Here is a 144,179-nt window from a genome sequence, read left to right as displayed (position 1 = left end):
AACCACCACACCACCACACCATCACCACCATCCACCACCACCATCACCAACCATCCACACGTCACCACCATCAACCAAACCACCACCAATCACCACCACCACCATCACCACCCACCACCATCACCACCACCACACACATCACCACCACCATCATCACCACCAACCATCACCACCATCACACCACCACCACCACCACCACCATCACCACCACCACCACCACCATCACCACCACCACCACCACCACCACCACCACCACCACCACCATCATCACCACCACCACCACCACCACTACTACCACAACCACCACCACCATCACCACCACCATCACCACCATCACCACCACCACCATCACCACCACCACCACCACCACCACCACCACCATCACCACCACCACCACCACCACCACCACCACCACCACCACCACCACCACCACCACCATCACCACCACCACCACCACCACCACCACCACCATCACCACCACCACCACCACCACCACCATCATCACCACCACCCCACCACCACCACCAACCACCATCACCACCATCACCACCACACCATCACCACCACCATCAACACACCACCATCACCACCACCATCACCACCACCATCACACCACACCATACACCACCACCCACCACCACCACCACAACATCACCACCACCATCAACCACCACCACCATCACACCACCATCACCACCACCACCATCACCACCACCATCACACCACCACCACCATCACCACCACCATCACACCACCACCACCATCACCACCACCACCACCACCACCATCACCCACCACCACCATCACCACCACCACCACCACCACCACCATCATCACCACCACCACCACCACCACCACCACCATCACCACCACCACCACCACCACCACCATCACCACCACCACCATCACCACCACCATCACCACCACCACCATCACCACCACCACCACCACCACCACCGACATCACCACCAAGAGGAGCTGTCTTAGGGTTTCTACCGCTACAACGAAACACAATGACCAAAAAGAAAGTTGGGGAGGAAACAGTTTATTTGACTTACACTTCCACACTGCTGTTCATCACCAAAGGAAGTCAGGACAGGAACTCAAGCAGGGCTAGAACTTAGAGGCAGGAGCTGGTGCAGAGGCCATGGAGGGGTGCTGCTTCCCTGGCTTGCTCTCCGTGACTTCTTCAGCCTGCTCTCTTATGGAACCTGGGACCACCAGCCCAGGGATGGACCCTTCCACATCAGTTACTAATTGGGAAAATGCCTGACACCTGTATCACATGGAAGCATTTTCCTAACTGGGCCTCCTTTTCGCTGATGAATGTAGCTTGTATCAAATTGACACACAAAACCAGCCAGCACAGAAGCAAAGCTTGTTCTGGCCCCTACCCACAAGAAAAATATCTGTACAAAGCTGAGACCAATGGCAAGCCTATGGGCTTCTGTAACATGGGAAGATGGAGTGGGTAGGCTGGCCATAGGGCTCCCTTCTCTTTGAGGTAACTATGCCAGGGGAAACCTCTTACACACCCTCTACAGCTCCGAAGACCTGAACTTGCCATGTCTAATACCCAGAGGACAGGGACAAGTTTGGAAACCACCTGTTAGAGATTTAGTCCTTGTCTTGCCCTCCCCTGGCCCCTTTGCCCAGGAGATCTGGAATCAGAAAGTGAAGAGTGTTGAGTCAGAGGCAAGAGGTGACAATGTGGCCTTGGACGTAGGTCTTGAAATTTATCCTGAGAATCAACAGAGCTGTGTTTGGCAGAAAGACAATTGCCATGCACCTTTGTTCTAAAGAACCATAAGCTTTGTGCTAAAAAGAACGCTCTTCCAGTGCCTAACAGTTCACAGAAATAGGACAACCTAATTCCAAATGCATGCCTGTGTGTGTGTGTGTGTGTGTGTGTGTGTGTGTGTGTGTGTGTGTGCACATGTGTGTGGGTTCCCACAGAGGTTTTAAGAAGACACCAGATTCCCCCCAGAGCTGGAGTTACAGGTGGCTGTGGACTGTCAGGCATGAGTGCAAGGAACTAGACTCTAGTCCTCTGCAAAAGCAGCAAATGCTTTTAACCACTGAGCTATCTCTCCAGCACCATGACAATATAATTTTATATTCATTTGCAAAATAATAGTCTTGATAATATATAGATTCACTCGAGATATTTTTAAAAAGGAGTTTTAAGCAGCTGGCCATTATTCAGCGAAGGCACAGTGTTCTACTTGCCATTGCTGGCGAGAAAGCAAGAAGAAACACTGCCCCAAGTACGATTGTGTTAAGTCACAGCCATGGCATCATGTTCAAGATGTTTGTGTATCAAATTTAACACAGGGAACAACAGGATGGCATGCATCTGTTCCAGAATTCTGGGGGCCCTAAGCTAAGAAGCCAAAAGGTTGGCATGCCTCAAACATCTGGGAATGGAAACATCTAGAAAGGCCTTTATTCAGGCATCTGGCATCTGGCAAAGATGACATGTTTGTTAGGCTCATCTGAGACATTGGCACTTGAACTTCACTGGGTGGCTTTGCTTTGGAGCTAGGATATCTCACAGTACAGCACTAGGTTCCAGAGGGGGAAAAATCCAACAGAAAATCCAAGTGAGTGACCTTTTATGACCCGGTTTTGGAAGCGAGTCATGTATTATTACAGCAGCTACAGGCCTCTCTGTCCTGTGAAAGGACCCTAGCTTTGAACAGAAGTCGTGTTAAAATAGATGGAATTCTCAATAATTAACAGAATTATAATATCCCAGTTAAAGCAAACCCTTGCATTGTGCTAAATCCTCATTAAATTATCAATTAACATACACGTGCACAGAAGATGTGATACATACCTACACACACTCATCTGTATGTAATTTTATATCATCTATATCTGTATCTATGTCTACCTATATCTATATATTTCCCAACAGCCCACCCAGTGCTTCAACATGGACAGCTCTTCAGTTCTCTCATATCAACAGTGTACTCAGCTCTAACACTGAGTCCTTGTAACTATAATCAACGTGATGCCACAAGCTAAGGGCGCAGCTAGGCAAGGCAAGCCCCCCACTTTAGACTCCTGACACTCAGAAGCTGTAGCTCCCCAGTCCTACCCTGCTGCGCAGCATAGAGTGTGTGTTTTTTCAGTCCAGAGGCTCCTGGCCCCACTGTTTCCCAGGCTGGACTGAGACTTCATTTGCTAGACAGGATTATTTGACTCTCTGGCTGCTGAGGCTTAACCTCCAGCTCCAGCTCTCTCCCCTCCACGGGAGATGGCTGAAAATTCTATCGGTCTAATCCTGCGGTTAGTTTTTCAAAATAGTCACCGGCTCTGCCAGTGACTGCTAAGGCACAACAAAGCCCAAGGACTTCAGCAGCTCTGGCCCAGCAGCCAGGGGCAAAGATTAAATATACTGTAGAAGTTTTTTGCACCACAGAATGGTCAATGTTTATATGCGGAGTGTGAGGCTGGGAAGAGGAAGAGGAGGGTGTGAGGCTGCTGAAAAGGGGACCCGGAAATAAACATGTTTCTGAAAATTCTGCGAAATAAGCCCCTGGGGGGACTTAGGGGAAGAGTGACTAACTGCCAGAGGAAGGATGAGTTTTAAACATTTTCCCCCAGTAATGAGGAAAGTGTTTCCTTGTTCACATCCCCCTGTGTTCAGGATTGCTGCGGAGTAACTGCTCCAAAACTCAGCTTGCAGCCAGCGGAGCCACGTGACCTTTGAGGCACACACATGCGTTCCCCAGCCATGCCCAGGGCTGAGAGAAATAACCAGCAAAAGGCAACACTCTTCACGGGCTTGTTCTTCCCTGAGATGCAGCAAGCATGCAGAGAGCCTGCTGGCACGCGAAGATAAGCTAGATGGTGCCGTTTAAACACATAGTATTGGGTGCCCCAAAGCACTGTGCCCTGAACCTTCCCAGGGGCACCTCTGCCATTTGCACGCTATGACGGGAGTATAGGAAAAAGTCATATACCATAATATAACTTGTGGGGTTCTTGTTTAAGACAGTGTGTGTGTGTGTGTGTGTGTGTGTGTGTGTGTGTGTGTGTGTGTGCGCGCGCACGCGTGCGTACATCAAGCTGGACCTTCTAAACTCAGGACTGGGGCATTGCACACCAGACGTGACATATTAGACAAGGAAGTGAAGTGATTTCATGGAAAGCCACACTTCCAGTAGGAAAAGGAAGCGCTGAGCCTAGGGCCCCTAGGCGTCTGTCTACTCTCCATGGTGAGGTATCACTGCTGGTCAGAGCCGTTTTGCTTCAGGCCTGTTCTTTTACAGCAATACCGCACTCTGGATTCTCTCTCTCTCTTTTTTTAAGCAGTTGCGTGAGAGCTTGTTGGTACCATGTTTTATCCTCTAGTGAATTTTCCAGGCTCAAAGCAGCAATACACACAAAGCAAGGGACAGCCCAGATTAGGAAGAAGTGCCCTCTTCAGTGCTGTGAGAGGTCAGAAGGCTCCTGTTGCTTAGCTCTGCTCTTCCAACCAGGGCTGTCCGCCTCCTCCTCTGTTGTAGGGCTGAATTTAATAGACTGTAAGTTGGAATTCTTACATTTAATACAAAACCTTAAAATGACCAATTGTTTGTGGGTTTCAAGGAAAATTAATCTGTAACTAAAACTTGGTGTCAAATGTGAAGGCTCCAGGAACAAGAATGAGGGCCTGGGACATTTTACAACTGCACCTTCCTTCCTCTTCCTGACAGGAAGTAGACAGAGAACCACCGTTCCTGCTTTTGACACTGTCTGTTTGAGGCCTTGCTTTGTGAGCTTCTAGAACACTTCAAGTGATCTATGGCGCCAATCTCCTTGGCCATCGATCGCTAGGACCTGCTAAGCAGACTAGACTGGACCAGATGAGACAGGATCAGACCAGACAGGTCCAGACCGTAGCAGTATAGTGGAGTGTCATGTTGGGGGAGGGGCGTGCCTCCCACGGGAGGGGGAGAGGCCTATGCTATATTAGATCTTAATGGACAGCCAGACTAGCCAATAGGTGAGTGCCAGATTCAATGAGCAATTCCATCTCAAAAAATTAGGTGGAGAGTGATGGTGGAAGACACACAGTATGGACCGCTGGCCAACACACACTCTGTCATATGCACACACACTCATTATCAAATGGACACACACACACACACACACACACACACACACACACACACACACACACACACACACACGATAAACATACCCAAAACCTAAAAGCAACTCAAATCACAAAACTATACCTCATGGTGGTGGGAGACAGATAAACAGGGAGGGAAGCAAAGCAGCCAATCGGAACACTTGTTTAATCACATAAATCTGGCTCCGGTGGCAGGAGCACAGCCAAGACCTAAAGTTGAGTCAGGGTTTCTTTATGGAAACGTGAGTGGTAGCAGAGCAGAGACCGACTTAATTGATATTCATTCTCAGGAGGGGGTCTGAAGAAAATGCTGGATAGCGTAAGCTGAAGCTCTTTTCTTTTAATGAAACATTTTCCTGGAAGTGAAGTGTGGATGCAAAAGTAGAATTTTCTAGGAGGTAAGAGGAGCAGCCGGCCAAAGCTCTTGAGCCCTGGGCCAGTTGGCCACACAGCTGCAGGCACCAGGTGGCAGTTCAGGCTGTGGCAGGCAGCCATGGTTACAGATGTACGCTTTTCAGCTGTGCTTGCAGAATAACCTCCAATCACACACTTGCTCTGCACAGGTTCACTGTTGGTGCTGAGGATGGTACAAAACGACAAGGGGCAGCCGGTCCCCGGGCATCCTGTGCTGGTACTCCGGCTGTACTGGAGCTTGTGGTCCACTGGTAGAGCCATCCAACAAGGGAGCACAGGCCAGAGATGAGGGATTCCATGTTAGCTAAGATTGCCCTAACAAGGTGACCTGAAAGCCACCAGGCATCTCTGGGGCTGCTTCCCCATTTATACACTTAACGGCATTTCATGTGAAAGTTCACTGTACCACCCTGGGCCACTGAAGAAAGCATAGCCCTCTCATTGGGGTGGGGGGGAGGATGATGGGGATCAGCAATTCTGGATATAAACCTTCATTTCCACAAGTCAAGTGAGGCTTAGGGCAAAGTGAACGATGCTCTTTTGTACATGCTCTTACACACCTCTTTATTTGAGGGTGTCCTAGGGCACCCCTCCCATCTCTAAGTGGCTCTTACAAATGCTCACTGTCCCTGGGCTCCTGTGCCTAACCAGGCACATGGAGAAGGCAACACAGCCCTCCCTCCACAACCCTCTGCCTCAGCTCCCAAAACCTCTGCCAAGCATGCAATTGCCGGAGTCTCTGGACTATGACTTTGAAGCAAATGTGGGCATGTGCGTGCGCATGCGCGTCTGTCTGTCTGTCTGTCTGTCTGCCTGTCTGTCTGTCTGTGTGATCCTTGAAATGTCTGCTATAGTCTCTACAGGGTCTGAAGCTGCCTCTGCCTAGTGTTGCCAATCCACTGCATATCACTACCCTCTGCTATTTCACAGCACTCTGGGAGGATGTTTTTTCCCAAGTTTTTCTATGCTCTGTTACTCATGTGCCTAACTTGTCCTAGAACCCCTAGACACACTTAATCAAAGTGAGGAAGAACTCACAGTCAAGGGCCAAAATGTCTAGTCTGATTCCTGGTTTCTCTAGAAGCTGTGTGACGTGGGATAAGCTACTTCTCCTCTCTTGCGTCAAATAGAGATGATAATATTATTTGTTGAAAGGGTTGCCCTGACAATTCATTGGTTTATCACACATGAAATATTTGCAACAGCGTGTGTAAATGCTCAATACATATGTGTATTTGCACACTTCAAGATGGCTAATAGCCAAAGAGCTAGGCAGAGGCAGTGTTTGTTTGTGTTTGCATCCCAGCTCCTAGCACCTGCCTGTCATGGGCTAGGTACTCCTTTGGTAAATGAATAAATTAATGAATGAGTGAGTAAAACAAACAGGAGGCCAGAAGGCTGGATGGAGTCAAGCTTCTGGCTGGGAAAACAACCACATACCAGAGGCTCCAGGGCCTCCGCTGCTTCCGGGAGAGCAAAGGGGTGGATGACGGGCAGACCACAACGCCACCCATTTCACCTTCCACAGGTAGGGACTTCCGTCAGCCCGCTCCAGCAGAAAGCCATGGAGCTCAGCCACGCACAGCTGCACTGTGAAGGGCTGCCATTCTTATATAGCCCACTTCCAAAGGGGGAGAGGCCTGTTCTCTCCTCAGGAGTGAGGGTGGTGAGGAGGAAGGGCCTAAGGGGAGGGGAGGAAAGGTCTAGAGTGGTCAGAGGGACCTTAGAAAGCAACGGCCTCCACTGTCGGGTGCTTCGAGCTCCCTGGACAGTCAGTTGCCCACTTTTTCCCCCTATCACGATATACACCAGGAAACGGAAGTTTCATTGACCTAGAATTGGGTCGGTTGAATTTACGCTCCGCTCACGCGCATGGTATGTTGATCGCCCCTGTATGTCCTGCTCCTGCCTTCTAGCAATTCATTTTCTGCTGCCAACATAGAAAACGCATACAGAAATTTGATGGGGCTCATGATTCTGAAAGCAAAGTTGAAGGGCCTGAGTTGGTAATAGGCTCTTTGCTGTTAGAGCCCCCAAGGTGATACAGGGCATCTCAGGACAAGCGATGGGGGTCATGCACGTGCCATCTGTTGTAAAGTCACTGTGCTCAGGCATGCGGAGCCCACCTTAACAATTTCATCCAGTCTTAACCCCTTCCCCCAAGCCACCCACCTGTAAACATCTTAGCTGGTTTAAGTTCCTACCTCTTCATAACTCACAGTGGATCTTACATTTCAGTACCTGAAGCTTGGGAGGAGTCAGGCTGAGTACTCGAAGCAGCCGGTGCCTCTTCAGTGTAGCCAAAGCCAAGTAACACAGCTGAGTGGCCACAAGGGGCTCCTTAAGACTTCTCTTTTTGTCTTAGGCCTAAGGCTGCATCAACAACCCTAGAAGTGCTGACCTGTGTCTGGGTTCTGTGAGAATCAGTGGCTGGCGGCCACGCCCTCAGGAAAAGCAGACAGGGATCCTGAGTAGTGACATCATCACCCTTCATATTTCCTGGTTCACACGCTGCATCATTCATTTAAAAAAAAAAAACCACACACATTAAAACTCATCACCTTCTCCCAGGATGAGGCTACAGACTTTAATTACAAGACTCAGGAAAAGCAGTAGTGACATTTACCTGTAACAGCCCGGAAGAGTGTTAACTTCATTTGCTTTGTCAAAGAAACACATATTCTTGATGCTTCTCAAAGGTGGAAAGGAAGACTGTGTTCATCAGGGGATGTTTGTCGGTCCTGGGGCCACTGTCCAGCGTTCTATGGATGGCAGGGAGGAGAGATTAGTTCAACCCTAACTCCAGCTAAGATCAAGGGACCTGCAAAGTCCCCTTTGACTTAAACCCAGACCAAAAGGGCTATTTGGAGCAGCCTGTTGTGGCCCATTCTGCCTCTTGGTTGGTTAGTTTATTGTGCTGCAAGAGACTAAACCCAGTGTGTTTTGCATGGTAGCCATGCACTCTCCATCTGAGTTCTAGCCCCACTCCACCCCTTTTTCCTTTTCCCTGGAGACAAGGCCTCGGAGTGTTGCTCAGGCTGGTCTTGCGCTCACCCTGCAGTGCAGGGCCTCGCGCTTGGATTCGTGCTGCTATAACAAACCACCATACACAGACTAATTCATTAATTTTGAAAGCTTAAACATATATTTCTTGTGTGCGCATGCACTGCAGGAAGGCATGCATGAACATACGTGCCACAGTACTTCTGTGGATGTCGAAGGGCAGTTTTGGGGAGTCAGTTCTCTCTTCCATTATGTGGGTCCCAATGTTGTGATCACGGTGGCAAGAGCCCTGACTTACCAAGCCATCTCATCAGCCCAATTTATAAATGGTAGTATTTCTCGTGTGGAGTAGTGGGGAATGTTAAAGACGGAGGCACTAGGAGATCCAGAGGCTAAGGGTTTGTGCTCTGCTTCCAAGATGTGCTATGACCTCAAGAGACAGAAGGGACAGGGCAAGAAAGCCTATTGAGTTTCCTACCACTCTTCTCATAAGGTAACAAGTGCCTTTCATGGGGCTCCACCCTGAAGCCTAAATCATTCCCTGAAAGCCCTACATCCTAATATTATCACATTGACATAGATGATTAAACATATGAACTGGAGGGAGTGTAATTCCATATTGTGACAGCCCACAAAGCCACCCTTTTGTTTATTTATCCTCTTCTGGTTTGGTTGTTTGGTTGCTTGGTTTTTTTGCCTACTTATTTTTGAGAGAGAGAGAGAAATGGCACGTGGTTGGGTGGGTTGGGAGTTGCAGAGGATCTTGAAGGAGTTGAGGGAGGAGAAAACCTCAGAATACATCTTATGAAAAATTATGCCCAATAAAATATGTATTTTTAAAAAAAGATACCTGGTTATGTGTTCATACTATGGTTAGATGTGATTTATCAACCAAGGGTTTATATGTTGGAAACTTGATTCCCAGTGTTGTAATAGTAAAGACGTGGGGGCCTCATGGGTTCCTCGGTCGCTGAGACATGCCTCATGGGTCCCTCGGTCGCTGAGACATGCCTCATGGGTCCCTCGGTCGCTGAGACATGCCCTCAGAAAGGATTAAAGCACTCTTGTGACTCTCAGAAAAGTGAAGTGTTACAGGATGAGGCTCATATCACTGTGGCGGTTTGGATAAGAAATGTCCCGTAGGCACAGGCATTTGAACACTTCATCCACAGCGGGCGATGCTCTTGGAGGAGGTTAAGAAGGCGTGGCCTCCCTTCCATTGGGGCAGGCTTTCGCGGCACATAGCTCAGCCTGCTCCCAACTTGCTCTTGCCCTTCTTCTGGTTGAGGGTATGAGCTCTCATTTTCTTGTTCTGTCGTTCGTATCTGCTGCTCACTGGTTTGTTTGTTTGTTTGTTTGTGTTTTGAGACAGGGTTTCTCTGTGTCACTCTGGCTATCCTGGACTCACTTTGTAGACCACGCTGGCCTTGAACTCACAGCAATCAGCCTGCCTCTGCCTCTCGAGTGCTTGGATTAAAGGTGTGTGCCATCATGCCTCTCTCTCTCTCTCTCTCTCTCTCTCTCTCTCTCTCTCTCTCTCTCTCTCTCTCTCTCTCTGTGTGTGTGTGTGTGTGTGTGTGTGTGTGTGTGTGTGTGTGTCTGTCTTTCTTCTTTTATTCACTTTACCTCCTGGTCATAACCCTATTCCTCCTCTCCTCCCAGTCCCACCCTTCCTTCCTCTCCTCCCCTATTCCTCAGAAAAGGGGAGCCCCCCCCTTCCCATCCACCCCAGCTCATCAAATCACATTAGGACCAAGTGTGTCCTCTTCTTCTGTGGCCTGGCAAGGCAGTCCCACCTGGGAGATGTGATCAAAAATCTGGCATCAGTGTCCATATCAGAGAAAAGCCCCTGCTCCCCTTACTAGAGGACCCACATGAAGCCTGAACTGCCCATTGGCTACATCTGTGTAGGGGGCCTAGTTCCAGTCCATTCATGGTCCTTGGTTGGTGCTTCCGTCTAAGCATGTCCCTCTGGGCCCTGGCCAGTTGGCTCTATGGTCTTCTTGTAGAGCTCCTATCACTTCCGGGTCCTTTCCCCTTCCTCCCACTTTTCCACAAGACACCCTATGCATTGCCCAATGTTTGGCTGTGAGTCTCAGCATTTGTTTCGAAGTGCTACTGGGTGGAGCCTCTCAGAGGACAACTCTGCTAGGCTCCTGTCTACAAGCATAGCAGGGTATTGTTAATAGTGTCAGTAGTTGGCTGTTCCCCATGGGGTTAATAGTGTCAGGGGTTAGTGTCTTGGGTTGGGCCAGGCATTGGCTGGACATTCCCTCAATCTTTGCTCTATTTGCTCTATTTTTATCCCCACACGTCTTGTATACAGGGTAAATTTGGGGTCAAAGTTTTGCGGGTAGGTTGGTGCTCCTCTCCCTCTACTAGGAGTCTTATCTAGCCAGAGGGGGTCCTCTTCAGTCTCTATGGCCCTTGCTATTAGGAGTCTCTGCCAGAATCCCCCTTATATCCTCCCAGAGACCTACCCCGACTTAGGTCCCCAGCTTGTCACAGAGATGTCCCCACTCACAGTTTCTCTTTCCTCTGCAGGCCTTCTGTCCTCCTGCCCCCACTCTCCCCAGGTCTGGTCTCCACCCTCACTTCTCTCTGCACTCCCTCTCCTACTTTGTTTCCTCTCTTCAACCATTATATCTGTCTTTTCTATTTCTCCTTCTGAGTGAGATTTGAGCATCCTCCCTTGGGTCTTCCTTGTTACTTATCTTCTTTGGGTCTGTGAATTGTAGTGTGCTTATCCTGTACCATATGGCTAAAATTCACTTAGAAGTGAGTACATACCATGTGTGTCTTTCTGGGTCTGGGTTACCTCACTCAGGATGATCTTTTCCATGATGGACTCTGAACCCTTGGAACCATAAGCCCAAATAAACCCTGCCTTTTGTACATTGCCTTGGTCTGGTGTTGAATCACTGTAGCTGAAAAGCAACTAATACAATCACCCTCTGGCTTCCTGCCTGGTAGTGTGAGCACTTCCTGTCCCGTGACACCACCAACCACAGGCCCTCAGCAGAAGGTGAGCTAATGTGGTGGTTGTCTAGTATTAATTAAACATTTTACCCTCCAAAACCTGTGACCTAAGAGGGATTGTTTTCTTTATAGTTACCCAGCTTCTGGAATTTTATTATAGTAACAAAAAAAAAAAAAAAAAAAAAAAAAAAAAAGATTAGCAGAAATGGTATAAGGAGACTTTGGATTTCTCTGTTTTCAGGTCTGGGACCTCAAATGACTTTGACTTGATAGCTCAGAGCTGGAACCAGCTGGAGGTCCCTTCATTTGTGATTTGTATTACTTCTCTTATTGCTATGATAAAGTGCCCGTGATAGTTTGAATAAAACTGGGGAGTAGCACTGTTAGGAGGGGTGACCTTGTGGCAGGATGTGTGTCACTGTGAGGGCAGGCACCTGTTGCGGTCTCAGATGCTTAAGCAAGGCTTAGTGGTTCAGGTCTTTTCTTGCTGCCTGCAGATGGAGAACTCTCAGCCCCCTTCCCCAACATCGTGTCTGCCCGCCATGACAATAATGGGCTATACCTCTGAACTGCAAGCCGACCAAATGCTTTCCTTCATATGAGTCATGCCACAGTGCCTCTTCACAGCAATAGAAACCCTAATTAAGACAACTCCTTACAGAACCAGTTTAAGGGGGTGTCTTAGGCAGGGTTGCTTTTTCTGTGACAAAACACAGTGACCAAAAGTAAGTTATGGAGGAGAAAAGTTTATCTGGTTTACACGTTTATATCATAGTCTGTCACTGAGGGAAGAAGTCAAGACAGGAACTCAAACAGGGCAGGAACCTGGAGGCAGGAGCTGATGCAGAGGCCATGGAGGGGTGCTGCTTACTGGCTTGCTCCTCATGGCTTGCTCAGCCTGATTTCTTATAGAACCAGGACCACCATCCCGGGATGGCCCTGCCCACAATGGGGTAGACCTCTCACATCAATTACTAATTAAGAAAATGTCCTACGTTATGTAGAGCCTGATCTTATGGAGACATTTCTTAAATGAGGCTTCATCCTCTCAGATGACTTCTGCTTGTGTCAAGTTGACATAAAACTAACCAGCACAATTGACTCCATGCCAACCTGGCACACAAACATTACTGCTAAGCCACAGCCTTTCCTTTCTTTCTCACCCCCAAGATCACACATTAATATCAACATCACAATACAAAACATTTTGCAAACTTAAAAAGTCCCACAGTCTTATGAAGGGAGGAAGCTCCTTTTGGCTCCCACTTCCTGAGGACGTACATCAGGGCAATACGGGCATGGTCACGTGGCTGTGATGGCACAAGGAGCCTGTGGTGGAGGCTTGTTCATTTTCTGTCAACTAGGAAAGTGCAGAGACAATACTGGAACTAAGGCAAAACTGCAACCCCTCTACCAGCCAGGCCTCACAGCCTTCTAAAATAGTGTCATCAGCTGGGTACCAGGCATTCAAACACAGGAGCCTATGAGAGACACTTTAGATTCAGACCACGATGCATATGACTGCTGATGGCAGCTGAGAGTGGGGGCCTCTGCTAGACTCTTGTCTAGAGCATCTGGACTTCCACACAGCAAAGATGCTCCAGAAAATGTCTCAGTTCTAAAAGCAGAGCTCTTCAGGAGTTTTTAAGAGGTCCTGCCATTGGCTTGGGCTGTAGCTCAATTATTGAGTGCTTGTCCAGTATGCTTAAAGTCCTGGGTTCAATCTCCCACACAGACAAACACCACATACTGCCACCACGGGCACTATCCAGACCTCTGGGGGCAGGGGGTGGGGCACGAGCTATAGTGAAGTGACTGGTATCGACTCGGGGACCCCCAAGAGCAAGTTCTCAGAACAAAGGAGATTTATTTGCCCCAGGGGGCCAGAGGGTAAGGAATGAGAGACAAAGAAGATAGAGGATGAGGTAGAAAGAGAAAGGAGCAAGGGAGAGGAGGAAGGGCTGTTGGTCCCACAGTGGGACAGAGGACTACTTCCGGACAGAGAGGAGAGGATGCAGCCTAATTGGGTGAGCCAAAGGGGGCATTTGATGACTGGACTTTGATAGCTGGACCTTGGTGGTCAGCCTCAGGAGGAGGAAGTGAACAAATAAAGGAATAGAGCTTGGTGGCTAGCTTTAGGAATGTAATCTAATGGTTTTTAGCAAGACAGAATGGGGAAGGATAAGGCTTGCTAGAGCCGTGTTTGCCACGCTTCATCTGGCTAGAGTCCCTCCATTCCCACCTTTTTGCTTTATTATTGGGTTGCTGGGTGTTGGGTGGGAGGCCATTCTTTCTGGCTGCTTCCTGCTGCATCGTTCTTAGGGGACCCAAGGAAGCTGGGTTGCTGGTCAGGGGCAGGAAGAGCAAGCTGTATTAGTCAATGACCAGCTTCTGAGGGACCATCTGAAGCCAAAGAAGTATAGTCTGTGAGGCTGGATCAGGGTGGAGAGTCCAAGGAAGCAGCTGAGGCTGGCGCTGGAGTTGCCAGAGCGGTCTGGAGTTCATTGGAAATCTGTGGGGACAGAGACGCTAGGGACAAAGATAAAGTTAGGGAGGTTAGGAAAAAGTTTTTTATCTTGGGTGTACATTTGAAACTTTTAGGTTCATGGAAGAGAAATTCCAAGGCCAGAGAAAGGAGGGAGAGGACCAGGGAAAGGAGGAGAGAGCCCACCCTTAGGAATAGGCAGGAGGCAGGAAAACATAGGGCTGTTGGTTGGCAGGAGTTCTTATCTGGAGTCTGTTTACGAGTTCTTAGAGCAGGGGAGATGGAGATTGGCTATATAAGGTAATTGGTGAGCAACTGTTTTCTGCAAACAGGGTCTGCTTGTGGTGAGGAGAATACAATTTGAGAGGCATTTGCCACATCAGAATAGCCTTTCCTTGGGTGTTCAGATGGGTTCTGAAGTTGAAATATTTTAGGAACATAGATGATTAGGAGGCCTCCTGGCAAACGGTGAGTGGGACAGCCTGTATCGGGTTTTTGGGTTAGTGTAGGAAGGTTGAGAGAACTTGGCTTTGGTTCTCAAAGGGGAACTTGGATGGTCAAGGGGACAAGTGGTCAGTAGTGGGGGTAGGGCCTTGGCAACTGGGGTATCAGAGGTGAGAAGGACTGTGCCTAACTGCGAAGAGAGGCACACAGAAAGCAGTGGGAGAGTTGGAGGAGGGATCAGAGGAGATGAGGAGAGAGTTTGTCGGATGAACTTGACCCAAGTGAAGGTTTGACCATGAGAGTGTGTGTGTCAGAGAGGAGACACCTAGAGGTTTTTTATGTCTTGTAATTGAGAGGGTGGGATTTATTTCGTGTCTGACATCTGAGGGTGTCTGGACATTTAATGGATCTAGGGGAGCCATTTGGTGGTGGACATTTGGCAATCATTTGGGCAGAGTAATTGGAATGTGAGAAGACAGATGAGATTTTGGGGGGAATGGGTGATCATGAGGGAACAGGACCAGAGAGGGAGGATGACTGATAGTGGGGGGAGGGGCTCAGTCTGATGTGGCTGACTGACAGGAAGGAGCAGCCGCCTGCATAAAAAGTGTAGACAGAAGTTTCTAGAGGGCCCTCTTGTGGATGAGAGGGATGAGGAGGAGGTCTCTGAGACTTTTTGGACAGGAGCGTAGAGGAGCTGGGGAACATTGAGGCAAGGAGGTAAGTGCGAGGGACTGCAGGAGGGCAGGAAAGGGATGTGAGTGATGGGTTTTCCATAAGAAGGTTGGAGGGATAAAATCTGAGATGTGGATGAGATTTAGCAGTTGAGAGAGCTATGGATGGGCATGGATTGTGAGAGAGGATCCATAGTTTATTTGTTAGATTTAGTGAGGAGCAGAGGGGCTGTGGCGAGAGTGTATAGACAAGGAGGTCAGCCTTGGATGGTCCAGTTTTGGAGAGGTATCAGCCTTATGTTAGCCCGTTCTGCATCTCACATCTGCCAGCCTTTGGGCAGGAACGAGAACACTGCCTCCCTGGGTCTCTCTTGTTGACTCGCCCTGCAGGTCTTGAGGCTCACTCACTCTGTTGTAAATAGTGAGGAATATGCATATATATTTTCTTATGGATTCTGTGTCTATAGTAAGTCCGGAATAACACAAGGACATAATGTCCCATGGTGGCTCTGAAGTGCGCTTTTCTTGCTTGTATTCCCCAATTACTCATAAACTCCCTGGGGAGCCAGCAGCTTCTCTTTGCCAGCCAGTTGGTTCTCAGTCTCCAGCAAAAGAGCCGGCGTGTCTCGGATGTTGCGTTTTGATCTCCTAATGGCCTTGCTTTGCACGTACCAAGGTTTCCTTTTTCCTTTTGGTGGTGACGGACACCCAGGAGACCCCCTTCTTGGTTAGTTCTCTAACTTCTGTAAAGCTTACAGCTGGTGCAGAGAGAATACACGCATGCGCACAGACAGCTTGCTGAAATGAATTAGCTGGAAGTGTTCTGAAGACAAAAGGTAGATGGATATAATCATAATAGGCCCACAGCCACCAGTCACTGGGCGCCTTGTTGAGGGACTCACACAGGGAGAGTGGTGTGGGTCAAAGTCCAGAGCATCGATTTATGGGATTGTATTAGTCACTTTTTTAACACTGTGGGGGAAAAAATCCTGACTGAAACAGGTCGAGGGAGAGTTCTTAGCACCTCTCTTGTTGGTGCAACACAAACACCCAACAAAACAACGTCAGGTAGGAACAGTTGCTTTGGGCGTACAGTTGAGGAGTATAGTCTGTCTTGGCGGGGAGGGCACCGCAGCAGCAGCTTCAGATGCCTGGTCAAGTCACATCCACAGTCAGGAAGCAGAGAGAGATGAATGCTGGTTTTTGAATTGGGGAAAAAAAAAAAAAAAAAAAGGAAAGGACATGACGGCTACTAGGTATGGTGGAGGGGGAGAAAGCTTATTATCGACACGTAGGAGAGCAGAGCCAGAGGCAGACACATCTGGGAGAGTCCAGAGTGCTCATGACCTTGAACCATGTGGGGCTGGGGGTGGGGGTGGGGGGAGACCAGGTGCAGCAGCCAAGTGGCCAAAGGTATAAGAAAGGGCAATGTCTGGATTATATAAGGGAGATCCTCTGGGGCGGGTGGGGGCAGGGAGGTGTGTGAGAGGTTGGAGGGGGGGGGGAGGGGGAAGGGGGAAGGAGGGAGGACAGCCTAGCCCCTGGGCTGGAAAGTTTAGGATAGAGGGCAGGGCGGAGTCTGCCAGCCACATCCAGTAAGAGGTAGGTACTGAAGAATGCTGGGAGAACTTGGAGGCCACATCTGATTTGATGTGTTAAATAGGCACCTCAGCCACTTGTCCTGGGGTTGAAAGTTAACAGTTTTCACCTGTCTTTCTCCTTGTATGCATCTGAGATCTCTGCCCACAGAACAGCACCAGCCACATTTAAGGTGGGTCTTCCTCACACTGATGGAGATCTCCCAGAGACCTGGCCAGGTCCATGTCTCCTAGGTAATTCTAGATCCTGTCACGTTGGCAATCATTAGTAACTACCATGGGAGAAAAGGTTTACTTTGGCTCACGGTTTTCGAGACATTTAGTCCATCGTGGTGGGAAGACATGTGTGATGTGGCAGGAACCAGGAATCCGGGCAATCGGGCTGTAACCAGAGGTGGGTCCTTTCCACTACCGAACCACGTCCAGCTGCCAGACCCCACGTCCAACGTGACAGGACAGGATGAGAAAGCGCAGCTTCCTCCATCTTGTAGTCTTGCTGAGGCCATTTCAGGTTTAACTAGGATTTGCTCTCCCCGATGGAGAATCCCATGGCAAATTTTTCTAGGAAGCAAAAGGTCAGGATGTCCTAGCTAACATACCTGAGCTTTTGTTTAAAATGCCCGTTTGTACCCCTCCAGCTAGCCCTTACTCAGTGTCTGCTAATGCTGCTTGCTTTAAACCCCTTACTCTGCGAAGCCCCGCCCCCAGAAGCTGCCAAGCTAGAAGCCTGGTCAAGGTCTCTGCCCTTAAAAACCCCGCACTCTGGACCCCCAGGACCACACCTAGGTTTCCAAACACTTGGTTATGGTTACAACAGGCTGGAATAAAGACTTTCTATTGGCTATACACTGTGTCTGAGTGGTCATCTCTGGTGGGCTACCTATGACAACAAAGGCATCCGCGTCACCAGCTGGGCACCAAATACTAGCCTATGAGCCTGTGGGGCACAATTCAGATCCAAATATGGAGTCAGGTGGAAAGCCTGATCTCAGCAAGCCCCCAAGAGTGCTGTCTCAGGGACGTGGTGGTTTGAGGGGACTTCTCAGAGTGCAGCTTATTTAGGGGGCTCTGGCTTCACCTAAGTCTTAGGGTGAGGTGCTCACCAGTGATGCTTTCACCAGGCAGATGTGGGCTCCAGGTCTGCACATTTGTGCCATTTTCTTTGCTTCGCTGTCTTTGTCTCAGATGAAGCTCCGCAGTACCCGCTCTGCATTCTGGGAAAATGTGCTTCCCGCCGAGGGAGGAAGTTCCATTGCCTAGTCCACCACTGCAAGAAATATTTGCTCTTTTTCACGGTTTTGTTTCCAAATAAAGAAATGGCCAGGGATAAACACATTTAATTCCTGGATTCAGGAAATAGAGGCAGGTGGATCTCTCTGAGGTCGAGGCCAGCCTGGTCTACATAGTGAGTTCTTGGCCACTCAGCAGTGCTACACTGTGAGACCCTGCCAGCAACAACAACAAACAGAAAGGAAAAAGAAAGAGAAGAAAAAACAGATGGCGTTGGCTTGAGCAGTTCCAACAGAAATCTTCTCCATGCTTAGGCATGCACATTCTATTTTCTCCATTCTGTAGGCATTTTATTTTTATTTTATTTTGAAAACACGTGCATTGACACGAGTTCTAAGTGAGACTCACAAACCTGGAGCGATCAAAAGTCCTCACTCCACTCTCTCTGGAGGCCCCTTAGGAATATTTGCAGCAGTGGGCTTCCCTCGGCCTCTCTCATAGTGAGCAGGCCATGTTAACCACCGCTGCCCCTGCTCCTGCTGGCGCAGAGTGCGGAAGTAAGAATAGAGCCTTGAGACTCTCAGCTCAGCATGCCGGGGAGTCCGGAAGAGTTCAACAACAAATTGGCGGAGGAGCTGGAGGTAGACTTCCAGTTCCGAGTTCAGCTGTGGAAGAGAGAGCTTCAAATGCCTCCCTTTGAAAAGACGTGAGGATTTTTACGCCCGAGTTTTCTTTTCTGGGCACTGAATCAACTCCCTGGCACGCTCACCTGAAAAAAGTTTTGAACTAAAAATGAATACTTCCTTCGGTGTCAGGCAAAGCACATCCTCTGGTGGCATTTCTGCTGGATATGGCTCTAAGCTGAGCTTGAACCCCTCAGGAACACAAACGGTCCCACTGGCTCCCTTCACCTATGCGAATCCAAGAGAGAGAGAGAGAGAGAGAGAGAGAGAGAGAGAGAGAGAGAGAGAGAGAGAGACTCCTTTTCATCTGCATGCACGCAGCACCCTCAGGAGCCAGGATCCTCCTGTTTGTCAGGCATCCCGTTCTCTTTTTCCTAAATTGTGGAGGAAGGGGCCGTGCACCGTCAGGCCCACAGTGCATCCTTCCCAGCACACTGTATGTTTCCAGCTGAGGACAAATCCTAGACCCACTCTGAACTCAGTTCAGTACAGCTGCCAAACAGTCGATTTTCTGTGTTTCTGAAATCCCCTGCCTCAGAATCCTGGGATCCCAGGGACCTGGGTCTCTGGTCAGAGAGAACAGTCTTCACAGACACCAAAGCCATGTCTGGTATGGGCGGTGCCAACTCTACAGTCTGGCCAAGGAGAGGAGAGCAGAGCTGAGCCATGAGAACTGCAACAGTCTGTCCATCTGTCCACCAGGCTTCCAATCACGGGCTTGGTGGCACCTTCTAGCTTACTCCCGGCTCCAGGTGAACTCCTTTCTCTCTTATCAGCCCCCTTATGAGACAGCCTCTGGGGACAGGCATGCAACTCTGCCCCACCCCCCAGCTGTGTCCATTCTAGCGTCAGCCTTATGACTATAAACACACATGCACTTCAGAGCTCGCCACATTCCAGTTCAGACTCACTTGGTATGGCCTACCCTCTCGGACACTCCTCTCATTACTACCTCCCTCAGGGGAGAGTCCTCCACCACGATGCTTTATTGTTTTCCGCACCAAGCCTCATCAGTCACACTTCATAACCCCAATGCCAGATCATCCCACCACAGGAGGCTTTTAGTGTGAGACTCCCTGTCCCTTGGAATTATGGGAAGACTTCTTGACACATCACCCAGTCTCATTTTTCCTCATCACTGCGTACCCTCTTCTCCTCTAATCTGCTTTCCTCAGCCTAGAAGACTTTCTAGATCTTGACCTTAGCAGCACTCTGCCCGTCTCTTACCCAGTATTCCAGTTTTCAGAGGGGCACAAAACAATCATGGCAGGCCCTTCTTTCTTTCCACATCTGTCCCACATGTACGGGGAACACTGGTGTACAAAAGCACTGTCAATCACCAGGAGTTTACTGACAACTCAGGGCCATGCGTCTGAGGCAAGAGCCCTATTCTGTGAGCAATCAGAACCTTTCTCTTCTGCCTCCCCCAATCTCCCAATTAGCTACTTCTATGCCATTTACTTCCAACCAGAGAGATGGGAACTGGGGTGCACGGGCTGAGTTGTGTAGACCTTGCAGCAGATTTTGGTGAAGTGTTCCCCGACTGGGGATCTCACACGGGTCGTAGTTTCATGGTAATAATGCCAGCATATCGATGTGTGTGCTATGGGCCAGGAATTCTAGACAGTTTCCTCCCACAAAGTCACTCATTTCATCTTCAAAATGATACAAATGCAACAGATGCTATTCAGAAAGTTTATTATTACAAGCCATTTAATGAAATAAAAATGAGGCAGAGGGGCTACATATTGCTTAGATTTCTTGTTCATCAGGTGTTGAAGCAGGGAAGTCAAGCCTCTTAGCAAATTAGTGCATAGAGGCATTGGTTGGCACTGACACCAGGAGAGTTGGTGTCACTGTGGCTCCTGTGAGAGAGCTCTCAGGCCAGGTAACATGTGAAGTCCAGGTCACTGTGCAAAGTCTCCAATATAAGTGTGGGCACAGGGTGTTCCTACTCACAGCTGGCTCTAAACCCTTACCATGGCCAGCATCTCTAATTGGAGAAAAAAAAACCCCACTTAGCCTAGTATGTAAAATTGTCTTCAATATGGGCAACAATGTGAGCTTTTTGATTAGACTGTTATGATTTTTTTTTAATGTGAAAGACTCTCAGAAATTTATAGAGACATTTAATTCTATCCCTCGTGGGGAAAGGACAAATGGATTTTTTACAGTCTGACCTCAAATGATCATTAGAAAGGTCATATACTTCCCTTTTCTAAATATTTCCTGTGAACAACCTGACCTGTGAATTTCTCTGAAGATACAACACAAAATTATTGGATTGCATTAAAGATGACTCCATAATCAGGGAATAGAATTTTTAGAAAGTATTTCTTTTTTAAGCACATGTTACTTGCCCACATGTAGAATCTCTTCTCCAACTTATTTTCCAGGGTACTGAGCTCTAAAGCAGAACATAAATTAACCAAATTGTTAACTCTATCTCTTGGGGAAAACCAAGGAAAATAAACAACTAAATAATGCGTGTTAACATGATCTGTATTTGAGTTTCCCTGTTGAGACATCCTCTAATGTAATTAAAAAATAAAAAATACATCAAGTGTTCTTATCTGAGCATGCCTACGATCCCAGCACTCTGGGAGGCCAAGGCAGGAAGACTGTGAGTTAAAGGCTAGCCTGAGCTACACAGTGATAAATAAAATGTTAATATTATCTATACAATTTGCCCTGTTTCATGACCAAATCCAACAAAAGTAACCTTCTACACTAGCTGATTCTTTTGATGTGATAAGGTAAACTGTGTTGTCTATATAAATATCTTTCTCAAGAATGACAGGTATCTGGTATACTCTCGGGTGGTTGTAGTCTACAGCAGGCTTGGGGTGGGGTTAAAGGAAGATGCAAATCTTCCTGGTAGGTCTTTCAAAACACAAATAAACTAGTAACTTTCTAAAGGAGTCAGCTCAAAATGGAGAGGGTAATTCCTACCCCTGCCGGTCCTGACACTCCAGAGTCATCACTGCTCGGGGGGTCCTCCGTGAACCTACTGATGGGCATCTGGGTAGGCTCCGGTGGGAGGGATGAGTGCAAGCTGGTCAGTTCTCAGGTGCTCCAGCCTCTTGGAAGGCAACAGGTAACACACTGCTCCAGCATGTGATTGATGCGAACATCCAAAGGAGAGAGTGTCCAATCATGGCACTCCTTCAGGTGATGGGCTGAGCTCTACACTTGAGCACACCAAATCTGTGATCTCCACACAGCAATTCTCTTATGCACATCTTACATAGAGGGGAGTTCCTGGGGTCTTTAGGGGTCTGTGAGGTAGAAATTGTTTCATAATGATTTGAAGCTATCATTTGACTTTTTCCTACCATGTTGACATTTGCCCTGATAGTGGAACGCAGGGAGCGCTAAGACTTCAGGAGTCTTAACATGAGCTGTGGCAGGACACAAAATTACAGACAGCACCAAAGTTAACACAAACTAGCTTGATTAAATCTCTGCCTTTAAACCTTATCTTGAAAGTATTCCTGCAAGCTTCAATGCTTACCAAACGCAGCATTGCATAAAGTAAATTATGCAGGAACCAACTGCTTTTTTGTGAAAGACTATTTTTATTTGCAAGAATAATTCCCAAACTATAGTTATTCAGACTTGGGTATTTGGCAGACTTCTCTAGAAAATGAACAAAGTCAGCCTGTTCATTAGAAGGAAAATTGAAAATATTTGTTGCCAATGATAAAATATGAGCTTTCCAGCAATGATTTCTTATATTCAGCACTATGAACCTGGAAACCTTCCAAAGTTTAAACACTTTCTTCGAAGGCTGGTTGGCTATAAACAAATCTGTCAGCATTTGGAAGATCTGTCCAGTTTGCTCAGCCAATGTTTTCTGGATGATCGATGCATGGTGTCAGAAAAAAAAGCACACAACTGATGGACTTTAATGTCACAGCCCACTGACAAAGTTCCAGATTTCACAAGGTGACTGGCCTTAATGAGGTCACCACTTGAGGTCTGATATAGTAAAGTAAAGCACATGCTGCTTTTGTTGACGTGTGATAAGTTCACTATAAGTTACATTCCTAAATGGACTAAATATCAATAGGTAAGGACCTATGTGAACAGAACATTTCTGAAGGTCTTTAATAATTTTCATGATTGTAGGGAGCGCAGAGAACCTCTATGTAGACTCTTCCTAATCTATGTGCCTGATGTTTCCAACGTTAATCCTCACCATCTCCCTTTCCCTCCACCACCATCTTCATCCCCAGTAGTTCCTGGCAGCTTTCAGGACACCCTATTCCTAACTTAGGTTGTACCCATATTCCTACCATTTTCTTGAATATCTTCTTTGTTACATAAATATGCCTTTTAAGTTACTTTTTTAAAACCCGATGTAGCAAAAATGATACCTGGCCACCCTGCTGAGCTAGGGGTCCTAGATTGCTTATTGGGTTTTCCTTCTACACCATAGACTCCTCAAGGAAAGAAATCGTTTATATCACCCTAACAAATCCAGTTGGCCTGGCTCCCAGGACACTGCTGATGCCCAGGGTTCAAAATCAGAAAAGGCAACGAAGAAAGAAATTCCATCTCCTTCTCTTGACAACCTAATAGAGTCAGAAGTGAGCATGATAGGCAAGGCAGAGAAAAGATATTGTGGACAAGCTAGCGGCCACACACACACACACACACACACACACACACACACACACACAGTTATAGCCATGTCTCCTTTTAAATAAAATAAGTAAAAAATGCCCACTACAAATTTAATCACAAGCACCTGCCCAGAGGAGACTACCCAGAGACCTATCCAGTTGTAAATTAAAGGTGATACCACAATGTCATTGCTCCCTGAAGGCAGGACTTTGGCAGCTGCATAGTTTAAAATATTCTGTAATCTTGGGGCTAGGTGGTGACCTGCAACGCCAACCCAATCATTTGTAAGGTACAATGCCGAGGAGATGAGAGTGGGATACAAGATGAGACAACTTAGTTTTGTCACGGTTCCCATTGTAAATGGGGCTACAGTAGAGAAACGCTGGAGCTATTTGGCTCTTAGTAGCAAAGAGCAGGCTGGCAGAGGCACTGGCCTGTCCCTACAGCTAGTCCCATGACACTAGCCTTTGTGGTCTTCTCCACCATTATCCATGTTTTGTTTTGACAAGCATCTTGTCCACTGCCTCATTTAGAAACTTCCAAGCTCTTCCCTTTCTCAGAACACGAATGCAAGTCATTTTCTTTATGGAAAAACAAAACAAAACAAAAACAAACAAACAAAACCCTTTCAACCTCTGGGCATCAATCTAGGTCACGCCTTTCTATGAACCAGTCAGCAGTTCCCTTAGAGTCCACTCAAACGTGGCACAGAAGGGAGCACGCAGAGCCATTCTGTGTGTGGGTGGCAAAGTTAAATGACTGCTAAATGTTATTTATTAGTAATTGGCCCCTCAGCCTTTAAAATGGAAAGGGGGCTCAAGAGTCAACTGAGGGAGGCTGCCATGTGTGGCCAGAGACGACTGACCTCTGCTAGCAGCACACCAGAACACGTGCGGTTCCCCAGCAGCCAACCACTTCTCCCAAAGGGAGGGCAATTTGCTTCAATAAGAAAAGGGATCATGCTACCCTGGACAAAGGATTCATCTAGCTGGAACAGTTGGTTAATCTGCTAGGCCCAAGAAGTGGTTTCTTACTCTAAGAGAACAATTGAAAAAACGCCAGGGGGGCTAAAACCAAGAAATGAGAACGTAACTCTAACCCAATTGGAAAAGAACAAAATGTGACTTCAAGGAGACCCCCATAGGGACACAAGAACAACCTCTTCCTCCCCGGGCACTCTAAGCAAACCCTTTCTGACCAGCCATCTCCAAGTACAGTGCGGCTGGCATGCTGGAGGGAAGTTTCTTACCCTGCAAAGGGACAGACCACGTCCCACTCGGCACCTGGCAAAGCCCCAAGAGAAATTGCAGAGTTGAGTGAGAAAAGCTTTCCTGCAAAACAGAAGATAGAAAGGAGGTGTTTAAGTGAAGTTAAGACTTTCATGTTCAAGAGACAGCTACTATGTTCCCACATCAGGGAAGGACAGAGCATTTGACTTCTGACAGGAGTCACTTTTCAACAGAGACATGGACTCCACGCGGTCATTTCAATTCGCATCTACACAATCCAGGCTTAAAGTTAACTTTGCTTTTGTTTTTAGGACAAATCACATTTGTAAGATTTTTGCTTGTGGCAAAGAATGACTTTTCATGCTAGAATCATTTGCAATAGAAGTGTCTAGTCTTGCTACAGGCAGTGCCAGGCAGGGGATATGCTAAAAAAAAAACTCCAACCAAGACCAAGGGATCTCTTGGTCTATGAAAATGAGATGTGATTTTTATTCCACAGTGGTATTTAGAAGTGACACTATGAGACCATGTAGAAAGATGGGAAGAAAAGAAAACAAAAGGAGGATGTCGAGAAGGATTCGCCCACTGGCTCCTCTCCATCACACACACACAGATGCTCCTAAGGGCATGTCCTTAAACTATACCATAAACGCTCTGCTGCTGTATATGGTATTATGGTCAACATATAGCTTTTATTTCATGGACTATGCCCATTATTTGATGAGATTTTGATTGGCAAGCTGTTACAAGGCTCATTTAAACTGCTTAGCTTAAAGAATTCAAATCTATAGAAACAAGCAGAAAATGTGGTGTGCATTGGTTTCTTTGTGATGTCCCAGGTTAGCAAGCTGTAATGGCCACACACCCTCAGTGACCTTTTGAGTGAGTACTTGCGTGACTATTTATACTCTGATAAATACTAAACTCTATGCTTTATTAAAATTTCCAATCTTTCTCTCTCTACCACTACCCACACTAGATGAGAAGACAGCGTAGAGATGCTAAAGCCATCACTCCGAGTCCAGTGACTAACAGAAAGCACCAGGGACCAAAGCCCCAGTTCTCCAGAATTACCCGTTTCTTCCCTTAGGGTCTACACAGAGAGTGAGCAGCCTCTGGACTGTCTATGCCGTCTTCAGTGCCTTCGGATACACGTTCGCTTTGTTTTCATGTTCCTTACGCTCTTTAACCCCTATGTAGGGGGTAAATGCTATTCCTGCTTTGCTCTCATTTGCAAAGCATCACTAACTAGCCAAGGCAATCAGAATTAACAGTGAAAATGATTATCCGAACACCATCTTGTCACACCAAAATTGGGCTGACTACAAGAGGGACCAGGCAGCTGCTTTAGAGAAAGAACATTAGGGTGTTGGTAGTGAAAACACCATGACCGTCTCCACCACCACCTACTCCCATCCACCTGTACCAACCACAGCTATGGCCAATGAAGCATCGTTTGCCTGCCTGAACCATGGCCAGTTTCCCAGCCAGACAATACAGTGTTACCCTTCCCTGACTTTTAATTTTGTTTGTTTGGGGTAGCGTTGGAGATTCAACTACACAGGAGGCGCCAACACAAAATCCCTCTTCCCTGTTACTCTGTCATCCTCTAATCTTGACTCCCTGATAGTGTCAGTCAAACTTGTCTGCTAACTGGGGCTTCAAACTTACCTGCAATGCGACACCTCCAGGAGAATCCTGGCATCCCAGAGGAGATGCTGCTAGGCTCCTCCTTGGGTTGGCTGGCTTAGCGCTCTTCTCTCTGTTGCTTATGGGAACAAGGGCTGTTTGGGAGCTGAGATGTATGAAGTGAGACTGAGCAGCGAACTGAGACATACAATGCAGGCAGCAAACACATTGTGGCAAACTGTTAGAAAACACAGTTGCCTGGCTGGAGAGATGGCTCAGTGGTTAAGAGCACTGGCTGCTCTTCCAGAGGTCCTGAGTTCAATTCCCAGCAATCACATGGTGGCTCACAACTATCCATGGTGTGATCTGGTGCCCTCTTCTGGTCTGCAGGTGTACATGCAGGCATAACACTGTATACTTAATAATAAATAAATCTTTAAAAAAAAAGGAAAAATAATAAAGAAGACACAGTTGCCTTGTTGTGTCAGACTAGTAAAGTACTAACCAGATATGCCCATCACCTGCCCAGATACTAAGTGTCAAATATGTTACACAACTGTGCACCATAAAGTTGCTTAGAACAACCACTAAAAAAATTATTTTTTAAAATTATGTGTGTGTGTGTGGGTATGTGTGTGAGTGCAGGTGCTGATGGATTACGTGTGTGTGGGGGTAAGTGTGTGAGTGCAGGTGCTGATGGATTACGTGTGTGTGTGGGGGGTATGTGTGTGAGTGCAGGTGCTGATGGATTACGTGTGTGTGTGGGGGGTATGTGTGTGAGTGCAGGTGTTGATGGATTATGTGTGTGTGGCGGGGGTATGTGTGTGAGTGCAGGTGCTGATGGAGTCCAGAAGAGGGCACTGGATCCATTAGAGCTAGAGTTAGATCTGGCTGTGAACTGCTGCATGGGGGCTGGGAGCCGAACCGAGGTTCTCTGTAAGAGTCATACATTCTCTTAACCTCTGGCCCACTTCTCCAGACCCTCAAATGGCTATGTTTAATGTTCTCTTTCTTAGGTAATTTTCAATTACTTAGAATAGTGGAAATAATTCAACTTCTCCTCAGAGTTGCCAGCTAATGATGTTTTCCCCAATATGCTCTGTCACACGCTGTCTGTCCTGAACTCTGCTTCAGATGGCAGGCACATTGTTGAGATCTGACACCTCTATCCATAAACACTTCAGATTATATCTCCTGAGAACATGGCTTTATGGGTAAAGAAATTTTTTTCCAGTCAAAATACAAAATTAACATACAAACCCCCAGAATAAATTAAAAATGACAACTATGAAGAAAAGTACATTGCCTCACTCTTCCTAAGAGAAAATACTTAGGGCTGTTTTGTTACTGGGATACTCCCAGACCTTGCCACAGTTCCTGTCACAAGGTGGAACTCACCAGAACCTACCAGCTTCAGAAAGTAAGACTTCCTACGACATTTCATAATGTGAAGTTTTTCTAAAATAGACCAAAAGCAAAACCAGCAACAGAGACAGACATTTCTTTATTTCCTGTAATTTGTAATTTGCATGGTACAAAGGGTGAAAGGCTTCAGATACAAAGGATTGGGGGGGGGGTTGCTTTTTTACGATTTTACTTGCAGCACTTTTAATTTTGTGTGTGTGCACACATGCAGGCACCCACTTGGGTACAGGTGCCTACAGGATTCAGAAGGTGACACTAGATGCCTAGAGCCACTGAACCGTGTGAGCCACTCAATACAGGTCCTGGGGACCAAGTTCTGATCCTCTGGAAGAGCAGTGCATGCCCTTAACCACTGAGCTGTTTCTCCAGACCCGGGGCGGGCGTTCCTTTTCACAGATCACAATCTAAGCCAGTGTAACTTCGCCGTCCTCAAGGCTTTCTTTATAAGTAGCGGTTTCGGATATACTCGCGGTATATGGCGGTGTCCTCTTTACCAAGGGGCTGTGTGAAGCCTTGGCTAGCCTGGATATGGGCCTGGAAGATCTCTGTAGACTTCCTGTCTACTCTCGGGGGCTGAACTTCATAGATGTTGTCTTGAGAGAAAGCGGAGATCGGAGTTCTGTAAAAAGTGAAAGAAAGGGCTGCATTAATGGAAACAGAGAAAGGTCTAGAAGGAGCTGTGAGAACCGCTCACCAGACCAAGAACAACCTCTGCAGCTGCCTTTGCGTGTGACACACACCATGCCCTGATGGCTGGAGAGTGTAGGACATCTCACTGAAAGAAAATAAAACTGGAAGGCACTAGTCATGCTATAAGTTCTCAGAATAATATATTTCAACTCAAGTTTGGAATAGTTATGAAACATTTGTATTCTCATTTTAAAAAACATTCTAATAATTTCACACAATCTTAGACTGAATCCTTCCTTACGCAAATAAAACCCAATGGGGAAGTGATTCATTTAAGGCTAAAACAATAAAAAGTGGGATGAGGTGATTCAGTCAGTGATATGGCTACCACACAAACACAATGACCTGAGCTTGGAACCCCAGCACTACCATTAAAGCTAGATGTGTAACCGCAGCCCTGGAATGCAGTAGGGGTTGGGACAGAGGTGGGTTGGGGAGGTGACTGGGATCCTTGGATCTTACCAGCAAGTCAATGGGTGATCCCCAGTCAGTGAGAGACCCTGCCTCAAAAAGATGGAAAGAGTTGAAGACGACATCAGAGGCCAACCTCCAGCCTCCACACACATGTGCACACACAAACATGTACAAACATCTCTCTTGCTCTTACACACACACACACACACACACACACACACACACACACACACACACACACACCAGAAAGAGAATGAGGGAATAAGGAGGGGATGACAGTGAGGGTTTGGGGGAGAAAGAAAAGAATCCTGAGATGGCTAAATCTCATTGTACATGGCTGACAGGACTTCGCTCCACAGTGCAGACACAGGGTCACTGAGTGTCTGTGGTTAGCACACTGGTACGGTGGGTGGTTGAGACAGTGCTCAACTGGCTTGAAAGAGTTGTGTAGACGAGATCATATATAACTCTATTCATAATTTTGCCTCAGAAAAATACAGGAACTCTACAGTTAATTTAATTCAGGATGAGAAGTTAGGATGCTTTGATGGCTGGCAATATTCAGGGCCCGTTGACAAAGTGGCTCCATTGGTTTTCAGAGAGTCCCATCAAATCATCAGCCACAGCATCTCCCAGCTCCACCATCAACACATGACCTGTACTGGGCCAGCACCTGCTCCTTCTCAGAGCTCCTACACGCATGTCATCTTGATTAGTTTTCACATCTGCCTTGGAGGAAGGAAGCACTGGTTTTACACGCTCTGTCACTTAGGCGAGCTATCTGTAGGACTGAACTGATGGTCCTCGTCCTCTCTTTGAATCTACCTTTGCACGGAGCCCCATGTGCATGGGATTCCTGGCAAGAGTCATAGAAGACATCCAAGGCTGCTCAAAGGCACCTTCTAGAAACTAAAACCTTATGACTGGCAGGGGCAGAGACCCTCCCATCCTAGTGGAGTTGGGCCGGGGCAACCACAAATGGGACCAGCCACTTCCACCCATCAACGCCTTTGATTTTTTTTTTTTTTTAATCAAGAAATAAATGGGGAGTCCTCATTCTGTTTCTCAGAACCTGAGTCACTGAAAGCAGAGTCACAGAAAATGGAAACAAACTCTGCAAATAGGAAATGCCAAGCTCTAGCTGACTCAGCCTCACAGAGCGGCAGGTGTGTTTAGGATTCCAACACAATCTCAGTATTGTTTTACAATCTAACACCATCCTTGATACGAATTCTATGCTGAACAACAGAACTGCAATGTTAAAATATTTACTGCTGTATCTGGGTCGGAAGCAAGCTCAAGACAGCCCCAACACTACTGGAATAATCAAAAGGGAGCAGGAAGAAGTGGATCCACAAAGAACCTGTGTTTTATGAGCCAGTCACGGGGAACTCCTCGTAGGCCTAAGCTGGAGTTCTCAAAGGGTGGCTGGGCCAGCCAGCGGCAGCGGCAGTGCATACTTGCACATCGTAGTGACTCCCGCTGAGGGCAGGCCACAAGGCTGGCAGAGCACTGGGGGTCTTCTGCTTGCCCACATGGTGTGGCTTGGCTGTGAGCCTCTGCGTGTCCTCTACCTGCCCATGCCCATGTTTTGGTTTTTTGTTTTTCTTAAAGACAGGGTCTTACTAGCCCAGGCTACCTTCAAACTCACAACCCTCAGATATCTGAATGCTGGAATCACAGGGGCATATCTGGCTCCAGTTTTTTTTCTTGAGAAAAGATTTTATCATGTAGTTTGAGCTGTCTTTGAACTCTGATCCTCCTGCTCCTGTGTCCCAAGCACTGGGAGCATTGAGCATTTTTAAACACGAACTTTGTTTTAAATGACAAAATACAACTATCCTTACATTGGAGGGCACAGTTTAACGTTTAACTATAAAGATATGAGCAGCAATATTAGATTCATTTCTTGTTTTCTAATGAGAAGACTTTTTCTTTTTTTAAACTTCCCCATCTACTTAATACATTTCTGAGGTAGGAAAGAAAACATCCAAGACCCAGACGCCTCTGGAAAGGGATAGGGGTGAAATCAGACCCCAGCACTGCATAGACAAACTGGTATCTGTTTCCAGATTAAAACAAAAACAAAACAAAACAAAACCCCTCACATTTAAATACTATACACTATAGAAACTATGAGACTATTTTCTTTTATGGATTCCAGTAGAGAGAGCTAGCTTATTAGTGTACTTTGATGACAAGAAATAATAATAATAAAAAATCCACATTTGTCTACTGGCCATGGACAGAGGGAATATATTTTTAAGCTTCTCACAGCCTCAAAGGGAGATGACCTATTGCCCCCTCATTCAAATGCCAGTCGTATTTTTGGACATAAAATATTATAATTACATTGTAGATTCTGACAGGGTGTTCTGTATTTCCCCTCAAGGAATGGTACGGTCTTATTTAGGGTAACATATTTACCAATTCATGTACAGGCTGCTTAACACACATCATTTGGCACCTTAAACACTGAGCACTGGTGACACTCCGCCTTGACTGCTGCTCCTACCCACAGAAGAAACACCCCCGGCAGAAATTCATTAGACATAACAGATGGTTTTTAAGGAAAATCCTGACTGGTGCCCTTTAATGCTCTTTGTTCAGTGGGGCTGCTTTTAATATGGCCATTTCTGGTGGAAAAAAAAAAATCTCCATCTTATACTTGAATGCAGAACTAATGTTTGAGCCCTTTATAGTTTAATCCCCGTTGAGGTGACTTTTCTGGCTTGCACATACTAAGTAACCAGCAAATGAACACTGGCTTGGGGCTGAAGTGTTTTCAAAATTGGGTCTAATCATGAGGATTCATGGTTGGTGGTTAAAGTATTAGACACTTAGGTAATTGTAACAACTGTGTGTGATTTTTTTTTTTTTCGGTACGGTAAAATTTTGTGCCCTTTCTGTAACGCGCGTTTTGGTATACATCGAACCCCACTTACCATTTCCAGAAAATCTAGTATGAATTTGACTCATAGGATCCATTTGTCTTCCCAGTGGTCTGCCTATTGCTACCAGAACTTTCTGTGTCTTGTACAAGGTGGCTGCTGCTGCTGTTTATCATCACATCTTAGCCAGAGGATCGAGAGAATATAATGCTGACGATCAGATCATGGTTTTAGGTCATTTGTGTCATTCCATCGGGGAGAAAACCCTCATCAGATCAAAACTATAATTTGGGTCTACTAAGACAGGCTGTAAGGGGAGCAAAACCTCAGCAAACAGCTCAGTGATCTATCTTTGTTGTGACCTCTGTCTTTGTTTCACAGTGTCGATCAGGAATTGAGAGTTCTTCCATCCTCCGTGGTCTCAGTGACATCAGCCTTTGGTTTGTGGATGCTGTCCTGGCGTTATCCCTTGAGCGTGCATGGTATCTCTCTGGTTCTTTCATCAAAGTCTTGTAGCTTTCCAATAAGGCACTCACACATTGAAGCCTAGGCTTGACTCTACCAAGGTGCTACAGTGAAAATGTGTTCAGTTCTTAAGAAAAAGAAAATCAATGTACTTCTACATCTAAGCTCACATCCTGAGGGCTAGACACCTACGTCTAGAAAGCAGCTCTCAAAGTGCACTGGTACAATACGGTAGCAATTGGCCATATGTGGCCGTTTAAATTCACACCTAAATTTGTGGGCTCAATTTTCTTAACAAATATATTTTATTATGAACTTATTAACCAAGAGTACCTCACTTATAACCGACTAACCTAAACAATAGAAAAAGAAGGCTAAAGAATACAATAATGAAACTGTAAGGATATCAGTTCCGAGGAACGATTCTCCTGGCATTGTCAGCAGGATTTCTTCTGCTGTAACCTGGAGCCACCAGAACCCAGAACCTCAGCAGGAGCCTGGAGCCCCGAAGGCTTCCCTCGAGCGGTTCTCTCTAGGAACATCTCGAAGGGGGGCAATGAACAGCCAAAACTATCCCAATTCTCCAATGGCCCCGCCTCTTGTTTTTGGCTCACATTTATACCTCCTCTCAGAATTTGTTCAAGGATGTTTTACAGCTGGTTAACAACCAATCTCTCCCACACGGTGGTTCGACTTCTAAGGGGATAAACATCACCTGTTCGCTCACAAATCTTTTTCTCATCCCACACTTGTGATCTAAACAAAAAAACATGTCTATCTCTCCTTCATAAATTCATTTGCGTTAAATATATTTAAAATCGTTTTCACTATTACGTGCCACAGGACAAGTGCATGGTGGCACATGAGGCCAACAGCCAGTGTGCTAGACAGTGAGGAAGTGGGCTTCACAGTTACTGTAGGATGTTCTGTGTGGTGTGCTAGTCTAGAACGCGTTTATGGTTTTTTTCCCCCTAGGAACTCTTGGTACGTTTATCTTTCTAAGCCCATTATCCTAATATAAATCTCTGGCCAGCAGTTACCACCATTCGGTCCTTTAAGCAGTGTTTAAAGGCATCCAGCTCTCATCTGCTTGCTTAGTGCTACGGTTCACACCCTTCTAAGAACTGTATGCTTTATTCTCCTTGTCATTTGCAGGGTGACTCCCTATTATCTTTCAAAGGGACCTGATTAAAACCTTACAAACACATAGCTTTAAACACCTTGTCTGCCCTTTGTTCTCCTGCAGCTGTTACTCTTACAGGGTCCTTGTCCAGGGGGGGCATCTTCAAGTTCGTGAGTCTTCATGACAGGACCCTATTTCCCTCCAAGAGCTTTCTAGTCATGTGGACCAACAAGAAGTGTCGGTTTTTAGTTTACACATCTCCCAATGCTGGCCCAGAACCAGTGACTTCTTCTAGGAGCCCTGGTTCCTTTTAGTGGGAAATTGACATTCTAGGTCCACAGTGTAGGACGAGGCATTCTCATGATCAAGTCTCTCTCTCTCTCTCTCTCTCTCTCTCTCTCTCTCTCTCTCTCTCTCTCTCTCTTTCTCTGTCTGTCTCTCTCCCTCTCTCTCTCTGTATATACATGTGTATATTTGTGATAGGTGTGTATACGTGTGTGTGACATGTGTGTATATATGTGTATATTTGTATATGTGTGGGTGTGTTGTGTGGACGTTAAGGATGACAGGATTTGTAAGTGCTCATGGTTTATTCATCTCATAGTGGACACATAACAGCCTCAGAGCAGCAATGCTAACATTACCGGCATCAGTGTGGTGCCTGAGAACAGATCTTTTATGTGTGTCTGCTCTTCCTGTCTTAGCTTTCCCAGGGCTGCATTACACACAGTGCTGCAGTTTGACCACAGAGCTATGACAGCTTAGCCTCTCCTTCTAAATGCTTATTTTGGATTTGTAGATGCCATGGCTTACTTTTAAAAAATTTTATTTATTTATTTATTTATTTATTTATTTATTTATTTATTATGTATACAGTGCTCTGTCTGCATGTACACCTGCAGGCCAGAAGAGGGCATTAGATCACATTATAGATGGTTGTGAGCCACCGTGTGGTTGCTGGGAACGGAATGGCTCTTAACCTCTGCACTACTTCTCCAGCCCTATGGTTTATTATTGACATTGTACTCTATGCCAGTGTCTGTGCTAATCAGCTTTCTGCCACCGTGACAGAGTACTTGAGATAATCACCTTAAAATGGCACTAGGCCCTTCCCTGTGGACAAATCACCTTAAAATGGCCTTGCACTAGGCCCTTCCCTGTGGACACCACTGCCATTGGACAGAGCCACCGGTGGGGGACCTTAGCACATGGACTTCTGGGGTCACTTATCTATGCCACAGAAATGTCTCTAGTCATGCTGTCTAAAGTTCATTTCTACTACGCCCATGGGAACAATACTCCCTAGAATCTTACTTAGAAGCTTTGATGATACTATCCTTGGTTCACACTTTCTTTTCTTGATAGTTTGAAACATTACTCTTCCCCCCCCCACCGCCCCCGTTCTGAAGTACTTATCCACTACACTGCAAGACAATCTCATGTTCTTTTCATAAGAAGTCTTTATGTATGAAAGCCTAAAGGTCATCATTTCCCTTAAGGTTAATTTGCAGATGCTTTCTCTTACAACCCTGACTTGCTTCACATTCCTGAAAAGGTTTTTCTTTCTGCATCACTTTTTTTTTTTTTAAGTTTTTCTTTTTCTTTTTTCAAAATGCCCATTTATCTGAGTTAAATCTTTGCCTATTGTCAGCGCTTGGCACTTTAAATACTCTTAGTGTCTTCTTTGGTTCTGGATTTAAGAGTTTTGTATTTTAGCTGATTTTGAACTGACACATTGCACATGCAGCCTCTTAGGGACTCTTCTCTCTGGCATGTGTTTGTTGTCTTTGAGAAGTGTATAGGCTCCATGTTTTGTTGCTCTCATAAGTTTCTGTAGGGCTGGCCTCTGGTACTCTCCTGTTGCACAGCCGGTGAGCTCCCCTGAGCCTACAGAAGGAGGGAAGCTTTTCTAGCATCCCAGAGTTACCCCTTTTATTGTTCCATCAATATGTATGGAAGGCTAAGGCTTGCTTTGTGTTCACATTCTTACATTCTTGCATCATAATCATAATTTTTTTTTTTTTTTTTTTTGAGGAAGGGTCTCATATAGCCCAGGGTAGCCTTGAACTTGCCATGAGGCTGAGGTTAGCCTTGAACTTGTTATGCAGCCTTGAATGCTCAATTCTTCTGCCTTCATCTCAAGTGTCAGGATTGCAGGCATGTGCCTGTGCCTGGCTCCCTCATCTTTACTGCCAATGCCATGCTCAATTTTGTCACATCAGCAATTTCTCCTCAGATCTGTCACTTATCTGGTAAAGGAGCTTTGATTCTTTGGTTTCAAGAGTATAAATGATCAATCAGCTTTACTTCCTTTCAGAACAACTCACCAAGGATAGCTGGACACATCTGGAACTGAGCTGGTTGAAACCTCTCCCAGGATTAGCAGCCATACTCACTCACCGTCTTAGTAAAGGTTTCTGTGGCTGCAAACAGACGCCATGACCACGGCAACTCTTATAAGGAAATATTTCCTTGGGGCTGGCTTACTGTTCTGAGGTTTAGTCCATTACCATCATGGCAGGAAGCATTACAGTACACAGGCAGCCTTGGCACTAAAGAGGTAGATGACAGTTCTACATCCAGATTGGCAGGCAGCAGGAAGAGAGAACGAGACACTGGGCCTGGCTTGAGCATCTGAGACCTCAAAGACCACACCCAGTGACACACTTCCTTTGACCAGGCCACACCGCCTAATAGTGCCCCTCCCTATGGGCCTATATAGGCCATTTTCAACCAGGTCACCACACCCGCATTACCTGCTACGACTTGCTGTGGGCACCTGTGCGGACCCGTTCTTGGGTCCTTGTGTTCTGAGTCTCTTCAGTGTGCACACACCCTAGCAGTATCTCCACTATCTGCCTCTGTTCTGAGATTCGTAGAATACCCGCAATGTAGTTCTGAGGCGAGTGCTGGCTGTGGGCGATGCCATTTGACTCTGCAACGGGTCACGTGTCCAAGGCTGAGGTGCCGCCTGCTGGGCTTTGGTAGGGGAGGGCTCTGACACAATCATTATTGATCTGCTGATGGACTCGTCATAATTTGTGGCATTACTGAAAGAAGTGGAACGAAGGAGGTGAAGCCTGATTGTGGGGAGCTACTGAGGAAAGATCTTCTGCCGGGTTCATCCCCTGCCACTTCCACTTCCTGCCTGGTATGAGGGGAGCAACCCTTCCCCTACCGCACCGCTCTGCTTTGCCACGACCCAGAAGTAAAAGAACCAGCCAAGCACAGACTAAGAGTTCTGAAATTGTTACCCGCCCCAAATTAATCTATCCTCTTTTTGAATGGTTTCTAAAAGTTATTTGTTATGGAAATGAAAAAGTGACAAACGTCATGGCCATTCAGTTTTGCTACCCAACTATTTCTACTTTTGTGTGAAGATTCAGAGATAAGAGATAAGGGTTTTCAAGTTATTGACACTGGGCTGGCAAGATGGCTTAGTGGGTAAATGTGTGGGCTGCAAAGCCTGATGGCCTGAGTTTGATTCCTGGAACACACATGGTGCACAGGGCAGACTCTCACGGCTTGTCCTCTGACCATCACATATGCAATAATGGTATGCATGTACATGCACGCATGTGTACACATGTGCACACGCACACACACACACACACAATCAAATAAACAGAAAACAAAAACCTTGTATTCTTCCCAGAACCAACCAGACATATTTATATTAAAAGTATACTTTTTCACACATCTCCCAAAAGGACAAGTAAATGAAAGATCTGTTGTTGGCTCTGCCTGCTTTGCTGCTGGCTGGCATTGCCAGGTCCTCGCCCCTCATGTGCAGATGCTCTCCCAGAAGGTCATCCACTTCTCCTGTGGAGGCCCCTGCTCTCCTTGGAGATGGTGGCGGGCCCACCACAGGAGCCTCGATGGGGCTGTCCCTACCTCCCTTCCTGACAGTGTTTCCTTCTGTTTGCCACCATGGTGTGTAGAAGCAGACACATGGTCTTTGTTAGGAGGTTGTGAGGTCACAAGGAGCCTGAGGAGGAGGGCTGTGCATGCCCAGAGAAGATCCTAGGCTTTCAAGTTCTACGGTAACAGAGAGTGGGCAGCTCGGTGGCTAGAGGGACAGACTGATAGACAGAATTAGACAGGTTAGATTCTTCAGTATTGGCTTGAACTTTCCTTCCAGTATATTGAGCTCACTGAAAAGAAAAAGGAAAACTGAAAACAAACAAACACCCCAAACCAACCATCCCAGACTCCCTTGGAATTTGACTTTAAACTGCGACCATGGTTCTATTTACCACGGTGTTCACATTATACTTTGATTTGTAACTGGGTCACCTGAACAGAAGTATCTATTTTGTAGACTGAGGCTAAGACAATTGTGTTTTTGACTTGGCCAGAGCAACAGCGCCTTTCTGAATAGGGCTGAGCCGGCTGGTTTTGGAGCTAGTAGCTGCCGTGACTAAGGTGCCACCGCAGACCCTCTGACAGCTTCTATATGGCTCAGGCATGAGTGCTGGAAGCCTAGTCTGCAGCCTGCTTCTACTGCCCTCCTGTGACCCCAAAAACCCCAAGCCCCAGACTATGTCACTTTCTGTTCACTCCACTTAGAGAATCCTGCTTTCCGGAACTGACTCCTGCCCGTCAGAGCCAGGAGGAGGGTAAGGCACACCTGGCCCCGGGCCCCGTATCTCAGGTACTAGGATGTGGGTGACTCCCATTTGTAGGCAGGCACATGTGTTTGCTCCCCCAAGGAGACAGAAGGGACAGTCTACTCCTGGCACACATAGAAATGGCAGGGACAGGACTTCTTATATCCAAGCCACAACCGCTGGTATTTTTGATACTCTTTTTATATTCTCCTTGAGGATTCTAAAATTAAAAATGTCATTTTTACTCTTTTACAGAGCTTTTTGGTGTTAGAGGAATGAGACACGATGATTTTTTTTTTTTTTTCTGACCCGAATCAGGTTAAATGCTTCCAATTTAGGATGCAATTTGTAAACGATACGGCTTCCCTCCCATTATCTGGACTTATTACCTACCTTGTATAAATATGAGCGAACCTCTCTGCTTTGGCCATGTGTATTATAAATGTGGGGGAAGCGGCAGCAGTATTTGGCTGTGTTGTTTGGTGGGCTCGAACTAGAACATTTAATAGCTACTTAATGGAAGAGGTGCTTGGCTTTGAGGCCTGCAGGCAACAGGGCTTGGTCACTGCACGGTGCTGGTGTGTGCAGAGGGGCACTTTTGACAGCAAAGGGTAGGAGGCATCAACCCTCCAACAGGGCTGGGTTCTGCCTCAGGCTAAGGGGTCGCCTCCGAGGCACAGATCTTCAGGAGCTGTGTTCCCTGTGTTCCTTGCATTTCCGGGAACAGCAGCAGCTGTGGCCTATCACTCCTAGAAATATAAACCAGTGAGTTGCAGGAATGGCCATGTGTCTTGCCTCTCACGTGCAGGTGACAGCAACCTGCTTGTTTCCTTGACACCAGTTCCAATAAACTGTTTATTAGTTAATGCCATCTTACGTTTAAAGTATTGCACAGTGTACAGAGTTTCTACATGCCCCAGGCTATTTCCTGCGGCATTAACATTTTCACATACTTTTTGGTTTTTATTATTAATGATATTGGTTAAATTATCATCAGCTAGATTCCATACTTTATGCTCACCTAATGTCCCCCTTCCCCAGGAACAATGTCCAGGACCTATTACATCTGGCCACCAGGACGCCTTAACGTTCTCACGGCAGGGACTGGACCTGACAGCCCTGAAGCACACTTCACCTACGTCTTTTTTTAAAGGTTTCTTAAAGTTCAAAGACAACATAGACAAGTAACTGAAGCAAGGCAGCTGTAGAGCCGTAAGCCTGCAAGGCAGCACACCCAGCTGTCTTTACTTCTGTGGCTCCCGCCACTGAGCCGCTGTCTACGATGGAGTCTGCTTCTTACACACTCAGACAACCGAGGAAAATCCTCTGAAGGCTCCAATGGGGCCTCAGTTCCCATCCAAGCTGACCAATTTCACAGTGCACTGATTGCTAGGACTCACCAGGTGCACTGGCTCAGTGCCTCTCGCAAGATAGCCTTGACATCTATTTTGTATCCTTTTTTTTTTAAAGGCTATTCTTTTTTCATTTAAAAATTATAAAGAAACATAGTCCACAAGTTGCATCATTGACATAAATAAAGAACATAAAATGAAGAAATTCAAAGAGTAGGCCATAATTCCAAAAGGAAACTGAGTTTTGCTTAGTCATCAGAGAGTAGAACTGTTTGAAAAGATTAGAAGGATTAAGAGGTATGGCCTTGCAGGGGTGGGTGTGGCCTTACTAGGAGAACTGTATTGCTGGAGATGGGCTTTGAGGTTTCAAAAGGCTCATATCAGTCCCATTGTTTCTCTCCATCTCTCTGTCTCTGTCTTCCTCCCTCCTCCCTCCCTCCTTCTCTCTGCCTGTGGATCAGGATGTAAAACTCTCAGCTATTTGTCCAGCATCATGCCTACTTGAATGTTGTCATTCTCCCACCATGACGGTAATGGACCAAGCCTCTCCATATCTCTGGTACCTAAGAACTGGAAGAAACTTAGTTGTGGTGAACAGGAAGGATGCTCCATCAGTGTTGAGATACATTACAAAGTTATAGAGCAATGCTCCTGCCCTCCGTCTTCCCTCCCACAGAACCAGCTCTAATTCCATGCCCCAGACAGACATCTGAACAGTGAGGCAGTCCTTAGCAGCCTGGGGATGCCAGAACCCAAGTGGCATAAGGGCACACAACTGCACTGAGGTACTGGGCTCGCCTAAGATGAGGAGGGCATCCCTGAGGTTGGTGTGTCCATAAAGGGAGTCAGAGCCAATAGAGGGCATCCATACTGGGGACAATCCTGAATGAGGGCTGATGGGAGATTAATTACATATGAGGACTAATCAAATAAGCATAACAAGGGTAAAGGGAGTCAATTTCTCACTGTTGGAGAAGGTCTGGGATAAACTCTGGACATTTTGTAATCAGAAGCGTCATTATAAAACTACAGATGTAAATGCATTTTGCCTATACATACAAAGACTGGATAGTATAGATACCTGCGTACTTCTATATACAGTTGTACATATCTGTGCATGTCGACATAGTGTGCTGTTTGAGTGGGCCTGGGAGCAGTGACCCTGCAGTGGCAACAGGTACACCTAGTGCCCAGATCTTGGCTTTAATATAATTTTCCACTTAGAAGAATCAGGGACCCTTGGAGGAGTGACTGATTTCAAGGCTAGGACAAACAAGGAACACGATGAACCCAAAGCATCTTGTGCCAGAAATCGGGAGAGCACTCTAAGAAAGATGAGAACATGGCCGGAGGACACGGGGGCAGGCTGAAGGGACTCTGGTAAAATTGGGGACAATTTAAGTATCAAAATGAGTAATATCAATGATTGATTACATCCCATTGAATATAATAAGTCAAGATCCCACAGTGAGGAAAGTAAACATATGACAAAGTGAAAGGTTTGGTGAATAAAGGCTATTTCTAGAATTTTAAAGCACCTTGCTAAAATATTCATTAATTAAAATAGTAAGTTCACAGTAGAGAAGTTCAGAATGTACTACTTTAGTCAAAAAATTGAAATAAAGATTATGAATAAAGGCATAATTTGAACTGTATGTCACCAGATGGGATGCAACAAGAAGCCACATGACTTGTGTAGTATTTCTGTCTGTATTCATGATGTGTCTTAAGCCAACAGACATTTACTCTGTCTTTGTATGGCTACTCTTACTGAGCTAGTCAGGAACTTAGGAAGGGCCTACCTTGGTTCTGGTTCAAGGTCTCTCACAGGGCTGCTGCCAACCCACTGGCTACAGCCACCATCAACTCAAAAGTAACCTGGGGTTGGGAATCTGATACTCCAAGCTCATTTCACTTGGTTGACAAGACCAACAGATGCTGTAGTGTTTTCTGTGTCTGTGCATAGGACTGCCCACAACGTGAAAGCTTGCTTTCCCCAAACAGGTGACCGCCACAGATCACTTTAAAACCTAATCAATTCTGATGTATGTGCTTGGCTAATAGTCTGGATTTTAAATCACCCCCAAAAGCTTATGTCTTAGAGCCTTGGGTTGCCAGCTTGGAGCCCTAATAGGAGCTAATAGAACCTTGGAAAGAGGTGGGTCTTGGGTAAGTTGGCTACATAGCAGGGACAATAAGACCTTAGCCCCTTCCTCTTGAAGCAGATCTGCTCTGCTACACTCTCCTGTTGTCATGCTGTGCTTTGCCAAAGGGCAAGGGACCATGAACTGGAGCCTTTCAGACTGTGACCCAAAAGAAATTTTTTCTCTTAACAAGTTAATTGTCTCAGGTATTTTACTCTAGTGATAGAAAGTTTGGCTAAAACACTCCTAGCCAAAGAAAGGACCCTGGTACAGAGTGGGAGGGGAGGATACTGGGGTTTGAAAAATAGAAGTAGGGTAGATTTGAAGGCTAGTCATTGCACTTGGTATCATCAGAACAAACTAAATCAATGTCCAGTCTACAAAACAATGGGCTATGTTCTTCAAAGTGTCAAGGTCATGAAAATCAAGGGTGGGGCCGTGTTTCAGAATGAAGGAGACTTTAGCGACTAAATGCAGTGTAAGGTTCTAGACTGGACCCTCCCCTACTCAAGGATGCTACTGGGATGACTGGTGGGAGCTAAATGGGCTCTGAGGATGAGAGCAGCAATGTGTTGGTGCTAATTTCCTGATGTGCTGTGACCTTGAGGACAGTCTCACTCATAGGAAATGTCCACTACGGGGTGATCAGAGTATGGCTGTTGGGGAAGGGAGAGATGGTATCAGCTCTCCAACTTAATCCCAAAAGACTGGGAAGAAGTGTATGCCTGCTCTTTTACTGCAACTCTTAGGGAGACGAGATTATTTTCAAGTTAAAGGGGTGTATCATTCTAAACACGAGACATTTAAAGTTGTCTAAGTTAAACTATTAGAATGCCAAGAAACTCCTGGTTTTTATAGGTCAGAAATATGCAGACTTTGGTAATTTCATATGCTAGAAAATTCCAAGAAAATAACACCAAAGATAATGAAATTCTGGTTTTCAATAAAAATGTAAAAGAGCGTGTAGGGCCCTTCTGATCTCTCCCTCCTGCAGTTGCTCTGTTGTCCAGTGTCGGTGGCATGGCCATTCCTACAATTCCATCAGGACAGAAGATCCGCAGTCGTGAAGTTTCTAAAACAATGATCCCTGAGTTCATATTTCTCTTTAGACAAAGTCCCACTTCTCTGCACCTCTTTACAGCAGCAAGTTCTGAAGGAATGGTTTCCTCTCCCCATATTTTCCTGAGCTCCTGTGAGCCATCTATTGTGATCTTGCCCCGACCCAACCTTACCCTACCCACAAAGCTCTTCGGCTGTAGCTTTCACCATCTTCTGCTTGGTTCTCGAATGTGTCCAGCTAGTTCCTGCCTAGTCCTTAGTGTGTGTTCTCTCTGCACTGAACATATTCCCAGTCCCTTCACAGCAGAGTCCTTTTAACTCGGATCTCAGGTTAGCTCCTCCAAGAAATATGCCTTGTGCACACACAACTAATCCCAGCACTCTAGAGGTGGAGGCAGGCAGAGCTCTGTGAGTTCATTATCACCAAGGCTACACAGTGAGATCCTGTTTCAAGCAAACAAAAATACAAAACCCCAAACAAAACAAACAAAAAAGCTAATCTAAAATAGTGCCAGAGCCTTACTTGCGTCAACCACTCTCTCCCATTTCCTTGGTTTGTATCTTCAAGGCATTTGCTTCAACATGAAATTGTGTTATGGATAACGTCACTGGCTCATCCTATCTGCATACCCCAGGACAGAAGGACTCTGAAGGAATCAGACACTCTTGGTTGTTACTGTCTGCCCAGTGGCAGAGTAGCACCGGATACACTGTAAGTGCTTAACACATATCTAGCAAATATGTGTACTGCCCACTTTCTGCCTCCAGCTGTAAATCACCCCAGCTAGACTTGAGGTTGTGATCACGTCAATTACACATTTTTAGGCATTACTCTTATTTTAGATCACTTTGCCCAACATCAGACCAAATGAAGAGATGCCACAACATTGCCCCCAACAATGCAACTTTTGCTCGGGTACTTTGGATAATGGAAGGACGTGACACTCGATGACAGAGACTCTCACTCATATCACCAGGGGTAGCACTAACTAGTCCAAAGATTCTCTCTTCAGGAATCTTAAGTCTTCATCCGGATACTTTCCACTGACTGGTTCCCCAGGTCAACTAAAAAAACGCTGCTTTACCTCACAGTGATCCCAGCACTACTGAAGAAGATGATCACGTGACTTCTAATCCGCTTCTCTGAGATAAGCACCCTGGGCTATCTCAATATGGAAAATTAGCCAGCACTGAGTATGAGAAAGGGCTGCAAACTCTAGTAGCCTGGATTGAAGAAAAAAAAAAAAAAAAAACCTTCCTGTGCATCTTATCTGAGAGCTACAGGGCGCACGTCCTTGGGCTGTCAGACAACTGTCTCATTTCTCAGGGCTGTCTTTCTGCTCTCTGGAACAGCTGGCTTCTCTGCCTCATGCTCTCGCTGATACGGAGCGAGCTGGAATATTCACAGCCAGTCAGGCTCCTAAGCATCCTCCTGGAGACTTACCATTTTCCAAACACATTTGCAGCTCTGCGTTTTCTCTGCTGAATACATTTTACATTTTAATAAGGAGAGAGAAGACTGATGCGGTGTAATGGTTCACTAACGAGCTTTGTAGCAGGAGTTCTTTGCTGAGGGCATTAAACAATTTATTTCATGAATGTCCTATGAGTGAAAAGCCATTTTTGACTGTCCTCTCTTTGGGGCTTTCCCTGTGTTCGCGGTGCAGAAGAGTGACCAGCTTCTGTGGTCACACAGACAATATTTTAGCGACCGTCAGCACCTTCCACTGTCTCAGATAAGAGAGTGAGCCCTCAGTGAGTATCACTAAATGAGTGAGTAAATAATCAAATTAGGAGCCAAGGATCACAGAGCCAGTGTTCCAGCCTGACTTCTCACTTCACAAAGGGAGCCATGGCTCAGACCAGCGGGGACTCAGTTCGGCAATGGCAGGGGTGGGGCCAGATCCCAAAGCCCCGATCCCCATCATCATGGGGACTTCGGCAAATGAATTTGTTGTTAACTGGACAAGCATGGACAGTTTTGTTTGTTTTGTGAATTTGTGTTTAGGAAGTAGCTCGCCATGATGGCCTTATTATACCCACATCCTCCAAATAACAACTTTAAGCTAATCACAACAAAGCATGCAGTGACAGGGGTCCTGTCCACTGGGACACAGCAGAGGAAGTGTGCTGCCAAGGGCTCTGGGATTCGTTGTTCCAGAGCAGAGAAGGAAGCCCATTCCCTCTTAGGCTGCCCGCGGCTGTGATGGAACGCCAGGAACACACAAAGCTCATGCACCCACTCCGCTGGAGGCCTTGGCTATGCCTTTCAGGGAAGATAACAGATGACTTTACTGTTGTTTTTTTTTTTTTTAATGCATTTTTTATGTGGTATGAATAGAAAGGTTTTATCCATAAAAAGTTAGAAAAATTAAGAGAATTATATATTAGTGCACCTTCCCAACTACAATCGTATAAAAAGTCCACCTAGTGCACTGTTAATTCAGTGTACACCATAGAAATGCCTAGATGTGGCTTCTACCTCTGCATGTGACTTTACTGTTTGAACCAGAGGCGTTAGGTGTTCTGGTAACTGGAGCTAAAAGCACTCTAAAAAGTCCAGGCCAACTTTGAGAGACACTTTATAAACAGAGCATTTGCATCCTTTGCTCCTTAAACAAGATATTTTTTTTTTAAAGCATAGAAAATAAATGAACACTTCTATAGTCAGCTAGGATGTGATTTTCGCTGGAAGGAGAAATCTTAATGGCTTTTCAGATAACTCTGGATATTTAGAGGTGTTATAATAAAATTAGACAATTGTTTTAAAGGTTTGTAATTGCGACTGAAACTATACGGACTGACAAACTGTTCACACTCTTATGTAACTATATGTAAACTATACGGACTGACAAACTGTTCACACTCTTATGTAACTATATGTAAACTATACGGACTGACAAACTGTTCACACTCTTATGTAAAATCCACTGGTCTATCTTGAACCTGAAATGTATTTTTTCACCAACACAAAGTGTTTTTTGTTTGGTTGGTTTTTTGTTTGTTTTGTTTTGTTTTTTGTTTTAACAGCTTGCATTAAAGTCTACTGAGCTTTGATGATCTTTCAAATGGCAGGTAACAGGTTGTATTTTAACAGTATTTTTTTAAATCACATTTTAAAAAATCACTTCTAATCTTATCAGGAAAATCTGTATACATTTCGTGTGGTGCCACCTGCATGCTTTCAAAAGGCTGCTTTTCACTTGAAAATTATAACCCTGCTATTGGTAACAAATACTGTCAACTGTTTTCCTTAAAATGACAGGCTCACTGGTTCACTTTTGTGAAAGTGTCTGCCAGGTACCCAAGCCTGCAGAACTACAACTCGTCTGTCAGTCATTTTGACTGACTGGTTCCGGGAAAGAAGCAGGGGGCAGTTCTCCTCACAACTTCCACCATCGCACGAGCCCTTCCTTCCAGACACCAAGATGCTTTACTCACATGTGTTTCCCAGGGGTCGTGGGCCCCAAAAGACTCATACGCAGGCTACTTAACAACTTTCAACAACTTACCAGCTTACATAAGCGTAGATGGCATTTCTCCCTAATGTTTTCACTCACCCTCTCCTCCTATCTCCAAGCCACCCTGTGAGTGTCTGAGAACAGAGGAAGGGACAACCACCCCCAGGGCTTGGTGCCACTGCCTTGATCTCACATGCTCACTGAAAAGGCACAGGAATCCCTAGGGATCTGCCGGCCACTCTTTGAGAACTGGTTCTTTGTATTTCCCCCCTATTTTCCTTTGGTGACAAACTGTGCCATTTCCACAGACACATGCCACTGTCTGTGTGTCCTGTTGGCACCTTCTCCTTTCAGAAGCTCTTACTACAGCACACAGGCTGTATTCTATTGAGTTGGCTTCATTCTCAGAGAAAAGGATTTGAGGTTCAGTTTCATCACTCAAAACTTCTGTAACTCTGAGTGAGCTACAGACCCTCTCTAAGCCCATTTTTCCTGGAAAAATCAGGGTATTGAATCTATTATTATTATTATTATTATTATTATTATTATTATTATTATTATTATTATTTTGGTTTTTGGAGTCAGGATTTCTCTGTGTAGCCTTGGCTATCCTGGACTCACTTTGTAGACCAGACTGGCCTTGAACTCACAGATCCACCTGCCTCTGCCTCCCGAGTGCTGGGAGTAAAGGTGTGTGCCACCATGCCCAACCTGAATCCATTAATCTTCAGGTACCTTCTGGCTCTCAGATTTTATGGTCATGTACACACACACACACACACACACACACACACACACACACACACACAGAGAGAGAGAGAGAGAGAGAGAGAGAGAGAGAGAGAGAGAGAGAGAGAGAGAACACACATCTAAGAACATTGCAAAACGCCATTTTGGCATTCTCCCCAAGCCTGGTCGCATTGTGAAGTTCAGGAGTCATCCTCCTCAACAGGCTTTGGACAGAAATCAGTACTTGAGGAGCTCAGGTGATGCTGAGAGACTTCCCAGGAGGCTGCTGGGGAATATCAAAGGTTCCTGATATGAGGTGAAAATCAGACTAAAAGCTAAAAGGAAACAAGAACTTAATAAACAATGCCTCCACCAACCATGGCCTCAGAAGAATGCATCTTACTCAGGCTGCTCACAGAACAGGAGCACAGACGTGGGGCCTGTGGGAAATGCAATGGACAGAAGAGGCAAGTCATTGGCCTTCGGAGCTTCAGGTGTAAGTTTGTGTATAGCTGGCCCCAAGACACTTTACACACAATGTCCCCCTCTTTCTACTAGACATTTTGAAAAAAAAAAAAAGAGAACCTGTGAGTTTGCTGGGGTATAATACGGAAGGAGCTGGAGAGAGGAGGGGAAAGGGACAACTGGTATAATGAAATTATAATTTAAAGCGATATTTTTAAAAAAAAGAAAGTCAACATAGCTTCAATTCCCTTTTCTTTATGGATAAAGACAGGATGCAATTTATTCAGACATTTTGGGGTTTACTTGGCATTTTGGTTACACCAGGACTACACAATAGAAACTGTGGCTACAAACTGGCTCAGATTTCACAAGAGAGTTGGAAGCAGCTGTGGGAGGGAGGATTGGACCTCAGCATCTCCACTCTGTCCAGCTGAGAGCCAAGCACAGCACGCACTTTTTCACCCACAAGGTAAGTGTGAGCGTGCCCCATGGATGTGGAAACAAAGGCGAATGCACACTGGAAAGTATGATTCTGTTCTGTGCAGACTGCTCAAGTGATTACGAGGACTGGCTACAATATAGAAACGAATTCTCTCATTAAGAGCCTCAACAATTGGTAGTGGTAGGAAAAATAAAACACAAAACAACAACAACAACAACAACAAAAACCAGATAATGTGTGGCCCATTTTACTCCATCCCACTAATGCAATGTAAGTTAAGAACAGTAACATCTCATCCACTGAGAACAATCAGGAGACGCCGGCTAAGAGCTCCGAGCTGCTTAGTACGCAGGGCAATAAAAGCTGAAAACCGTTCAGTGTCTTACCATACATTTCAATTTGTTTATCTCGGCATTTCTCCCTCACATTTGATTAATGTATAATGTAAAAAGGCAAGGCTTTTTTTTTCATCCCTGGGGTCCAGTGGTGGCTGAGGTGGGACAGTGAGCACGAGGCTCTTGCTCTAGGCCTATCGGGAGCTGGTTGTTTCTAGCGTTTCTCTCTGTACTTTTAACTCTTAAACTTTCTGATTATTTGGGGCCACTGGTCACTGGTGAGAAACTCTGAACTTTCTTAACTCTTAACTGTCAGGGTGATGGCTCTGGCAGCTGTACTTTAACTCATAAACTCTAAGGCTGGTAACCTTGCTATCTGAGGCTGCTGGCTGTGGTGAAAAGAAAGAAAGAAAGAGAAAACCATGCATTCACACAAACACAGGCACCTCCCACAGATCATTCATAAGCGAACATAAAGACACAGACAATCAGACAGGCAGCCACAGAAATGGTGGATGGTGAATCGAGGAAAACTCCAAGCAACCAACAAGAGCTTTATTTCTATCCTGGGTTTTTATAATATCTATGAAAAAAATCACTTCATTCAAAAATAGATACAATCATTACATAAAGAGGAAATTACAGTAGAGCTACCGAGTCTAAGTTCTTTCATTAAAACTATAGCTAACTAGATACTTTTGTTTGTTATAAGTTTAAAGCAATGGTTTTATCTATATGTTCATTATGAGTTTTTTATGTCAAAGTTTTTCTCTCTTGTCTTGTATAGCTATTTATTCTTTGTCTCTATAGTCATTTGTTTCTTATTGTAGTGCATTTTATCCTTGGACTAAACCTAGAATGAATGTATCTCCTTGGTTATTAGTTTGTTTCAATCTTGTTTTCCTTCTTGGTGTAATTCACATGGAGGTTAATAGAGCTCCTAACAGGCTTTGCTATGTTGTAGGAGGGCTTTATAATTACCTGAATCAATTCAGGAACCAGTTTCAGGAATTATAAAATCATCTGTAGGAAATCTGCCTAACAGAGAGAGTAGCACCTATGGAGAGATAGCACTGTGCTATAGGCATATAGCCGCCATGCCAGCTATGTGAGACAGCAGGGAAAGGCAGTATAGCAGTAATAGACAGTATTGAGGCAAAATCCCCGGGGCTTTGCCTAAGCCAGGGACACGCCCATACGTCAGGCAGGCAAACTAAAGGAGTGGGCTGCCACTAGGAAGCTCCCTTGCTTGCTTCTGCAAACCCAGCATGTGACTGCTCCCAGCAGTGTAAGATCCCTAAAAGAGGTGAAACTACTGACTGTCAAACATTATCCAGATTGTAAGCAGCACTTACTATGCGTCAGGTGTCACGCTAGGGACAGAGTTCTAAACCAGATGAACTTGCGCCCAACTAGCTTAGTCTTTCTGACTCGTTTAAAATCAACCTGCTCCATGGTAGCATCCATTTACTGAGGACTTCCTGTCCTTATACAGATGAGAGGGTAGTTGGCATGGTTTTACCTATGAAAATGTGTAACTGGTTTTACTGGTAAAATAATAACATTCATAAACATGGGAGATTACGTAACGAGAAAAGACTTGCTGGTGGATTTTAAGTACAAATGGTGTTTGTCTTTTAAAAGTCATGCAGAAAGACCCAGGAAAGCTGAGTCATAGCTAGCACTGAAGAGCGGTATGTACATGGACAGTGAACGCAAGTTCTTGTCTTCAGGCCAAGTTTTCTCTTAATTGGAAATTCTTCCCCTTTGTGCCATTTCATACTGGACACTTGTCCATTCGACCAAAGGGAATGGGTGTTGAGAAGGCATAGCGACACAGCATTAAGCCACAATCACCCCATCTACCCCAAATCACTCTACCCACCCACTACATATAAAACTCAGGGTTATCTGTCCAGCTAACAAAATAAGAAAACCTAAGCTATTTGGTTCTTATATACAAAGCTAGACACATCCCACAGTAATATCCCTTATGTGGCCTTATTGGAGATTCTCTGCTGCCCCAGTGCAGAGGTAAAAAGATAGTGCTTTAGAGGTCCAAATATACCGTAAAACTATAAACTCTTTATCAGTAACACATTTTTTCACTTTAATGAGTTCACAGATTCCTAGAAAAAAATTTAAAACATGTATCTATTTACCCTAGATGGATTTAAAAAATGAGAAACAATTTTTAAAACCAAGTATAGAAAAATCTCTCAAATTCCTGAGTTTCTTTAATCTAGAGCTTTTTGGGGTACAAGCACGTCCTTCGGCTATCCTGTCACCAACTTCCCCCAGATTTGCACCAACCCAGCTATCTGGGCAACACATGGCTCTATCTAGTCAACCATACTATGAAACTCCCGCTCCCCGGAGCTGGACAGGGATGGCAGTCACCTGTAATCCCCAGCATTTGGGAGTGTGACACAGGAAGATCACAAGTTGGTGGTTATCTTGGGTCACGCCTGTCCTTTTACGTGCTCTTGGCCCATTTAACTGACCCCCCTCGGTACTGTGGGTGAAACTTGGGGCCTGGTGCATAATGGGAAAGTGCCCCACCTGGACCAACAGCACCAGACCTCTTTTCAGACCTCTTTTTGTGTTTTCAGATGGAGTCTCACTACGTTACACAAGCTGGCTCTGATCTCACCATAGCTCAAGTTGTCTGTAAGCTTGCAATTCTCTTGCCTCAGCCTCCCCAGCGACCAGGACTACTGGCCTGCACTACCAGGCCCAGGTCTCCTTCTCTAAGCCCAGCGCCAGGATCGCACTGAACTGCTGTTCTGGTACTGATAGATCCAGGAGATATGTTATTTAGCCTTGTTTCAAATCCACTCTCCACACCATCTCCAAACTGACCTTTCTAAAATGCAAATATAAGCACAACCCACTCGATTACAATACAGCTTTGAAACTAAAGGTCATGCTGCCTCACCCAGTCTCTTCCAATGGTGTTCCCACCTGTGCATGGCTGGCCCCACACCACCTCCTTAAATCAGATGCACGGAATCAGCTTTGGGTCTTCCTATGGTTCAGATGTGGCCTGACCCCCTCCTCCTCCAGGGCTCATATGCTGTACCCTAATTTCCCTGGTGTGGTGGTATCCTAGATTCCCAATGTGGTCCACTCCTTTTTAGGGGTGGGGCCCAGTGTAGGGATAATAAGACCTTTAGACAGGAAGAATGATTTTTTTTTTTAGTGAGTTTTAATAAAAAGAATGAGCCTGGTCTTGCCCTTGTCTCTTGGTTCCTGTGTCACCATGGAAATTCTCCCACTTCCTCTCCCTGTGGTGTCTGCCAGGAGCCCCTCCCCAGAAATGACCACTTAGGATGCCCACACATGGAACTGCAAGTCAAATAATCCACTTTTCTTTAAAGTGTGCTGTCAGGCTATTGTGCTACACCAATACAAGAGGACGAAGGCAGGTCTCTAGAAACAGTGTGTAGGTCAGAGTTCAAGGTCACACAGCCATGTGAAGAAAACTTGGGATCTCAAATGAACCCGTGAGAGTGCCTGCATATGGCATGCCTTATCCCTCAAATAAGACAGCCATCACACTAAAATCTTAAACTATCAGGCATTTTACATACCTTAAAAGTTAGTAACAGGGGTAGCTACAATGAAGCTTACAACTCACTATACTAGGGACCCTTCAGCAGAGCCTTCCTTGGAAGCCCCAATGAGTCCATCTTGTTTTAGTAAATCTGGCCTGCTAAGGAGCAGCAAGTGCTACTGCACCAAATGGAGACACACACTCGCCTTCTCCCCTGGCCCTCCGCCTTCTCACTTCTTGGGATTTTCAATTTGACTTTAATTTATTGCTTCCTGCTCATCACTCTTCCCTCCCCTGGCCCTGTGCCAATTCCTGGGGTATAACAGGAGTGTGCATTCCAAAGCTTCCAATGCTGTGGCTGTGAAGCTAGCACAATTTAATGCGTGTGCAAATGACTCTGTGTGTGTGTGTGTGTGTGTGTGTCATTAGGAAAAAACAAAGGAATGATGTCTTTAAATATTAACAAAACACAAGAACAAAATAGTGGAGACATAGAAAGGTGTCTACAGACCCAAGTCATGCTACAAGACCAATGGAGGCCAATAAGTCTCCATTCCTACAGTTTAACCTCCACTCCAGCGGTTTAAAAAGGCAGCTGCCAACCCGTTTGCAGTACAGTGGTAGGCATTATGGGCACCAGAAGCAACCTGTCTGGTTTTGAATCCCAGTTTCTCCATTTGCTGCCTGCCTGAACTTGGGCAAATTATATCACTGTGCACTTGCATTTTCCACCTCTGTGGACATAACACCAGCTCCTTGTTTAGGTGTCTGTGGGAATTGGGTCATTACAGGAAATAAAAGGTAAAGTGCAGTAAGTGATGGGTGATGCCATTCCTCCTAGCGTGGGTCAGAAAGCTGTCACACTTGGGTCAAATGCAGCTTTGGGTATTTGTGTTGGCAACATAGACAACTGACCAGCATGAGCTTAGCATGAACCTCTGGGCAACGTTCGGCAATTGCGGTCTCGAGTGGCTGTGTCTAGCTCCCCGACCCACTGCACCCACAAATCAGGGGAAGCCTCTATCCATAGGCTTCTTGGCAATTTTTAATAGTGAAAACACATTTAACATTTGCTCTTATGATTCTCTCCAGCTGAGAAAAGGAAAGCTGGTAAGGCTCAGAATTTCAGGAGCAGCAGGTAGATAACGAAGCACGTGGAGACAAGCAGGCCCGGGGCATCTGAGCTTACAGCACGCATACCATCGTTTTAGATGTCCTGGAACCTGGGCTACAGCAAGGGAGGCTTCAGGGGCCTCACCCAAGTCTAGTTTCTGCTGCTTCGAGCATAGCTCTGGGGAACTAAAAATGAATAGTTGGCATTTTAAGAGCCTGGTTATAGTTCCAGTTTAAAGGGCACACACACACTCACAGCCCTCTCTAAAACTCACTTGGCAGTTGCCATGACAGCGTAAGGCAGCACCTACCAAGCTCTTTGTTACCCTGGCGAGGATGAGGCACAGAAGCATACTCATCACAGACGCTTTACTAATTAAGTGGAAAAGGTTAAAATGCATTTCTAGATCCACATGGGTTTCGCCTGTGCCTGGACTCAGGAGAGCAAATGTTGAAATATGAATAAGTAATTACTAAGTGAGTAATAAGTAAGACAAATAGCATATCTAGGCCTGAAAAAAAAAAGGGAAATATTTGTATTCTTTTCCCTTCATCACTGTCATCTCCTAATGAGCTACAACTTACTATTTTAATGGAATGGTGGATTTGAAGCACACGGTTCAGCTACCCAAGTCTCTCATTTCCTAACATACTTTTGTCCTTTGTCTTGCTGATTTCAGCTCATACTTCCATACGGTAAGGAGCTATGATGAAGCAAAATGGTTTCTAAATTAAGGAATTTATATACTTCCCTTGCCTCCAAAATAAAAAGTAGGGAAAGGAAAGATACTGCCGTGGAAGGAAGAAGGGAGAAACAGCGCCTCGTGTGTGTGTGTGTGTGTGTGTGTGTGTGTGTGTGTGTGTGTGTGTTTGGAGGGTGCGGGAGACAGAGCGCTAGCTTCTGTTCTTCCATTCTCATTAACCACCCTCGCCCCAGACAGAAATCACGCACTAAGTCCCCATCAAAGAAGCAACACACTCAGAACTGATCAAGCTGGTTTAAGAGAGGGTAGTGGACATCCACCAAATGTCAACACCGCCAGACACTGGCCTAGTCACCTCCCATACGGCCCTGCTGAATCTCCACATGACCCACTTTACAGAAGAAACTCAACAGAGTATGTCCTGCCCGGGAACCTCCTCTTGTCACAACCCTGTGCTTTGTCCTGATAAACAGAGATGACATCCAAAGGCAGATAAACATGATGACCACAATGGCAACTTACTAAGCACCTGTTCCAGACACTGTGGAGCCCCTCCCGTGTGGCAGGTGCTATGGTAACGAAGTTGTTGTCGGTTCAAGGTAACCGCTGTCATAATGTTACTGTGCATCGTGTAAAGCCTGCACTTGGGTTATTCGCATGCTGATTTCTCTACTGCACTATCTGGTTTCAATCCTCGCATGGCATTATAGGGCATATGCTAAGAATCTCCTGTCTCAAGTTTGTGTAAACATTGTTGACCATTTATTCTCCATCTTGTCAATAAAAAGGGGACAGCCAGTAACTGGGCAATAGAGAGAAGAGGGTGGGACTTCCCATTCCAGAGAAGAGAGTAGAAAACAGGAGAAAGAGGAAAGGACACCATGAGAGGCAGCTGGAGCGTAGAAGGCCATAAATCAGTGTTATGGAGAATGTGGCGGGAGGTAGCTAGATTATCTTTGAGGGATACAATGGTATAATAATGCCCAGTTGTACATTTAAGCCAATTAAACAAATCATAGTCTCTCTGTGCCTATTATTTGGGAACTAGCTGGGCTAAAGAAAAACTGTTGCTTTATTACTTTCATGTTACAGGTAACGACCCAGAAAGCGGCATGATTTGAACACTGTTCTGTTGAGCTCAGAATTTCCTAACTTCCTAAGCTAATAGCTTCCACCAAGTTATTAGCACTAATGGGTTCCTGCAGCAGCAAGAAGAAACTAACCCGCGCATGCTTTGGAGAAGTGGTTCTTAACCTGGGGGTTGTAACCCCTCGGGGGGAGGTCAAATGACTCACTCTTCCACAGGGGTCACATATCCTGCATATCAGATAGTTATATACCAGTTCATACCAGTAGCAAAATTACAGTTATGAAGTAGCAACGAAATGATTTTATGGTTGAGGGTCACCGCCGCATGAGGAACTGTATTACGGGGCCGCAGCACTGGGAAGGCTGAGAACCATGGCTTTGGGGGGGGTCTTGTGGTAGACCTAAAGTCTCTCTGGTATCAAACTGTTTCAACACCCCCTCTCTACCCAGGTCAAGGCAGATGAATGGAGGGAAGCCACAGGGTGCAGTCAAAGACTGCCACCTCTTCCCCGCCCCCATTGCCCCACCCCCCAGACATAGTCTTCAGTAAAGATAATAGCAGGAAGAATGCCTTTGTGTGTCAAATTATACTACGTCGGTAACAAACTGACATTTTCCCTGCCAAGTCATCAGATATGCTCCACAAGTGGCATGGACACAGAGATCTTTTTAAAAAAGATTTAACAGAAGGCCAGCGAGATGGTTCATGGGTAAATGTGCTTGCCACCAACCCTGATGACCTGAGTTCAATCCCTGGAACACCTATGGTGGAAGGTAAGAGCTGACGCCTTCAAACTGCCCTCTGACCACCACATGTGTGTTGTGGTGCATACACACACACACACACACACACACACACACACACACACACAAACAAATGAAGTCTTAAAAAGTTTTCAAAGTGGTATCTAGTACTTACAGTTTTGCAACACCATCTGAGCACCTGGAACAACACAGCTGCTGACTGCTTCTGTCCTGTTTATGGTGACTCTGCCCCAGCTGAACAAACCTGCCGACGACAAAGGATGAGTGTCAGCTCCTGTCAACCAGAGTGGACATTCACAGCCATGGAGACAGGGTGGAACCGATTCTGCACCTCCATTATCAGTGTGACACTACACAACACGGAATGCAGGACGCATGGGGTCAGGGTGATCGAGACCCGGGCAGGGAACCTGCTAAGAGCCCAGAGCTTTGACCCAGTTTCCTCCAGCTACTCCTGGGAAAACTGCTGTCTATCAAATAGAGGTGCCACACACAGCCATCTTCCCCTCAGAGACACAGGGCAGTTTGTCGTCCTGTTCCCATGGCTGGTGACAGGGCAGGATCAAGGAGCTGATTTCCTTCCTATTTTTCTACCATTTAAAATATTTTCCTTTGACGACTATGGATAATCTTATCATTTATTTTTCATAAGCTTTTTTGAAGGTCAAGTGCTATGGTTGTGCAATTCTTAGTGCTGCAGACAAACTCCCTGGGGCTGGCTTTCATCTGAGGCAAGTGACGGATTAGGTCTGGTTTTGGGATGGAGAATATTGTGTAACAATAGCTACACACACTTAAAATTTCTCAGATAAAGGGTACAATCTCTAGCGCGCACACACACACACAAAAGAACATTGTAGAGGGGGGTGGAGGGCCTAGAGAGGAGACTCCATGGTTAAGAGCACTGGCTGCTTTTCCAGAGGATCCATGATCCGTTCCCAGCACCCCCATGGCACCTTGCAACCACCACAAACTTCAGTCCCAGGGCATCCCCTGGTCTCCTGTGGGTACCAGGCAAGCATGTGGTGCACAGACATACATGCAGGCAGAATGCCCATACACATAAAAGTAAAATTTAATTAATAAAGAAAGAACACTGTGGCCCGTGTATGAAGCTTCATGGAATTGAAAGCTTCTAGGTCTGGTCAAGAGAGCAAACTAAAGCCACAGGAAAGACGGGGAAGGAAGACAGAGAGCAGGGCTCTGCGGGCAGAACAAAAGCACAAAACTGAGCAAGCCTGATGGTTGCAGCTCAGTGCAAGGAAAACAGGCAGGAGAAAGGGAGGCAGGGGGACAGGGTCAATGATAAGTGTCCCCTACCCCACCTTGAGTCAGTTGTGAGTCCCAATACAGTGCTCTGCAGACCCAAGTAATCTGTGTCCCCCCCAACCACAGTTCTCTGTAGTGTCAAGTCAGCTGTGCCCCCTTCCCAGTGCCCTGTAGCCTGAGTCAGCTGTGCCCCCACTTTCCAGCATACTGTGTCCCCAAGTCAGCTGTGGCAATTCAAGCCAGTCCAGGACACCATCGCCGTGTGCACAAACTCCAGTGGACACCAGTTTACTGGATGCAGACCTGGCGGTAGGAAGGCTACCTGCCAGTACATGGGCTTGCTGCTAGCTCTCTGGATCCAAAGAGGCAGCAAGAGAGCTCTAGTGGCCAGCTAGGACAAGAGTGGAGCCATGCAGTCCCTGAGCATGTCTGGGCCACCCATGGCCTAGTTACTTCATAGAAACTTCTGTAGTTTGGATGGACTTTCCTCCACCAAAGGCCCATGCATGAAGCTTATTCCCAGAACAGGGCCACTGGGAGGAGGTTGGTGGTAGAAACTGTATATACGGGGTCTAGTCAAAGGTTTTAGGTCACTGTGATATGACCTCAAATGGAGCCAGAGACGCCAGTTTTCTTTGCCTTTTTTGTGTCCCAGTCATAAGATTAAACAATTTTGCTAGCATACGTCCACCCTACTGTGATGTTCTGCCTTGCCAAAAACCCAAAGGTCAACTGACCATGGACTGAAATCTCCAAATTTGTAAGTCACAGCAAACCTTTCTTCCTTATAAGTTGATTACTTCAAGTATTTTTGTTATAACAGCAGACAGCTGACAGCTGACTAGCACAAAAGCTGCCAGAAGGAAGCTTCTTTGGCCTCCACCAATGACTATGGATGATGAAGAGTAATATCCTACACAGGCCTGAAGGGACAGAGTGCTAACAAGAAAGGGGCCATCCTTTCCCCTTTCGTTGTAAGCACCAATAGCTGAGAGGATCACGAGAAAGTATATGCCGTCTAAACCACAAGATTCCCAGAAAGCATGGGATACATCTCCTGGTCATGTCACTGAACAGCCCTGCACTTTTGGAATGATAATCTCTTTTAAAATCAACTACAGAAGTGTTTACAGAACAGACTAACCACTGTGAAGCCTTAAATGAACAGAACAGGAAGGTGTCATACGAATGAGACTTATTCCGGGGTGGACGCCTCCCTGTTCTGCAGCCATCATCCCTTCTGTGCAGCCTGGCTTTCAGCCTCCACAGGCTGGTTGTTTGCCAGGGATGCTGAGGGTGATACAGCCTGCATCTCAAAGGGGACATGTGAGATAGATCTCAGAGTCTGAGCCAGGAAGGCTCCAGCAGAGGTCATGGCTGAGGCAAAACAAAAACAAACCACTTTTCTTCTTGTTTCAACTGAAGCAACACTTCCATCCTTGCCAAGCAGGACAAGAAGCAACAGCGCTCAGTTACTAGACGCCCCCCAGCACTCCTTCCAGACCACCCTGCTCACAGGTACACTGCAACATAGTTACGGAGCAAGTAAATAACTGTGCTCATGTGCTGGGATGGGGGTGGGAGTGAGCAAGAGTGGCTCCATTCCAAATGACTGACTCGGCTCTTGACCAGACAGTGATGCAGCTTTATAAAAGTGTCAAGTTACGAAGGCAATTTTGTAGTCAAGATATGCCATAAATTTTATGTTTTATGCATCATAGAATAGATCTTAGTGGTTTCAAATAAAAACTGGCATCATCCAGGTTAATGCGTATTAAAAGGAAATGTCCTCCTTAAGAGGAACTGAGTATTGGCACTTATATTATAGGATTTATATAAGTCGAACATAAGTGAATTAAGCAGGGCTGTCTCCACGGGACATACAGTTATCCAAAGGTTGTACTGGGCTCGGGAGGTGCTCATGGTGGCCCTGCCAGGCTCTTGACGTTTCAAGGGAGCAGGATCCCTTAGAGGATCTAAGAACCCTGACCACATACACCCCACATGCCTAATTTGATACCATTTCAGGAAATGGATTCCATCTGGTGGATTTCCCTCCTCTCAGTGAAATCTGGCTTATGGCATCCTTCCTTAGCCACTTCTCCGCATTAACTGCCTTAGATGTAAAGAAATGCAAGGTTTTTAACCATTGATGTTCAGGATTCAGTTCCAGAGAAGGTACCTGGATCTCGAGAGCTGGGGAACATAGCCGTGCATCCGTGTCCAGCTTCAGCCAGACATGGACAGTATGAATGTGTGAATGTCCCATGATCTCTCCCCTGAGGCAGCATCTGAAGCGCTGGGTCCTCGACCCCCAGGACGAACCAGGGTTTCATATTCAGGCATTTAAATGCTCCTGCATTGTAAGTAGAACCTACTGCCATCTATGTTACTGTGTTTACTTTTGTGATAGTTAGTTTTCTCAACTTGACACAAACCAGTGTCATGGGAAGAGGGAAGTTCTGGTGGGAGGCTTTCTCTGTCAGTGTGGCCTGTGGGCATTCTCCTGATTGCCGGTGGAAGCAGAGGGCCCAGCTCTCTGCGCATGCTGCCATTCTGGGCAGATGGGCCTGGACTGTGTAAAAACGGCAGCTGGGCTGGCGGCTAAGACAAGCTCCTCCATGCTTCCTTCCCACCTCGGTTCCTGCCTCCAGGTTCCTGTTTCGGTTCAAGGATGGACTGTGATCTGTGAGCTATGTAAGCCATTCCCTCCTCAACTTGGCTCTGTTCAATATTTATCACAGCACAAAAAAGTTACAGTGTATGTCACAATAGTCATGGTTCACTGTTTTTCTTTCCTTCCTCTGCAGAAGTCCCTTACCTGGCATAAATAGAGAGATCTTCCTCTGACAGGCTATCAGAGAGGCTAATTCCATACACTTCCTTCATGGGCTGCACCACATTCTAGAGTTTCAAGAACAAGAACCAGTTAGAATCATCAGATATTATCCATGTTAATATTTCCAGAGAGGAAGAAAATGAATCTAAGAATTTTTCCACAAAAAGCAATAATACGTTTTGGGTTTTTTTTCGTTTGTTTCTTTTTTTTCTTTTCCCATATTGCTCATTAAGCTTCAATTAATGACTTTCAAAAAAATCTGTTTGTTGGGAGCGGTGGCTCGTGCCTATAATCCTGGCACTTGGGAGGCTGACATAGGAGGATTGTAGTGAATCTGAGGCTAACCTGGGCTACATAGTGAGTCTTATAGCATGGCATGGTGTGAGACCCTGCCTCAAAACAACAACAAAGCCTCCCAAATAACAAACACAACCTCCAAGAAAACTATGATTTCTGTTTCTTAAGTTGTTTTTTAATGTGCTAAACAAACATGGCTGCTGTATATAATGTAGGAGTTGGCAGTTTACTTATTTATTTATTTTTCTGTCAAAGGCCAGACAGTAAATAGTCTAGGCTTGCTGGGCTGCATGGCCTCTGTTGCTACTGCTCAGCTTTGGCATACAGTGTGAGCCACCATGTGCAACGTAAGTGAGGAGGCCCAGCTGGGCTCCAACATAACTTTATTTTCACAAACGGGAAGTGGGCTTGATCTGGCCAACATCCCTTCACTAACTCCTCGTCTAGCAGGATGAGGTTTTTCCTGCATTCTGATTTTTAGCTCTTTCTAGAGAGCAACTGTTTCTGTCCACTTGCTTCCCTTACTGTATTAGTAAATTGAATTGGACAGGACTCGTTTCCACCAGGGCTGTGCCAAGACTTGGGGACCCAGGTCCCGACCCTGCATGCCAAGTGTCCGATGGGGGAATAAATAGACAGACATGCTAGAAGCTGGACAGGACCCTGTGACAGCTGCTGTAGTGGGGAGGACTACAGAGAGGAGCAAAGCCCAGAGCATTTCCAAGGTCTAAGCAGAACGCAGCCATCCTATGCCGTGCCTTGGGCGGTGCACGGAAACAGTGTGAGTGGGGTAAGTGACATTTTCCTGCTCTCGGCCTTTGAAGCGAAAGCAGAATTTTAAAGATCATTTTCCAGAACCTCGGGCTGGATCACACATGCTTCCTGCCCCCGCACCTCAGTCACTTTGGCACTGTCCCCGGTGTCTGTCATCTTGATGGGAGTGGACCGCTGAGATACCGAGCCTTCATCTTCCCGGTCAGAGCCAGAGTCATCCTCGGAGCTGCTGGATACGGCCTCCTCGCTGGGGGGCGGCGGGGCGCTTGCGGCTGTTTTCCGCTGCAGGACAGCTTCCTCTCTGTTGCTTTTGTTCCTTTAAGAAGGAGTGTAGGAATGTGCATCTTCCGGGTGCACAGGGAGATGTGAGAAGCTAGCGACTAGATTCAGCATGTGCTGGGTGGGAAGCCTAGTACTTATCTACACGTAATGGAACTGCTGTCATTTAAAGACGAGCCAGTGTACTCTCGGAGGGCAGCCACCCTCTCACCACTTGCCTCCCGCAGCCTCTCCTGCTAACTGAAATTGGCCTTTTCTACGTTTCTGTCACGCTTGAGATCTTAGAGGTTGTGGTGTGGAAACTGGGGCTGGAACTCGGAGCTTCCTGCTTGCAGAGCAAGCATTTTACTGACTGAGCCATCTCCCTGTGCCCTGGCCCCTGACTGTTCAAACATTTCACTGTATGCTGCTAAAAACACAGTAATTCTTGGAAACATTTCAGGAAAGAAAAAAATGTAATAAAATATATCTCGCCAGAGTTAGATATTGCTAAAAAAAAAAAAAAATCTATTCTGACCTTCCCCAACTAAAACTGATAGTATTTCTATGCTACACTTCCCAGAATCACCTTGGGTTCTACCTCCTCAATGCTTTCCTTTTTTTATACTCTCAGCATCTGCTCAGTGCTTAATGTGAATCTCCTGAAAGGTCAGCAATTTAAGGCACAGAAATGGTGCGTCTGGAAAATATTTGTATATGGCCCATGTGTAGATTACACATAGCTAAAATCCAATCCCATAAACACTCCTAAACACACTGGGATACCGTAGCTACAGTCTTGCCATGACTTCTGGTCCAAAGAGAAGACCCATGTTACCATTGCTACAGGCAGGCCACCTGGGGTGTAGGAGAGTCTTTGGCCAGAACACTATGTAATTCTCTCAAGTCTCTCAGTGGGAAGATGCAAACATGGAGGGTTCCCTTCATGTTATAAGATATAGAAATGTTCTTCGTGCAAACAATGTTATAGCCGTGCACTGCAAGCCTCTCAAGGTCTCACTTATAGCATTACTTGCTTTTCTATTCAGGGGCCAACAAAAGTTAATACACTAAGTAAAATAACTTAATTTTAATTGTTTTATGTTGAGAAACAAAGAAAGCTGGATTATTTATAGAACATCTGCTCCCTGTCTTTGTACCATATGCTATGGTCACAATTTAAATTAATAAAATATATCATGTTGCTGAGATTAACGTAAATTCTACTTTCAACAGTAGTGACCATTCCCGTGACCCCAGTGCTATCAATGAGCTACCAATACAGATGCAACCAACAGACTTTAAAATCTGCGGCTTGACATCATTAGTTCTGGGTGGAATATTACTGCAAGCGTTACTGTTTTACATAAGTCTTTAAATTTTCATTCTATATGCAAATCTTACCCCAGTACAGATTTTCCAGTTTCGTCTGGTTTTCTTACGGTAAATGGACTTGGATCAATGCCAACAGTTTTAGGCATGAAATCACTAGGAAAAGATGGAAAAAGGTAAAATGCTATATAAGCCACAGTCCGTGCAAAAGATGCTGGATTCATTTCAGGTCATACTCGCTGTTTTCCGCTAACCTTGCCTCTGGGTCTACACACATTCTAACACTAGTACTCAGAAAAGCTTCAGCTGATGGGCCGCAAAAAGCCTGTGAATTAACAGCACTGGGTGACGTCCGTGTGACCATGGTGACATACAACTGCAAGGGCCCAAGAGTTTTTAATGTAAAGTTGTGTTGACTGGAAAGTGATAGCAACTAAGGTACGGCTAGGATGTAAACCCTTAAGTTAAATATGACAGTTAGTCCTTAGGTTAAAAACAAACAAACAAACAAACAAACAAACAAAAACACTGGCCAAACACTAAGCTGTTCAGGTCTAGGCACCATAGTTTTAAGACAGACCACTGAAGGAGGTGGACACAGTGATCAAAGCACAGGGTCAGATGAATTGAAAGTGCAACGCCCATCCCATTAAGCCAGGGCTGGTTGACAACAGGGCTATGGGATCGCTTCATATAGAAGCTGACTTATTGTATCGCTCACTGAGCTAAGTCCTTTTTCCACATCAAATTCTGTGTTCCTGTCACCGTAGAAGCCAGACACACCATAACAGTGCCAGTGCCAAGCGCACAGCAGTTCTATGAGTTCTGCTAAGAACCCTGCATCTGGTGAGGGTCTTGCTCCACATTGTGCCTGAATGCTTGCCCCCCCCCCCACCCCGGAAGCAAACAAAGTAATCTTAGGTCTGGCTCAAAATGTTTATCTAAGTTTATCTTATTATTTTTCTGTTTTGGTTTCTTGAGACAAGGTCTTACTGCATAGGCAAGGTTTGCCTTGAGCTCACGCTATATCCGAGGTTGGCCATGAATGCACAACAATCCTCTTGCCTCAGATGCTGAGATGATAGCTTGTATCACCACACTGGCCAAATGTCTACTTAATAGTCTGAAAATGTCTTGGCAATGCAAGTGGATTTTTTTTCTCTCTTTTTAAACATATAGGAATGAGAAGGAAAGAGGGAAGAAGAGGGGAGGAGTAGGGGGGAAGAGAAAGAGGAAGGGGGGAGCACCTGTAGATTCCACGTATGTGAACTTGCTTACTAACTAAAATGTATGCGTAGCCACACCCACACTCCTGCTGCGGGTAGAGCCACTCACAGGCACGTGCTTGTAAGGAGAGTGAGCGCCCAAGTCACCCAGTTCTCATGATCCATCAGAGCTTTGGAAAGTCAGAAGGGGGCTCTGTCATTATTTTTGCTCTCACACTGTAAACGGAGTGTCCTTTAAGCCATCTATTCAAGGCCACTTTTCACATTTGGGTGTATTTTTTGTTGGTAATCTTGCTGTTTAAAATAGTCCCTGAGTACAAGGCTGTGGCTGTTTAGTGCTTCTAGCAATAAGAAGCCTGTGATGAGCCTTGTGGAGAAAATACGCATTTGATAAGCTTCAGTTATGCTGATCTAGCTATTAGCACAATGCTGGGAGGGAGGGAGGAAGAGGAGAGAGGAGAGCACTGGAGGGGAGGGGAGGGGAGAGGGATGAAGGGGGGAGGGGAGGGGAGGGGAGGAGAGGGGAAGAGAAGGAAGGAGACAGGAAAGGAGGGAAATGGACAGGAAGGAAAGGGAGGGGAGGGAGCATGAGGATCAGAAAACCTGCATAACTTTACATAGACAATGCTGACCTAAAATGGCCATTCCAGCTTTTCTAGAGCCATGAATTCATGTTAGCCCTCAGTTTCTACATTCAGTGAAAAATACTGAGTTGATTGCAAATGGCAAACTAGGGCTAGTAGAGGACAGATGCCAACTTAACAAGTCACGGCATTAACCCATCACAGGAGGTATTCTGTCCTAAGGCCCCACTCTGAGCAGCTTGCAGGGCAGACTTCTCATAAAGACAGACAAACATCTACAAACCAGAGAAATGAGAGCTTCCTGGTGCTTACAGCGCCATAGTCCCCAGGACATACCGTGCTGAACTCGTCATCGCCAAGCAAAAGGTATCATCAAAACTACTCAGTTCATAGGGACGGAAGAATTCATTGTGGATATCAATCTCCTCTTCCCGTCTGTGAAATTTCTTCACTACCAACTTCCTTAAGTTTGCAGCACAGATAACTGAGGGGGAAAAAAAACCCTTCCTGTTACTCAAAACACCACTAGAGTACTCCAGCACACATCAGTGCGGTAGGATCCGCACCACTGGAGCACCTCCATCACACATCTGTGCAGTAGCACCTGCAACACTGGAGCACCTCCATCACACATCTGTGTTATAGCATCTGCACCACTGGAGCACCTCCATCACACATCTGTGTTATAGCATCTGCACCACTGGAGCACCTCCATCACACATCTGTGTTATAGCATCCGCACCACTGGAGCACCTCCATCACACATCTGTGTTATAGCACCTGCAACACGGGAGCACCTCCATCACACATCTGTGTTATAGCATCTGCACCACTGAAGCACCTCCATCACACATCTGTGTTATAGCATCTGTACCACTGGAGCACCTCCATCACACATCTGTGTTATAGCACCTGCACCACTGGAGCACCTCCATCACACATCTGTGTTATAGCATCTGCACCACTGGAGCACCTCCATCACACATCTGTGTTATAGCATCCGCACCACTGGAGCACCTCCATCACACATCTGTGTTACAGCATCTGCACCACTGGAGCACCTCCATCACACATCTGTGTTATAGCATCTGCACCACTGGAGCACCTCCATCACACATCTGTGTAGTAGCATCTGCACCACTGGAGCACCTCCATCACACATCTGTGTTATAGCATCCGCACCACTGGAGCACCTGCATCACACATCTGTGTTACAGCATCTGTACCACTGGAGCACCTCCATCACACATCTGTGTTACAGCATCTGCACCACTGGAGCACCTGCATCACACATCTGTGTTACAGCATCTGTACCACTGGAGCACCTGCATCACACATCTGTGTTATAGCATCTGCACCACTGGAGCACCTCCATCACACATCTGTGTTATAGCATCTGCACCACTGAAGCACCTGCATCACACATCTGTGTTATAGCATCTGCACCACTGGAGCACCTGCATCACACATCTGTGTTACAGCATCTGCACCACTGGAGCACCTGCATCACACATCTGTGTTACAGCATCTGTACCACTGGAGCACCTGCATCACACATCTGTGTTATAGCATCTGCACCACTGGAGCACCTCCATCACACATCTGTGTTATAGCATCTGCACCACTGAAGCACCTGCATCACACATCTGTGTTATAGCATCTGCACCACTGGAGCACCTGCATCACACATCTGTGTTACAGCATCTGCACCACTGGAGCACCTCCATCACACATCTGTGTTACAGCATCTGCACCACTGGAGCACCTGCATCACACATCTGTGTTATAGCATCCGCACCACTGGAGCACCTCCATCACACATCTGTGTAGTAGCATCTGCACCACTGGAGCACCTCCATCACACATCTGTGTTATAGCATCTGCACCACTGGAGCACCTCCATCACACATCTGTGTTATAGCATCTGCACCACTGGAGCACCTGCATCACACATCTGTGTTATAGCATCTGCACCACTGGAGCACCTCCATCACACATCTGTGTTATAGCATCTGCACCACTGAAGCACCTGCATCACACATCTGTGTTATAGCATCTGCACCACTGAAGCACCTGCATCACACATCTGTGTTATAGCATCTGCACCACTGGAGCACCTGCATCACACATCTGTGTTATAGCATCTGCACCACTGGAGCACCTCCATCACACATCTGTGTTATAGCATCTGCACCACTGAAGCACCTCCATCACACATCTGTGTTATAGCATCCGCACCACTGGAGCACCTCCATCACACATCTGTGTTATAGCATCTGCACCACTGGAGCACCTCCATCACACATCTGTGTTATAGCATCTGCACCACTGAAGCACCTGCATCACACATCTGTGTTATAGCATCTGCACCACTGGAGCACCTCCATCACACATCTGTGTTATAGCATCTGCACCACTGAAGCACCTGCATCACACATCTGTGTTATAGCATCTGCACCACTGGAGCACCTCCATCACACATCTGTGTTATAGCATCTGCACCACTGAAGCACCTGCATCACACATCTGTGTTATAGCATCTGCACCACTGGAGCACCTCCATCACACATCTGTGTTACAGCATCTGCACCACTGAAGCACCTGCATCACACATCTGTGTTATAGCATCTGCACCACTGAAGCACCTGCATCACACATCTGTGTTATAGCATCTGCACCACTGGAGCACCTGCATCACACATCTGTGTTATAGCATCTGCACCACTGGAGCACCTGCATCACACATCTGTGTTATAGCATCCGCACCACTGGAGCACCTCCATCACACATCTGTGTTATAGCATCTGCACCACTGGAGCACCTCCATCACACATCTGTGTTATAGCATCTGCACCACTGAAGCACCTGCATCACACATCTGTGTTATAGCATCTGCACCACTGGAGCACCTCCATCACACATCTGTGTTATAGCATCTGCACCACTGAAGCACCTGCATCACACATCTGTGTTATAGCATCCGCACCACTGGAGCACCTCCATCACACATCTGTGTTATAGCATCTGCACCACTGAAGCACCTGCATCACACATCTGTGTTATAGCATCTGCACCACTGGAGCACCTCCATCACACATCTGTGCAGTAGCATCTGCACCACTGGAGCACCTCCATCACACATCTGTGTTATAGCATCTGCACCACTGGAGCACCTCCATCACACATCTGTGTTATAGCATCTGCACCACTGGAGCACCTCCATCACACATCTGTGTTATAGCATCTGCACCACTGGAGCACCTCCATCACACATCTGTGTTACAGCATCTGCACCACTGGAGCACCTCCATCACACATCTGTGTTACAGCATCTGCACCACTGAAGCACCTGCATCACACATCTGTGTTATAGCATCCGCACCACTGGAGCACCTCCATCACACATCTGTGTAGTAGCATCTGCACCACTGGAGCACCTCCATCACACATCTTTGTAGTAGCATCTGCACCACTGGAGCACCTCCATCACACATCTGTGTTATAGTATCTGCACCACTGGAGCACCTCCATCACACATCTGTGTAGTAGCATCTGCACCACTGGAGCACCTCCATCACACATCTTTGTAGTAGCATCTGCACCACTGGAGCACCTCCATCACACATCTGTGTTATAGCATCCGCACCACTGGAGCACCTCCATCACACATCTGTGCAGTAGCATCTGCACCACTGGAGCACCTCCATCACACATCTGTGTTATAGCATCCGCACCACTGGAGCACCTCCATCACACATCTGTGTTACAGCATCTGCACCACTGGAGCACCTCCATCACACATCTGTGTTATAGCATCTGCACCACTGGAGCACCTCCATCACACATCTGTGTTATAGCATCTGCACCACTGGAGCACCTCCATCACACATCTGTGTTATAGCATCTGCACCACTGGAGCACCTCCATCACACATCTGTGTAGTAGCATCTGCACCACTGGAGCACCTGCATCACACATCTGTGCAGTAGCATCTGCACCACTGGAGCACCTCCATCACACATCTGTGTTGTAGCACCTGCAACACGGGAGCACCTCCATCACACATCTGTGTTGTAGCACCTGCAACACGGGAGCACCTCCATCACACATCTGTGTTGTAGCACCTGCAACACGGGAGCACCTCCATCACACATCTGTGTTGTAGCACCTGCAACACGGGAGCACCTCCATCACACATCTGTGTTGTAGCACCTGCACCACTGGAGCACCTCCATCACACATCTGTGTTACAGCATCTGCACCACTGGAGCACCTGCATCACACATCTGTGCAGTAGCATCTGCACCACTGAAGCACCTCCATCACACATCTGTGCAGTAGCATCTGCACCACTGGAGCACCTCCATCACACATCTGTGTTGTAGCACCTGCAACACGGGAGCACCTCCATCACACATCTGTGTTGTAGCACCTGCACCACTGGAGCACCTCCATCACACATCTGTGTTATAGCATCCGCACCACTGGAGCACCTCCATCACACATCTGTGTTATAGTATCTGCACCACTGGAGCATCTGCATCACACATCTGTGCAGTAGCATCTGCACTCACAGAAGGCTCGGGCACATCCTGCCTGGTCTGGAGCCATCACGGACCCAGCTTATTCAGTTCAGTACCTAGTACTTACTCAGGGACGAGACTCCTGCACAAAAGACAGTTTATGTCTGCCCATAGCAGCTCAAAGGAGGGGCCCTGGAGGCCCCAAGAGTTACTTCAGAAAGTAATTACTCATTTCCTTGATTTCCTTTTTACTTTTAAACATGCCAGCTCTTCACTAAATCTCAGTTGGTATTCACACCCTATTAGCAGTCATCATTAAAGCCCTTTCCAGGCCAGGTTGCCGGCTCAGTAGGTAAAGGTGCTTGCAGCCAAGTGTAATGTAAGCAGAGACCCACATGGTATAAGGAGAGAAATGGATCTGGTGATCTCCAACACCTTCCTTGACACACACACCCGTACACACACGCTCACACACAAAAAAAATAAAATTAAATAATAAAGTGCTTTCCATTCTCCCCAAACAGCCAACCCATGTTAGCAATATTATTAATGATTTTGTCCAGAGTTTCAAGTTGCACATTCTTAGGAAATGAATTAATACTTTAGGAACAACTTAAAAATCTGTAGCACCCTGTTCTGAACTTCCCCACCCAAAGTTCAGATGCAGAACCATGGCTTAACGACCCCTCACCTGCTACAGTCTTACAAACGGAAAACTGGTTGCCTAAGGTGAAAATAATGAATTACTAATATAGTCACAGAGTCAGGACCACATTATATCTAAAGTGGAGAGTTACTTCAATTTGGAAACATCACTCTAATGTACAGTACACTTTAGTGTGGTCCTTTGCATAACCTCCCCTGCCTTCCTCACACATTAATAAAATTTAGTTTAAATATGATTACAATGTACGTTTACACATATATCTGTACATTTCCACTGTTTTGCGATAGAAAAATGTTTAAGTCCTGCTTGTGAATGAGTCCTTACTGCCTCTCCATCTCTCTAAGATAAAAAAGAAAAATTTAATTTGAAATATAACCCGTCCTAATCTAAAGTGAATTATCACATCAACCACACATTTGCATGGCTTCTCTAGTAGCTACAAGCTACAGCACAAAGAGGCAGGGGTGTACTCAGGTAAGAGGAAGCATGATTGTCTCTTCCTGTAAGATGCTAAGAGATGGTATGGTCCCCTAACAAAACGGCCCGTAATGATGGATCCACTTCTTTTTATCAGGTGGAGTATCAAATGATGGTGCTTTCAGCCTCTCTGGCCATAGTTCCAAAAACACGTGGTAGAAAATGTAAAACAGAGGCAGGTACTCACCTTCGTCGTAAGGCAGCGGCAAATGCTTTACCACCTCTGGTGTCCACCAGTAAGTGTAACTACAAAAGCAAAGGGACAAGAGGGACGGAATGTAAATGCTGGCTTTCCACAATTTCCAGGAGGCCTCCTACTTCAGGGGTCCCTTTCACTCTTATGTCAAAGGTCTTCTCATGCTAAACTGCTTCTTGTGCCAGTCCCTGCTTCATCTCCATTGGGACTTGCAAAATGCCAAGATACTCTGCTGTTGTTTAGTTTTAGCTAAAAGACAGATTTGCATAAACTAGGCAAACTTGGGCCTACCCCTCCCGGGACAATGTCACTTGGTGAACAATGAGACCTTGACCCATGTCTAGTATTCTGAGAGCTAAGGTTGCTTTTCTACTCTGCTAAGGGACGTGTGTGTGTGTGTGTGTGTGTGTGTGTGTGTGTGTGTGTGTGTGTGTGTGTGTTTACAGTAACAAAGCAGCTCAGTGAAACCATCCAGGAGGAAATTAGATACCCTATTGAAGAAGATCCCTTATGGCACAGCATGAGCCCTCTACATTCTGGCTGAGAACATGGACCACTTAAATGCAGAGGCCGGGGCCAGGTATGGAACCTTGGCTGTCTGGCCTTCTGCTAGAGACCATCTCTGATTCATATAGAGAGACCTGGAACAAATCCTCAAACCCGGAATTTAATTGTAAATCAAATTCTAATGAAATAGAGGTCCCAGGAGAAAAAGTCATGTCAAAATTTGTGAGAGCTAGGAAGTGAAATGATACATATGAATTTAAAAGAAATCCAGATTTCCAATAGTTTACAAACAAAGCCTACTGCAAAGAAAAATTAATGTAACGGGTTTAAAAGATAAAAATGTTGAAATTATGATCATGAGTATTCCTAATTATGGGGGGAAAATGGAAGAGCATCCAAATGCTCCTGGCAGGAGGCCACCTATAGAAGTGAGCTGAACCCACTGGAAAGGACAAGAAAGGAGCAGGAGAAACTGGGATGTGAGCGGTGCTGACAGCAGAGAAGGGTCCCTGAGGTCTGACCAGGACTTTAGTCCAAATCCACTGTGCACAGGTATCCCTTGGCCTTCCTACACATCAGATTCTGAGTCAGAAGACCAGGTCAGGGTTCCTGAGTTTTCACATGCCACCGAGTGATGCTGTTTTCTCAGCATCCAGGCCAGGGATCGCGAAAAGACTAGAAGAGAAAACCATGGCATGTGCAGGCGCTTAATCCAATCGCCTGTGCTTATCAGTCACCTATACTGTAAGAGACACTGCTCTAAATGTGTCTCCAAGAGCCACGCTGAAAAGAACAGTCACACACAGGTGGGGAGAGAGTGTGTACAGCCCAAGACAGACGCAAGTGGCAGATCGACTGTAGTCAAGCATCCAGGAGCAGGCGAGACCAGAAGTGACTCAACGCATTCTTGATGCCACAAAGTGGGAGGAAGACAGATCCCAACAACGACATGCCAGCAAAAGAGACGTCCATCCCAGAGAAGCTACAGTATCAAGTTTTCCACAGGGAAAGGTTGTGAGTAACCCAAAAGAATAAAGTCACATATTTAAATAAGCCATGTTCATACTAACTTCATTTTCTTTAGGTGCGCAGAGAATTAGGTCAAAGAAAGATACAGACCAGCTGCTACAAGGGCTAAATATGATGGGGCACACGTGCATGCAAAACTGAGTATGTGCATCTTTTCCTCTCTGGTGACCTCATCCAGGCCAAGGAACACACACAGAGACGACAGTAGACAGCCTATAAGGAACTCACTAAAAATGTCTTGCTTTCAATTTGCTTGCTTAGAGGGGGAGAAAAAAGGAAACATTGTCTAAAGAATGAGTTTTAATCTAGAACAAACTATGCAGATGTGGTGCTTTGAGTGAGAATGGCCCCCTGCAGGCTCACGTATTTGAATGCTGGCTCCCAGCTGGTGAACCTGTTTTAGGAAGGATTATGGATTAAGAGGTGGCCTTGTTGAAGGAGGTGCGCCACTAGAAGCAGGCTTTGAGGTTCCCCCTCCCTTCCCCTCCCCCCAGCCCCCACCCCCTTCCACCCTGCATGCCAGGCCCAGTCTCCCTGGGTCTGCCTCCTGCTGTGGATCAGCTGTGAGCCCTCAGCTACTGCTCTCTCTACTGCTCTTCCTGCTACCATGCTCCCTTCCACAAGGGCCATGGTCTCACCCTCTGACACTGTGCTGGCCTCCAGTGAAATGCTTCCTTTTCTAAGTTTGCCTCGGTCATGACTGTCTCTTCACAGCGACAGAAAAGTTAACTGAGACAGGTGAACAACTAGGATTAAGAGGTACCTTTGTCTCAGTGATTGGAGACCAGGCCACACATTTTAAAACTATATTATTAGACTACATTTCCCTAAGTAACATAAGATGATTTAAGAATTTTTTTTTCTTGAAAAGTGTAAGTCCTCAGTGGGTCTCAGAAAGATAGAAGCCCACGGGAAAGGCGTGCCCTGCAGAGGAAGAACTGGGCTAAAGAGAGCATGGAAGGAGTAACTGAGTAGAAGGACAATTACCCCCTCTATACCGGGTGCATTTGCTCACAGGGCAGAAACCTGCTTTGGCGCTGGGGATCACGGGAGAGGAGACTGGAGGTTGGAGAACTTGTTCCTTTATGTACAATGCCCCATAAATCATTCTTTTGGGTCCCTAGGACTGAGAGTGCTGAATTCCACTGGGTTACTTAGCTCACCGAGAATTTAAAGGTGGATTGTCTTTTAACTCGCCTCACTACTTTGGGGGTTCTTTGAAACAAGGTATGTGCCCATGAGTGAAGCAGTCAGTGCACGTGAACAAGACAGAGAAAGAAAGACAGGGCAACAGCATCCTGAAGGCTGACAATTACTTAAATGGTCCCGATCAAAAAGTTCCAAAGTGTAAGATGGATGGAGTTAGAAGATAGCACACCACAGGCTCTACTCAGCATTTTCCATCCAAGACATCTACTGAGACCAAGATGGCCAGCTGGTTAACTCTGAAGAAGTATTTGTACATACTTCTTACGCTATAGGAGTATTTAACTAATAAAGAGGCTGCACTTAACGACTTTTTCTTTTTTGTGGAACCAGGCAAAGTGTATATGGGCGTGACAAGAATGGTGACCTTTTGGCGGTGTGACACAGGGAGCTCAGCAACGCTGTCACAGCGAAAAGCTACAGTAAGTAGCCTAACACAACGCCAGAGAGTGCAGGCACCGAGCGGTGGTCCCACTGGTCTCACAATCACTGGCGAGAGTCAGGCCAACTTCTGACCAGTACGGCAGATGTGGCCACAAGAGGACAAACTCTAATATCAGCTGGGACACACACGGGGACAGCACTACAAACATGGGAGCCTGAGACACAGCTGGAACACCGGGGGGCTGCCTCATCTCACGAAGAGATTTTGAATGTGCAGATTTATCTTTCAACGTGGTATCACGGTGGGTGAGAAAACTATCTTCTAAAGGGCTTGGTGGGCTGAGGGCATGAGCACATAAGATTTCAGAGAAGCCGATCTCAGTGTAAGGCAAGAAACAGCCGTGGAAATGACCGTGCCAATAACCAGCTCCTGGCAGGGGCACATCCCAGGCAAAACCTAGGCTTGCTAAACATAGGAAAGATGAAGACTCTCTGGGTAGGCAGGAAATGCATATAGCAGACTGTGAGCAGGGGCCAGAAAAATCTCCCAACTCTTAAAAAAAAAAAAAAATCAATGAAATAATTAATGTATAGTACCTAAAACCAGGCTGGGGACATTATAAACAGTTCACTGGTGTCTGAGGTAATAAATGACATATTACCTAGGCTTTGAGCAACGGTACAGTGAAGGGTTTGAGCACTTCAACACAACTAAGATTCAGGGTACCAGAAGCAGCTACTACTTGGTAGAGTTGGTTTTATGTCCCTCCCTGTCAGTAAAAACATTACATCGTTGGTAAACACAGCATAGCCACCAGGTTTGAAAGCACAGATGAAAACATAATGCTATTACATTATACAAATAATAAAGTGGTACCCAAGCTTCCAGGTTTTATGGGCATCCCATTTGATCTTTAGTAAATGCTAAAAAGTATGAGGTATTTTCTTAGAGCACACCAGCAATATAAACACCCGCAGGATTCACTGTGTGCTGAGGTTTTCAATGAGCTCATCTGATCCCCGGGGGGAGAACAATGTTCCTGATAAGGAATTGAATTAGACCAGCTGACTGACTTTACGAAAGGTCACTCAGGTGTCAACTCTCAGGAGGTGTACTAGGGCCCAGTTGCTTCCAGACTGTGCTTTCTCACTAAGCCTTATAATGGCCTTGTGAGAGCTAGTGCCATGTTCTTTCCACTGATGAGAAAACAAGGTCTCAGGGGTAAGTAACGGGTCACGGAGATTCGAACTCAGCACCACAAGAGCTAGCCTGAGTCCTCCGCTCTCATCTGTTATTGCCTCTGGTTTACCTGTTCGTCCATTTACACTGGGTATTATCCCGATTTAACAGTCAACAAAATAATCTACATAGTGGGATGACACTAGACCCTCCCAAACCAAACACAGGAATAAATGCCTCTTAGAGTGACAAGCTCTGTTTTCGAGCAGCACCAACTGGTGATTTATATGAATCAGGCTCTGATACTGTAGAGGAAAACAAGTACAGTAGAGTGAGTGCGTTCCATATCGACCTCGATAAAACTGTGTTTGTGAATCATCTAAGTGGCAGGATAATGTCAGCGCTGGCACACTCTCTCTGCCCTCGTTTTCCTATTTTAGGCTGTGGGGCTGTAACACCAGCTCCCTTTTGTTCCCACATGTAGGCCCCCCAAAATCACCTGCTTTAATTACGTAACCCAAGGTAAGCAAGGAGCTTTGCACTTGCAAATATGTATAGACTTTTTTTTTTTTTTTCAGTAGAAAGCGGAGTGTTGGTTGTTTCTATATTGTACCCTAACAGTGTCAGTACTGGGCTATGCAACATTTTAGAAAAACAACCACATTTACCTCTAGCCAATTATCAGCAAACCTAAATGCAAGTGTTCGCATACACTTCATAAGACATAATTAATTCAGTAAGATTGATAACAATCACTTATTAATAATAACTATAATTTTAAAACTCATAGAGCTTCATTTATAGAGGAAAAAAAATCATGAACTGAGGCATTTCTTTCAATATGGGCTGACGAGAATGAAGGTACAATAACCTAGAGACTTTGCTAACATTTCAGACACTTCTAACAACTACAGCAGTGGTTTTGATTGTCCGTGGCCTGTGAACACAGTAAGCCCAGGCAGGTGACAACTCAGAACACCGATAGAGCAACTTTGTTGTATCTGCCTGAGGCTGGGAGAAGAAAGCACCATGGGAGAGTCTGACGTCACAACCTGAGCCGCGTTCCAACTTTCCAAATACGTCTCAAGTGGCAGGGGCTGACCATATCAACACAGGGCTCCTTTTCATGAAACACTAAAGAGCCTGGTAGCAAAGTTCCCATGAGGACTCTGTGGGGTGCGCGCCCAGCTATTTGCATCTTGCACGTGTGGACAGTGAAACATAGTGAGGTTAAAGAAATAGCCTAAGGCCATATATCTACAAATATTCCAAGTCAAATCCACCCAACTTGTGAGCTTGCATTACCTCACACCATATTAGATTGCCTTGAGAGAACTGTTTCTTTTCAGAAAAATCTTATGGGCTAAAGGTTGACATGGGTCCACTAGGGAGGCCAGGCTGCCCTCCAATCTGCAGCAGTCCCACCACAGTGCAAAGATTAAAGGCATACACCTCCATGCTTAGCTCTTGCGAGAATATTATCACTAATTTAACTAGATGTAAACAAACAGCCCGTACTGGTGAATGACCCTGGAAGGCCAAAGGGCTCAAGTGGTTATTTGCACTAAGAGACACTGCTCGGGGTTCCTGTTTGGACTATTGACCCAGAGCCATTTCTGTTGCTAGAAGGGACATTGGAGAAGGTTTTGCGACTCAGATATAACAAAGTAAACATAGCTCAGCTTCCACACCTGAAAACTCCAAGACCGACTCCTTGAGTCTTGGATTTCTTTCTCAGTTGTAGGAAACATTCAAGAATGGAGTTGCGGGCTGGCTTTAGGAGAGTGACACCCATGACAGAATCTTGAAGAATTATCTGGATGTCGGGGATCATGCAGAACCACCACCGGGTGCCAACCATGATTTGCCAGGAAGTCAGCAAGCTCAAAGCCGCGGCACACACGCTGAGACTCACTGCTTCATTCAGCACAGCTTCAACTCTTGTGTTTACAGGACAGACTGGGGGAGTGGGGGGGGGGCGGGTACCTCCTTCTAGGCGGTAAAAGGCTCATGGTGTTTTTGTGATGCAGATAAAAGTCTGTAGGGAGCTCCCAGAGATGAGGTTTCCCTTCTGTGGGGTGGAACACGCCCAGGAAGAGGTTGATGGAATCTTGTCTATCAGCATCTAAAAAGCAAGAATATACATTTCAGAAAACCCATTACTGACAGCGACACCCGGGAGGACATCTTCTCGGAGGACATGGATCCAGCTGAGGCTTTTCATAGAACAGATCTCTAAAGAAGGCGCAGTGATAATTCAACCTCCACACACACACATACACAAACTTGGCCATCCATGTTCTGAGGAGAGTGAAGAGGTAGCCTCTGTATGATCCTTCACTCTCACCTGGTGTCTCTCAGAATACAGGGGACAAGGAATACAGACTACTCCTTGAATGTCAGCTTAAAAGTCACAACAATGTTTAGAGTGGTTTTATTTTTAAACTAAAAACCTACCCCCAGCACTTAGTAACTTATCTCACGTAAACACACTTTGTTCTAAAGGCAAGCAGAGCTACGGGAGACAAAAACCACCCAAATCCAACATGGAATCCTGCTGCGTGACCTGGACCATGCCAGCTGCATAGCTCCCACTCTGACCGCGGCTGGCCTCTTCTGTGACAACGAAGATAGCGATGGCACAGGGACAGCACCCTCTTCCTAACTCTTCAAGCACCTTGGCACTGTCCTCCCACACTGCTGTCAGCTGGCAAACCTGGCTGGCACGTGCCCTGGGTCCTTTTCCTTGTTCTATTTTGTGATAAATGGTCACACTGGAGCACCCTTGGTGTGCACACTTCCCCCTCTCCACTCTCCCCTCCCTGGCTCCCTTTACCTTTCCCCCTGATTTCCTTCTTACCATCGCTGGCCTACAGGCCTCAATGCTCAAGGTTTTTGCAGACATCCACAGTGACCTCTTTGTGAAAACAATGGTGAGCTAAGAAGGAACTACACAGCAGAAGTGCCTGCTGAGGGACCAACAGAATAAAATCTATTTCCATCCAACAGCTAACAGTGAACACATACACCTGCAGTTACTGGTGGCTTATCTTATCATTGTAGCAAAAGCAAATGAAATATCAAATATGTACACCTAATATTAATATTTTGACAGGAAGCATTCCATTAAAAAGGCAATTACCTTTCAGGCTAAAAGCAATATATAAAAAGGATGTGTTTCTATGCTGGGTATCTTTGGAGCCTTTTTTTTCCTCCTTGCTGAGAGAAAATGAGTACTCCCTGATACCCACATCACCAGCCCAATTTTCACCTCTTTACTTAGCTGTCCTCATAGTAATTTTATTCTGCTTCTTGAATAGAATAGATTTACGGCACTTGACAAGCCATCTCATAAAGGGCCCCAGAATATCTTAATACTAGCTAAAGCAGTTTTCCACTTCTCAGCCATGCTTTCAAAGAGTCTCACTCTTGAAATCTAACAGCATCTTCCTTTAAACTTTAGCAAGTATGGTAAACACAAGGAGGTGACATGCATTCCTCATGCTCGATGGATAATCCTTCATAGCTCATCAGAAGTTCCTAAAGCTGTTGCTGTTGTCACAACAGAAAGTCTCCCTATGGTGGCAAGTCACCTAAGCTGGGGCTACAAGGCCACCCTATAAAGCTTAAGCATTGGGCGACACTTTTAAAAAATGGTTTATGCTCAGAGATGCTTTATCTTCACGTGCATACGCACACCAGGAGAGAGCATCAGATCCCATGGGACTACAGTTACAGACAGTTGTACGGCTCCATGCTGGTGCTTGGAATTGAACTCAGGATATCTGAAGAACAGCCAGTGCTCTGAGCCATCTCTCTAGCCCAAGAGCTCCACCCACCCTGGCTTTCTGAGACAGGGTCTCACTATGTCACCGTGGCTGTCCTGGAACTCACTATGTAGACCAGGCTGCCCTCAAGCTCATAGAGATCTGCTTGTCTCTGCCTCCCAAGTGCTAGGATCAAAGGCATGCACCAGCCTAGAGGGACACTTTAAGGCTTTTCTTGCACAGTGGTAGCACGTTGGGTATGGTCAGGGACTCAACGGAGGCTGGTCCTCTGTGGTATGGCTAGCATGAGGAGAAATGAGTGTTTGTTTCTGTATTTAATTATGCTTTGAAAGCAGAAAAACCTATGAGCCTTACAGATGCCATTTAAGTACTAACTAAATGGTACAAGTCTAAATATAATAATGTTTAAATTAATTGCCCACAAAACATTTTGAAACTAAATTATTTGTTGCTCTAATATTAAGTTTGTGATAAAGTAGCCTCTTTTCTCAACAGAAGGAAATTCTGTTTAATAAATAGTACTTTCAGACTATTAGGAAGAGGGAAGGATGAAATTAGATTCCCCACCTTGTACCATTTAACCAAACAAAACACCACTGAAGTATAAGAATGGGACGGATCATTACCCAGAGGAAGCAAGTGCCCATAACACTGAAAAGGAGGAGACAGAAGCAATGAACAAGCAAAAGTCCAGTTCTGCTACTCATCCAACAGGCACTAACTAAACCATTTCCACTAAGTTGGTAAAGACCTTCAGACTTTGCTGAAAGGAACATGAGCTGATGGACGTTTTCCTGAGGGAATCCGTGCCTTTGCCTGCGGGCAGTCTTGATTGACAGCTTGATTGGACCTAGAGCTCTAGATGAGTGAGCACGCCCAAGTGTGGCTGTGAGGTCTTCCAGGGACGACGGCATCATTTGTGGTGGTGAGAAACAGGAGGTGGGTCTGTCTGGCAGGGCTAGGTCAGTGGAGGACTGTCCCACCTGGTCCCATCTTTCACCCTCCTCTGCTTTGATGGGACAGCTCCGTCCACAGTCCACGTCCTACCAGTGCTATCTTGTGCAAGCACACAGAGACAAACAACCATGGACAGACCCTCCAAAGACATGGGATAGAGCCAACCTTTCCTCACCTACGTTTACGTCAGGCCTCTTGTCACGGTGATGAGACTAATGCATCAAGGCCCTGAAAGATGCTTCTACCTGCTGACTTCGTAAATATGCTTCTAAGTTTCACATACGGAAAGGTGAGAGGCAAGCAAAAGGCCGTGCTCAAAGATGTTTGCTCCGAAGCATCCCGGATGTAAATGTTAACACATGAAGTACCGGGTTACTGAACAAGCGTGCTGTGGAAGAACAGTTACCCCCAAAGGTCCTTCACATCATCTCACAGGGCAAGAGCAGGTTATAAATCACATGCATTTAAAAAAGGGGGAACAATCATGTCTGCTGCAACATGAACAAGGGGCAACCTCTGGAAGTGGGGGTTGTGGTTTATTTGTGAAATATTCTGAACTTTCTAAAAGTAACACATGTTACTTTAATAATTAAAAAGAAATCATTTATTCTAGAATCTTCCATGTCCTTAACTGGAGATACGAGGCTAACAAGAACACAGCTGTCGGGGTTGTATAACTTAGTAAGAAACTGTGTGTCTGTGTAGTGTGTGAGAGGTGTGTTATGTGGATGTGTGAAATGTGGGAGCATGTGTGTGTGGAATGTGTGTGTGAACGTGTGTGTATACGTGTACGTGTAAAGTAGAGAAGTATGTGTGCATGTCTGTCGCGGGGGAGGTGCAAAGGAAGGTACTTTCAGAGGATGTAAATTCAGTGAAGAATATGAGTCTCCTCTCAGGGATGAGAGGACACAGGGCAGGGACTGGGGGGTTAGGGAAAGAAAGGAAGCTAACATGCAGACTTACCGACATGAAGGACGTAGTCTACAGGCCTTGGAGGGTAAGGCCCTCCAGGGCAACACTAAGAGCTGCAAAGGCCTGAAGGGGAAAGGAGCTGAGTGAAACCAGAATGAGGCAGAGCCCAGGGAAGGTGCAGGGTGGTGGCAATGCAAGGAGCCAAGGACTACAGACAGACAGACAGACGGAGCCACCGCCCTTGTGGCCCTACAGGCCATGGGGAGAAATGTGATTTTAATGTAATAGAAATCCCTGAAAGAGATGTGTTTTATTTTGTTTGGTTTGTTTGGTTTGAAGAGGGGATTGGTGAGATTTGCTTTAACTTTAAAAACTGTGCGTCGCACTGGCTGCCGAGCTGCTGGGCTGAGAGAGCACACTTGGAGATGGGTCAGAGCTGCAGCGGCTGCTGAGAGGCATGGTCACGTGGACTGTCTGCTGTGGAGAGGGCTGGGGTGCAGCTCTTGATGGCATGTAAGAGCCCTGGGTTCGAACCCCAGCACTGTGAAAGGAGGGGAGGGGAAGGGAAGGAAGTAACAGAAGGATTTGATCTGTATTTTGGAGGTAGAGTCAACAAGATTTGCTTCACAGGAGACTGTAGGCAAGAATGACTGACAGGGGAGCTAAAGGATTCAAGAGTGAGTTTTAGGTGTGAGGTGGAAAAAAAATAAGTAGAGAAACAGGTTAAAGATAATCAAGAGTTTTTGCCTCAGAAATGGTAAGTTTGAAGGGCATGTGTGTGTGTGTGTGTGTGTGTGTGTGTGTGTGTGTGTGTGTGTGTGTGTGTGGTTTGGGAGTCAAATCCAGGCCTTTTACACATGCTACTCAAGTACTGTATTACTAAACCAAATCTCTAGCTCTTGTTCTTGTGATCCAGCATTTCACTGTGTAGCTTAAGCTGGCTTTGAACTTGCTGTGTAGCCCAGACTGGCCTTGAACCCAAGACCATTCTTCCTTAGTGTCCCACGTGCCGTGATTACAGTACATCCCACTTAGCACAGTTACCTAGAGACTAAGGAAAGATGTATGGTAGAAATAAAATAATCCGGACCTCACACCTTCACCCCCAGTGGCATACTTATGAATACTTTACATTGCATTGTAAAAATTATTTTGCAAACATAACTGAGTTACTAATAGCAACTTCAGGATAATAAGGAAATTATTCTGGATAATTTGTAGCTACACAAATCCTTTAAAAGCAGAAGAGGAAGGCAGAAGGGGCGATGTAGAGATTTAAAGCACAAAAGGAGGACTATAAGACAGAACAAATCACACATCATTGAATAGTCTAGAGTCAGAGCCAGCTGTCCATGAGACCATCACACCCCAGTCTCACAACTGCATGGGGGTCTGCCACCAAGCAGGAAGAGGCAGAAAGCCTCTAGGCAACAGCCCAGGTAAATGACATGCGGACTTTATTTTATTTTCGCTTTCTCAACAGAGAACACAGGTTGAACGTTGCCATGGCGAGTTACTGTGGGAAAGGAATGCAGAGTTGAGCAAGAGGGCTGCGGCAGGTATTCGGATGCACCTGGTTGTCAAGTGGATGAGGGTACCCCTGGGTAAAAGTGCAGAAAGAACAGAGAGGAAGAAGGCTTAGAAACAGAGCAGCTATCAACAGAGTCTGGGAGAGACAGTACAGGAATTGTGGGTAAGAGGGGGGGATCAGCCTGGACCAAAGATCAAGTGGTTAAGAGGGAGACAGAGAAGTAACCAGTGGCTATGGCAACGTGGCGACTGCTGGCAATCTTGAGATAGCTTGGGCATCAAACCTGGGCAGATGCCCAATAGAGCAGGAGAAGAGGGTCTACTCAGGTGAGCAGAGAGACAGGGTCGTTTCAGGAGGAAGATGCGGGATTGGAGAGAGATGGAAGGTTGGCTGGAAAATACTCGTGTGCTTCTGTTAGTGGAAGTGATGGAGAAGAGAGAGGGAAACTGCCCCCAACAATAAGGCCATACTATAGGAAAGAAAGAGCAAGTTGCAACTCAGAACACAGCTGAGAGCCTGGCTTAAGTTTGGGCAGGACACCCCAAGAACTGAAACACAATGTAAGGCAGATTCCATGCAGATATGCTCAGCTTCTGCATTTGGCCCTGAAAGGAAATTTCCTTCCACAACTTTGATTTTCTCAGTGAAGTATGACCCAAAGTCAGCAGCCGAGGTTGAGGGTCGTGGAGGAGACGAGGCATGGAGCAGCCACTCTAGGGAGCTGACAACACACAGAGGAATGCCATAGACCATAGACCGCCAAAATGTCTGGAGTGTGCTCTGTGCAACCTAAAGTGAGAGTGACAACTGACATCTTCCCACCTGTCATGCTCGCTTTGGCCGTAGGAGAGGTGAAGAGACTTGCTTTACTGGAGCTGTCAACGGCAGTCCAGATGCTAGTGTTATCAATGGCAGTCCAGACGCTAATGCTGTCAATGGCAGTCCAGATGCCAATGTTAGTCCAGAATCTAGAATTGTCAATGGTAATCCAGGTGCTAGACTTGTCAGTGACAGTCCAGATGTTAGGAGGACCTTGTTGCAATTGTTTTTTTCTGCTATAGCCGAATAGGGTTTACTCACTAAGATCTGTTGTCATGAGTTTGACCTCAGAAGGTCATCTTACTATTTGTGATAAATTAAAGTATTCTCCACACATTCCCTTGCATGCTCTCTTTAAGTGGTGAGCCGGAAAGGGAAAATGATGTGGTACCCACAGAGCGCCTCCAGTGCTGGGGAAATCAGCTCAGTTTATGTCTTCATTAATAGCCTCTCGCCTGTGTCTGAGCATGGCAGGCTTCAGTTTGCAAGCATGTAATTTATTTTTTGAAATCTGCTTGATGAGGACATGGTCCACTTCTATGCACTCACTACATTTAAATTATGCATATGCATGGTGTGTGTGTGTGTGTGTGTGTGTGTGTGTGTGTGTGTGTGTGTGTGTGTGTTCTGCTACAACAGGTAATCTGGTTTTTCTTTTTTCCCCTTATAATAGGATTTTTAAATCAAGATGATTAAGCAAGAAAATGCAGGCTTAGCAAAATTTAAATATTAAAAAAAAAAAAAAAAGAGCAGCTTCACGGGGGAATTAAAAGTTCTTCTTAGCACCTAAGCACTTAAGTAACTGTGCTTTTCCAGTACGGCGTTCTCCACATGCCTGGGTAACTTAGTGGGCTAGAAACCAGCAGGTGCTCCCTAGAGAAAAAGCCCTGAGCATACTGACATGTGAAGCCTCAAGAGCTGTTGCATGTGTGTATGCATGTGTGTGTGCTGGCATGTGCGTACACGCCTGTGTTTGTATGTATTTTGACATAGATCAAGCTATGTTGCCCAGGTTTCCTTCAAACTCATAGGTTCAAGCTGTCCTCCTGCCTCAGCTTCCAACTGGGAATACAGGCCTGACCAACAGTGTCTAGCTTTAAGAATATTTTTAAAAATGAGTCCAACAAGGGGTCTTAAGAGAGGCTCATACAGTGACCAGCTGTGTATACAGACTAAGGGTAAAGCTCCCAACCACTTAGTTTCATTACTTTAGTTTCTTAATTCTAAATATCTCCCTGCTCAGCCCAGAAGTATCATGCAAGATTGATTAAGTGTGGCAAAGTGGTCTTTAATACTTGAGAGAAAATAATTCTATAGTCATCGTTACATAATACAAAATAAGGTGCACACCCCAATGACACCATGCTTCTTAAAATAACGGCATCTGTTACAGCCGCGTTATTCATAATGCCTTTCATAACATCTCACCTCTCAGTTTGCACAACTTTGCTGTACCTTTCTGTCTGTATATACTGATCTCCCGCACCATCGTTACCTTCTAAACTATGCTTTTCTTTTTAAGTCATCTCCATAACTACATACATTTCTGTCTTCTACTCCTAGTAAGCACCCTTGGTCCTTAAGTGTCCATCACAAGCCCCATTGCAGGGGCAATGGTGACAGAAGAGGGGCAGGAGAGCAGACGGACACCACTTCTCCCACAGTGGGTCTAACCCTTTATCAGGTGACAGACACGCAGAGAAGTCCGGGCAATCGCACCCTTCCGTCTTATGTACAGCTTTTATGTATTGTGTCTCCACAAACAATCTGGGAGCCTGAAGCCCCAACGCCAGGGAATGTGAGCAGACTCTGACACAGGATCTTTGTAGGTGTGATCGAATTAAGAAACACTCGCACATCTGCAGAACAGCTGGCTCTTGATGCAGTTAGGCTAGTGTCCTCATGAGAAAAGGAAGGGGAGGCATCGAAGGGGACGCCTTGAAGACTGACCTCAACACAAGTAAAGGATACAAGGCCGAGACTAGAGTAGGACCATGGCTAGTCAAAAGGCACCATGGCTTGCCAGCCACCAGAAGAAGCCAGGGAGGATTCTCATCTATGACGTCAGTGGGAACCGCCCTGCCGACACTGCTAAACTCCCAGTGTCTACAGCGGTAGATGGTGTCTGTTGTTTGATGCTATCAGCTCAGGTGTGCGCACAGGACCCATGGTTTCCTTCTGTGGCAGGATGTCATCCTCAGGGTTGTATAAACTAGGGGAGACTGTCCTGCTAGCAGCCTCCTGATGGGCTCTCTTTCTTTTGCCATTTGTGAAGCAGCAAGTGTCCTGTGTCCTACTGCAAAGAACTGAATTATGTCAACGGACACATGAGCTTGGAGGTGGCTCCTTTCCTACCTAGGACCTCAAATGAGTAATAAATATCCTAACTGTGCCTTTCAAAAGGAGAACACCCATCCCACCCACCCCCAAAATGTGCCTAGACCATTGATCCACAAAACTGTCCAAATATCATGCACTGCTTAAAGTTGCTATGTATCTCTGTTATATACAGAGCCATAGGTGACTCACTTCCATTTATGGGCCTTGTAAGAGTTGAAAGTAAATGTTGACTCTCATGGCTGTTTCTGAGGCTCCCATTGTATAAATCTTCCTATATGGCAGAAGCTTCTGGTTCTACCTCATGATCCTCGGTTGTTAGGGCCTGTTGGTCGTTCATGGACTCACTAGTGTGGGCCCAGGCCAACCTGATGCAGACAGCCTCTTTGTAGAAGGCTACATCTGGCTACCATAAAATGCTCAAGTTCTGTAAGGTTTACTCTAAGTATGCAGACAACTCTCACCATATAGCTACTTCCTTGGCCATCCCTCTGCTATAGATCTGATGTATAGCCATCTACAGTGAGCACACAGGATCACACCAAAGGCAGGCATCATGGCAGAAACTATTCTCTCCCCTCACTTGAGGTGAAAAAGTGGGAGTGAGAGACAGGAAGCGGGCAACAGCAGTTCATTTAGGACAACTATACTGCTCCTCCCTATGGTCTCTGCAAGTTTTATCTATCTTCTGTTCAAAGGAGGAAGACTCAAAGGATCGACCACTGGGTTCTCCCTGGATGAATTCGGTGTCGGGGGATCTGTCTCACAAGTGCTCTGGGTGTGACACACATTCTGTACATTGACAATGGCACCAGAATGGAGGCAGGAAAAGACCTCTTGAACATCTATTCGATTTAGTACTTATAGGTCATAAAAAATGGTTTAGTGAATAATTTAATGCTAATGTCATTATTCACTTCTAGCTAACATTTTTAATTTGAGTGACACATTTATAAATAACTACCAAAATATCAACCTCTGTTTGAAAAAAAATATTCCTTTCAAGTTTCTACATGCAGAAATACTAAAGGAGAGATACAAGAAGGAAGAAGTTAAAAAAAAATTCAACCATGTTGTATCGTGTAAAAATTGCAACGATGGGTGGCAGAATGCAACAGTGTCCTATTGTAAAATGCAAAATATGAGCATAGTAACTCGGCTGGCACAGTGTTTGCATTGAATGCATAATCCCCCAAACCCTATACATCCAGCATGGTATTCTGGGGTACTCCTGTAATTCCAGCATTCAAGAAGATGGAAAGTTCAAGTTCATCCTCCACTAGTCAGCAAGATTGAGGCCAACCTGAGATACACGCAATCCAGTCTCAAAAAATTATTTTAGATGTATTTATTCATATATTGAACAAATAATTACTGAGTACCTTCTAAGTCATGGAGTCTATTTTATTTACATTTATAACTAATTTAAAACTTATTTAAATAAATAACCAAGAAGAAAAGAGTATGTGTGTAAGAAGGAAAACACAGCTAAAATGAATTACCTGAGAAGGCATTGCTGTAGTAGCGAGACAGCGTTTGCATGATGTCTTTGGAGTGCTGGGTCCACGGTGCTATCTTTCTGTAGGTTTTCACCCGATGCACAAGCTGAGAGCCGCCATATTGCAGGGAAAGGGTATCTCCATGATCCTCATAGAGCTCCTCAAATAACCTGCGCAGAAGGAAAACTCACATCATACAATTTTGCCACCAGGTCTGATGACTCAGGGGCATAATCTCAGCTACCAAGGAGGCTGAGCCAGGAGGATCACAAGTTCGAGGCCTGCCTGGACTCAAGAGTGAATTCAAAGGCAGCCTGACAAAGTAAGTAAGACCCTGTCCCAGCATGAAAAGTGAAGAAAGGGGTTGAGAAGAGCTCAGTGGTAGAACATTTGCCAGACAGATGCAATGCCTTGGGGACAGTCCCCGTTATGGGGGGAAAATTGACCAAAATGATTGTACAAGCCACTCAGGGCAACAGACTAAAAAAAAGTCTTTATGAATTCTTCTGAATCTTTCACATGGACTCTTCAACGTATTGAAATAAGTATAAATGTAAAACGTTTTAAGTTTTATAATGAGGCAATACCAAGGTCACAGAAAACTTGAATGAGAAAACGAAGCACCAAAAATAGAACTTACTAAAGTGGACCAAGCTGTTCCTAATCACATTAGAGAGACTCCTATCACGCCATGATCTGCTATATTAATTCACTTCCCATGACACCATTTGGGTCCCTCCAAGTTGTTAAACAAAACACATGGTCTTGTTATAGATAGAGCCTTGCTCTATTTGGGCTACTGTCAGAGTGTACCATAGACAAGGCAACTTATAAACAACAAACATTTATTTTTTCTGGTTCTAGGAGCTACAATGTCTAAGATAAACATATCAGCAGAGGGCCATTTAGTTCATAAGTGGGGCCTATTTCTTTTGACCTCAAAGACCTTTGAGGAAGAGACCAACACACATTCCTTGGTCACTTTTAATATGCCACTAATCCCACTAATCCCAGTGGCATATTAGATCAAAGCAAGTCCCAAAGATCCCATCCCCTAATACCACCACTTTGGGGATAAGGATTTCAACACATGGACCTATGGATGACAGGAACATTCAGACCACAGCAGATATGCGAGTCATATACTTCCTATTTTCATGAAGGAGCAGTCATCCTTAATGAAGACTCTGTCTTACACACTTTGCATCTTTAGTTCAGATTGCGCAGAAGTGATACTATCTTTCAGTGCCATTTAAGTTTTAATTTAATCTACTAGTTTGTCTAAGTACTTTGGATTTATCTAAAAAATATAATGTTTAATGATAATGCAAGCAAACAAATCAAGACCCAATGGCAGCCATATACAAACACTTAGAATAAACATGGAACCAACTTGACTGTTGTCATCCAGCAACAAATCTTTGAGGCACTAAATGCAAAAATAAATTTATAAAAATTCTTGTGATGTGGAGAGAGAGGAACACTTTTTCATTGCTGGTGGGAATGCAGACTAGTACAACCACTTTGGAAATCTATCTGGCACTTTTTCAGAAAAATGGGAATAGGGCTTCCTCAAGACCCAGCTATTCCACTCTTTGAAATATACCCAGAAAATACTCTACCACACAACAGGGACATATGCTCAACCATGTTCATAGCTACCTTATTCATAATAGCCAGAACATGGAAACAGCCTAAGTATCCCTCAGTAGAAGAAAGAAACTGTGGTACATTTACACTATGGAATACAACTCAGCTATTAAAAACAAGGAGTTTCCCAAAATTTGTGGACAAATGGATTGAACTAGAAATTATCATAATGAGTGAGTTCACCCAGAAGCAAAAAGAGACAAATGGTATATACTCACTTATATCGAGACACTAGTCCAAGGGGTATGTCCCATGAAAGACTTTACTTACCAGGAAAGTCAGAGGGGAGGACATCCTATTGGGACTTTAGGTGAGAGAAGCATGGGAGAATGGGGAAATAGAAGGATCTAGAGGGTCCTGGAAACCTACAAGAAGAACATTATGACGGGCAGATCTGGTCCTGGGGTCCTGCTCAAACTATGGCACCAGCCAAGGAAAATATAGGCAATAAACTTCTAACCCCTACCCAGGCCTAGCCGATGGACAGGACATTCTCCACCGTTGAGTGGAGAGTGAGATCTGACTTTCATACAAACTCTGGTGCCCCATTTCTGACCACGTCCCCTTGATGGGGAGGCCTGGTGGCACTCAGAGGAAGGATAGCAGGCTATCAAGAAGAGACTTGATACCCTATGAGCATATACAGGGGGAGGAGGTCCCCCTCAGTCATAGACATACGGGAGGGGAGTAGGGGGGAAGCGGGAGGGAGGGAGGAATGGGAGGATACAAGGGATGGGCTAACAATTGAGATGTAATATGAATAAATTAATAAAATAAAATAACCAAATAAATAAAAATCCTTGTGAGTCAAATCTGCCTTTTGTCACTGGTGACGCTCAAACGGCAGCAAGTAAGGATTACCTCACCGCATCCGTGTCGAACTGTAAGTTAGGCTTGTCAATCAGCCCCAAGGAGTACAGCTGGTATGCCAGAGCGCACTTGCCCACCATGAACTGCGCCGTGTTGGTGCGATCTAAACAGTCCACACAGTTGGTTCGAAGAATGCCAGTCTACAAAGAACACAAGAAGGTTTCCAGGTCACTGTTCGACACCTAGACTGCTTCAAGCCACAGGCACATTCTTCTCTTAAAGTGACAGAAGAAAAGCTGTGGGTGCTAATCCCAAACAAGTATTAATTTCTGGTTAAAATAATAACATCTTTCAAATCAATTAAGGCTTTATTGACTGTTCTTTTAGTGTTGCTCTAATGGCGTCAGTAGACCCAGTCTATATTTGAATTTACTTTGAAAGCTTAACAAGATAAAGTAAACAGCTAATATTTTCAATTTTTTCTAATTAATAAACTATGGAATTTTATCTGATATCACTCCTTTATTATACAACCCAAATAGTCAGTGGTGAAAGTGTATTTTCTTAGGCTTATTATTTGTGCGTGTGTGTGTGTGTAGGTAGGTCTCTGTGAGTTTGAGGCCAGCCTGGGCTGTATATTGAGACTCTGCCTCAAACAGAACAAAACAAAACACAAATCCCAAACCCCCAAAACATGACACACTATGGACATAGATTGTATTCACTATGAATATAGTATTATCCATACCTGCAGCCGACCAGTGGGGATCACGTGACCTCCTAGTTCATTCCATCTGTGTGTAAAAACACAGGTTTTACATTTTCTTTTCTTCCAGTGCTGGGAACTAAACCCTAAGCCACACCCCTAAACCCGTTTTCTATTTAAAGGGGGGAATGATATAATATATATTCATAAAGTTTAGTAGTCACACCAATAGAAGGGAAGGTGTCTGGACATCAGAGAGCTCTGCACTCTCTCTCTCTTTTAGGTACCAATAACTGCTGCTCTACTTAAGGACAGGTCAGGATGGAGGCTTTATAAGGTGCCCATGCCTCTCCTGGGCACATTCTCTGCGTTCCACCAGAGTCCCTTGCCTTTCCTTTAGGTCCATACTTTTCTCCAGCCCCTGTAGCCATGTACAATTGCAGGCATGTTCCTAGCAAAAGTCTCCACACCTTAGTCCTCTCCCTCACGTTAAGGTTCCCGCAAATTCAGCCCTGCAAACTGTCACAGAAGGGTTCTTCCAAACAGAAACACCAATGGTTGATTTGGGGTTTCCCATTTGCCCACCATAGTTAGCTATGTTAGCTGAGAGTCAAATGTTGCAAACGCATGCTATTGGTTCCTTTAAAGATAAACAACGAATAGATCCTTATCTGAAGCAGCCAACAAACGAGCAGCAGCAAGAGTTACAAGAAAATCACCACAGAATGTTACCAGACTTGTATCCATCCCCAATCAAACGATTTCCCTGTCCTACTAAATTGTAAGCAATGAATTCACTACAGAAAATGTTACTTTACACATATATTTTATGTAATGTTTATCCCACAAAGCAAATGATAAGGTTCCCATGGCTTCCATCTTAAGTCTAGAACCACCACAGGAATTCCCAAGTACACAGTGACTACACAGTGACATTCACTGCACAGTCCCCTGAGCAGCCTGCCTCCCCTAAAGACTGTTAATCCATCTATCCACTCTCTAGCTAGCATAGACTTCCTGTAGTCAGAAGATGTGTGGTGTATGTGGTGTGTGTGTGTGTGTGTGTGTGTGGTGTGTGTGCTGTGTGCGCATGTGCGGTGTAGTGTGTATGTGTGTGGTGTGTATGTGGTATATGTTGGGTGTGTGTGTGTGTGTGTGTGTATGCCACAAGCTCTTGGGATTTGCCCATCTCTGCCTCCTGGGTGCTGGGATTACAAGCACATGGCCCCACACTGGCTTTCTTGTGTGAGTTCTAGGGCTTGAACTCAGGTCCTCAGGCTTTGTATAGCAAACAATTCATCTCCCGCTTGTTACATTAAGATTTAAATACCATCCGTACTTTTCATCTGGCCGTAAGATGCTGCAGTAAGAGTCAGGGCGGTTCACAAAGAAGCCCGTTTTCTTGACCACACTCTCTGCAATCACGTTCAGCCGATCGAGAACATTACACAGCTTGCTGGGAGGGAAAAGCAGCAAAGTGAGAGCTCTGTACGTATTTCCTCTTCCGTCTAGCGCGAACACCAACAGTAACAACATTCAGGGAGTTGGTTGTTCACATCGTTTATGTAACAGAAACACTGAAATAACTGAGGTAGAAATATAGTAACCAGCAAGCCAGGAACTTAACATCAAATACTGGCACGGAGCATTCCTAGGAGAGGTTTTCAACAAAGCCTCTCCCTCCTGGGCGGCGGCCGGGCAAACCCATGCATAACCAGGCAATGGCCACACATAGTGCAGTGCCAGGGAAAGAAAAACTGGCAAATAAGTTCACATGACCGTCTCAGCCACTCAACTAGCATAAGTGGGTGCACGTGTGTGAGCCTGCTGCACTAACTCCATAAAATGATTGGGGTGGGGGGTGGGGTGGGGGGTTCATAGAAACAGCAAATAAAGCCGGAGCTTGTAGGTGTCAACTCGGAAGAGGACGATGCACAGTTCAGTGGGAAACGATTCCTTAGAGAAGATTACTTTTGAGCCAAATCTTGGGAGATAAGTGAGGAGACAGGAGGTGGAGGTGGATGACAAGCAACAGAAGACTCTGACGTAGGACCAGCTCTAGGCATAAAGATCAGGTTTTCTCAGAGGGAACGGCCCCAAGTAAGCTAAAGTCATAACATTCTGGAACCAGCCAGCTGTTGGGGCTTGATCTGCACCGTGAGGAGCTAGGACAGTATCAACAGTTACTGCGTGGTCATCTAGGAGAGAGGTGGCCTAGAAGTAAGATGTCTTTCCAGAAGAACATGGTAGAACGAAATAGGAAAAAGTGGCCCATAAGGAACAGTAGGGAGGAGGTGACAGAAGGCGCAGGGGGAGACCTTGTCACATAGTGGAAACGCTCAAAAACGTCTGTTCTAAATCTCACAAAGGAAACTGAAGGAGCTGAGTGACCGAGGATGCTCGGGCGGGCGCAGCAGGCCCACTCACCTCTTGGTGTACTTGGCCATGTCCCAGGGGATGTAGACAATGCTGTGCTCCGGGGGCAGGAACTGGTTAAGGTAGGTGACCGCAGCCACGAGCTCCTCACTCAGGATCCTTTCATGCTTTCTCTTCTCTCGCTCCTTTATCAGAGACATTTGAAATATGTTTTACGTTTAAGATACTAACTGTGGGGCTGGAGAGTGGGCTCGGCAGGTAAGAGCATGTGTTGCTTTTGTTGAGGGCCCAGGTTCGATTCCCAGCACCCATGTGATGGTTGCCAAGCAGCCGTAACTCCAGGATCAGGGGAATCCGATGCCCTCTTCTGACCTCTGCAGGCGCCACATGCAGTGCACAGACATGTATGTAGGTAAAACACACACATAATAAAATCATAAATTAATTTTTTTAAATGGTAAATATCTGGGAAAGGGGGAGGAGATGGCACACACCTTTAATTCCAGCACTTGGGAGGCAGAGGCAGGTGGAGCTATGAGTGTGAGGCCAGCCTGGACTACAGTCTGTTCCAGGATAGCCATGACTACACAAAGAAACCCTGTCTCGAAAAACAAAAAACAAACAATTGTAAACATCTGAAGTTACAATTACCTTAAGACAGACTTTAGATTTCTCTTTTCAGCTACCTTTGTTGTTTGTGCCACCTTAGTAAGACAAAAGCCTAAATCCCAAACACTGACATGAAGTCTACTTACTAAAATGAAAACAAAATAAATGCAAATTAACAGATCTTTACTGAGTGCACATCAGCCCCTGAAGAGCCACAAGGCTGAGTTTTCTCTGCTGATCTCCCAGCAGCCCCAGGGTGGTCCCTACAAGCCTGGCCCACACCTCCACTGCGTACTCTAGAAGCATTACTGGTTTATCCAGAACCAGAAAAGAACTCACAACAGCAACCAGACAGTTGCAGGGGAGCAGAGAGCAATCAGCATGGCCTGGCCAGTCCCTACACAGAGGACCACAGGACACACTTTCAAATGAGACACGCAAAACAGTGAGGTAGTGGGATAGGCACTTTACTGCTTCCCACTGTGGCAGAATGACCCCAGGTTGGAAGGCACGCTCGGGCCCAAGCCTCGCCCCTGTCCCCACCCCCCCCACCCCCCCCCACCGCATCCTCAGTTTCCACGGTGCCTCTCACTGAAGAAGGCTATGCTACTGTGTGGTCTGTACTGATGCACCCTACCCATCGGCAACACCATCAGTTTTCCTCAGGCTAACAGCAGGATCTCCCTCACAGCATTAATGTGGGGTTTAAACAAGACAAAGGATGGTAAGACCTTACGAGAACCTTCAGTAAAAATTAGTAAGGTTTTTTTTTGGTTTTTGGTTTTTTTTTTCATTTGTTTTTTTTTTTTTTTTTTTTTTACTGTTACCTTGATCAGGCCTTTACTTAAAAATAAAGAAAAACTGCAACAGAAACATCAGAGATGTTATAGCACTAAGGCCAGCGTCAAACTATGCCTGTGTTGTTTCAATCGTGGTGACTGCTTTTCAGCTGTCACCAACTGAATTAATAACCACTGTGAAACAAACAAGGGTATTTTTGCACAGCTGAATAAAACAAATAGACAAACTATATAAGAATTAAGAACGGAGAATCAATTTAGGGTGAAAGTATATTTTACTTAGGTTTTTATCTGGGAAAATTAAGTTATATATCTGGAATTCTCAAAAGCTGTTTGTTTGTTTGTTTGTTTGTTTGTTTTTAAAACAGGGGTTTTCTGTGTGGCCTTGGCTGTCCTGGACTCACCCTGTAGACCAGGCTGGCCTTGAACTCAGAGATTCACCTGCCTCTGCCTCCCGAGTGCTGGGATTAAAGGCATGCACCACTGTGTCTGACTTTGAAAGCTCTGTAAATTAGGAAGGAAGTAGAACCTTCCTGGAATTTGTACGTGAAATCTGCCTTTTGTGAGAGGATGGAAAGAAAAGGTTATGAATTCCGCCTTCATGGCTGTAGAGGTCGCCGTGCGGTCTAGTGGGTAACTGCTGACAGGCTGCTCAGTCAGCTTCCTCGGGCTGCAGACCCTGTTTACAGCCCAATGCGAATGCCCGTCTGTCTGTCAGTCTGTCCATCAGTCCGTCCTGGACACAAGTCATCCTGTGCATCAAAGGGCCCCAGAGCAGGAGGACCCACAGAGGGAGGGGTTCACAACAGAGCAAAGGGGAAAGGAAAGCTGGCAAGTGTTTCCTCTTAGCAAGTTCATACAGGGCAGCATGAGAAGTGGGACAGTCCTGGCTGTCACCCTACGGACACTGGCGTTCTCGGATGGTTTAACCACAACTTACCAAGCCGTTCTTCCAAGTGAAAAAAGCAGCATTCCCTTTATCCTATAAATGAAATAACTTCAAACCACCTGGAATCTCAGATCCTTTTCTTGGGTTTGCACAAGTGTCTGGTGAGTAGTGACCTTCTGACATCAGGAGACCAAAGCCCATCCTCAGAGTCCACTGACACTACTCAATCCTCCAAGCTCACATCCTGGGAAGAGCCATGTAGTCTGACTGCACATGTGTAGTTCATCAATGCGTCCACTTTTGCTACCTTCCAATCGCCCTTCCTCATGCCTTAGACCACCCTGCCTCTTTAACTGCAAATTACACCCTAGGCTGAGCAAGGGGGCTCTGAGGCTGGCTCTCCTGCCTCCACACACCTGGCTGCCTTGTAAATAAACTCTCTTTTGCAAATCTCATTTCAAACTACACTGGAAGACTACAGGGAGGCAAAGCAGGCCTGGTGCAGTGGCAGGCATAGCTTTCAGTCACCAGCACTAAGTCGCACTTTTAATGTACGTAATTAACCATGGATTCCAACATTCTCCACCACTGAATGGAGAAGGAGATCTGACTTTCACACAAAACTCTGGTGCCCCATCTCTGACCACGTTCCCTGGATGGGGAGGCCTGAGGGCACTCAGAGGAAGGATAGCAAGTTACCAAGAAGAGACTCGATACCCTAAGAGCATATATAGGGGGAGGAGATCCCCTCAGTCACAGTCATAGGGGAGGGGAGTAGGGAGGAAGCAGGAGGGAGGGAGGAATGGGAGGATACAAGGGATGTGCTAAAAATTGAGATGTAATATGAATAAATTAATAATAAAAAAAACAATGGATTCCAAGCACTGTAGACACTCAAGGTTCTATTTAACCAGAACTTTTCAATTACACTCTATAAAGCATGAACAAGATTCTAGGTATATGTTCCAGTAATAGCTCATCCCTCGCTGCTTTAACTGTAATTTGCTTCTATACTAATAACATACTTACTGAAAAAGCACCAATAATTATCACCATTTTCTTTTTAAACAGTACCAGGGATGGAACCTAGGGCCATACACACAGACAGGCGTTCTACCACTGAGCCACTCCACCCCTCCCTCTTTTCACTTTGGGGTGGGGCCTCACTAAATTGCTCAGGCTGAACTAAAATTCACTCTGCAGCCTAGGTGGGCCCTAAATGTGTGATTCCCCTGCCTCTGCTTCTTGAGTAGCTAGGATCAAAGGCCTGTGCCACTAGGCCTAGCAGCAAATCAAGAAATGTTTTCGCTAACGTTTTCCTCCTTACTTTTCAACTTTCCAATACTAAGTCCAAGTTATAGATTGTCCAGCTGCAACTTACATCACTCCAAGCAGACAGGGCACTAGACGTGTATATACGACTTCCACATTAATGTGAATAAATATGCAGGGTTAACGTCTAATGATTGCAAAGTCAATCCATGGCTGCATGTGGTCCCAGAAACCGAAAGAGAGGACACGGGCTGCCTTGTTCTCTCCCTCACATCCCCAGCCTCCGCCCCTGCCACCTTGGGGGCATGTATTCCTCCACACTGTTGACAAGCACACACATGGCACACACTGTCCCCTTGAGCCACCTGTTGAGTTGTCCTGCACAGGCCCCTCTTGGGCGAGCACCTACCCTCCTCCCTGTGCCTGGCCTTTCTCTGTGCTCAGTAACTTTGGTACCTCCCAATCCTGTTGTAGTCTGGCTAAGTCCCCATCGCACCCTCCCACCTCAGATCCTGTGACCTCAGGGAGCCGCTCTGCCTTTACTTTAAGTGCTCCACCTCAAGTACCACAACTCCTCTTCTCTCTGCAAAAACCCTCTCCTCCTTGCCTCTCTCCCCAGCCCTCTCAGCTTTCACTGTCCACAGCAATCCTACTATTCCCAATAGCCAAAATGTTTTAGCTTCTATCTTTTTAGGGATCTTCCTGGCAAAACTGAATGGACCCAACTATCTATCCCTTTGTCTATGCTCATGCACAGCCCTGCTGGGGAAAGGCAGGCAGTTGCAGAATGGTTCCATTTAAGAAACCACTTTTATCAGCTTGAAATTGACTCTTACACTGTCTGGATTTTTCCTGTCAACTCACACCAGACTGTTCAACTTTCTCTGTTACCATGTAACCCTTAAAGAGAAATTAAAGCTGTCAGAAAAGAGCAAGCACACGTACCTCCATACACATCCGTGTATATGCGTGTGCATGTGCTTGTGTGTACGTGTGCGTGCGTGTGTGTGTGTGTGTGTGTGTGTGTGTGTGTGTGTGTGTGTGTGTTGCCCTTTACTTCAGATTGAATACTTCTCCTTTCTTCTTGATTGGCAGCTTCCTTTACTTCAACACTGCCTCCCTTGTGCTGGTGGCTTCACGCAGGCAGGACTCACTTGTACAATTACCTTGATACATATAAAACTGTCAAAAGCACTGGCTAGGTAGCTAAATGGACATGGATTCCTTGGTTTGTTCACTGAACTGACATTTGTTAACCAACCTCACGTACGCTGCCGCAGACATAACACAGAAAAACCTTTCTATTGATGTTCTGGAGGTCTTCTTAGCCACTGGCTGGGGTTCCTTCAATTCTCTTGGGTACAATAGAGATACATAAATTTTCGGGGTGATCTTGCCCTCTACCCTAGGCCTTTGACCTGCACATCTATTTACACACATACCCTGTAAGAACTAGACAGCGTACTCTGATGGAGAGGCTGAGAGACAGTTACAGTGCCTTGCCCGAGCTTCTCGCCCGAGCTCCACCTGGGTCCTGAGCCACATTTCTGAGTGAAGCCTCCTGGTCCTATGGCCACACATTGGCTTGAGGTTCTTACAGACTGTCAAGGGAATGGGCTATGTCTAGGTGAGGGTTAACAGTCTGATCTGCATTCTCCTTATGTTGTTGCGGGGCTAAGGAATTTAATGCAAACCAAGGGCACACTTGGAATCAGGAGCCTGGCGGACCAAACCACTCTCCTCCTTCGGAGAGATCTACTATTGGTTCCCCAAGGCAAGCCTAGAAGAAGCCACATGGGATCAGAGTCTAAGAACAGTAGCTCAGAGGTACCATGCTGGCACAGCAGACACCTTTCTCTCCCTCCCTCCTTTCCTTTGTCTCTATCTCTGTCTGTCTGTCTCTCTCTCTCCTCCCCCCCCCATACTCCCTCCCCTCTCTCTTAGCAAGGCAACACAGAGCTGGCCAATGCCTTTTGTGTGAGAAAAGGTGGTCCAGCGTATTTGACAAGCATGTCATACCTTCACTAAATTCAAGATGATGATGGGGGAGCCAAACCTCTGGAGCATCTGGTCAAAGTGAAGAGCAGCCACGTGTGCAAAGGGATCGGCCTGGTCCACTGAGAAGACAAAAGGTGAATGGGGCTGTAAGGCAGAAGCAGAAGATGTGTAGAGCTTGCAACACATTGAAAAGAAATACAATTCAACTAATGTAGCACTCTCAAGGAGCTCACTGGACACTCACTCAGCATTACATCTGAATAACTGCTATTTCTTTTTTTTTTTTTTAAGATTTATTTATTTATTACTATGTATACAGTGCTCTGCTTGCATGTACTCCTGCAAGCCAGAAGAGGGTGCCATATCACATTACAGATGGTTATGAGCCACCATGTGGTTGCTGGGAATTGAACTCAGGACCTCTGGAAGAGCAGGTGGTACTCTTAACCACTGAGCCATCTCTCCAGCCCCATAACTGCTTTTTCTAAAGCACAATAACACACAATTTACTAATAGTTAAAATTAAGGATAGATTCACCACAGAAAGCTAAGAGAAGTTACTCCCCCATATAATCTTGCTCAAAAGACCAAAATCTCTCCAAGCCCAACCCCTTATTAGAGTTATGTGTCAACAATCATCATTTTGAATGACAGCAGGCAAAAACAAAAACAAACAGAAAACCTCCTGGCAGGCCGGCTCACGCACGTGTAATAGGCGGTTTAGGCAGCATAGTTGAGATGTCCTGGGACCAGTATAAGGGAACCGATCCTCTAACTTGTACATAAGAAGAGTAACTGCCTGCGGTAAAGGACATCACAGAAGCATCACAGAGGATCTGCTCAGTCTCCACTTCATTCGCAACATCGCCCTGGAAAGGAAGGAGCAGATAAAGATGGTTTATGCTCTTAGAACTTTTAAATGAAAAAATTCAAATACATGACTAAAGTATAACTCCTAGCATCAATATTCAGAGTGCACACTGGAAAAACAGAACCATAAAAACATGATAAAGAAAAGCAACTAACAGCAGAGAACAGACTAGAAAAAAAACAAATGAATTATTCAACACAAATAGCAAACAGCAGCTTGACCAATATGAATGGCAGGATGGCAGAGAAAAGAAAAACAATTGTGTGACATTATACAGAAGGAAAAGAACACAGAAATGTAAAATTTTCAATTCTGAAGACCAAAAAGAAAGCATGAATAATACCCGGTGGTCTACAGGACTTAAGGGGAGAGATGGGAGGCTCTGGACATAACTTGACTTACATAAGGACATGATAAAGGATATTTTGGGAGGCACTGGTTATCCTTTCAAATCCAAAAGCAAATAATGTAGTCACAAACTTCTAGTTGTTCTTAAGGTACCAAATAAAATGGTTTGAAGTGCTGATGTGAGTTTAAGAACAGTGTGGCTATTTACATCCAGAATCAGAGCCCAATGCCTCAGTCTGTCTATTGGATCACAGGCAAGACTCGGGCATCTATGGCAGAGCAGACAGAGCACAGGCTGTGTTTGCCCTCCTGCAGTGGGTGCACTTCCTACAGTGAGGGGCTGCCCTCTCCTCACTCCTAGTGGGTGCCTGGCTATTTCCAAGTATTTCGATTTTGATTCCAAGTATTTTCCAAGTATTTCGATACGGCTCACCCTCCAAAATAGTGGACATCTTAAAATTGCACACCTCTTTCTAAGATACTTTACAGCTCAAATGTTTGAAGATTGGTCATTTTTCCTTAGGAGTTTCATACTCTGGAGAATTATTTATTCTCTGATAATATCACGAACAGAAAGAAAGAAAGAAAGAAAGAAAGAAAGAAAGAAAGAAAGAAAGAAAGATAGATCGATCGATCTCCACTTTTAAAATACCACAGACAGGCTGGAGCAGTGGCTCAGAGGTTAAGAGCACTGCCTGCTCTTCCAAAGGTCCTGAGTTCAATTCTCAACAACCACATGGTGGCTCACAACCATCTATGATGAGATCTGGTGCCCTCTTCTGGCATACACATATACATGCAGGCAAAATACTGTATACTTAATAAATAAATAAAATACCACAGATGAGGGCTTGTGGATGGCTCAATGAATAAAGGCACCTGCTGCCAAGCCTGGCAACCTGAGTCCCATCCCTGGAACCCACGTGATGGAAGGACAGAACTGACTGCTACAAGTTGTCCTCTGACCTCCTTAGCACGTGTTCGTGTGTGCACCTGCATTCACACATGCACGTATGCACACATACAAACAAAATACATCAGGATGTTAAGAAGTTACTTAGAAGTCCACCGCTTCATCACTGGCAGCAAAGCTGATGTGAGAGGCTGAAACAGGGCGGAAATGTGGTCTGCCATCTTACCTCACAGTTTGCACCTCTCTTGAGAAAGCGAGTCCCAGCAAACTTACTGGATCTTCTGGCTATCAGAGTCACGTACACTGGCCGTCCATAGATCAGAAGCTCTTGGGAACTGAGTTAAAGTCTTTCAGCATTTCAGCATCGTGATTGGCACAGAAAGCTACAAGAACCATTACCCTTTATGCACTTAATACTCCTTGTCCTATAGCCTTAGCACATTAAATGCTCGGCCGAGAACGTAGTCACATGGGCCTGATGGTTCCTCAGGCTGCCCAGGTTTGATGGCAACACCTAACATGCTCAAGCAGTGGTTTCTATGACTCTCCGAGGAAATATACAGGCTACTCTATCACGTCTCTCCTTGTAACACGTAAGAAGAGCAGCTAAGCTGCCTTACTCACTGGAGCCATATGTTCTTTAACGTTAAGCGTAAGTTAGGAAAAAGTTGTTAATACTGAGGGAAGGAGTAGGTACAATACTGTAAAAGCAATCCAGAGACCAAACCCTGAATGTGGCACCGTGAACTGCTCAGTCAATATACTGCTTACTTACGTCGTCTTACTTAGCTTTCTGAATTATAATCTCACCTACTGAAAAATAAATCAAAAGCAGCTATAGGTTGAATAATCGTGGTCTAAAAATTAAAAAAAAAAAAATGCCTTGAAGTCTGAAATTTCTGACCCTAAATAGTAAAAGTCTACACCTGACCTCGTCTTATGGGTCAACCAAAACATAGGTACTTAAAACTATCTCGTCGTATAAATGCCTTCAGTCCCCCAGTGCTTAAGGTGTATATGAAACACGAACAAACTCGAATCCCATCTTCAATTTATCTGAGGTTTAGGCAAATATTCTAAAATCTAATAAATCCAAACTCTGTAAGCTTTCTGGATGAAACAATCATTAACCTGCTGGGATGCTGGGAGGATGAGCTGACGTAATTGGTGTAAAAGTTCTGCTGCCTAGACTGTATTAAGTGCTTAATAAACAGCAATTACTCCTGTCACCACACAGGCTTTCAGGATTCATTAAATGCTTGATCCCCGAGAGCCCAGTCTCGTTATTTCAACTAATGAGCTTTAAAATGATAATCTACGATGCTGTTTACTATTTTAAAAACAAACATTTATTAGAATTACTATATGCCAGGCCCTGAGCTCGCTCCTGGAAATGCAAACCAAGCTAGAACCACACTTTAGAAATGGTCGTTATACGCTGTAGCACATTCTCTTCTGTATCTTTGGTGGCGAAAACCCGCAACCTGACTACTGAGGCAATCGACTCCCACTCTCCTTTCCCGCGTCATCCTGTGTCCTCGGCATTCCTCTTTCCCGTGTCATCCCATGTCCTCAGCATTCCTCTCTTTCCCATGTCATCCCGTGTCCTTGGCATTCCTCTTTTTCCCGTGTCACCCCGTGTGCTCGGCATTCCTCTCTTTCCGGTGTCATCCCGTCTCCTCAGCATTCCTCTCTTTCCTGTGTCATCCCGTCTCCCTGGAGTCATACAAACCACAAGAAAGCACCTGTGTTTTCCCAGTCTGTCCCCTGTGGTGCTTGTCCAGCCTGGGACCTCCCTCTATACTCACTGTTAGGGCCTTGTTCGTGTTAGTGGCTTTGGTCGACCTCTGTTCTCATGAGCCTGCCATGCTCTCGCCACTCGACAGGCGTGCCATACCTTCTCCCACATGTACGATCCTCACTGGCTATCGTAAGTGTACTATGCACGTGGTACTTTCAGACTTGGTGTTTATAATCTCTCAGTGCTCCTAACACAGGTCTCTTCAAAGTCTGCACTCCTCACTGCATTTCTACTTACATGGTAACTTTTCCTGGTGGGGTACTGTGTTGGCTAGTTTTATGTCAACATGACACAGGCTAGCAGGATTTGAGAGATGGGAACCTTGGTTGAAAAATACCTCTATAAGGTGGGGCTTCAGGCAAGCCTGTAAGATATTTCTTAATTAGTGATTGAGTCAGGAAGGGTACAGCCCATGGTGGGTGGGGCCACCCCAGGCACCACCTTCCACCAGCTGAGGAGGCCATAAAAAGCAAGCCAGTAAGCAGCATCCTCCATGGCCTCTGCATCAGCTCCTGCCTCCGGGTTCCTGCCCGGTTTGAGTTCCTGTCCTGACTTCCTTCAGCGATGAATAGTGACATGGAAATGTAAGCAGATAAGCCCTTTGCTCCCCACGTGGGTTTGGTCACGGTGTTTCATCATAACAATAGTAGCCCTAACGAGGACAGGTAGACAGCAATAATTATAATCTTACAATGTATGACCTTTCTACATGTTGGCACAGCGCAATAGTGTGCATCTTAAGTGTTTATAGGAAGGATACTTGACTGCCCACAGAATCCGTGAATAATATACAGCAACCAGTCACGATGCACCGTGTTTTTAATTATATCCAGAAGTTCACCATTCCATACGTATTTCATATAGGGCTCACTAGAGATCCCAAATACGCCTGAAAAACAAAAGTTGGTAACAGAAAGATAAGGACACTGACTGGCACCTGCACATTTCCTAGCTCCTCCACTTCTATTTTTAATGTCAGGACACGACCCTGGCCAGCATTGCCACTTTCAGTGACGATCTACCCTGAGCACCAGCACGCGGGGCACAGCCAGCGCTGTGTCCTTCAAAGGCAAGGAAGAAATGACTTCTCTGACTGAGTGGAGTTTTTAAATCAAAAGAAAATGGGAGTCAAATGAAGGGTACGATGACAGACGCATGAATGAAGACAAATGTGGCAGAGTGGGCTGCAGGGGCCATAGACTGAGGTCACAGTGCCTGGGTCCAGGGCTTCCGGCACCACCTCCTCACAGTATGACAGGGAGGGGCCAGAGAGCTCCTTACTCCCTGGCGCCTCTGCCCACCTGTACACGCAGCAGGCAGCTGCTGTGCGGATGGATGAGATACTTTAGCGAAGCAGGGGAGGGGTTAGGATAAGGCGGTGCACTGCTCATCATCCCAAATGGCATTAGCCATTATATCAAGGCTTTTTCATGTAGAGAAATCAGCAAACATATTGACACATCAAGATGAATTTATTTCTAAACAGCAATGCATGTCACAAAACTTACATAAAGTGAAACATATGAAATGAGCATATTTATGTACTGGTGAGTTAAAAGCTCTGGATGCCAGCAGTCAGGTAGTTCTACTCTTTTCCCTTCAAAATGTGATGGAGTCGGGGCCTGGAGAGATGGCTCAGTGGTTAAGAGCAGTGGCTGCTATTCCAGAGGTCCTGGGTTCAATTCCCAGCACTCGCATGGCAGCTCACAACCACCTATAACTGTAGTCCCATTAGATCTGAGTCCCTTTTCTGATGTGCCTACATACATAGAAACAAAACACCCAGATACAGAACATAAATAAATAATAAATATGTAAAAAAACATGATCTTGGTATTTATTTAGGTTGAATGCATTCCTATTTAATTTATAGAAACTAGAGGCTGAGGAGACGGACGACTCAGTAGCTAAGAGTTCTTGTTACTCCTGTGAAGGACTGAGGTTTGATTCTCAGTACCACACAAGAGCTCGCGATAATCTGTAACTCCAGTTTCAGGAGATCTAATGTCCTCTTCAAGCCTCCATGGGCACCAAGCTCACATGATGCACAGACAGACCACACATAAACATAAAACAAACAAAACCTAAGTGTCTTCTGGCCTTTCGGTGCATCACTCAAGAGAAGGCGGATGCACTCGGTGTAGCTCAGCGGTAGCATGCCTGCCTGGCACACACGAGGCACTGGGTTCAGTCCCCAGAACAACCTACACTAGACATGGTGGTGCATGTCTGGTCCATGCCTCTAATTTCCGTTTGGGAGGAGGAGAAGATAGGAGGTATAGTTCAAGGTCATCCTCGTGAGACCTTGCAAGGGACCAGAGAGATCAAGGCACACTGTGCGGGGGGAGCGGGGTGCGGGGGTCATCACATTCTCCAAGTGACTTGGTATTGAAATGGATACATCATTTTGTGTCTTTCTAGATGCTCCTTAGCTTTCCACTGCCACAACCCCCAGCCATACCCACATTAGCAATGCTTTTGGAGCTGTGCAGGGCCTGACCATGGTCCAGACATATGAACCGGAATAAATTTTGCTTGTGCAGGATAAAACATTAAACTAAAATAGTTAAGAGAAAGTGTAAATAAAAAACAGTTGTCCTATAGTGTCTGGAAAATACCGCTAAGCTCTGCAAAATGACCGATGCTCCAACCCCTTCCGACATGGATGCATTTGTAGGTCTTGTCTTTACAGTGCTGTGCCGCAGAGGTTCGGCACCAAGAGACTTTCCAAACCCCTAAATCTGGCAATAAAGGTACTGACAAAGGAGCAGGAGCACACTGGGGGTCTGGCTTAGTCCCTGGGGGTCTCCAGGGACACCTTAGGCTGGTCGTACTGTGGTCTGGCAACAGCCCGATGGTGCCGGGCAAGAAGATCCGCCTGTGGCAGACTGACACGTCAGGCTGAGGCCAGTCACAGTATCAATGGCCTCTGACTTGCTACACTGACAGTCTGAGTACTGACCCTTGGATCGGCACCTCTGGGCCTCAGTTTTCTACTTGGTCTTTATTTCTGTACAGCTCACCTGTACTTCCCCATAAGAGATTTTATGTGACTCAGAATATCATATGTAAGGGTCCAGCACATAGTAGGCAACCTGTGATAAATTTTGTCCCAAACTTGACTCATAATTGACCAATCTCTATGAGTGAAAATACAATGGTATATACTCTACAGTATTCAAAGAAATTCTCCATAAAGTGTCACCCAAAGACTAGATCTCAGTGTGCTCCGTCAAAATGCCTATGAACAATCCCTAGAAACTGACAACATATAATTTTGACTGGTCTATAAATAAAATCACATGGTGATCAATGATGGCTTTAAAAATACACTGGTCAAGTTGACATCTCTAGAACAACCTGAAAAGATAAAGGCCACCCAGGGACGACGGGAAGAGGAGTTGAGGGAATTTAATGAGGTGCCACATTAGCACACACGAAGGGTGTAGGAATCACATACCACTGCCACCCTGTGTAATCAATCCTTCATCTTCAAAGATGTCAAAGCTCTCCTGGCGCGTCCTGGATGTCTCTGACTTCAGCATCTCCAGGGGCATTCGCAGCACAGTAAGATTGTACTGAAGCGAGTGGGACAAATCATAGCTATAGCTGAGAAGAGAACAAGACGTAAGAAATACAGAAGCAGAGACATTTCACGGTCTTGGCTCCCACGAGGAATTACAATCTGTCAGCTAAATTACTTTGCACCTGTTATTTCACTCAAAGCGACACTATTAAATGAACACTGCAAAACACAGCCAAGTACAAACATGATTGGAAATTAAACGAAAACCTCACCACCCAACGTACACATTTGCATTAGAAATAACAATTATGATGTGGGTCATACGCATGCGTGTAGGCGATACAGGCCTGCGACCTCAGCTTGTGCAGGCTGGGGCACGGCTGTGCAGGCCTGCGACCTTAGCATATATATTTTAACCTGAAGAATGACTTGATCAGACTTCAGTATGGCCAAGAATGACATGGGATCAAAAAGCAAGCCAGAGAGTCCATGTCAGAGATTGCCTTGCTCCCCTTACTAGTGAACCCACATGAAGCCTGAGCTGCCCTTCAGCTACATCTACGTAGAGGATCTAGGTCCAGTCCAGGCATGGTCCCTGGTTGGTGCTTCAGACGCACAGAACCTTCTGGTCCCTGGTTAGTTGGCTCTGTGGTCTTGTGGAGCTCTTGTCACCTCCGGGTCCTTTTCTCCCCTAGACTCCCTACGTTTTGCCCAGCGTTTGGTTGTGAGTGTCAACGTGTGTTTTGAACCACTGCTGGGTGGAGCCTCTCAAAGGACAACTCTGCTAGGCTCCTATCTACAAGCACAGCAGAGTACCATTACCAGTGTCAGGGGTTGGCTCTCTCCCATGGGGTGGGACTTGGGTTGGGCCAGGCCACAGGGGTAGAGGACAAACTCAGTCCTCATGTGACTTGAGGTGGGTGCTTAGCGGGGACTCCCCTTTTCTGGGGAATACGGGAGGGGGAGGGGGAGGGGAGGGAGGGAGACTAGGAGGGGGGAGGGAGCTATGGTTGTGATGTAAAGTGAATAAATGAATGGATGGATGGATGAATAAATAGATAGATAAATAAAACAATGGAAAGAAAGAATTGCATAGGACCCCAATCAAACAGTACCCCCCAAGCGTCAGCATCACCTCACAGACGCCACAAACATAAAATGGCACAAGCCCATAAAAAGTAGATGATGAAGACAAACTCATGGACATATATGGCCCTAAACACACGTAGATAAAAACTGCTTCACTGAGAACCCCTTGTTCTATGATTTAATAATTTTGCCTTTACATTATATGCTTATGTTTATCTTATAAATAAATTAACTCGATTAACAAGTAAAGATAAATCTTTAAAAATGCAAACCACCTGGTCCATATACAACACCAATGTGGCAAATGCTACATGCCCTCTCTCAGGCCCAACTCAGGTCTTTATTGTTGGCTGCTATGTTGTGCCCTATTTTTCAATCTGGACACTAGAGCAGATGGGACCCTCCATCTATCACAACACCTGTTTCTACCCGGCCCACAAATGGGTCACATCACCATCTTAACACTTTGTCATAATGGTTACCATGTGCTTAGTTTGTCTCTTTCCTGACTATGTCATATAGGTCTCCACAAATGTCTCTGTACCAAAAGAGATTTCTATTTTATCTCCCAAAATGTATTCTCAGGATGTATTTTCACATCTACTTAACGCTAATTCATCCCACCAAACTATTAGTTCACAATGCCACCAGCAACACACCGGGATCAAAATACTTTTCCTATTTCTACTTAATTTTCACTTAATTTTGCCAGCCCATTAACTGACACTGGATGGTGGCACCGCTACAAGTCTGCACTAGGACTAATACAATCTCATTTTTATAATTCAAAATTACAAAATGAGATTATTTCTTTAAATTGTACTAATTTCTTCCTGAAATGAAGGTGATTTTTATAGTAACAGTAAGTGCTTTTGAACTTATCCATTCAAATTTTCTTTTTTTTTTTTTTAACATTATTCTCACCTTTATTATTCGACATGAGCATGTTTTAAACAGACAGGTTTCATGTGTGTGACTGCAACATCAAAAGCAATACAGTGTCTTTTCAACAAATGCTTCATCCATGCTAATTTCATTTTCAAATAATTATGTGTAGCAGCGTGGAACAGTATTTCCTTCTACATACTGACCAGTATGGCATTGAAAGCTATAAGTAAGGTATCCAGGGAGCCTGAAAATGGTTTCTTTTAGACAAATAAGTTTATTTTCACTTGTTCAAAAAAGGAAAACAATTTTAATTTATAAATTTCACCTTTACACACAAGAGCAAATTAATTTTCAATTCTATTGTCATCTTAAAGAACAACTGAAGTATTCAATGATAATTTTGACAAAAATTATTAGAAGCAAATATGAAAGAAGAAAGCAATGTAGAATGAATAAAGTCAGTATTACACATTGTGCCTACCCTGAATATTGGCACCAGTATCTGTACACCTGTCTTAGTGCATAAAGATTCAAATAAGACTCAGCGGTTTGGACCAGGTCATTTTTCTCCAATAAAAGCCCTAACTTCAGTATTTTTAAAAATTACTCCCTAGCATTTGTCTTTCCACAAAAACCAAACACAAATATATCTTTTTATGTCAGTGGCAACCAAGTAATAGGCATGTTAAGATACTCTTTTAAAAAGTTTTGCAAATGACGTCCTTTTAAAAAATCCTGTGCAGAGTTACAATACTGACAAAATTGAACACCCACAAGTGCTTTGCTGCTTTGATTTTAGTCCTTTTCCTACAAAAACCCATGCAAAAGAGTTCAAAGGCTTAATAATACATAACATGTATAATTTGGGATTTAAAAACTCATGGCTCTGTATAACCGTGATTACGATTGAGAAATTCCACCCACAAAGAGACTGCACGCTCTGACAATTTTCAGACTTGATATGCTATAAACAAACCATTTTGGTGGGAAGCCTTTCCACACACTGGCAATACTTATCAGAGATCAGCTAGACCACAGTGACAGGGAGGGACTTCCAGCAAGAGGACAGGATAGCAACTGGTTTTGAGATGGCACACCTCTTATGTTCTGCTCAGAAACCACAAAGGCATTTAAGGGGAGCTAAAACGTACACTACAGAAGCAGGGGGTTGGCCCACACTAGCATCAACAGTGGTATCGGTCAGTCCATAGAACTTAAAAAGCAACATCTCTTCTCTCTCTCTCTCTCTCTCTCTCTCTCTCTCTCTCTCTCTCCTCTCTCCTCCTCTCTATCTCCTCTCTCTCTCTCCTCTCTCTCTCCTCTCTCTCTCTCTCTCTCTCTCTCTCTCTCTCTCTCACACACACACACACACACACACACACACACACACACACACAAGGTCTCTTCCTAGGAGAATGCATAAAACAGATTCAGAGAGGTACTTGGGAGTATGCCAGCGATGATTTCAGTAGCTTGAGCATTTTTGGCATGTTTGCTGTTTTACCACTTCCTGTTAACTAGTTCTTAGTCTCGAGAACCATCTAATTTAACTTTCATATGTAGCAGGTGTTCAAACATGCTGGCAACCAAAGAACTGGTCTTGTTCAAAAAATCAGGTTACATGTAACCCTTGAGTGGACCTAGTAAGTGTCTCAGAGCAATACTTCAATGTCCAATGAAGGACACATGACCTTGACTGAAAAGGGTTCTCTTAATTGTTGTACCTCCCTAAAGAAACCTTGTAAACGTCTGGTAAATGTGAATTAATGGTATAACGCTAAAAACTGCCCAAAAAAGATCCAGAAACATTTGGCCTTTCAGCACCCAAGGCTCCCAAAATAGAATGTTAAAACATCTCTGTTAGAGGGATCTCAGTAATCTGAAAAATGTCATACCTGAGTGGCTAACCCATTATCCCCTAAATTTTAAAGAAGTGGAAGGAGTTTCCACACTCAGGAATTGCATAAGTGTTTATCTTTTTTCAAAAAAAAAAAAAAAAATAGTGACTGATACAGAGGTAGCATAATTTACTAAACCAACTGGAAAACCCAAAACTAAAGAGCAAAATTATTTTCAAATGCTAACCGGACTATAGCAAGTGTGTATGACTTGTTACCTTGGGCTTGCTTCTACCTGCTTTTAGATACCGTATCATTTTCATCTCTGTTCTTATTGGGAGGACATTGATGAGTCCAGGCTCCCCTGGGCCCAGTAGCATCTATTGCAACACCAATGATAGAGTCTGGAGTCATCCACTGCAGGAAAACGAGGAAGAGATAGCTAAACACAGCCAGCAAAGCAAAAATGTAGCCTGTCACTGGGCCACAATGAGAGATGAGCCTGTTCAATCTCTTGTGCATTGGCAGCACAGTTTCCTTCGACACTCGCCAATATACTTTTTCAGTCCTCTCTGCCACATTCCGCCAGGTGTAGAAAGTCTTTACTATATTGTGGATGTTTTCTGGAGCTGGCAATGTCCCCAACTTCACTTGGAAAATAGCTTTTTCCAGGCCTTCACACAGAGACTTTACTGAAGGCTCACATAAAATAATAAGATTTTCCGGAAGAACTTCAGGAATCCCACCAACCTTTGTGCTGACGACCTGCAAACCACAGCTGGCGGCTTCCACGATTGCCATGCAGAAGGCTTCAGTGAGGGAGGTGTTAAGAAAAATGTGTCCTTGAACTAAGACATTTCTGACATCCTTGTGTTCTAAAGCTCCCAAAAGTGGAACCCTGTCATGTAGTTGGTATCTTTCCCGTACTTCTTCCAAGACGATTCTCTTTGGTCCCTCTCCTCCAATTAGGAAATGTAATTCTTGGTACTTCTGACAGAGTTTAGGTATTATGCCACTAAGCAAATCAGTCCCTTTTCTGTATACAAGTCTGCTGACAACAACAATAGTCCTAAATGGTCCTGGAGTGAAGTCAGTAGGATCTACAGCGTTAGGAATGATGGACACTCTTTCAGGATTCAGTGCTGCTCTTAGTGCAGTGTTTTCCTTACTGGTGTAAGAGACACAAAGGATGTGGTCTGTGTCCCCAAGAGACACAGTTAGAAGCTTGTTTGTAAGCACAGCGCTGACATCAGCAAATCCAAAAAGGGAATGGTCCGTGAAGACTGTCTGAAGCCCCATTGTCTTGGCGTGGAAGACAGCATCATGGGCCATGGCAGAAAAACAGCTGTGGGAATGGATTATCGTAACTCTCTCCCGAACAAATATGTACCTGAGCAATGGCAGACTGTGAAACAGGGTCGTGGCTGTAGATTGGTTGTACATGACTCTCAGAGGCAAATAATAAACTTTGAGGCCATTGGTGAGATAACGGATGCCTTTTCGATTTCCATAAGCATGGGTGATAATTATAACCTTGTGCCCCCTCTCAATGAGGCACTGAGTGAGCTGGTAAATGTGGCTTTCCACACCTCCCATGTTTGGGTAGAAAAAGTCAGACACCATGCATATATTATGGGTGCAAGTCCTATTGGTGGTAAGACTTCGAGGGCTAAACCAGGAAGGCGTCACAGAGGGAGGCGGGCCATGCCCACCTCCTCTTCTATTGGCCATGCTGAGGTGGTTCAGGCATCAGTTCTCAAAGCAAGCCAGCTAAGAAATGTGTCTTCCATCACCTGGAGCTCATGCTGCAGCCAATCCAGCTTCTCCTTCCTTATTCAAAGATGCTGATGCTCAAACTGCTCCCTTCTCTTTTCTGAACCTTTCTGTTAGTTATGTAGGCCTTTCCTCCATGACTGCTCTCCTTTCAGTGCAGACTCCTCCAGTCCCATGGCCGCCTCTCCCATTCAAATTTTCAAGAATCAAGTTTTTAAAGGGAAGAAAGTCCTAGAGCTTAATGAGTCTAGATGAAATAATCTAGCTATTGATTAATTCCCGATTTTCTTTCTATAATCTAATAAAATTAAGGTGACAGAAGTAAAATTTGGCTCAAACTTACCTAAAATAAAAATTGCTAGAGAGATCCACATTTTGAAATATCCTTAGGTACCTAAAAAACATTAAAACATGTTACAAACATGAACTATTGCTTCTCATGGCTTAACATACAGTCAGGGCTAACCTTACATTAGTAAGTGTGCTCGCTGAGCTGAGCAGTTCCAGCCACCTCCGGCATGGGTGTCCATCTGCCAGCGGTCCCTCAGACACACCTACCTACCTGGAACTGCACCTCAGTATGTAGTGACTGCGCTCCCAAATGGGCGGGGTGTGGGGGTGGGGAGTAAAGACAGCAATCGTTGCTGTTAGATTTACAGGTCCTCAGAGGATGGAGAAAGCGTACTTACAAAAGTAAACAAGATGCTGTGGGTTACCCTAACTTTAAGGTGTAAAGATTTTTAACATGGAAACTGAGGCGGATAGAATAAAATACCAGTCCGCTCAGGAAGAACATCCATTCACAGTTTCTCATACTTATTTCACATTCAAACATAGATAAGTAACAAAAACATACTTTCCAAAGTTAAAATTCTCTTTAGCTTCACAAGCCCTGTTCCCTCTCCAGAGGGAACTTTCTCGGTGCTGCTCACATCCTGCGTGGTGCCTCCATTGGGCCGTTACAGGCATCTCCACAGGGATGCCTCGAACCCCGCATGCTCTTCTGCAGCTCTCTGGTCCCTGTCTGAACACAGCTGCACCAAAAGCTAAGGATTTAACTTGCTCGATGGTTTGCTCAGCCTCCACATCCTATAGGCCGTGTTGTATTTCTGCGTCTCTCAACTAGACGAGGCAGCTGGGTGTGGGAGGTTACACCTGTGGTCCTAGCATTTGGGAAGCCGAGGCAGGAAGCTCACCATGAGTGTAAGGCCAGCCTAGGCTCCAGAGGGAGACACTGTCGGGGGAGGGGGTCACAGGAGGAACCTAAATAGATAAAAGTACAATGCAGCCAGGGATGCTGCGTCTTCTTGTCCACCCTGAGGCCCTTGCCCAGAGTCTGAACCACTGGGGTAGACAATGTACATTTTCAGTTTTACTGTAATATGAAAAACCTGTGTTTGCTAAGGGTTAAAAGAGTGTAACTCCAGCTCCTGGTGTATAGACTCACTGACACTCATCGCGTAAGACATAAGAGAGTAACTGTGCTCCCCACATTGCTGCTAGCACTTGATGACAGCAGATGCCTTTAACCACTCCCCACCCGACACTCAGGAGAAGGAAAGAGTCCCTGTTAGATTTGATTACTAGCAAGGCTTCTCCCCTGCCTGCTGCCTGCCTTTCCCGCTGCAGCACTTCTCAGGGCTGGTCAGAGAAACCCTTCGGAAGGTGTTAGGTGTTAGGTAGTTAGGTATTCTGTCTATGTGACCGCTGCCTCCTGAGCAGCCTAGATTGTAAAGACACTTTTGATTTTGAAAGTGTTTACATCCATCACCGCTCTCCTTCTGCCTCGTGCTGTGTTTTATTTATGAAATCTTCCTCCACGCCGGGATCATAAAGCTGTTTTCCTAAAACTGTCTCTATTTCTGAAATTGCGTCTCCAGTATTATCAGAGATTAGAATCTAATTCCATTCTGTCAAGTGGAAAACCAACAAAACTTGGGTCTGTCTTCTCCACAGCAGGCGGGTTCACGGTGCTATGTCTGTGGGATCCCTGTTTCCTACGGAAACTGGGTCGTTTCCTGGGCTTTCTCCGATCAATGTCAGTGCCCTCATCAATAACCAGCAGTCTCACTATCTCTTCCTTTCAATTACTTTGAGTGCTACATCTGCTTAGACTTACCCCTCCTTTTTTAACATTTATTTTGATTTTATGGATATGGGTGTTTTGCCTGCATGTGCATAAATACATGCCTGGTGCAGGGGGCCCAGAAGATGGTGTGCAATTCCCTGAATTTAGAATAACAGATCTCTCCAACCTCCTCTTCGCCTTTTTTGTTTTTTTTTTATATTTGTCCAAACTAAGACCAACTTTTAATTTTCTATGTGAATTTGAAAGCCTTGTTTTACTTTTCAATTGTATTGAAATATATGTTATGGCTGTGTGCACGTGAGTACCAGTGTCCACGCGGACCAGAAGTGGGCACTGGATCGCCCGGCAGCTGTGAGCTGCTGATGTAGGTACTGGGATCGGAACCTGGGCCCTCTGCAAAGGCAGCGAGCAAAGTGCCCTCTCTCCAGCTCTTCAATACGAATGCCAAGTAAGTTTGTTACACTTCACTTCTCCCAGGTACCGTGCTGTGCTGTTGTGAACGGCATCGTTCGTTTTTCTTTTGGTTACTGCCTGCGATGGCTGTCCTTGGTTCTCAGCACGGCTACATCTGCCATTAGCTAAACCCGGACGATGGAAGGCATACCTGTGTGTGTGTATGTGTGTGTGTGTGTGTGTGTGTGTGTGTGTATGTGTGTGTGTGTTGGGGGGTGGGGGAGGTTTGCTAATCTAGATCTTTGAGGTAGGAAGAGAGGCCTTTCATCTAGGTCTTGAGGGCCACACCTTCTGCTGGAAGCCTAAATAAGGACATGGAAGGAGGAGGCTTTTGCTCTTTGCCTGCTGACTATCGCCTCCCTACATGATCCACCCCTTGTAGGCTTCACTGGTGTTGGAGTCCACTTCCTCAGGATTCCAGCGGACACTGAGGACCAGCTGAGACATCCAGCCTCACGGACTGAGCCTCTACTGGATGCTTAGGCTTTCCACTCACAGCCAGCTTTGCTGGACTGGCCCACATCTGTAAGAAGTCACTCTAATACCTCCCTTTCCTCTATGTAGGGAGTCACCCTGTAAGTCCTGTTTCCCCCGAGAATGCTGACTAACATGCTGCCCATGGGTAGAAACATTTTTGGTTCTTACCCACCGATCATTTTCCTTCAGTCGCCTTGCTGCACGCTCGCACCCGCATTCTTAGAAGTGTCTGCCTCCTTTGGGGCTTAGTTGCTTATTTTTCTGATCTAGTCTATTGGCAATGCATCAGCTAGGGTTCTAAATGCAATGCCGACTGTTAGTTATGACAGCATATTCCTTGATAGCTCCTTACCTTAATTAAAGGCAAGGCTTTTAAAGTTCCACTTATAAGAAAAATTGATTATAGGCTTTTAATAAATACCTTACAATGCTGCTGTAAGTATCATTGCTAAGATTTAATCACAAAGACCTGGGAATTTGCCACATACATCGCTGGTTCTATGAAGACACTCATATGTGTCCTCAACATCGCCTTAGAGTGGTAAAGTGTCCTGGTAATTATATTAGGAAATACTATTTCATTTCTCCTTCATAACGAGCTACTGATATAATTGTATTGTCCTGTAGATAATGCCTACATGCCACACAGTATTAATCATAAGATAATTTCATTTTTAAGATTATTAAATCACTATATTAAACAATATAACATAGTATAGCTAAATCCTAAACTATTACCAGCCATAAAAATATATGCGCCTTGGTGTCCTTTTAATTTTCATAGCATGACATCAAATGAACCCTTCTAACTTTAAATCTATCAATTGATAATAGCTTTCCTCACATTCTCAGGTCTCCAATAATTTCACCAAACCTCTAAAAGATTTCAGATCTACAGAAAATCAGGGAATAAGGAGAGTCCATTGAAAACCAAAATGACCTTCTTCTAAATTCACCACTGACTCCTCTGCTTAGACACACACAAACTCTGTTTTTCTCATTCATTTAACTGAAAAATCCTAATATGCAAATCTGAGATCCGCGGCTGTCTTGGGCACTGATGTGATGCCACTGTGGGAAATCCAGAGCCCGTCTCTGATGACATATCACAGTCAAAGCACAGGTGCACTGGCTACTGCACAGCACCATCTTTGGGCCATGGATCTGACAAGGTGCATGAACTACATGACTGAATTCTGTGCTCAGACTTGAGTCTCGTTCCAGAGATACTTTGTTGTGTTTTCATGTATATTCCAAAAGTGACAAAGGATGAACCACTTCTGGCCCTAAGCACATTCTTAATTTGTATCAAGGACTCTAAGTTTAATTTATTAATTTAGTGCCCTTAGTTTATAGTCCCATATGCGTCCTAAAACTGTCCCAATAAAGTCCTTCATAGCTCTGTGTATGTGTGTGCATATGCACACATGTCTTCACCAAGAATCTAATGAAATTCACAGGCTGTCACTTTGATTCTAAAATCTACAAAAACTTCTATCTTTTTTCCCCAGATGACTTGCACATTTTTAAAGGGCATGCGAGACCGTGTCTTGTAAAAGGTCTCAGCATGCGGATTCGTCTGATTATTTCTGCATGCTCGTAGCATTTTCAGTAAGATTACTAGGGTAGTCTGTGTTCTTCCCACTGCTTCACACTAAAAGGTAACGGTAGGGCTTGAGAGAAGGCCCAGCGGGTGAGGCGCTTAACAAGGGCATCAACATAAAACTCCAGGTGAGGCTGCGGGCGCCTCTGGCCCGAGAGCTGGTGGGCAGCCAAGGAGACTTCAGCATCACTGGAGGCCGCTGGCCGCCATTCTAGCTCGAAAAACAGCAAGCTCTGGGTTTGGTGAGAGGCCATGACTTAAGGGGAAAAGGCAGAGAAATGATACAACAGAACACCCAACGTCAGGCCTCTGCATGCATGCATTACCACACACATATGCACACACACACACACACACACATACAACACGCACAACAAATAAATAAATAGGTGACGTTAAGTGTCACTGTTTGGTTAAATATACTTCCTAGATTTAAGGTAAGAAATCATTGTTCGTCTTTGTAAACATTCAAAAGTCCTACATTATTGCATGTTGACGCTATGTGATACTTGTGGCCCACACCTGGCAGCTTTAGCAGTGACTGCCAATCATTGTCAAGATTGTCAAAAAGACCTTTACAGCCCCGAGCAGAAACTGGAATTTTGACCCAACATTTGATAGTTCTAGAAAACATTTGTATTTCTTTGGTTCTGTTGTTGTCAAAAATAAATAGTAAGTTAAGCCGGGTGTGGCGCATGCCTTTAATGCTAGCACTTGGGAGGCAGAGACAGGTGGATCGCTGTGAGTTTGAGGCCAGCCTGGTCTACAAAGCAAGTCCAGGACAGCCAAGACTACACAGAGAGACCCTGTCTCAAAAACAAACAAACAAACAAAAAACCAAAATAATAATAATAATAATAAGAAGAAGAAGAAGAAGAAGAGGAGGAGGAGGAGGAGGAGAGAGGAGGAGGAGGAGGAGGAGGAAGAAGAAGAAGAAGAAATAATAATCAGCACCTGAGCATACCTAGCTTCATCGGGGTGAGTGATCCGGACAGAGTCATTGGGTATATAAATCATATTTGTATCTTCAATCTTATATATCGTGTGACCTCCAATATCCGCCATCTTTCTCCGCTTGGTTATTAGCACAATGTAGTAGCCTTCTAAGAACCTGACAAAACCTATGCAATAAAGAAATCAAATATAATGTCACATACACTTAGTAATGCAAATGATTTTAGACACATCACATCACTACCAAAGGCCTTGCACAATTTCCTACTTTAATGTTTTTATAGCTTTACAGTCATATAAATTTTTGGCTGTTACATAACCTAAAAATATTGTGGGGATGGGGCTAGAGATGTGGCTCAGTTGGTAGAGTGCTTGCCTGGCATGCACTTAACATGTCATCACTTGGAATGGAAGCAGGAAGCTCAGGTGTTCCAGGTCACCTTCAGCTACACAGTGAATTTGGGGCCAGCCTGGGTTACATGACCCAGTCACATGTATGGAAAGTATACTACCAGACACAGAATACTTATAAAACACATATTGTATATAACTTTTACATTGTACGTAAGATTGAGGAGAGTTGTTCAAGGGAACACTTTCAATTCTATATAAAGGAACCTTCTTGAAGTCTGCTAACAAATATACTGAATTGTACAGCATCTAGCCAGTGAGTTCCTATGCCAGGCAGCTCCTCCCTGAAAGCCGTCGGTGAGAGCAGCCTTCCCACAGAGAGGTATGAAAAGCCCCACAAGGAAGCCAGGGCCCTCAGAGCACAGCTCCTGGGAAACAGAGCGGCCACATCACATCTCTTGGTTGTAATTTCCATTGTGGCCCTGGATTTTCTGCCCCCATGCATCTCCCATCTTTAATGGTGATTTAGTAGTACCCTATTTGATTGCTTATTTGTGCCACTCTCCCCTTCAACACACCAAAAGAGTGTCTTCTGAGAAAGGGGAAATAGTAGGACCCACAGGGTCCTGGAAACCTACAAGAAGAACTTTATGACAGGCAGATCTGGATCCTGGGGTCCTCCTCAAACTAAGGCACCAGCCAAGGAGAATATAGACAGTAAGCTTCGAACCCCTACCAAGACCTAGCCGACGAACAGGATATTCTCCACCGTTGAGTGGAGAGTGAGATCTGACTCTCACATGAACTCTGGTGCCCCTTTTCTGACCATGTCCCCTAGATAGGGAGACCTGGTGGCACTCAGAGGAAGGATAGCAAGTTACCAAGAAGAGACTTGATATTCTAAGAGCATATATAGGGGGAGGAGGTCTCCCTCAGTCACAGACATAGGGGAGGGGAGAAGGAGAGAAATGGGAGGGAGGGAAGAATGGGAGGAAACAGGGGAAGGGCTAACAATCAAGATGTAATATGAATAAATTAATAAAATTATAAAAAAAAAAAAGAGAGTGTCTTCTGAGAGGTGGCAAAGGCAAGGAAAGGACACAGAACTGAGAACTATACCTCAGACTGCAGGCTACCAGTCACCTGCTCTGTTCAAATGCTCCAGGGACAGATGAAACAATTTTGTGATGGTGTTCATCATCCCACCCATGGTCCTCACAACTCCTGCTGGTCACCATAGAACAATGGAGCAGCTCTGATACTGGCACAAGTATATAGCTGAGACTGAGGGCTTAGAAGCACTTGAGCCTTTGAGGTTGCCACAAAATCCATCTGTATGCATGCTCTGTGAAATTTACTCTGAACAAGGCATAGGGGTCTGCAAACTGCACATGGCACACTCCACACACAAGTTATGCGTCGCAGCATTATGTGGGACTCTAAGAAGTACTGTGGGAAGACTGGTGCTTAGGTACAAGAAGCTGAGAAAATTGGGTGTGTGCCTTTAATCCCAGCACTCGGGAGGCAGGCAGATCGCTGTGAGTTCAAGGCCAGCCTGGTCTACAAAGAGAGTCCAGGACAGCCAAGGCTACACAGAAAAGAGAAGAAGAAGGAGAAAAAGAAGAAGGAGGAGGAGGAGGAGAAATAGTAGAAGGAGGTGGCAGAAGCAGCAGCTAATACTGCTGAGGCATACTGCTCTGAATTCTTATAAACTTATAAACATCCACAAATTTGGCATGCTGGAAGTTACCAGAGAAGATATTTTAGAATAAAAGGTAGCCAACCTTTCCCACATGCACTCTTTTGACAGTGAGATGATGTCTTTCTTCAAAGCTATTTTCTATAATTTCAGTGGCTTTTGGTATTTCTGAGACAAGACTAGAAAAATCAGAGACTTTGATTAACTCTCTATTTAGTCTTCACTGACCTGAAACTTCCCTCACATGGGTAAATCGCACATACAAAATACATCTCCATGAGGATAATAACTGCATTTGGTACATATCATGTCATTTTACTTGTGATGGAGTCTTCTGATGTCTTCACTACCTACGGGCAGCCTCAGGCCAATGAGGCCTCAAACTACAATTATCTAAGAATGCCACCTATAAGAGAGACATAGAAACACTTTACCTCTGCCCAGTGTTCATAAAACTAATACCTAGTTGTCAGTTGATTCAAATGAGCTTTCTAGTATTGAAATGTTGGTGAGAAATAGAAAATTAAGCAACGAGAACTGCTAGAAGTAAGGATGTCAAGAGCAACCAAAAATTACCAAAGTGCCACAAAACCCAGCAGTCTAGACACAATTTGCTATAAAGACAACCAGCCCAACAATGTCATAATACCCAAGGGCAGCTATTTTAATGCAATTTCCCCTCACTTTATTATAGTTAATCATCAAGAGAATGTCTATCTTGAATAATAATACTAGTTACTAAGGCAATATATACCACATACACCTTGGGAAATAGCTGTCAAAAAGTTGGCCTAGGGGCTGGAAAGATGGCTCACCAATTAAGTATTAATTGCTCTTGCAGAGGACCCAAGTTTGATTATCAGCGCCTACAACACAACCTCCTGCAGCTCCAACTGCAACAGATCAGATTCCCTCTTCTGGCTTCTGTGGGCATTTTCACGTACGCGCGCGCGCGCACACACACACACACACACACACACACACACACACACACACACACACACACTTAAAAATATTGTACTTAAGACGTAAGAGAAGGGTTTATTTTGGCTTGCTGTTGGAGGGCATATAGCCCAGAGGGCGGAGAAGAAATGGCAGGGGGACACTGGGAAGAAGGGGGCTGGTTGCATTGCATCCACAGCTTTAAAAAAAAAAGGGAGACAGGAACAAATGCTGCCTCTTAGTTCTTCAGTCCGAGACTCCAGCCTACAGGATGGTGCTGCCCACACCCGGGGTGAGCCTTCCCGCCTCAGGTATGAGCCTTTCTGGAAACACACTCACAGACACACCCAGACAGTGCCCTCATGGTGAGTCTAAATCCCATCAAGTTGACAATGGAGATTACCCATCACACGTGCCTTACCACTCTGTCTTCATGGGCAGCCACCAGGACCCAAATGGGCCTAAAAGAGGATGGAGAAGCTGAGACACCATGTTGGGAGAAAACCAACATGTCAGGGTACAGTAAAGGTTTCAATAAGCTGAGTTTAAATAGCGAGTGCTAACTGGAAACTTGAAATGGCATAACGTCCATATTAACTGTTAATATCAGTAGCAATGACTGACCTGGTACATACTATACCAAGTCTAGCAGGCTTAAGAAACCCTCAACGTTCCAGCAGTCGGGAAGCCGTGAGGCAAACGGTCTCTGCTTTCAATTCCAAGCTCCCCAAAGCCCTGAGCAGTCTGTTTTTGCCGTGATAACTACTTCCCAACATCCCGGAGCCTGCGGGCACCTTCGTGCCATCAGCCTCTGCTGTCACCCCTACGGAGTCCTCGCCTCTCTTCCCTATTTCCACCCAGACCATATTCCATCCTCAGGCTGCAGCGGAAATCTCTGCAACTGGAAATCTCTCCTGCCCGTCCTAGTAATATGAATACAACAGGACCTAACTTCCCTTGTGTCTTGGCTGTGCAATTATAGCCTACAGTTGCCTTGTCTGCACCGGCTTCTCTCCTCTGTCCTGGCACAATCAGGGACAGAGCTATCTGTGACAGCTAATGTCACCTAGGGGACAAATCTCTGACTGAGTCTGTGAGGCCATTTCCAGGGCGGATTAATTGAAACAGAAGACTCACTCTGACTGTGTGCGTTGCCACACATGGGCTGCGGCTGGGACTGGATGAAATGGAAAAGATAGGAACAAGGGAGCTGAACTCAGTGCTCGGCTCCGTGCTCACTGAGCTCCATGCTTGGCTCCGCGCTCACTGAGGTCTGTGCTCACTGAGCTCCGTGCTCACTGAGTTCCGTGCTCTCTGCTTCCTGAGTCTGGATGTGATGTGACCAGCTGCCCCATGCCACTGTGCCACTGCTGCTGTGCCTTCCCTGCCACGAAGGACTGTACTCTCCACCAACAAACCTTTCTTTGGTTACTTTCGTCACAACCGTGAGAGAAAGTAACTGATGTGTCATCATACAGTAAAGACAGGCTTAATGATCTGTCATGAGAAGATCACAGAGCATCGAACTACAGGAAGGGGGGACAGGGCTCGAATAAGATGTGAAGGAGCAGGCTCAGGCTAACGCAGACTGTGTACTAAAGAGATCAGCATCAGACCACGTGCGGAGAAGCACGCCTTTAATCCCAGTACTTGGGAGGCAAAGGCAGGAGGATCTCTGTGAGTTCTAGGGCAGCCTGGTCTATAGAGCAAACTCCAGGCCAGCCAGAGCTACATAGTGAGACCCTGTCTCAGAGAAAGAGAAGGGGGAAGGAGAGGAGAGAGAGAGAAAGAGACAGACAGACAGACAGAGACAGAGAGAGAGACAGAGACAGAGAGAGAGAGAGAGAGAGCGACAGGGAAGGAGGGAGAGACAGAGACAGAGAGAGACAGGGAGGGAGGGACAGAGAGAGAGAGAGGCTTGGGATCCCTTATCCTGAAGTTCTACGGAACTTGCTAGAAAATGGAGAGCAGACCTCTGAGTCACAGTGACTTACACTATAGAGTAATAATAGCATGCTTTCTTTCCCTCCGTGATTTTGAAGAAACTTTCTCACTGAGTAAGAAAGCGATCACTGTCTGTGCTGGCTAGTTTTTACGTCAACTTGATACAAGCTAGGGTCATCTGACAAGAAGGAATCTTAACCAAGAAACCGTTTCTCTAGGACCAGCCTGGAAGCAAGTCTGTAAGGCATTTCCTTGACTGGGGGTTGACATGGAAGGTCCAGCTCACTGTGAGCATTACCCTCGGGGTGGTGGTCCTGGATGGGCAGGCTGCTCAAGCCACGGAGAAAGCAGCATCCCTCCATGGCCTCAGCAGCATCCCTGCCTTGAGTTCCTGCCCTGACTGCTCTGAATGGTGGACGATAAACACAAGCCAAATAAACCACTTCCCCAACTTGCTGTGGTCATTGTATTACCTCAGCAATAGAAACTCTAAGTCAGCCATCATCCAAAGAAGGGGTATGTGACAGCCCACACTGTAGCCTGCCCTTGGGAGAAATTCCTGTTTAATTTAATGCAAGTTTTTCTGTATCTGTAATTCTAGCTGACTGGTAGTAGGGCAGATGTTTGTAGCGCAAACGAATTGTTACTTTTCAATCCACAGCAAGCCACACAGCAGATTTCTCTATTTGTTAGTGTCTATATAAACCTGCATGGTGCTGAGCACATGAGTGTTCGTTCAAATGTTGTCTGATGGATTGATGACGATATTTAAAGCAGCCAGAGGCACGAATGACGTGTTAATATATACCTACAAAGCCCTATAAGCTCTCTTTAAGTAATCCGTATCAAAGTAAACAGACAGACAAGGGAGGCAGGCACATCTCTTACCTACGACACCAAAAGCGGAGACGGCTCGGAACAGCCCGGAGGATCCTTTCTGACCCATCTTTGTTCTGTTTCCTAGATCCAAGCGGCCAAGAAGCTCCCGCACTTCTTGCTGGGTGTACACATGCTGTGAAAAAAAAAAAAACACAGGCCACTTGTAAGACCGTGCTGGCCCCTCAGGTTATGCACTGCCCCTGAAAACTGCAAGTTGCCTATATGATTCCTGAGTAAGATTTCATGAACTGCATAACATATGACTAAGCAACCATTAGAGAGAGAAAGGGAGAAAGTTCTGGCACCTGGGCTCATGTTCCCATGTTCAAAGATCCACCTATTTCAGTAAGTTGGTGAGCCCCTTAAAATGACATGCAGGCCCTCCGCTAAATGCGCATTGGTATGACGTGGCCCGGAACGGTTAGCTTCTCAAAGGTCTCCCTCATCGAGCATGCCCACCCCCAAGTAAAAGCAAGAACACCTCACTATATTAATAAAAGCTCCCGGGCAGGTGCAAGGTAATAGTCTCCGGGAACTAGTTCGGGGGATCAAAAACTGTAATAATGAATTTATCCACAGCAGCTAGAACACAGGGCATACTCTGCAAAGAGTTTCATAAAAATGATTCCACATTTATAACTGCTAGTGTACTTCACGAAAGAGGGACCTCTGTAGATTCAGAAATATTTAGCCAGGAACTTCAACGCCAAGAGCAAGTTGCCTCGCTTGGAAAAGCTCAAATTGACACGTCAACAGCACGACATTATATGGCACCTTTGACTAATAGCCTTGTGTTCTTGGGTGGCTTGCACTGAGCCTTGGCACACCTGAGTCTAGACAACACAGGATCCGCACAGTGACTGCTCACCATTCCTTGCTGTACAGCAAGCCATCAGATGCAATGTCTGTCAGCACAGTAAAACATCAAAGTGTCCCCTGACTCCGCCTGAAGTCAGTGACATTAGCTCTCTTTGGCAGACGCAATATTAAGTTATACTGAACCCTTAAAAGGTCACTTGATTAAGAAAAGTATATTATTCATTGTTTTACCGGGAGAATGTGTGCTCTCAGAAGCAAATTAAATTGAAGGGCAAAGTATAAGTCTGCCTAATTTCTCAACACCAGCAAGTTCTCAAAGCCGGATTAGAGACTTTAGATGTGTGTATAAAAATGGGTACCCTAACCACTAAAAGCTGTGACCCCCACTTCTCTGAACAGCTCACACTGAAGTCCCTGCTCGCGGTGAGGTGCGACACTTACCCTGTCATCAATCACGACCAAATCTTTTGGTTCCGTCCTATCAATTTTCAGGACGCGGTATTTCGTTTCTGCATGATTGCTCCCGACGAGAAAGTATCTCTAGAGAGAAAGAGAGTGTCAGCTGTGAAAGCGTTTTGCCCTGCAGACGCTTTATAACACACGTTACACTTTGAGAAAGCATTAATAGTCAGTCTGCTTCCTAAAGTGTATGCCTGTTAAGCACAACTAGAGGGCTAAAGGGACGGATCCCAAAAGGTCAATTTTTAAACTGAAACATCCTTAGAGCTGAGTGATGAGTACCGTTCTGATGTCTCACATACGCCCAGGAACCAGGTCAGACGAATTTAATTCTGTCACGACATCAGCGATTGGCTAACGTGATGCTTCAGCTTTGCCTGGAAGCAGCGGCGCCGACAAGTGTTAGAAAGCTCAACATGTAATTAGGAAGTTTAGACAATTATAGCTATTGGCAAATAAGTCTGAAGGTTTCCTGTCAAGTGTAAAAATGACTGTGAGGGAGCAACTGTGAAGGCTCACCCTAGTCTGAGAGATTGCAAGGCTGCACAGTCCCCAACACCTTTCCCAAGAAGATACTGGAAACAATATCCATCAAACACCTGAACACAACAGCTTTACTTGCCATATCATCGGAAACAATACAGATGATAACAATGTCAAAAATAGTGGTCCTATATCTAGATATAAAATTCATAAGCAAAACTAAGTGGATTTTTTTTATTTTGTGCTAAGAACCAAACACATAGCCCTATACATGGCAAGCACACAGTCTACCAAGCTGTCTCCCCAGCTCAATTATTCTTAAATTACTTTAAAGATAAGTAAAATTTCATTAGCAAAATAAATAATGTAAAGATATTTTGCTTCAAACATGTCCTTTAAAAAAATACTTTTTAAACCAAAATACCAGCGGCCACAATCAGCTGGTATTTTACCATCTCACTGGTTATGTGATGTATAGATGAAAAAGCACTTAAAAAATAAATACAACCGTCTACATCAAATACCAAGCTGGAGCGTATCTACCATAGAAAATCAAAGCCAAGAGGACTGACGAGGCTGCTGGATCGGTATAAGATGGCAGAAGAGTCTAGAACTGAGACCTCAAGAATAGGTAAGAGTTCAAGAATTTACAGTATGTCAGAATTCTGCTACAGCGGTTTCCATCTCAATCTGTAAAATGAATAAAACTCGCTGAAGCTTTTACTGAGCATGCCATCACGTGTCACGTGCTAACATCTTGTCAAAGATGTCCCTCACGTTTGACAGGGACATAAGATTGCACTGTCTAGCAGCAACATAAGTTTGCCTCAGTTTTGGGTAAGTGTCTGCTATTGTGTCTGAAACTCATCTGAGGACACATTTCTCAGAATGCATCCCTGTTGCTGCTAAGCAACAATGACTGCTTATAAAGGTCTAATCACGTAACCACAGGTTATGGAAAACAAACCCATATGCTGAGGGAGACAGCTGAAATGCTTAGCCCCTCGGCTCCTGGAAGAGGTAGGGTCTCCTTGAAACTGTCAGTTGTAACGAGGGGGGAATAAGGGGATTATGACAACAATTAGAAAAGGGGGTTGGGGCATACAGCTACAGGACTCAAGGCACTGGGGGAACAGCCGGCCACAGAGGGAAACTCAGCTGAAGGGGGGGAACAGAATCTCAGCCACACCTAGGTCCTTGAAGCCCAACCCACTGCCGAGAAGAGTGGGTGAGCAACCTGATAAAACCGCCAAGTGAATACCTTAGAAAGAATGATTTGCAGCCTAGTCGTACTTGTTACCGGAAAAGAGAGCCACCCTCCTGAGGACTGGAAGAGAAATAGTGCCCACGAGAGGAACTAGCAAGAAAAGAGCTTGCTGTGTTGGGAGCAAGACCAAGATGAAGACAGAAGATGCTCACGCAGCACCCCACAGGAAATCAGCAAATCTGTGGCACTGTGGTTGTAGTTGTTAGTGGGCATGGGCAACTGTATTAGCAGCCTTTGGTGGGCACATCAGAGCCTCTCATAAACTGACACTGCTGGAGTCAGAACAGCCACAAGTTAAAGAAACAGTCCATAGAGTGAGAAATGCGAGTGGGGACCTGACGGGAAAGTCAAGCAACTATTCCTAGGCTCGGTCCTCTGAAATGGTCTCTTAAAGGAATTTGTGCGGAGGATAGCGCCCTCGTGTGGAGACAGCGCTGAGGCTTTGACTGGCCTCAGAAGGACACAGAATCACTGTCTGCACTGCCCTCTAGTGGCCGGATGACATCCACTTCCGCACAACTTTGGTCTTTTAATGAAAGGTTTTTTGTTTTTGCTTTTTTGTTTTGTTTTGTTTTTTCAAAAAGGCCTGTTTCCGCTCAATCTTATTTTCTCCCTGTGGAATACAGCAGTTGTATTACCACATAGACCCACACTATGTCATACTCTATAGTATTATTCAAGATGGATCTCCTCATTTGGGAGATTAAATCCTTTCTCATTGCTTTTCCCCTATTTTCTTTCTTTTTTCAAATCTACAGTAAAATAGCAACGTACTAACACCCTGGGCCCTCACCTGGACTCACCGGCTGTTATGTACTGCTTTGCATGTCCTGGTTAGGGTATTATTGTTATTGTTGTTTGTTTTGTTTGTTCATTTATTTGTTTGTGCATTGTCCAGGTAACACAAGCTGGAGTCATTTGGGAAGAAAACGCCTCCGCCACACAGGCAGGCCTCCGCCACACTGACCCACAGGCAGGCCTCCGCCACACAGGCCGGCCTCCACCACACAGGCAGGCCTCCGCCACACAGGCCGGCCTCCACCACACTGACCCACAGGCAGGCCTCCGCCACACTGACCCACAGGCAGGCCTCCGCCACACTGACCCACAGGCAGGCCTCCACCACACTGACCTACAGGCAGGCCTCCGCCACACTGACCCACAGGCAGGCCTCCGCCACACTGACCCACAGGCAGGCCTCTGCCACACTGACCCACAGGCAGGCCTCCGCCACACAGGCAGGCCTTCGCCACACTGACCCACAGACAGGCCTTCGCCACACTGACCCACAGACAGGCCTCCGCCACACTGACCCACAGGCCGGCCTCCGCCACACTGACCCACAGGCCGGCCTCCGCCACACTGACCCACAGGCCGGCCTCCGCCACACTGACCCACAGGCCGGCCACCGCCACACTGACCCACAGGCCGGCCTCCGCCACACTGACCCACAGGCCGGCCTCCGCCACACTGACCCACAGGCCGGCCTCCGCCACACTGACCCACAGGCCGGCCTCCGCCACACTGACCCACAGGCCGGCCTCCGCCACACTGACCCACAGGCCGGCCTCCGCCACACTGACCCACAGGCAGGCCTCCGCCACACTGACCCACAGGCAGGCCTCCGCCACACTGACCCACAGGCAGGCCTCCGCCACACTGACTTTCATGATTAACGATTGATGTGGGAGGGCCCAGTCCTTTGAGGTTTGTCACCCCTGGGCTGGTGGCCCTGGGTTGTATAAGAAAGCAGGCTTAACTTCCCAAATCTGGGGGAAGACATGATATCCGAGTACAAGAAACATTTAGACCTTCAAACACACATGACCATAGCTGTACAACGCCAGGCATACTAAGGTTAGGTCATTTAAAGTGCAGGACAAAGAGAGGACATCACACTGTGCATGTAGGAAATGGCAGGTAACATTTAAAGCAAAGACATTAGACTAATGACAAATTTCTCAGGAGGAATGCTAAATTCTGGAAGGGCACAGAATTATATGTTTGGAGTCCTTAAAGAAAATAACTACCAGGCAGGCAAGACTGTGGCACCCGGCATGGTTCTCCTTCACAGTTGAAGGAGACCTTCTGTGACAAGGATAAACGAGGGCCACTAGACAAGAATTACAGAAGACACCTTAAGGGAATTCTATGCCTGGAAAACAATCTAGTAAACACCAACATAGAGAAGGTGAATAAAGTCCAGAGAAAAAAGATACAACAATGAGGAATAAGAAATAAACTCTACTAACACCTTAGACCATCAGATTTACAAGAGAAGAAGAAGGAGGAGGAGGAGGAGGAGGAGGAGGAGGGGAGGAGGAGGAGGAGGAGGAGAAGAAGAAGAAGAAGAGAAGAAGAGAAGAGAAGAAGAAGAAGAAGAAGAAGAAGAAGAAGAAGAAGAAGGCAAAAGCAGTGCTACTTGAAGAAAATCAGAATGAGATGTAAATTTATAAGCCAGGTGTTGGAACAGCACCTAATTTTATACAAACAAGTACCACCAGGCATAAAAGAGATTTAGGCCCCAGCATAACAGGGAGTGACTTTTGATACCAAAGATAACTTTGCAAACTAGAGAAATGAGCCTAGTATTTATGTAAGAACATGAGAAAGAGACAGAGAGACAGAGATAGACAGAGACAGAGAGAAACAGAGACAGAGACAGAGACAGAGAGACAAAGAGAGACAAGAGAGAGACACAGAGAGAGAGACAGACAGAGAGAGATAGAGAGACAGAGAGACAGAGAGAGAGAGAGAGAGAGAGAGAGAGAGAGAGAGAGAGTGTGTGTGTCAGGGAATTCCAGAACAAAACAGTGTCTTGGGGACATGATAGGACTGCTGTGGCTGCCTGTATGAGACAAGTACAGCCCCAAGCCAGTCAACGCTCTAGCATGGAGGAGGAAGGGCTCATGACCCCCATCCCCCACTGTCATCCCTCACTGAGAGCTATGGACAAATGATGGCTCCTGGGAAAAAGAGAGTCAGGTTTTTAAGGGCTTGGCCTCTGGTGAATCAACCACACCTCAGTGGCTAGCCCCACACCCATGGAGGATACAGGCATCAGGAACTGGACTCAACAGGGTTTTTATCGTTTGTTTTGTTTGTTTGTTTGTTTGTTTTATGTATGAGTGCTCCATCCGCATATGCATCTATATGTCAGAAAAGGGCATCAGATTCCAGTATGGATGGTTGTGAGCCACCATGTGGGTGCTGGGGATTGAACTCAGGACCTCTGGAAGAGCAGACAGGGATCCTATCCACTGAGTCACCTCTCTTCCTTCAACAGATTATTTTTAAAAGAAAAACAGGAACAAAGTTGGAGGGCTATGGAGGTAGGGGTAGATCTGGGAAGAGCTGGGGGAGGAAAAGGTGTGAATATAATCAAAATACAGCTTATGAACTTCTTAGAGACAATTAAACATACTAAAAACAAAATACCATTAGAAATTCTCAGGTGTAATGCAGGCTCATGAAAGACAGGTGGGTAATACCGTCCAATTACAGGGCAGTAGTCACCTCAGCATGCAATTCAGTACTAAGTCATATGCCACAGAGGAGAGGGGCCCTAGTACATTTTTTTTGTAATGCAGATTCCATTGCTTCCTACATCATTCCAACCTACTCTAAATAAATGGACTCTGAAACCTATATGGGGAGCATTACAAAATGATGCAGTGTTGCTGAAAGCATTCGGGTATCCAGTTAAAGCAGCAGGAGGCACAGGCACCACCACCACCACCACAACCACCACCACCACCACTACCACCATCACTACCACCACCACCACCACCACCACCACCACCACCACACCACCACCACACCACCACCACCACACCACCACCACCACCACCACCACACCACACCACACCACCACACACCACCACCACACACCACCACCACCACCACCACCACCACCACCACCACACCACCACCACCACCACCACACCACACCACCACCACCACCACACACCACCACCACCACCACACCACCACCACCACCACCACCCCACCACCACCACCACCACCACCACCACCACCACCACCACCACCACCCCCACCACCATCACCACCACCACCCCACCATCACCACACCACCATCACCACCACCACCACCACCACCATCACCACCACCACCATCACCACCACCACCACCACCACCACCACCACCACCACCACCACCACCACCACCACCACCACCACCACCACCACCACCATCACCACCACCATCACCACCACCACCACCACCACCACTACCACCACCACCATCATCACCACCATCACCACCACCACCACCACCACCACTACCACCACCACCATCATCACCACCATCACCACCATCACCACCACCATCACCACCACCATCACCACCACCACCACCACCATCACCACCATCACCACCACCACCACCACCATCATCACCACCACCATCACCACCACTACCACCATCACCACCACCATCACCACCACCAGACCAGAAATTTGCACACAATCTAGGCCACAGTCACCTGACCAAGTTCAGAACTTCAGAGCAGAACAAAATATATTTTCCATTTAGTAGATGTTTCTTTTTTAAAAATTCAAACAATTCAACATGACAATAAAAGCTACACATATAGGACATTAAAAATAAAAGGTGTCACAGCCTGGTGGCCCTTGATTTCAGTACGAATCCAAGAAAGAGACTGTGAACATTTTTAGACACCTATAGCGAAGGAAAAAAAATTGTAATTTTTGGAAATTTTCCACCAAACTAAGACCATAAATCAAGAAACTGGCAATCACATGACCCAGGAACACAGGGACATTATCAAGAAGAGAAAACAACATGGTGGTGAGGGAAGACCTCAGGTGCCAGCTGTGGGCACAGCTGGGGAACAGCCAACGCAGATCTGAACCATGGCATCAAGATGAAATCTATGCACTAGCTGGGGACACAGATGTGGTGAATGGAAACTTACATAGCTAGGCCAGATCTGGGTATATGAAGTCATGGTAACCAGTAAAGACTTGAGAGGAAGGAAAGATCACTTAAGACTGGCAGGTCCGAGGGTGGAAGTGAAAAGATAAGATGCCCAGAAACATCAGAGAATTCAAAAGAGTGTCACACGTGTGCCAACCTGAATGCATTTCTCACAAGTGAGCTCAACGGAATATACATGGCCAAAGGAGTGTGGCTTGGGCAACATGCACCCCTCCAGCTCTGCCATCTGCAGCACACACAGCCTGTTGACAGCTGAATACCTGGGGGGGCGGCCGGGGGGGGGCAGAGACTGTACAAAATGTGTCAGTAACTTTGACAGTGGTGGTATGGTAAAAAGATGGGCGTGTTTCTAAATATATATGGAACCCAAAGGGAATACAATAGGCAACGCATTTAACAGGAAATGCAGAATCTACTAACGTTATTCTCTCCTTTTCCAATGACAGGCTAATTAATCACTCATCTGAAGGAAGAAAAGCAACCCTCTTGAGAAGAAAGAGAGCGTTTGGGTGGTTTGGCAGCTTCAGTGAATGTTCCGCTCACCTGAACTTTCAGATTAAATGCATCACTTTTTTTTTTTCTTGCTTTTTTAAAAATTTTTTATTGAAAAATAAAATCATTCATATTACATTTCAATTGCTATCCCATCCCGTGCATCCTCCCATCCCTCCCTCCCTCCCACTTTCACCCCATTCCCCTTCCCTATGACTGTGACTGAGGGGGACCTCCTCCCCTTGAATATGATGCTAGGGTATCAAGTTTCTTCTTGGTAGTCTGCTATCCTTCCTCTGAGTGCCACCCATCAAGGGGACATGGCCAAATAAGGGGCACCAGAGTTCGTGTGGAAGTCAGTCCCCAGTCTCCACTTAACTGTAGAGAATAGTCTGTCCCTTGGCTAGGTCTGGGTAAGGGTTGATGATGACTGCATGTATTGTCCTTGGTTGGTGCCATACATCACACAGAACCCCTGGACCCAGATCTGCCCATCATAGTGTTCTTCTTGTAGGTTTCTAGGACCCTCTGGATCCATCTATTTCCCTACCTCCTATATTCCTCCCACCTTAGGGTGTCCTCACCACTATCCCACTATTTGAGTCTCTCTGCTTCTGGGTTAACTCACTCATTATGATAATTTCTAGTTCAATCCATTTGTCCACAAATTTCGGGAATTCCTTGTTTGTAATAGCTGAGTAGTATTCCATAGTGTATATGTACCACAGTTTCTTTATCCATTCTTCTACTGAGGGACACTTAGGCTGTTTCCATGCTCTGGCTATTATGAATAAGGCTGCTATGAACATGGTTGAGCATATGTCCCTGTTGTGTGCTGGAGCATCTTCTGGGTATATTCCAAGGAGCGGAATAGCTGGGTCTTGAGGAAGCCCTATTCCCAGTTTTCTGAGATAGCGCCAGATAGCTTTCCAAAGTGGCTGCATTAGACTGCATTCCCACCAGCAATGAAGGAGTGTTCCTCTCTCTCCACATCGCCAGCATGTGGTGTCACTTGAATTTTTGATCTTGGCCATTCTGATGGGTGTAAGATGGAATCTCAGAGTTGTTTTGATTTAAATGCATCACTTTTAAAGAGCACCTTGAAGCCGCTTCTAGCCGCCTCACCGTGTTCAAGGCCGGCTGGCTCCATATCTGATTTAGCAATCCCAGCAGTGAGTTAACGCAGCCTTGCAGTCCGCAGGCATGGCCAAGGGCACCTCTCCGAGATCCAGCCATTACCCAGCTTGACTTAAGGGGAAGTTCCACATTCGCTGCAGAAGTAGTGTGAAATTCTGTCACCCCCAAACACATCTCTGGGCTGCCATGACTACGCTTCTCTCCCGGATGACAGACCACGGCTCCCGGCTCTAGTCCCTCCACCAACCAAATGGTGCTATAGATATTATCCTCCCTTGTTCGCCAGGCACATAATAAAGTTTAAGTAAGAGGCATTCCTTGTGGTGCAGTTCTTCTTTTATTCAAGTTTATGTGGTTGGGGATAAAGGGTGGCTTCCAAAACCCCTTTAAAGCTGGCCACCCTACATTCATTGGTCTGTTACGAGATAGTCACTGACCTCTGAGCAGCATGCATTAAGCGAGGGCACCCATATATTGGAAGGCACACTGCAGTCTCGCCCAGGATGATGTCAAGTTCCTAACTCACCTGGAGCAACTCCTGCTCTCACTGAACTGTGTAGCGAGACTGGACTAGACCAGAACCAGGGAGCAGAGAAAGACTAGGACAACACTCCCTCTCCTCAACCACTACCTCTGCCTAGTCTATTTCCCCTTCTGGGTGAGACTTAAGCATCCTCCCTTGGCTTCCCCTTGTTACTTATCTTCTTTGGGTCTGTGCATTGTGGTGTGTTTTTCCTGTACTAAATGGCTAAAATCCACTTATAAGTGAGTACATACCATGTGTGTCTTTTTGGGTCTGGGTTACCTCACTCAGGATGATATTTTCTAGTTCCATCTATTTGCCTGCAAATTTCATGATTTCCTCGTTTTTAATGGCTGAGTGGTATTCCATTCTATAAATGTACCACAGTTTCTTTATCCATTCTTAGGTTGAGGGACATCTAAGTTGAAGCAGCAACCAAGGGCCATGGCTGGACTGGACCTAGCCCCCCTGACAGAACTGTAGCCAATGGGCAGCTCAGGCTTCATGCAGGCCCACTAGTGAGGGGAGGGGGCAGTGTCTCTGACACGGACTCTGCTGCTCGCTTGTTGATCACTTCCCCCTGACAGGACTGCCGATGAGGCGTGATGAGCTGGGGTGGGTGGGCAGGAGGGCTCCCCTTTTCTGGCGATCAGGGAAGGGAGGATGAGGGAAGGAGGGTGGGACTGGGAGGAGAGAAGGGAGGGGGCGACGACCAGGATGCACAGTGAATGAATAAATACATAAATAAATAAATTTATTTTAAAAAGGCACATTCCTTTCTAACATAATTTTCAGTGATTATATATAATAGTCTAGTACACATTACTTATATGTACATATATATACATGTACATATAAGGAAATGTACATGGGTACTTTATGCCACATTTTATAACTTCCTATTCCTACACATTAATTGTGTTTTCAATTTTGCTGCTGTAAACCATACCTTAATAAACATGTTACAGCTTTAGAAAAAAGAAAAAGGAAAGGAAAGAGAGGAGACAGAAAGACAGACAGACAGACAGACAGACAGACAGACCAAAACACATCCCCAAAACAAAAGGCAACCTGAGGGTGCTGGGTGGAGCAGGTAAGTTTGCTAGGGGGCTGGTCCTTCAAAGACTGGAACCTTCTGTGTGCATCCACCACCCTTTCCCTTTCCTCTCCAAATATCCCTCAAATTTTACCTCTCGGCACAGGAAACAGTGACAAACTGAGCTTCTGCTCAGAAGCAAACACACTCAGTTACCTTTCTGGATGAAGGCTGGGGTGTTGGGGGGGGTGGTCTGGTGTATTTTGATAGCTAAAGTGCTTACAGTCTCTGTGACCAACCTTTTGCTTAATAAAAAGCCATCCCACCTGGGCAGCGCTAGGAGACAGAGGAATTCTGGGAAGAAGAAGGACTGCCACAAGGAAAAGGAGAGACCTGAGGGAAGAGAGGAGGCTGCCATGAGTTAGATGGAGGAAAAGCACATGACTAGCGTGGATGGAGAATCCGGCCCAGATAAAAAACGTGAGCAAGTATTTGAGATTATGGACGGGAGGTAGCTTGATAGAAGTTATTAGAAGCAGATGGCATGGGATTGAGACAGGGATCCCATGCCTGAGGCCCCACTATGGGAGGTAGTTTAGAGGATTGGTATCCCCCCTGCCCCAGGTTAACTAAGGCTATTTTAAAATATAACAAGTGTCTGTGTCTTGACTGATTGCTAGCCGGGCCTACAGGTAATACAGATAATACAGGTAATACAGATAATTTTATAAAACAATACTGGGGATGAGAGGCAGCCATCTTGCCCACTTTTTCTCCATGTATCTCGTAATTCCTTCATCACCAAACAATATGTTGACACCAACCGAAAGAAGAATGCCTACCTCTTTCAAATACTTGTCGGCTAGGGCCTCCATCCATCTTTCTGACAGATCAAAAATGGGAGTCTATTTCCACTTTATTGCTTCAGTTACTGGCAATAGCAGCTTGTCTTCCTCAATCTTTATCACCTTTGCTTTTTAATTAAAATTTATTTTTATTTATGTGGGAGGGGGAGACTTAGGCACATGTATGTGGGGGTTCCCAGAGAGACCAGGAGAGAACACTGGATCCCCTGGAGCTGGAATTACAGGTAGCTGTGAGTCACCCAATGTGGGTGCTGGGAACTGAATTCAAGCCATCTGCAGGAGTGCTGAGTGTTCTTAGACTCTCTAGCCCCCACCTTGTCCTTTTCAAGTGGCTTTTATTTTTCTGACTACTTATAAAATATTTAGGATGTAAGGATATGTTATACTATTACCCTGACGACAAATATCCCCAACCATCTGTCATTAGGGTTTTGACTATTTTTTTGGCTTATATTTGCAGCTTTAAAAGCTTTATACTAGGAAAGAAAAAATATAAATAAGTCACAATCCATCTTATGAAGCTAAAGAAAGAGGAACTTACTGCTATGGCCTAAGTGTGTTGAGATTAACCCCCAAAGCAACAGTTCTAAGAGGTGAGGCCTTCAGGGGTGACTAGGTCTGGACAGGATTGACACCCCTATAACAAATGGCTCGGGGGGGGGGGGGAGGAAGGCTTCTCCACCTCTTCAACGCTGAAGGTTCACTCCTGTCCCTCTCCAAACACTGAACCTGCCTGCTCAACTGGGAAAAAAAACACAAAACAAAAAAAACCACACCCATTCTATCCTATCAGTTTGGATCCATTGTACTTAAAGCCAGAGCTGGCGTCACAAGCCATGAAAAGCAAAATGAAAATCCACAGATAGGATTTTTTTTTTTTGTATGAAAAGCATATACATAGAAATAAATGCCTCAATGGCAGCCAGTCACCAAAGGTGCACGCCTTTAATCCCAGCACTCAGGAGGCAGAGGCAGGAGGATCGCTGTGAGTTCAAAGCCAGCCTACAAAGCAAGTCCAGGACGGCCAAGGCTAACATAGAGAAACCCTGTCTCGGAAAAGAAAAATGCAAAACAAAAGGCAAAACAAAAGGCTATCTTAGCTTCATTTCCCATTGCTGTGATTAAAATCCCCTGACAAGAGCAGTTTATGAGAGGAAGGGTTGGTTTTAGCTCGCCAGGGATTGCAGTTTGACACCATGGCAGTGGGAGCGTAAGGCTGGCCCACGGCACTGTCAGCAGCTAGAAGCAGAGGGGACCAAACCGATGCCCACAGGCCTCTGCTGAGCTCAGCTCACTGCCCTCACCCCTACAGCACAGGGCCACACCCCCTCGAGGGTGCCACCCACAGAGAGTGGGTCTTCCCACCTCAGCTAATGTACCAGGGCAATCCCCCACAGACCAACCTGAGCTAGGCAACCCATCACTTTCCCCACATAACTCCAGGCTGTGCAGTGTTGGTAGAACTAACCACACATGGGCAGAAGAAACACTACAAAACATTGAGGTCGGTGACAAAAAGGCAAAAGTGTCCACAGCACCTCCAGTTACTGAGAGCATAACACGATGTGATTAGTAACTTGATGCCAACAAATTCAACGGCTGGGACGAAATGGAAAAAGCTGATGAAAACACAGGATTTTTGAGGAATACGTTGATGTATACACCTCTCAGCTCAAGAGCCATAAAAGTCAAAATTCAAGATAAAAAAAAAAAATTTCTACGTAGTCCTCTATCTGTGGCAGAGAGCGATCCACTCAACTCTCACCCACAAAGCGACTCAAACACAAGCTTCAATACTGGACTCCACAAGCACTGAGAAAAAAAAGTCAGTCGTACATAAACATTTCAGGAAGCAGAGGAACATTTCAACTTGGAAGCTACATGAGGCCTGACATAAAGCCAGACAAGAAGCCAGAGATGGCACAGTGGGTGGCACGTGTCGCCAGGCCTGACGACCTGAGACATCTCCAGGATCTACCTAACGCTGCGGTTCTCAACCTGTAGAACGACCCTCTCACAGGGGTGGCCGAAGACCATCAGAAAACACGGATATTTACATGACGACTCAAAGAAGTGGCAAGATTACAGTTATAAAGTAGCAATAAAAATAATTTTATGGTTGGGGTCACCACAACGTCAGGCGATGTACTAAAGGGCACAGTGATAGGAGAGTTAGAACCATGACGTAATGGAGGGAGAGAGCTAACTTCCACGGGTGCCGTCTAAGGCCCACATGTGCGCTGTGTCAGATGCACACACATACCAAAACAAATAAAACTTAAAAGCTTTAAATCAGAGGTGTTAAATAAAACGATAAACCAACAGCCTAAACATAAAACCTTTAACAAATGTTAATTAGCACATAGAATCTATTATTATGGGAAAACAGTATAACATGACTTACATATATTTCTGTACCTCAAAGTTAAACATTTAAAGCAAAATGAATTAATGTGACTGACTATAGTAAAAACACAGACGAAATGGCATGTAAAGTTGAGAAATGACAAAATTTAACATCATCGATGAATTCTTAATTTAAATATATAGTTCATTTTATGTGTACGGGGGTTTTGCCTGCCGGTATGTCTGTTCACCATGTTTGTACAGTAAGTACCCTCAGAGACAAAAGCAGGCCCTTGGGGCTGGAGTAGAGACCACGGTGAGCTGCATGTGGGTGCTGGGGGACAAATTCCGGTCCTCTGGAAGAGCAGCCAGTGCTCTTAACCAGTCAGCCACTTCTCTAGCCCCTCATTTTTTTTTTTTTTTTTTTTAACGTTCTCAGCTGCTCTTCCAAAGGTCCTAAGTTCAATCCCCAGCAACCACATGGTGGCTCACAACCATCTATAATGAGATCTAGTGCCCTCAACTAGAAGGCAGGCACACATGCAGACAGAACATTGTATACATAATAAATAAATAAACCTAAATAAAATAAAAAAATTTTAGAAGAAGGTGGGTGTGTCTTTTCTACTGACTTCTAATTTAGCTTTGTACGACAAGTAAAGCAAGAAAACAAGAAAAAGGCACTCAGACTGGGAAGAGAGAAGCGATCCTCAAACTAAATGGCATTTCAATTCTCTATAAACCAGTCCACAGATTTAGTAAAAATCTATATCCCAATCCCAACAGGATGTGTATGCACACACACATGTGCACAGGTGTGTGTGTGTGTTCATATGTGTGCAGGTACATGTGCACATGTGTACAGTATGTTCAGGCCAAGAAGAACATAAAGTATTCTCTCAATGACTCTTCACAGGATCTCCCCTCACCCTGAGCTCACTGACTGCCTAGACTGGCTTGCCAGCAAACCCCAGGATCCTCCTATCTCCACACCTGGGCTTACACCTGGGATTACAGCTGTGCAGAATCTCCACACCTGTGCTTACACCTGGGATTACAGCTGTGCAGCATCTCCACACCTGGGATTACACCTGGGATTACAGCTGTGCACCACCACCCCAGCTTCCCATGTGCATGCTGAGGCTCCGCACCCTGCTCTTCATGCTGGTACACAAGCTCTCTACCAACCAAGTAGTCATCTTCCAGGACACTTCAAGGGGGCTCTATGGAAACTGGCAAGCATACTAAAAAACTATATCATAAGAAAACACAAATGTTCTAGAAAGGCCAAATAAGTTGGAAAAATATGTCTGACTCTAAGATATGAACCCTAATCTTCAGGAAAAGGTGGTAAGGACATTAAAAAAATAAACAGAGGTATAGAACGAAACTGTTTAGCCTCTATTTGTCCAGTCAAGTAATTTTTTACAAACATGCCAAAGAAATTCAACCAAGAAAAGAGTCTGTCCAACATATGATACCGGACAGCTGATTCAAGGAGAAAAGGACGCCTCAGTCCTTGTACTGTATAGACCCACTAACTTGAAGGGTAACTTGCTACAACAGGTAAGTCACATGAGGCCTGTATTATGTTGTCCTGGCTAGTTTTATCTCAACTTGACACAAGCTAGAGGGAACCCCAATTGAGAAAATACCCCCATAAAAATCCAGAGGTAGAACACTTAGTGACTGATAGGGGAGGACTCAGCCCATGGTGGGTGGTGCCATCCCTGGGCTGGTGGTCCTGGTTTTATAAGAAAGCAGACCAAGAAGAGACTTGATACCCTATGAGCATATAAAGGGGGAGGAAGTCCCCCTCAGTCCCAGTCATAGGGGAGAGGAGTAAGGGGAAAAAGGGAGGGAGGGAAGAATGGGAGGATACAAGGGATGGGATAACCATTGAGATGTAATAAGATTAAATTAATAAAAAATTTAAACAATAAAATAAAATATTAAAAAAAAAATAAGAAAGAAAGAAAGCAGGCTGAGCAAGCCACAAGGAGCAAGCCAGTAAGCGGCACCCCTCCATGGCCTCTGCATCAGCTCCTGCCTCCAGGTTCCTGCCCTGCTTGAGTTCCTCTCCTGACTTCCTTTATTGACAATGATGTGGAAATGTAAGCTGAATAAACCCTTTCCTGCCCAGGTTGTTTTAATCATATTGTTTCATCATAGCAGTAGTAACACTAACTAAGATATATGTCATATATAAATGATTTAATATAAAGTAGATCATAACATAAAAGCTAAAACTGTGAATCTTTTCAATTAGACAGAGAAAAATCATCATGGCCTGAGAACAAGCACAGATTGCATATGAAAAGCAAAAAGCACCCACACACACATACACACAACATACACACACACACAGGCACACACACAACATACACACACATGCACACACACAACATACACACACATGCACACACACACACAACACACACACACATGCACACACACAACATACACACACAGGCACACACACACACACACAAACTGAGTAAGGGTCAGAAGTTGTGGCCCATGTTTATAATCCCAGCACTGAGGAGGTTGAGGCAAGAGGATCATGATTTTGATACTATCCTACGCTACATAACAAGGTCTCTGTTTCTCTCTCTCTCTCTCTCTCTCTCTCTCTCTCTCTCTCTCTCACACTCACACACACACACACACACACACACACACACACACACACACACACACACAGTGAAATGAAATGAAATAGGACTGGACTGGAAAGCTGGCTTAGTGGGTAAAGATTTCTAGTACCTACTGAACCCCACACAGTAACTCATCTATAGCCCCAGTGCTGGAGGTCAGCAATAGACCGGGGCGGGGGGGGGGGGGGCTCATCGGCCAACCAGGCTAGGAAAATGGGAAATTCCAGGTTCAATCAATGAGAGATATCGACTGTCAGCCTCTGGCCTCCACGTTCCTCCACATGGGCATATGTGCGTGCACACACACACACACACACACACATTAAAATTGCTGTTCATCAAATGATCATTTAAAGTGATGTTCCAGAAAAACAATGCTTTACAAAATGTATACGACAACAGACTTGATTGTAGAACACATTAAAAAATGCCTACAAATCACTAATGCAATAGCAGCGTAATTCGATAAATGGGCAAAATAAATGAACAGATGCTTCATAAAGGAAGAGCACTATGACATGAGAATATGCCCGACACCATTAGTCGTCAGGGAACAATGACGCATCCACAATGAGAGGTCTGCAAACTAAGAGCACCGACGGCACAAATGCTGGCCAGGACACAGACCAATGGCAGTCCACGTATGTTCATGGTGGAAGTGGCACAGGCACGACTACTTCACAAAGCCTGGGAATTCTCCAAGGAGCTAGGACATGTGACTCCTTCAGCTAGTGACATCACTCACATTTACGCACAGAGAGATGACAATATATACGCACAAACACACTTTTTCGAGGAGGTTCACAGATGGATTATTCATAGTCCATAGAAAAACTGGCAGGCAAATTGTGAAGACAGTCCTTGTAAAGGGTACAAACTGCTGATAAAAAAAAATGCACGAATAAACTGCAAGGACTTCATGCTGAACAAAATACACTGGACCTAAAAGGATGGATAGAGCTCCGCCATCATCTGAACTGTTCTGTTTATTCCAAGCCAGGTCTTCCTGTGCTGCCCAGGCTGGCCTAGAACTTGAGATGCTCTTGACTCTGGTCTTCTTAGTGCTGGAATTACAGGCCCCTCCTGTATCATGTGCACCTGCCCATTACGTGAAAGCTTTGAACAAGCAAATGTCATCTAACACTTAAAAATAATTGAACCCTGGGACTGGAGAGATTGCGGAGTGGCTGAGGGTGGTTGATCCTCTACCCGAGGACCCAAGCTCAGACCTCCAGCTCATCATACATGTGGCATACACACAGAGGGATACACACAGATACCCATAAAATAAAAATTAAAATAAACCTTCCTTTTAATAAAAACATTTTTAATAGAACATTATTTGCCAGAAAGGGAATAGATGGTTGACTAGGTAAAGCCATGGTGTGGCTTGGATGTGAACCACATATTTGAATCTCGGTGCCTAGTTGGTGGAACTGTTTGGGAAGGGTTAGGGGGTGTGGCCATGGTATTGTTGGAGGATGTATGTCACATGAGGCAGTTTTCTGTTTTTAAAAAAAAAATCCATGCCATTTCCAGTCCTCCCTCCCTCCCTCCCTCTCTCTCTCTCTCTCTCTCTCTCTCTCTCTCTCTCTCTCTCTCTCTCTCTCTCTCTGTCTCATGGTTATATCTCAAGACATAAGCTCTCAGCTACTGCTCCAGCACCATGCCTGCCAACCTATTGCCATGCTCCCCACCACGATGGCCATGGACTCTGGTTATAAAGATCTCTAGCCAGCAGCAGGTCCCAGGCCACATCTGAAGCAGTACCATCGGAAATTCACTTTGCCTCCTTCCCCTCCTCCCCAAATAAATAACAGTAGCAATGATAAGTCACAGCGTAACACCCGATCCTCATCAACACTAAATAAACAGAGACCTTAAAGCAGGACAGCACAGCCACACACTCTGCAGACATCAGCCGGCCCTTCTCGTCACTACAGCCTACTTAACACTGTTGTTTCTGTTTGCTCAGTTGCTAGGAGTTTTCTGCCTTATCTGACTGGCGTCCCTTCATCTCTGAGCAGATGACTCCAAACACATCTTTCGCTTTTAACTCAAGAATAAATAATAAATAAGCAAAGATGTGCTGAATTCTAAGGACCAGCTTCAGAGGGCTAATGCAGTGTCCACATCACCCATCACAGGAAGGCACAGTCATACGGATGAAGTGATTACTGTTATGATTTGCCCCCGGGGGCAGCTATCCAATCATAGCTGAGCCTACCACCTATCTCAGTCTGCATCTCAGAGCCTGCACTGTTTTGGGGTAGTTCTCTCACTTGCCCTCTTGCCCCGGCTTTTGCAGAGGCTGGAGAAGCGGGGAGGGGGGCCCCCAGTGAACCCACACAGTGGTCCCCAAGCACCCTTCCGACGCTCCTGCCTTTCATCTGCCAACTGACCTGGCAGCCGCTGACTACGTGGTGCTGACAAGGCATGTACATAGCTGTGCTGTGAGGACCATAAAGGTTTTAACAAGAAAAGATGGGGTGAGACATTACAAAAACAGAAAGATGTAGAAAAACACAGGGCGAACACGGAGAGCTCGGGCTGATGCAATTTTACTGGATAATTAAGGCTCAAATATATATGTTGACTGTTTTACACTAGGGACAGAGTTGATCCTACTCAGCACAGGGGCCACTAAAGAGTTCTGGAAAAGCAATTCTGTGCTACACAACATCCTAGGCAGGCCCTCAGAATCCTCAGCTTATTGGTGGGCTAAAATTCCTATGTGACAATTTTCTCACTAGGGACATCAACCTGCACATTTTGCAAAAAGTAGAAAGTTTTGTTTCAATGTCGAAATGATATTTCTGCCTGACTCTCTGAAGAGAAGTGAAGATACTTGCAAATATTAGATTCCGTCTTCTGGTCTTGGCCTAGCCAAATGGACTTTTTGCCACCTTCACTTAGAAACAGCAGTTGTACACATGTGAAACAAGACAGGCCCTATTAGGATTGTGTAATGACCAAGAATCCAGGAAGGTAAATAATTTCTTGTACACTCCCATCGAAGCCTAGCCACGTTTCGTTGAATATGCCTCACGAGACACTCATCAGTTTGTGACCGTCAAGTGAATTAGCTTAAACATCATGAAGTCTAGATTCGAGGAGGCCACATTTAGTTTTCCAACCACAGAAATAACAACTCTTAGCACCGCTCTGCTAGCCGGAGAAGTTAGGTGTCCATGTCACAGAATCCTGAATCTCAGCAAAAACAGTGCATGTGATTACCAGTCACAGAGATAATATACCACGGAATCGCAAAATAGAAGCTCAATTTTTTTCTTACCCCTGACTTTACCACAAGAAGTGGTCTCAAGAACTTTTAACAGATTATGAGAAAGCGGAAAAGAATAGAGTAACTCGGTCAGAAGCTGTGCACGGTTTCTGTGTACTACAAGCACCCGTTTGCACGTGCAACTTCCAGCCAAGGCTCCTAAGCAGGACAGCTGTGCAAACCCACCAGTGCCTGGCTGCACGGCCCTAGCAGGCCAGCTTCCTCTGAGGCTGTATTCCTCGGTGCTGCGGAGCTAGGAGGGAGGGAGGGGGGAAATGCGGGGATGCCGCCTCTGCCCAACGACCCTACAGCGTCCCCTGACCCCCCGCAGCGCTGTCCTCAGTCCTGCCCAGCCGCTGCGGATACTCACAGCTCTGGTCTCGTACAGCACCAGCTTCTGAACCGAGCTGATGATGGGGGCAGCGGCTGTGGGCATGGCTCCAGCCAATGGCGGACGCCCCTACAGGGCACCAGGCCGCCGCCCAGGTCGGGACAGCTTTGCGATCGCCTCTGGAGACCGAGAGAGGAGGAGACTCCGCACACGCAGCACACCAGACCCGAAAGAGAAAATTCTGGGGTGCTAATCCTTTAGCAGACCGCGGTCGCCTGGTGCTTCCGGATTCCCCCAGCCCCGCCTCCCAACAAGCCCCGCCCAGACGCGAGGGGCGGGGCTACAGGAATACGGCTTTGCTGATGGGCGGACGTTAAGGGCGACATCTTTGTTAAGGGCAGACGGGGGCCGGGTGGTGGGGAAATCTGGTTTAATCTTTTCCTTAAGGAGGTCAGGCGATTGGGTTCCCCTTTTGAAGCGGCTTCTCCGTGTTTTCATTGATCTGTTTCTTCCTATCCTCTTTTTATTTTCCTGAAACCTGTCTTCTGGTGGTCCTTTCCTGAATGCCTGTAATTTCCCCTTCTTTTGTCGCCTATTTTATCCCCGTGGGAGACAATAAAATTCATATTGTGGCTGTGTGGTCCATAAATCTTACTTATTACTTAAATGTGGTGCCTTTGGTATTTGCACATTTTATGCTTGAGCCTAACGGTCTGTGAGTCCTAAAAGGGGACCGTGTTGTGTAGGGGAGCGCGCCGCTGTTAGAGTCGGTTCTAGATAAGGTAAGGCTTTCCGGCTTGTTCTCTGGGCGTTAAGTAGACAATAGATGCACTCGCTCTGCTCATCACCTCCACATTGTGGGAAAGCTGTTTTATAATTAAGAATTCACGAATTCACCCGGAATTACAGCGCTACGTCCTGAGGCCCCGCCCTCCAAGGGGCCCTTCACTCCGCCCACAGGTTTCCAGGGCAACCGCCCAACGGATAACCCGGAGCCGCAGGAGGTTGCTGCCATCTGGGTCCTGGGTCCTCTAGGGCCAGGTAAGCTGAGGCAGGAAGGCCATTGTCCGCCCACTGCATGCTTTTTGTTATAAGTTGCAGCGAAGTCCACTTCCTGCGGGGCCCCTTACCAGCTATAGTTCTTGCAAAACTAAACCGTGATCTTTTCATACATCAACTTTTTAAAACCGGCCAGGCGGTGGTAGCGCACGCCTTTAATTCCAGCACTCGGGAGGCAGAGACAGGAGGATTGCTGTGAGTTCGAGGCCAGCCTGGTCTAGAAAGCGAGTCCAGGACAGCCAAGGCTACACAGAGAAACCGGTCTCAGGGGGAAAAAAAAAAACACACACACACACACACAAACAAAAACAAACAAAAAAGGTTCTCCTTTCAGCTAAGGTATTGATCTCACAAAAGTGGTGGCCAAACTAGCCTAGGCAGGAAGTGCTAAGTTTCCCAGGGACCCCTCTATATTCCAGAATTTACCGCTAGCAAGGTCTAATAAAACTTTTTAAATGCAAACACATACCTCACTGTGATAATGAAATTTGCTATAGCTTCAAAGTTGGGACGTTAAAAGATTTGTAAAGTACTTGGGTATTTATATTAGTTTTGTCTCATAGTTTGATACATCTTTTTATTGGGAAACTAGAAACATGACACAAGTGTCAGTTCTGGCATTCTATGCTGGTGTGTGTGTGTGTGTGTGTGTGTGTGTGTGCGTGCGCGCGCGCGCGCGCGCGCGCGTGTGTAAGCCAGAGGTCAGCCAGCAAGCTCCAGGGATCCACTTACCTCCATCTTGAATTGCACCTTGTAACTTTTCCATTTCATTTTTTCTTCTTCTTCTTTTTCTTTTTCTTTTCTTTTCTTTTCTTTTTTTTTTTTTTTTAGTTGTTGTTGTTTTGTTTTTGTTTTCCCCTGAGACAGGGTTTCTCTGTGTAGCCTTGGCTGTCCTGGACTCGCTTTCTAGACCAGGCTGGCCTCGAACTCACAGTGATCCACCTGTCTCTGCCTCCCGAGTGCTGGAATTAAAGGCGTGTGCCACCACGCCCGGCTACTTTTCCATTTCCTAATGAAAATCAGTTATTTTTTTAATATAAGCTAAACATGTTCAGAATGTTTTGGTTTGGCAAAGTTGCTTTTTTAAAACGCATAATTCTGATTTTCAAATATTGTTATAGTACAATCAAGCACTTCCCTTTGAGGACTTTCTTAGTTTATGTTATCTAAAAGCAGAATTCATACAAAAATAAATAAGTAAGTAAAAGTGCCAAGTTGTTTATATAAGGGGTAATCCCAAGAAAACAGTAGCTACCAAGAAAAAGAATTTGGAGAAAGGGAATATTATCAAATAAACTTCTCGGTCAGCTAGATTCTCTAGAGAATAAGAAGTACGTATCTTGG

At 45.6% G+C, this 144,179-nt stretch overlaps 2 protein-coding genes and 1 long non-coding RNA gene across 4 annotated transcripts; all 3 read right to left on the bottom strand.

Annotated features, from left to right (window-relative positions):
• Positions 1–27,732: 27,732 nt before the first annotated feature.
• Positions 27,733–141,903, bottom strand: Fig4 (FIG4 phosphoinositide 5-phosphatase). Its single transcript, XM_051164130.1, has 23 exons — positions 141,816–141,903; positions 122,357–122,455; positions 121,106–121,229; positions 115,292–115,448; positions 110,049–110,099; positions 104,052–104,200; positions 101,352–101,480; positions 99,017–99,117; positions 97,365–97,527; positions 96,680–96,777; positions 91,142–91,275; positions 90,054–90,170; positions 88,757–88,802; positions 88,060–88,208; positions 85,552–85,718; positions 75,692–75,830; positions 69,391–69,449; positions 63,873–64,020; positions 61,799–61,882; positions 60,257–60,452; positions 59,048–59,130; positions 55,112–55,201; positions 27,733–28,169 (listed from the first exon to the last, which is right to left on the bottom strand). The coding sequence occupies exons 1-23, from the start codon at positions 141,879–141,881 to the stop codon at positions 27,992–27,994; spliced, it is 2,727 nt and encodes a 908-aa protein (XP_051020087.1). The 5' UTR covers positions 141,882–141,903; the 3' UTR covers positions 27,733–27,991.
• LOC127205003 (uncharacterized) lies at positions 64,495–68,047 on the bottom strand. 2 transcript variants are annotated; one of them, XR_007832574.1, is made up of 4 exons: positions 67,238–67,387; positions 66,798–66,841; positions 64,774–64,817; positions 64,495–64,597 (listed from the first exon to the last, which is right to left on the bottom strand). It is a non-coding gene; the product is annotated as an uncharacterized LOC127205003 (long non-coding RNA). The 2 variants fall into 2 exon arrangements; XR_007832575.1 differs by lacking the exons at positions 64,774–64,817; positions 66,798–66,841 and adding an exon at positions 67,986–68,047 and having other exon boundaries at positions 64,501–64,597; positions 67,238–67,325.
• Positions 108,148–109,876, bottom strand: LOC127205001 (phosphatidylinositol N-acetylglucosaminyltransferase subunit A-like). Its single transcript, XM_051164129.1, has one exon. It carries the CDS (start codon positions 109,661–109,663, stop codon positions 108,224–108,226), a length of 1,440 nt encoding a protein of 479 aa, XP_051020086.1. The 5' UTR covers positions 109,664–109,876; the 3' UTR covers positions 108,148–108,223.
• Positions 141,904–144,179: the final 2,276 nt, after the last annotated feature.

The sequence above is a fragment of the Acomys russatus genome, chromosome 21 (genome assembly GCF_903995435.1).
Source record: "Acomys russatus chromosome 21, mAcoRus1.1, whole genome shotgun sequence".
NCBI lineage: Eukaryota > Metazoa > Chordata > Mammalia > Rodentia > Muridae > Acomys > Acomys russatus.
The sequence above is the reverse complement of the archived record's forward strand: the minus strand, read 5'-3'. Positions and strand labels throughout refer to the sequence as shown.

Bases quoted from the DNA above. Each gene is read 5' to 3' on its own strand.
- LOC127205001 (XM_051164129.1), bottom strand. From the start codon at position 109,663: ATGGCCAATAGAAGAGGAGGTGGGCATGGCCCGCCTCCCTCTGTGACG.
- Fig4 (XM_051164130.1), bottom strand. From the start codon at position 141,881: ATGCCCACAGCCGCTGCCCCCATCATCAGCTCGGTTCAGAAGCTGGTG. The intron at 121,230-122,356 runs GTAAGTGTCGCA...TTTTTTTCACAG, and splicing joins TGGTCGTGATTGATGACAGG to CATGTGTACACCCAGCAAGA. The intron at 60,453-61,798 runs GTAAGATTTGCA...TCCTTCTTAAAG, and splicing joins ACTGGAAAATCTGTACTGGG to GAACAAAAGCAACAGAGAGG.